At 37.0% G+C, this 144179-nt stretch overlaps 2 protein-coding genes across 6 annotated transcripts; both read left to right on the forward strand.

The window, feature by feature from the left end:
* Positions 1-28688: 28688 nt before the first annotated feature.
* Positions 28689-118605, forward strand: LOC124367282 (A-kinase anchor protein 1, mitochondrial). 5 transcript variants are annotated; one of them, XM_046823989.1, is made up of 8 exons: positions 28689-28862; positions 92100-93109; positions 93983-94030; positions 94795-95044; positions 109132-109268; positions 111414-111591; positions 114052-114416; positions 117029-118605. In XM_046823989.1, exons 2-8 carry the CDS (start codon positions 92129-92131, stop codon positions 117149-117151), a joined length of 2082 nt encoding a protein of 693 aa, XP_046679945.1. In that variant the 5' UTR covers positions 28689-28862; positions 92100-92128; the 3' UTR covers positions 117152-118605. The 5 variants fall into 5 exon arrangements, with proteins under 5 accessions (XP_046679945.1, XP_046679949.1, XP_046679950.1 ...); XM_046823993.1 differs by lacking the exon at positions 117029-118605 and adding an exon at positions 116475-116856; XM_046823990.1 differs by lacking the exon at positions 28689-28862 and adding an exon at positions 75375-75404.
* On the forward strand, positions 62778-63263 carry LOC124368009. The gene has a single exon (XM_046825280.1). The coding sequence runs from the start codon at positions 62778-62780 to the stop codon at positions 63261-63263; it is 486 nt and encodes a 161-aa protein (XP_046681236.1).
* Positions 118606-144179: the final 25574 nt, after the last annotated feature.

Consider the following 144179-nt stretch of genomic DNA (forward strand, 5'->3'; position numbering starts at 1 on the left):
TTCCTCCTCCTCCCTCCACTGCACGGGTTAAAAAAAATTCCTACAATTTCGCTAAAATAACACGCTATATAAGAGATCGGTTGCTATGGACAATTACAGTTTATTGATGAGGTACGAGACCTTCCAGTGTCGTGGAACGCGACCTTGCAAGGACAGAACACGGCTCAAAGCGACTACGTTTGTTGTTGAAACACGCCCGTCAAGAGATCGGTTGCTATGGACAATTACCGTTTATTGATGAGGTACGAGACCTTCCAGTGTTGTGGAACGCGACCTTGCAAGGACGGAACACGGCTCAAAGCGACTACGTTGTTGTTGTTGAAACACGCCCGTCAAGAGATCGGTTGCTATGGACAATTACCGTTTATTGATGAGGTACGAGACCTTCCAGTGTCGTGGAACGCGACCTTGCAAGGACGGAACACGGCTCAAAGCTACTACGTTGCTGTTGAAACGCTCGGCAAGAGATCGGTTGCTATGGACAATTACCGTTTATTGATGAGCTACGAGACCTTCCAGTGTTGTGGAACGCGACCTTGCAAGGACAGAACACGGCTCAAAGCTACTACGTTGCTGTTGAAACACGCTCGGCAAGAGATCGGTTGCTATGGACAATTACCGTTTATTGATGAGGTACGAGACCTTCCAGTGTCGTGGAACGCGACCTTGCAAGGACGGAACACGGCTCAAAGCTACTACGTTGTTGTTGAAACACGCCCGTCAAGAGATCGGTTGCTATGGACAATTACCGTTTATTGATGAGGTACGAGACCTTCCAGTGTTGTGGAACGCGACCTTGCAAGGGCAGAACACGGCTCAAAGCGACTACGTTGTTGTTGAAACACGCCCGTCAAGAGATCGGTTGCTATGGACAATTACCGTTTATTGATGAGGTACGAGTCCTTCCAGTGTCGTGGAACGCGACCTTGCAAGGACGGAACACGGCTCAAAGCGACTACGTTGTTGTTGAAACACGCTCGGCAAGAGATCGGTTGCTATGGACAATTACCGTTTATTGATGAGCTACGAGACCTTCCAGTGTTGTGGAACGCGACCTTGCAAGGGCAGAACACGGCTCAAAGCTACTACGTTGTTGTTGAAACACACCCCGTCAAGAGATCGGTTGCTATGGACAATTACCGTTTATTGATGAGGTACGAGACCTTCCAGTGTTGTGGAACGCGACCTTGCAAGGACAGAACACGGCTCAAAGCTACTACGTTGTTGTTGAAACACACCCCGTCAAGAGATCGGTTGCTATGGACAATTACCGTTTATTGATGAGGTACGAGACCTTCCAGTGTTGTGGAACGCGACCTTGCAAGGACGGAACACGGCTCAAAGCGACTACGTTGTTGTTGAAACACACCCCGTCAAGAGATCGGTTGCTATGGACAATTACCGTTTATTGATGAGGTACGAGACCTTCCAGTGTTGTGGAACGCGACCTTGCAAGGACGGAACACGGCTCAAAGCGACTACGTTGTTGTTGAAACACACCCCGTCAAGAGATCGGTTGCTATGGACAATTACCGTTTATTGATGAGGTACGAGACCTTCCAGTGTTGTGGAACGCGACCTTGCAAGGACGGAACACGGCTCAAAGCGACTACGTTGTTGTTGAAACACACCCCGTCAAGAGATCGGTTGCTATGGACAATTACAGTTTATTGATGAGCTACGAGACCTTCCAGTGTTGTGGAACGCGACCTTGCAAGGACGGAACACGGCTGTATAACGGCCAATTGCATTCATTGTAAAACACACTGGACTGTAATTATGTATTATGGCGACGTTTTATGCAATTTAGTGTTATTATTGGAAACAATGTGTTCAACACGACAATGCACAGCAATACACATAGTGATGCAAAACATTAATGTCAAACACCGATAACTTAATTGCATTAATGGAATTGAAACATTTTCAGCTTTAATCTATCTTAAATCATCTATAATGGACCTCATCAATGTATTGTTTTAAAGTTTTTCCTAAAATAGTATTCCAGATATTACACTAAAGTGTGAATAATCCATTTGATCTGAAAAGTTTGTAAGAACGTGACGGTAAATTAGCACAAACGACTTCAGATAGCATAAGACTTAGGCTCCCCTGTACTACTCCTAGGGAACCTTCCAAGAGGCCATCTGGGCTCGGGGTCATGGCGACCTTGCCAGACCCTCCAGAAATAAAAACGGGGAGGAAACAAAAAAACCATTTCATCACTGGCGTCCATTAATTGTGTAGAACTGTTCCGGTGTCCTCCCTCCCCCAGTTTTAAATCATTAGCGGACATATTTAAACTTTGGAGTCTTTGGCGACTGAAGGAGTAGTTAACTAAGTGGATGAGCCTACAGCAACACTCGTCAACTACCGATCCTGCTCTTCAATAGTGAACTGACTGTGAATTAGTTTCTATCGTCAATCTAGTGATTCACTGTACTACTGCTAAGGTAATAGCCTAACTATTACCAACATAATAACATAAACCAAAACTCATACAGCTAGGCTTACAAGCCGGCTGTGCTGGCGGCCCATAAGAACAGTTTTAAACTTTAACGCTCTTAATTTTTACTCGAAGAATTGTGGGAGTTGTACTCTTTAAAATACTTAATAAATAAATACACGTCCAAACGCTTTAAAGTTTGTTCGATATATTTCTTTCGTAATTCAAAATTTTTTCGCAATAAATTTAAAAAAGAATGTACAAACCACAAACTAAAGAATGTACACACTACAAACTAGCGAATGTACACTCTACACACTAGCGAATGTACACTCTACACACTAAAGAATGTACACTCTACAAACTAAACATTTACCCTATACAAACTAAAGAATGTACAAACTACAAACTAAGGAATGTATGTACACACTACAAACTAAAGAATGTACTCTCGAGAAACTAAATAATATACACACTACAAACAAAAGAAATTGCACTCTACAAACTAAAGAATATACACCCTACAAGAAAAACTAAAAAAGCGTTTAGGTGTGTATTTATCGAATATTTACAATGAGATGTCCTCTTCCTTGATTCAACGAACAACATAAAGGTATAACAATGTTTGACATTTAACATTGCTGGGTCTAAACTCAAAGTCATTTCACTAAAGTTGACTCTTTAATATGAAATACAATACCAATTAATCGTTACTAACATCAGTGTATTACTATCTGAGCAATACAGCATTTGACTATACAAATAATGATTCCGCACTGCGCATTAATATCAGGTTATAGCACATTAAGTTCCTATTATTCTTATTGTTTCTTTTTCTTTGTATAAAACAATTCTTGATGAAATAACACAGTTTAAAGTAGCAGTAAAATTATATTAACCGCTTTTTTCATCGCTTGGGTGTAATACAGTATATAGCATGAGATGTACACGTCAGGTTTAGGGATAATTTGTTGTTTTTTTATGAAAACCATTATCAAGAATTAAAACAGACTACTTTAAGTTAGGTTAAAATTTTGAAAGATATAAATAAATAATATATTTTAACAAAAATTCTTGTGATGTTCTTCCAATGTTCTTCTAAGTCCAAAGGCAGATTCGCATAAAATTTAAAACCGGTAGTTTGTTTTGCGAAACCATTAACACTACACGAAACTATAACAAAAAGTCATCTCGAAGGAGTAATTATTGACGTTATACGCGGGTTATTATATGTACAGTACATCTGGAAGTATCCAAAATGTATATCTGGGACACTACCAGTTATATATCTAGGAATTAATATTTCAAATATCGAAGTGTATTTCTGAATCGTTTTTAAAACAGTTACCGTATCACAATGCAAACTTGTTTCCAATCACAGCACAAAACCACGAACCATTTTGCACGAACCATTGCCAAATCATACAATTAAAATACAGTTGGTTTTAAAACAAAGACATTTTGCCTTCATACAGCTGGGCCGCTGATTTGCACCACTAGGACTCGTCTATAGCAACCGGCCACCTACCTACCACTGCGCATGCGCTGTACGGCTGGAAGCTCACTGCGCATGCGCACAATACTACTACGTCACCACGAGATTATATTTTGGTTCACCAAAGTTTAAAAAAAACCAAACAATATTTGAATTCTGGACATACCTAAGGCTTGATCCCGATTTAATTTTCCTAAAAAGTATAAAAAAAAAACATTCCCTTTTGAAGTCAAAAACATCCCTATTTAATACATCTCCAAAATTACGGGGATCGACGACTGGAATGTTTCACGTTGATGTCAGTATTGGAGGGTTTGGTGTTGATCCTTTCAACTGTTACGAGTTAGTCCGGGTAACACCACAAGAAGTCAGATATTGATTTTTCTGAAACGTTATTTTTTGCTTATCAATAAATAACATTCGAAGTTACAAGTTGGCGACTTGGCTCTCTCTGCCCCTCATTTTGTACAGGAACTGATAGTTTTGAAACCTTAAGTAGCAAGTTTCATTCGCCAAAGTTTGGTGGATACTTGTAACTTCTAATACATGCATATTGGAATCGCCTTCTTCAAATTTTTAAATTACACAAATATCCATTAATTGTTCTGACTAATTTATGTTATCACGTAGGTAGGCCACATGAGGCGTCTACAATGTTGGGCCAAGGCAATTTTTATTTATTTTTATCTCACTTGATTTACAACCTAGGCCTTATGAAGTTTGAAAATACAAATTTTTAAAGACCTTAACTTTTACACAATTAAAAATATAACTTTTGTTTACTTATCTAGGTTACATTTGTAATAGGACAAAACGTTAAAAATTACATATAAAACTTAGATTTAAGAGTTATGAATTTTTTTAAAGGAAACTAACAGTTTTTTTTTTAATCAGATAGTGCGTACTATACAGGGTGTTCCCTAACTCTCTGGAAATATTTTGGGAATTATTTTTCGTGTCAAGACAAAAAATGTTACTTTAAACATGTGTCAGAAATGCTTAGTTTACCGTCTGTCTGTAAGTATGTATGTACGCGATTTTTATTTTTTATTACAGGAACCTGTAAAGATATAATCCTCAAATTTGGTACATTTCTCTTGTTTGCAGTATCAAACCATGAGAAAAATAATATTATATTATCATATTACGTTCAAAAATGGGGGACGGTTTTAAGTTTTAAAAGCTTAATACCGCAAGACTGATAACATGAAATTTTTAAAAGAATAATAAAAGTTTCTGAATCTAATTACAAACATTTTGAAACCTGAAACATAAAAATCGGCCAGTACATAATATAGATATAAACTGTTAATGCGCGGCATTGTCATTGTTTACGACATCTTTAACAGTGCATTACAATCGTTCAACGCTTGTATTCTACATTAATTATCGGCCGATTGTTAGGTACTAACATTTCTGTTATAAGATTTTGAAAACTTATTATTCTCAACACATTTTCGTAATTTAATTTGGTTTCACAGTTTAAGCATTTAAAAACACACCATCTTCGAATGTGATATGATAAAATAATGGTAATTTTTCTCACGATTTCACATTGCAAGATAGAAAACTAAAAAAAACCTACATAAAGAAAAACTGTAAACGAAGCGTTTTTGACTATAGTATTTACATTTGTTATTGTTTCTTGACACGAAAAATAAACTCCCAAAATATTTCCGGAGAGTTCTGTAACACTCTGTATATAGTTAAAATTTCAATCTGTGTTGAAAAGAAAACAAGGAAAAACTTGTTGAGTTGTGGTAGCTGCTTTTTATTGTTTATAAATAAAGTACGGAAATCGAATTTTAACAAACATCACTTAAGGTCAGATTGTAGTTTTTATAAGATACAAATGCGTCTGACAGCATCAAACATGCACACACATTTGTGTTTATAATAGGTTCCGCGTCACCAAATATTTGGATATTGCAAAAGGGCGTTAATAAAGAATGATAACGCACAAACGTCACATCTTTGGCGACGTAACATGCCAAAATCTAATCGCGTTTTCGTCCAACAATTTTTTTAGCGGTCAAGAAAGTGAGACTAATGCAGCAAAAAACCAAACCAAAGGGTCGACTACGTATTCGACTACAACAACCGAATGTGTCGAGACGGCGCGACTCGCGACTATCGATAGCGGTGCTCTGGTGGCAAGCCGGCCAGTCCACGTGGCGACCGCACCGGCAGTCCGCGCATGCGCACTAGCGCCACCAACCTAACCTCACTCCGGAGTCGTAACACAACTCAACAGCTGATTGCCACTTCAAGGCGAACCGCGTGCTTTGACATTTCAGGCGAGCGGCCCGGCCCCTAAACCTTGCCGGCCGTATGCAAACTGCAGTCGAAGCCGGAGTGAAAATTATTCAGCTTCAGAATATCGTTATTCGCTGCCATCGTATCTTACCTGCATTCATAGCAATGGTTAATGGGAAACAACTAATAAATTATCTGGATTCATATCAATTGTTCATCTGAAAACAATTAATCAATTATCTGGATTCATAGCAACTTGTTTCATCTGTAACAATTAATAAATTATCTGGATTCATAGCAATTGTTCATCTGAACAATTAATAAATTATCTGGATTCGTAGCAATTGTTCATCTGAACAATTAATAAATTATCTGGATTCGTAGCAATTGTTCATACTGAACAATTCCCCACCCCCCCCCCCCCCCACCCCCCCCCCCCCCCACCCCCCCCCCCCCCCACCCCCCCCCCCCCCCACCCCCCCCCCCCCCCACCCCCCCCCCCCCCATAATACTTATTAAGAAAGGTTTAAAATAAAGAAAGCTGAACTGTGTACTAAAGAAGGTAAAAAGCACTTTTTTGAAATCGTTCATTTAATTTTCTATAGCCTCATTTATATTTGCATAGAAATATGTATGATTTAATCTCGTTTGAAGTTTAGAATTAAAACTGCATGTGTCCTTTATGTCATAAAACCTGTTAAAGTTGTATATATTAATCACCATTTAAAATAGTTTTCATTAAAGCCAGTTGCAGTTAAACGACCTTAATTTTACTTTATCAAGCTCAAATACTTGGTGTCCTACATTTTGGTCCTACAGCGGAATTCAGAGCTGAATTTGGAATTTTGGGCATCCATATATGTGAGAATTTTGGTTCGAAACAGTTTGTGCGTTTTACATGTTGGATGTCAAATTTGTGCTTGCACACCTTGAAATTATTGTGAAACAAAAATTCCGACTTGCTCTGAATACTTTGCTTGATTTGAAAACCTAACTTTGTGCTGTTGTCTGAGTCAAGTGCAGCAATGACTGTATACTATGGTACAGACACGTGTTGTCTGTGGGCCACACAATTACCAAGTTAGCACGGGTATAGGAGTGCCAATCTGTTGCAATGTAAGTTATAATTACAGCGGCGGTGAGGCCCTTGGCTGCGTCACGCCTCTCGCATGTTTTATTGACCTACTTCTTGCCGGAGTACCTGAGAGTGAGTGAGATCGCTGGTGTGGACCTGGACCATTTATCGATGGCGGTTTTCGTTTTTACGATGCTCATTCCCTCATGAGTGGTTACGGACGGTGTGATATTTTAATTGACTGAGATATAATGGTACCCTTTAAGTTAATGATAAAAGGCAAATTTTGGCTGTAATGGTAAAATCTTCTCCAGTAGTGTTTACAAAAAATTTAATTTATTTAATTTTTGTGTGGATGCTTTTTAATTTTGACCTTGTCAAAAATTCAAAATTTGTTTTGACCTGTAATTGTATTTTCGATGTTAATTTTGTATTAAACACAACAGGCCGTTGTAAGTCATTAAATACAAAAATTAGGACTAATAATATAATAATAATAATGTTGTCTTTATTTTCATCAAGCGTTTCTCAGTTACATACAGAACAACTGCTTTTCAGAACAACTATCGTCACATACAACATATAAATGAAAATGAAATACAAATAAATAAAGAAAATCTATACATTAAGCAAATTCTGTCTCATCTTATTCTTAAATGTAGCTATCGAACATTGTTTCACGTTTGGTGGGAGGTCGTTGTACAATTTCGGGCCGAAGGTAAGAGAAGCTCCTCCTTCCCAACTCCAGCCTAACTTAATAATACCATCAAGTATTTGTGGTGGGTCTTAATATCTATTCCATGTAATTTTAGACTGATTAATAATAATAATAACAACAATATTTTTATCACACACAGTACTTTTTCAACATGTTCATTGTCATCATACAATATAGTAGTGTATGTCATATTGTCAATGCTAAATCAAAAGTTTTGTACATAATAAAACATATCTCTGAGAAAACAACCACATTTTAAGAACTATCTCAGACCTTGAGTTTACTACAGAAAGTGGTTGATTAATCTTAATGTAGTTTTATCTGTTGTCTTGTCCCAACCTGTTGACAACTTTCCTACAATCTTCGATCAAATACAAGGCTCAGACAGATGAATGCTTGTTTAGCTCTTTGGCAAGGATCCAGCTCCAAACAGGAGATGTTATTATGACCGATGTTTCACGAGGCTGTTGTTCTGGAATATTACAATCACGATGAGCGTTTGGAAAATTTTAGTTATTGATGTGTTGGCTAATGATAGATGATGCTGGATAATTTTAACCCTAGCAGTGGTGGTCATTTCACTTTTAAATGATGGCCTGTTTTTTGTCTGCCGGGTGGGTTTATACCCTTATGGGTTATTTAATCAATTTTAGCACAAGGGTTCATGTTTTATAATGGCTCTAAAATCATTTGTTTTAATTCACGCTACAGCTAATTTGATAGTGATGGTACAAAACAATCTACAACACTGTTCAGTGATTTTCAGGGGTCAACAGCTTTTAATCGACAGATAACATTTTATTTTCTGATATAAAACCGCAATAACTAATGAAATTATACAGATTTTAATAGATGATAAAAAGCTTGTAATCAACTGATAATTATTAACTTTTATTAATTATTAAACAGCTATAATTGACAAAATTCCATGTTTTTATGGATAAACCGTTTATAATGAACAGGTGACCTTTGATTTCCTGGCATAAACAGCTATAATCAACGAAATTCCATTGATTTGTAATGATGAAAGGCTTGTAATCACTAGGTAACCTTCGATTTGTAGACATAAACCGCTATAATCAACAAAATTATATAGGTTTTTTTATGGATAAACGGCTTATAGTCAATATTTAATCTTCGGTTTCCAGGCATAATAAACAGCTAAAAACGACAAAATTCCATTAGTTTCTTTTTTTTGATAAACAGCTTGTAATCAACATATAACATTTGATTCCCAGTCATATACAGCTAAAAACGACAAAATTCCATTAGTTTTCTATGGATAAACGGCTTGTAATCAACATATAACCTTCAATTTCCAGGTATAAACAGCTAAAAACGATGAAATTCCATTATATTTTTATGGATAAACGGCTTGTAATCAACATATAACCTTTAATTTTCAGGCATATACATCTAAAAACAAAAAGAATCCATTAGTTTTCTATGAATAAACGACTTGTAATCAACATATATAACCTTTAATTTTCAGTCATTAACATCTAAAAACGATAAAATTCCATTGGTTTTTTTTTATGGACAAATGGCTTGTAATCAACATAACCTTTGATTTCCAGTCATTAACAGCTGTAATCTATGGATAACCATTGATTGCCACAAGGTAGGGTTAAGTATGACAGTTATTGATCCAATTAATTAGGAACACATACCATGGTCTGTCTCTAATTTTCTGATATTCCATGTGCCATGAAAATCACATCATTAACACATTGACTGTGGTGGATGTACATAATACTGTTCTGTATGACGTAAAGTCAATACATAACTCGTCTCATTTTAAAGGTGTTAAAGTACAAAAAAAGATAAAACTAAATTTTGATAAAAGTGACATGAGTTTGCTTCATTAATGCAGTAATAAAACAATGTTTTTAAACCATATCTGTAAAATGAGACGCCACATGACAAAAAAAGATTAATTAGCTCTTATGTTAAAAATTAAAACGCAGAATATAACATACAAACAATGGTGTAACAGAGAAAGGAACTACTGAATTATAGCTTTACAACCGTTAGTTCTGCATTAAACCTGAAATCAAACGCCAAGATAAGAATGGATTGTTAAAGATTTGTTTTAATGTAATCCTGATGTTAAATTATTCTTGTAATGTATACATTTGACACATGATAAGGAATTCTGTTATTTGATTCTGCAAAATCCAATTAAGAATATGTTGCTTATAAAAATCAATTGTCAGGTTATACTGTAATAAATAATTTGAAAGGAAATTTCACAGTAAAAAGATTTTGATTAGAGTTCAAAACATAGATAGTAGGCTACTTATTCTCTTACTAAAATTAGCTATTAGTGTACATAGTTGTTGGAAAGAGATTTGTCAAACGAATTGCAAGTTCATTGTAGTTTTCTTATTCACTTTCCATTTTGAAGGTGGTAAGAGCATTACTCTAGAATGCCAAGAAATGAATAATGAGTTTGATACAAGAGTTGATGGCAGTGGATGTGCGGGATATTGTGCTGTGCTGTGGTGTGGTTCACCCCGAGAATAGCTGCAGGTGTGGTGGTGGGTTAGTGAACTGATACGCTTGCCAACACTTCCTAGAACATAAGGGGAGACACCTGTCAGCTTTCTCTGTCTCTCTCTCTCTCTCTAATACTTTGTTTAGTGCATATTTTCGGTATTAGAATTAGAAGTAATGTTAACCATACTAGGCAAAGTAGAAACTACTGGGAGTAGAAGCTACTAGTATAAAACTAATCGTAATATCTGAGTCTACTAGTCTGTCTGTCTGTTTGCACGCTTGATATCTCAGAAACAATCTTACCTATAGACATGAAATTCTCCACGAAGTTTCATTTCTGTTTGAAGAATATTGAGTTCAGTAATGGTGTATGTCAGTCTATGTGATTTGGCAGTGTTAGCAAAGCCAATAACCACAGACTATCAATTTGTTTCTCTTTGGTATAACCTTAACTATAACTCAAGAATGGAAAGGTTCTGGCAGAGTTACTCATCTGTCTGTTTATGTATCTGTGTCTCTGTTTTCCACTGAAGAAATTGAGCTCTGGACTTAAAATTTTGCATATAACGCCATTTCTACTTGGCAACATTGTGTCGAAGATTGGCAAGTTCCTCTATGGGATTTTTGAAGCTGGATAACTTGAGAATGATTTCATCTTTAAACTTAAATTTGGCATGAGACGTCATTCTACATTGAAAAGTATTAGTTCCATGAAAGTGCGTCTATCCATGTCACTGAATAGGCTGTAATAATTTGTGTTTTGCCTGGTTGTCTGTCCACAGCACATATCCAGAATGAGGTGTGACTTGAAATTTTGCTCCTCCTACCTTGATAAGATGTGGGCTAGGATTCTGGATAGTTTTGTAAGCAACAGGTTGACACAAGTGGGGGACTTAGAGGAGATACAGCTTTGAGTATCTTTAAATATTGCTTGATAGTCTGATACTGAATAACAGAAGAGGGCACAGTGATTCGTGTCTCTCTAACAATGCCAGTTAACATCTATTTTATTAAACGTGTTTTGTTTTATTTTTACGTTAATATGACATTAATTTCCATGAATATGTTATGCATTAATTGAAGAATTACAGGACATTACAATATTTAATTCGTTGATACAAAGGAGAATAAAAAAGATCTGACGGATTGTAACGGACATGTTTCCAACTGATCCACCACCGTGACTTCATCACAAGTGTTAAAAAATTTCAAGTTGCTGAGTACAAATTTGTTGTTCTGTGATTTTCTCGTTTAATTTTACCTTTACTTTATTTCTACCTTCAATCTTGACCTTTTGACACCAAAATCAATAGAATTTCTCCTTGAACCAAGAAGAACCTATATATCAAGTTTAAAGTCTCTAGGACCTTTGTATTTGTATCAAGTGTTGATACAAGATGAACAGACAGATGGCATCATTTTTAAAGACTTAAGGGGTCCTTAATGTAAAAATCATAATAAACCACTCTGAACAATAAATGATGTAATGTGTTCACAAACAGTTGTGTGTGGTCTCCTTCCTAGCTAAACATGTCTTGTGGAGAAGAGGGTTTTGGGTGTACCTATACTGTGTGTATCCATATTTTATGTAGCCCATATAGACAAAAAATTTGTATTTGTAATATATGTAGATCTGTATCGTATTTGAAAACAGAATGCTAGTTTAATGGGCTAAAAGAGTTTTATATACTAGTTACAATACTATGCTACAGATTATTCTAAGGTCTGAAACTTGGTACAACAAATTTATTAAACTGTATGTTGAGCCATGTAGAATGTTGCCTGAGATGGGTTTCTCTGCTAGAGCTCTGCAGTGGCTCCAAGCTGCAGGCCAACAACAACATCGCGTAGTTTATTCTAGTAGCCCTGCGCTTGGCCGTGTGACCTTCAAACCAATTTTCTTACTCATCATTGACATTAATTATTTTGGGTTTGATTGTTTAAATGGTAGTTACTTGAGAAAATTGGGATTTATCTAAAGTCAGCTTTAAGTAGGGAACTAAGCAATGAATTTAATAATTTACTGAAATCAATCTATTATTAATTTGAAAAGATATTTGATTTCTTGATCGGTTTAACTCAAATAATTGTCCTGTGTTGTTCATGCGTCTAAGTTAAATTTTCTACTGTTTCGTTTTTGTTGTTTTGGTAAAGTTTATTGTTTTATTTTGTGCTGTGAGAATTAAAATATTACCATTATAAATTTAATATGTTTTCTGTATTAATGTATATTTAGTCTGAGAAATGGGTGATTAAGGTTGATTAATTTAACCCAGGAGCACTTGCGCTATTAGATTAAATCTAACATAATTTTTGTGTTATATAACATTTTTTTTATTTGTTATCTTACAACACTGAACCCTTAATTTATTCTTCTATGGGTATGTCTGCTGCGTATTGCATCATGTTTAGACATTAGAAGTTGCTGGGGTGGGGCGTCATGGTGGGTGGGGTGGACGCTCCTCGCGGGTTATTAGTTTCAACCTAACAGCGCGAGTGATCTTATGTTAGGAGCGATCTAACGACGCGAGTGATTGCGTAACTGCCAGATTAAATCCATCAGTTAAGTGATTTTTCTTGTTTTTCTGTTTGCTTTTGAGTTATATTTCGTAGATTGCTCTTTTATGACTTTACAATTATTGCAATGAATGAAGACCATGAAAAAAGCCTTTCTTAGTTGGTTGGAGGATGTTAGATTCGATCTAACAACGCGAGTTCTCGCGGGTTAAATGTTTGATTTGTAGTGCTTGTAAAATGTATTCTGTGAATGAGTAAATATCACTTGATGTTAAACAAGATCAATGTATAATAATAGCTTTATGTATGTTTTTTAAGTTGTTAGAGAGTGGAAAATAAAAATTAATGTATGATAAACAATTAAAATATGTGATTATTGAACAGACAAGTAATTTATGGATGTATCACTGGTAAAGAAGATATTTCAACAATTATTGAGTTCGGTTATATTCAGAATGTTAAAGAGAGGAAGAGTAAGGGAATTATATGTACATAGATACCGTGGTGGTGGTAGTGTTTGACAACACAACAGTAAGCCGCATTTCAGTAGCAGTTATGCAAGGACATTGGAGGGCTTCTCTATTTTATACACTTAGTGAAAATCCCTTTTGTCTCTTTCTTACAAGCTAAGACAAGACGACTCCTAGATATCTCCCCTGGGGCACCCCTCAACTCAAAATTACATTTTCCATATTTTGTGGTACATTTTTAGTAGTAAGGGTTAATAAAATGCAAAGATTTTGTAGCAAACCTTAACATTGTCTTTTCTTGTAGTTTTGCGATTCGTAAAAAAAATGTTAAAATTGAAACTTATTACAAAAATTTATAAATTGTCAAATAGTCAAGAAAGTAAAATATTGGATTTAAATTGCATCCAATTGTAATGTAAAAATACAGATGAAACTAGAAGAATCCCCTAAAGGAAGGTTTTCTGCCAATACGTGTTGAAAATTGAGACCCAATTAATCTCCTTTTTAAGTGTTCAGTTTTCAAAAACAACAACAAAACTTTTCCCTATAAGTTCACAAATTCAAACGGACGTCATATCAGTAAAGTGTAGAATGATTAGTTACTCTTCATTAATCGTGGACTTTCAGAGAGTAAAAGGTGAATTCATTTCTGAAAGTTTGTTCTGAAAGAAAACAAACCGTTAACATTTTGAAATTGTGTGTGTTTGTTTCAAGTGAAACTGAACATAGTGATACTGAAACCATTGATATATTTGACAATAATCAGCTATAGTCGTTAACTCACTATTTCTCAATAATAATGTAAGTGCAATAAAAACTCACTATTTCCATTCACTTCCATCAGGGTACATAGTTAAACAGGAAAAGGCACTCTTTGAGGTAGTTAAATGCAATGTAGCCAGTATAAAACTATCAGGTTGGCCCTGAAATGCATTGAATAAATCCTCATTTTAATTAAACCATGTATTTGAGCTGTTTTATATACTGTAAAAGGTTGAGCGACCGGACATTTTTCTTATGCCACTTTCATACATATAGCAATTCAGTACTTATTGTGCTGATGAACCAAATATATAAAAAAATTGTAAAGCATAGGCAAAAAAAATTATCTGCAGGAAAGTTTAATTAAAACATAACTCAGAGGAAAGTATTAGTTTTTAAAGGGGTATTAAAAACATGAGCATTAAAAGAAAAGAATCATATTAAAGATTCAGTAATTTTATAAACAGGCAGAGGTTGCAATCAATTTGTGCAAGCAATTTATTATAATAGCTGTAGCTGTTGATTGCATCAAAATTGATTTGACAAATTTCTTGTTTGAGAGGACTCCTGTAATTAATGGTAACATGAGCATGGTTAGATGCTAGTGAGGATAATTGTTTGTGGTGAGGATGTTTCTTGGTGAGGATGGTTTGTGGTGAGGGTGTTTTTGGGTGAAGATCGTTTATGGCTAGGGTGTTCTGGTGTTTGTGGCAAAGATGGGTTATGGATAGGGTGTTTGTGGGTGAGGGTGTTTTTGGGTGAAGATCGTTTATGGCTAGGGTGTTCTGGTGTTTGTGGCAAAGATGGTTTATGGATAGGGTGTTTGTGGGTGAGGATGTTTTTGGTGAGGGTGTTTTCTGGCGAAGATGGTTTGTGGTGGGAGTCTTTGGGTGTATGTTGATAAGAATGGCTTGAGGCTACGATGTTGTGGTCCAAAACTCGCCTGTGGTATACATGGTCTTTTACGAGAAGGATATAGTAATCTGCATCTGCGTAGTTATCATGTTCATTCAGTCCAGGAAAAAATTGGACACAATACATCGTTTCTTGAACTCCAAGCATCCAAAACTTTAATTCTTTCTACATGTACTGAGATGTCTCTACAGTCCTTCACCAACTATCCTACAGAACATTAACTTATTAAACCTTTAAAATTCCCAGTTACTTCTTCAGAATCTCTCACCAAATGTCTTTCAGATTACCTCTGTTCTGCGTTGTTTCTAGAGGCCTTCATCGACTATCCTACAGAACATTAACTTATTAAACCTTTAAAATTCCCAGTCTTTACGATTCACAGTTTCGCGCTGGATCAGTTGTGACAACTCCATCAGGGATATTGTATTGCATCCTTAATATGAACAACTATGATAAGGATGATACCTCGGAGTAGGCATTGGTGAGTAATGGATGTTTGCAGAAACTTGGCTATTCATCTGATAATGATATTAGTTAACCTTGGTTGTATTTTAAAATGAAAATGGAATATTATGATAAGTGGACCTTGACTATCAGAGAGAGAGCAGATTGGAAGGGGCAAACTACACTAATAATTTCATTTCTAAGGAGGATAATTCTATAAATCTAACTAATTAACCACCATTTTTAGTACGCAAATTAACTGCTCTTTACTATTACGAATTGAAGTATAATTCACTGACAAACGTGTTCTTGATACAAAAAATATTGGCCAACTATAAACTATAGTTAAAATTCTAATAAATTCTTTAGTCTAGTTAATTTTCGGGAGAGGATTAATTTTGATACTTACTCTTTCAACTAAAAACTAAAGTGGTTAAATTGAATGCCCAAAATGGCAGTAGAATAAGAATTTATTCTGTTTTCTGTATTTATTATGTTTAGATGAACAGTAGCTATGAATCCAGATAATTTATGAATTGTTTACATAAACAATCGCTATGAATTCATATAATTCATGAATTGTTTAAATAAACAATTTCTATGAATCCATATAATTATAAAATGTTTAGATGAACAATTTCTATGAATTCATATAATTTATGAATGGTTTAGATGAACAATTGCTATGAAACCAAATAATTGATGAGTTGTTTATATGAACAACTGCTATGAATCCAGATAATTTGTGAATTGTTTAAATGAACAGTTGCTAGCATCCAGATAATTTATTAATTGTTCAGATGAACAATTGCTATGAATCCAGATAATTTATTAATTGTTGAGAGGAACAATTGCCACGAATTCAGCTAATTTGTGAATTGTTTCAATGAACAATTGCTACCCATCCAGATAGTTTATGCTATGAATCCAGATAATTTATTAATTGTTCAGATGAACAATTGCTATGAATCCAGATAATTTATTAATTGTTCAGATGAACAATTGCTACGAATCCAGATAATTTATTAATTGTTCAGATGAACAATTGCTATGAATCCAGATAATTTATTAATTGTTCAGATGAACAATTGCTATGAATCCAGATAATTTATTAATTGTTCAGATGAACAATTGCTATGAATCCAGATAATTTATTAATTGTTCAGATGAACAATTGCTATGAATCCAGATAATTTATTAATTGTTCAGATGAACAATTGCTATGAATCCAGATAATTTATTAATTGTTCAGATGAACAATTGCTACGAATCCAGATAATTTATTAGTTGTTTCCATGAACCATTGCTATGAATGCAGGTAGATACGATGGCAGCGAATAACGATATTCTGAAGCTGAATAATTTCACTCCGGCTCGACTGCAGTTTGCATACGGCCGGCAAGGTTTAGGGGCCGGGCCGCTCGCCTGAAATGTCAAAGCACGCGGTTCGCCTTGAAGTGGCAATCAGCTGTTGAGTTGTGTTACGACTCCGGAGTGAGGTTAGGTTGGTGGCGCTAGTGCGCATGCGCGGACTGCCGGTGCGGTCGCCACGTGGACTGGCCGGCTTGCCACCAGAGCACCGCTATCGATAGTCGCGAGTCGCGCCGTCTCGACACATTCGGTTGTTGTAGTCGAATACGTAGTCGACCCTTTGGTTTGGTTTTTGCTGCATTAGTCTCACTTTCTTGACCGCTAAAAAAATTGTTGGACGAAAACGCGATTAGATTTTGGCATGTTACGTCGCCAAAGATGTGACGTTTGTGCGTTATCATTCTTTATTAACGCCCTTTTGCAATATCCAAATATTTGGTGACGCGGAACCTATTATAAACACAAATGTGTGTGCATGTTTGATGCTGTCAGACGCATTTGTATCTTATAAAAACTACAATCTGACCTTAAGTGATGTTTGTTAAAATTCGATTTCCGTACTTTATGTCGTATTGCTTTATAAACAATAAAAAGCAGCTACCACAACTCAACAAGTTTTTCCTTGTTTTCTTTTCAACACAGATTGAAATTTTACTATATACAGAGTGTTACAGAACTCTCCGGAAATATTTTGGGAGTGTATTTTTCGTGTCAAGAACAATAACAAATGTAAATACTATAGTCAAAAACGCTTCGTTTACAGTTTTTCTTTATGTAGGTTTTTTTAGTTTCTATCTTGCAATGTGAAATCGTGAGAAAAATTACCATTATTTTATCATATCACATTCGAAGATGGTGTGTTTTTAAATGCTTAAACTGTGAAACCAAATTAAATTACGAAAATGTGTTGAGAATAATAAGTTTTCAAAATCTTATAACAGAAATGTTAGTACCTAACAATCGGCCGATAATTAATGTAGATACAAGCGTTGAACGATTGTAATGCACTGTTAAAGATGTCGTAAACAATGACAATGCCGCGCATTACAGTTTATATCTATATTATGTACTGGCCGATTTTTATGTTTCAGGTTTCAAAATGTTTGTAATTAGATTCAGAAACTTTTATTATTCTTTAAAAATTTCATGTTATCAGTCTTGCGGTATTAAGCTTTTAAAACTTAAAACCGTCCCCCATTTTTGAACGTAATATGATAATATAATATTATTTTTCTCATGGTTTGATACTGCAAACAAGAGAAATGTACCAAATTTGAGGATTATATCTTTACAGGTTCCTGTAATAAAAAATAAAAATCGCGTACATACATACTTACAGACAGACGGTAAACTAAGCATTTCTGACACATGTTTAAAGTAACATTTTTTGTCTTGACACGAAAAATAATTCCCAAAATATTTCCAGAGAGTTAGGGAACACCCTGTATAGTACGCACTATCTGATTAAAAAAAAACTGTTAGTTTCCTTTAAAAAAATTCATAACTCTTAAATCTAAGTTTTATATGTAATTTTTAACGTTTTGTCCTATTACAAATGTAACCTAGATAAGTAAACAAAAGTTATATTTTTAATTGTGTAAAAGTTAAGGTCTTTAAAAATTTGTATTTTCAAACTTCATAAGGCCTAGGTTGTAAATCAAGTGAGATAAAAATAAATAAAAATTGCCTTGGCCCAACATTGTAGACGCCTCATGTGGCCTACCTACGTGATAACATAAATTAGTCAGAACAATTAATGGATATTTGTGTAATTTAAAAATTTGAAGAAGGCGATTCCAATATGCATGTATTAGAAGTTACAAGTATCCACCAAACTTTGGCGAATGAAACTTGCTACTTAAGGTTTCAAAACTATCAGTTCCTGTACAAAATGAGGGGCAGAGAGAGCCAAGTCGCCAACTTGTAACTTCGAATGTTATTTATTGATAAGCAAAAAATAACGTTTCAGAAAAATCAATATCTGACTTCTTGTGGTGTTACCCGGACTAACTCGTAACAGTTGAAAGGATCAACACCAAACCCTCCAATACTGACATCAACGTGAAACATTCCAGTCGTCGATCCCCGTAATTTTGGAGATGTATTAAATAGGGATTTTTTGACTTTGAAAGGGAATGTTTTTTTTACTTTTAGGAAAATTAAATCGGGATCAAGCCTTAGGTATGTCCAGAATTCAAATATTGTTTGGTTTTTTTTTAAACTTTGGTGAACCAAAATATATAATCTCGTGGTGACGTAGTAGTATTGTGCGCATGCGCAGTGAGCTTCCAGCCGTACAGCGCATGCGCAGTGGTAGGTAGGTGGCCGGTTGCTATAGACGAGTCCTAGTGGTGCAAATCAGCGGCCCAGCTGTATGAAGGCAAAATGTCTTTGTTTTAAAACCAACTGTATTTTAATTGTATGATTTGGCAATGGTTCGTGCAAATTTTGTGCTGTGATTGGAAACAAGTTTGCATTGTGATACGGTAACTGTTTTAAACGATTCAGAAATACACTTCGATATTTGAAATATTAATTCCTAGATATATAACTGGTAGTGTCCCAGATATACATTTTGGATACTTCCAGATGTACTGTACATATAATAACCCGCGTATAACGTCAATAATTACTCCTTCGAGATGACTTTTTGTTATAGTTTCGTGTAGTGTTAATGGTTTCTTCAAACAAACAAACTACCGGTTTTAAATTTATGCGAATCTGCCTTTGGACTTAGAAGAAGTATTGGAAGAACATCACAAGAACTTTTAATTTTTGTTAAAATATATTATTTATTTATATCTTTCAAAATTTTAACCTCACTTAAAGTAGTCTGTTTTAATTCTTGATAATGGTTTTCATAAAAAAACAACAAATTATCCCTAAACCTGACGTGTACATCTCATGCTATATACTGTATTACACCCAAGCGATGAAAAAAGCGGTTAATATAATTTTACTGCTACTTTAAACTGTGTTATTTCATCAAGAATTGTTTTATACAAAGAAAAAGAAACAATAAGAATAATAGGAACTTAATGTGCTATAACCTGATATTAATGCGCAGTGCGGAATCATTATTTGTATAGTCAAATGCTGTATTGCTCAGATAGTAATACACTGATGTTAGTAACGATTAATTGGTATTGTATTTCATATTAAAGAGTCAACTTTAGTGAAATGACTTTGAGTTTAGACCCAGCAATGTTAAATGCAAACATTGTTATACCTTTATGTTGTTCGTTGAATCAAGGAAGAGGACATCTCATTGTAAAGATTCGATAAATACACACCTAAACGCTTTTTAGTTTTTCTTGTAGGGTGTATATTCTTTAGTTTGTAGAGTGCAATTTCTTTTGTTTGTAGTGTGTATATTATTTAGTTTCTCGAGAGTACATTCTTTAGTTTGTAGTGTGTACATACATTCCTTAGTTTGTAGTTTGTACATTCTTTAGTTTGTATAGGGTAAATGTTTAGTTTGTAGAGTGTACATTCGCTAGTGTGTAGAGTGTACATTCGCGTAGTTTGTAGTGTGTACATTCTTTAGTTTGTGGTTTGTACATTCTTTTTTAAATTTATTGCGAAAAAATTTTGAATTACGAAAGAAATATATCGAACAAACTTTAAAGCGTTTGGACGTGTATTTATTTATTAAGTATTTTAAAGAGTACAACTCCCACAATTCTTCGAGTAAAAATTAAGAGCGTTAAAGTTTAAAACTGTTCTTATGGGCCGCCAGCACAGCCGGCTTGTAAGCCTAGCTGTATGAGTTTCGGTTTATGTTATTATGTTGGTAATAGTTAGGCTATTACCTTAGCAGTAGTACAGTGAATCACTAGATTGACGATAGAAACTAATTCACAGTCAGTTCACTATGGAAGAGCAGGATCGGTAGTTGACGAGTGTTGCTGTAGGCTCATCCACTTAGTTAACTACTCCTTCAGTCGCCAAAGACTCCAAAGTTTAAATATGTCCGCTAATGATTTAAAACTGGGGGAGGGAGGACACCGGAACAGTTCTACACAATTAATGGACGCCAGTGATGAAATGGTTTTTTGTTTCCCCGTTTTTATTTCTGGAGGGTCTGGCAAGGTCGCCATGACCCCGAGCCCAGATGGCCTCTTGGAAGGTTCCCTAGGAGTAGTACAGGGGAGCCTAAGTCTTATGCTATCTGAAGTCGTTTGTGCTAATTTACCGTCACGTTCTTACAAACTTTTCAGATCAAATGGATTATTCACACTTTAGTGTAATATCTGGAATACTATTTTAGGAAAAACTTTAAAACAATACATTGATGAGGTCCATTATAGATTTAAGTTAGATTAAAGCTGAAAATGTTTCAATTCCATTAATGCAATTAAGTTATCGGTGTTTGACATTAATGTTTTGCATCACTATGTGTATTGCTGTGCGTTGTCGTGTGAACACATTGTTTCCAATAATAACACTAAATTGCATAAAACGTCGCCATAATACATAAATAATTACAGTCCAGTGTGTTTTACAATGAATGCAATTGGCCGTTATACAGCCGTGTTCCGTCCTTGCAAGGTCGCGTTCCACAACACTGGAAGGTCTCGTAGCTCATCAATAAACTGTAATTGTCCATAGCAACCGATCTCTTGACGGGGTGTGTTTCAACAACAACGTAGTCGCTTTGAGCCGTGTTCCGTCCTTGCAAGGTCGCGTTCCACAACACTGGAAGGTCTCGTACCTCATCAATAAACGGTAATTGTCCATAGCAACCGATCTCTTGACGAGGGTGTGTTTCAACAACAAACGTAGTCGCTTTGAGCCGTGATCCGTCCTTGCAAGGTCGCGTTCCACAACACTGGAAGGTCTCGTACCTCATCAATAAACTGTAATTGTCCATAGCAACCGATCTCTTGACGGGGTGTGTTTCAACAACAACGTAGTCGCTTTGAGCCGTGTTCCGTCCTTGCAAGGTCGCGTTCCACAACACTGGAAGGGTCTCGTAGCTCATCAATAAACTGTAATTGTCCATAGCAACCGATCTCTTGACGGGCGTGTTTCAACAACAACGTAGTAGATCTGAGCCGTGTTCTGTCCTTGCAAGGTCGCGTTCCACAACACTGGAAGGTCTCGTACCTCATCAATAAACTGTAATTGTCCATAGCAACCGATCTCTTGACGGGCGTGTTTCAACAACAACGTAGTCGCTTTGAGCCGTGTTCCGTCCTTGCAAGGTCGCGTTCCACAACACTGGAAGGTCTCGTAGCTCATCAATAAACGGTAATTGTCCATAGCAACCGATCTCTTGACGAGCGTGTGTTTCAACAACAACGTAGTCGCTTTGAGCCGTGTTCCGTCCTTGCAAGGTCGCGTTCCACAACACTGGAAGGTCTCGTACCTCATCAATAAACGGTAATTGTCCATAGCAACCGATCTCTTGACGGGCGTGTTTCAACAACAACGTAGTAGCTTTGAGCCGTGTTCTGTCCTTGCAAGGTCGCGTTCCACAACACTGGAAGGTCTCGTACCTCATCAATAAACGGTAATTGTCCATAGCAACCGATCTCTTGACGGGCGTGTTTCAACAACAACGTAGTAGCTTTGAGCCGTGTTCTGCCCTTGCAAGGTCGCGTTCCACAACACTGGAAGGTCTCGTACCTCATCAATAAACGGTAATTGTCCATAGCAACCGATCTCTTGACGGGCGTGTTTTCAACAACAACGTAGTAGATCTGAGCCGTGTTCCGTCCTTGCAAGGTCGCGTTCCACAACACTGGAAGGTCTCGTAGCTCATCAATAAACGGTAATTGTCCATAGCAACCGATCTCTTGCCGAGCGTTTCAACAACAACGTAGTCGCTTTGAGCCGTGTTCTGTCCTTGCAAGGTCGCGTTCCACAACACTGGAAGGTCTCGTAGCTCATCAATAAACGGTAATTGTCCATAGCAACCGATCTCTTGCCGAGCGTGTTTCAACAACAACGTAGTCGCTTTGAGCCGTGTTCCTGTCCTTGCAAGGTCGCGTTCCACACCACTGGAAGGTCTCGTAGCTCATCAATAAACGGTAATTGTCCATAGCAACCGATCTCTTGCCGAGCGTTTCAACAGCAACGTAGTAGCTTTGAGCCGTGTTCTGTCCTTGCAAGGTCGCGTTCCCACGACACTGGAAGGTCTCGTACCTCATCAATAAACGGTAATTGTCCATAGCAACCGATCTCTTGACGGGGTGTGTTTCAACAACAACAACGTAGTCGCTTTGAGCCGTGTTCTGTCCTTGCAAGGTCGCGTTCCACGACACTGGAAGGACTCGTACCTCATCAATAAACTGTAATTGTCCATAGCAACCGATCTCTTATATAGCGTGTTATTTTAGTGAAATTGTAGGAATTTTTTTTTAAACCCGTGCAGTGGAGGGAGGAGGAGGAATGTACAACTAATATTTTTTCATATTAAATGTGTTTTCAATATAGATGGTATTCAATGTTAAAATCGAATTAATTACTAATTCCAATCAAAAGAATATGAAGCTAGTGATCGAATTTAAAGTTAAACCAGTCAATAGCCAATGTAGATAATTATGTGGTAGTTGGCCACACTGGGGGGCTTTGAATTTAATATTAATAAAACAGGGTCTCAGGTCTCCGGGAAATTGATGAGCTGTAAGAATCCATAATTGTGTTCCAGTTAAAGAAAAACTCTAGGGTACAATTTTAATTTTTTTTATTTCAAAATTCCAGGGTTTTAGACGTTACGGGCATTTTCCGGTTGTGTGAATTGTGCCCCTTCGAAAACAATTCGCTATCATTTAGAAAAGCTTGTCACTTAACCCTAGAAGTGGCAATGCTAAACTTCCACAGTTGCAAGCTCTTTCTGGCTACTTTGCAGACTATTTAAAAAAAATCACCAAACATATATTTTTTACTCTAACCTAGTCACATTGCATACTGATTTCTTCAGAAAGAGTCGAACATTTATATTATGGCAAAATAATATGATTTCCTTAAAATCTGAATTGGACTTATTATGTGGAAAAAAAAAAAGATTTAGATTTACCGAACTAAAATTGTAGCTTTGCACTTTGTAAAAAATAATAAATATATAATTACAAATAATTCATTATATGCAAAATTTATAAAAAATAGTTACCTTCATTGATCAAAGGAAAAAAATTTAAATTATGTAATAAGTAAATTATAAAAAATTGTTAAATAGCAAAAATAGTTATTTTGTTGTAATTGGTAAAAAAAACAACCTAAATGCTTTGCTTAATATATGTTACTTTGAAGAGAAAGAGTTTTTCTACAGATCTACCATCAGTTTAGTACAGTAATTTATTATTTATATTTTTTTTTTGTGATCATCAATAAAATTTGTTGCCAGGAAACAGTGAAATAAAGAAAGTAACAAAGATTGTAAAAACAATGCAAAAATTATTACAAACCGAAAAGATAATAAATTTTATAATAAAACAGAAACTAGGATTAAAGCAGCTTTGCGTCCTTGTGGAATGACCTTGAAGCTGAATCCAGATCAATCAGTGTTCAGTTTTATTAACAGCCTGATACAGAGCGGCTCAGTTACTGTTATCTCCGTAGCGAATGACTTCCCCAGACGACCTTGACATTCCAGACTTTGACATTTAGCCGTACCGTTGTAGGACACCTAGGCTACCACCGGTGAATGTAGTAGCGTAGGCAGACCCGACACCGGGGCCAGTACAACTATTATAGGCGTCAAGAGTACAACATTATCGTACTTAATATAGAGTGTAAACGAGTAGATATGTGTTTGCCGTCTCTAGCGCACTTTTGGAGGCAAACCGTAATCAACGTAAAATCCTGTTCAAATGAATCGATATGTTGTTTTAAGTACATACTGAAATTTTCATGCAAAAGTATAGATTTTTACTTATGTAATGAAAAAAAAAAAAAACAAAAAACTTAACCTGTGCTATCTAGATCACAGCTGTTTTTGCCGTTAGTGTACTATAAAAAACCAGCAAATACAAGTGTTATTATTTTTAAGGAAAAGTAAACATATTCAACTGTCATTTTACCGCAAGTGTAAATAACGTAATATTTAACGCTGGAAAAAATCGCAACAACGAAATATCGTTGCATAGCATTTTTCGGCACGATTACCAAAAACGACATATCGTTGCATAGCAGCCAAAGGGTTAAACAGTAAATCACGAATGAAAAATAACCGAATCTATAGCTGTTTTACTGTTCATTGTTGGCTTCTAATTTCTTAAGCTTTTTCAATGAAAAATCTTAGAAATCTTTTGAAAAATCTTTATTCTACAAAGATAATTGTGACACATTCTTTATCTTTAACAGTCTTCTTTCCAGTAACAATCAAATGAAATTTATAATTTTTATTTAATTATTTTTTATCTAAAAGGCTTACAAATCTCTTACGTAAATGTACTTTAAAAATCTTCCAATCCTGCTATGATTGTAAGCCCGAGTTTATCTTTAATTTTTTCCAAATTCATGATTTTATACTTCTTTTTGTCCTTCTAAATCAGTTAATTTCTTACGTTCTTTTTTTTAAATCGCCAACCTCATTCAACTCTTGTAACAGTGTCATTTAATACGAAAAAAATGAATAATACAAGAATACTTCTACAAAATATCGGGGTAAATTATACACTTTTAAGGTGAAAAATTAACATTATACTTCCAAAATACACAAAAAACCCGTGTTTTGGCACCAAAAAACTCGCTCAGAATACCAATTTACATGCAAAATCACGTTAAATAGAACATAAAACACAAAATTCACGTTCATGTTACGTTCTAAACGCCAACATGACAAGAACGTAAACATGACAATACGAACGCCCCCAAAAGGGCGCTAGAGTCGGCAAATACATATCTACTTAAACGTGTTTTGTGTAAATGTTCGTAAATTCTTTACTGAGAATTTATATTCTGCCGCCAGTAACTGAGATGTTATTTACTTATCTTTGCATTGACTTGAGGTACCACCAATGGATAGTTGTTAAAGCTATCGACCTATTTTTAACCATTTAATGGTGTTTTGGGAGAAATATACATGTATTACAAAGCTAAACATTGTGTGCGTTCGTTTACGTATAGAGTGTAGTATTTAAATAGTTATTTACGTGACTTTTAATATGTTTTAAAAATTATTTGGCAGAATGAAGTCAGAAAATACAGACACCGGCTGTTTTGATGTAAATTGCTGACGTCAGAGTGTACTGATATTCTATGTACTTCCGGGGGTTCAACTTCCGTAAATACGGACGTTAAAAGGGTCAACCCTGGGGCGAATAACCTCGTTAATAGTTACAGTGGCATTCGCTATTTGGTATTTATTGTAAATGCACGTACAAAATTTCTTTTACTGCTATTTGCTGTCATTACTGAAATACCGTTCTTATATTGTAGTTTTATATGTAAAATAATACAAACGAGTCGTTCACCAATGAAGAAAACTTCTTTTTTGGAATTGTCGCATTTAATTTCTAAAATCAAAATGGCAATCAGTATGATGGGATGAAGTTGTTTTTATATGATATTTAAACATATAAACAAAGTCAAGGAGTTTATTAATGAAATTGTAAAACAATGTGGTGGCAAAGGGAGGAAGAACCTCCACGAAACAGGAAGGTAGAGGTTGCTTTAGTTGTATTTTATTCGACAGAGAAGCGTCTCCACATATGGCCTATATTCATTATGACAGGAAGTTAGATAGGGTCGCGACCATTGCGTACATTTCTGTACTTACAATATACCACTCGAAATATACAGTATAATTTCATACGCTTCATAGTTTTGTTTGAAACAATGCTAAAGCGTTGTTTAAATAATAACAGTTGTTTGTATAACAAAATGGAAAATTGAAGCTATGTAACTCATAAAAATCATTGACGAGGTGTGAGCGAATATGGTCATTGTGTAATTACCGCAGTGATCCGTCACTAAAGCAGGATGAAGAATTACAATAAAATATGTGCTAAATTGTTCACGTACATTCTCGTCGGGTATTTTTATAGGATCGTTCGTTTGATTGAAACCAAAGAAAAATTAAATATAAACTTACAGCGTCTTTTTACGTGTAATTAGATGGGATATAATTTAGAAGTCTCGAGTGGTCGCAACATCCTAATATTTCTTGGACATTCGTCCCACTAATATGAAACGTTTGAAAAACACTTATGCATAACATTTAAGTCATACATTTGTATAGGCACATTGACGTACACATGGACTGACGTGGCGACGTTGTGTATTGGGTCACGTTGCCCATGAGTGACCTGCAGCAGTTCGATATGACCTCTACTGAGAACAGCCGGTGTGTCGCCAGGCTCGCAGCGTCTCTTGCGTAAGGTCAGGGGAGATTTTAATTTAGCTTTTACTTGCAGTAGTAGTGAAAAGTTTCAATTTTGTTCTCGTTTATGAATGAATAAATTTCAATAAAATTGAGAGTTTAAGACCTGTTTATGAATGGATAATCTTGAATAAAATTGAAAGTACTATACCTGTTTATAAATGGATAATCTTGAATAAAATTGAAAGTACTATACCTGTTTATGAATGGATAAGCTTGAATAAAATTGAAAGTAATATATCTGTTTATGAATGGATAATCTTGAATAAAATTGAAAGTACTATACCTGTTTATGAATGGATAGTCTTGAATAAAATTGAAAGTACTATACCTGTTTATGAATGGATAATCTTGAATAAAATTGAAAGTACTATACCTGTTTATGAATGGATAATCTTGAATAAAATTGAAATACTATACCTGTTTATGAATGGATAATCTTGAATAAAATTGAAAGTACTATACCTGTTTATGAATGGATAAATTTCAATAAAATTGAAAGTACTAGACCTGTTTATGAATGGATAAATTTCAATAAAATTGAAAGTACTAGACCTGTTTATGAATGGATAAATTTCAATAAAATTGAAAGTACTACAGACCTGACCTGTTTTTGAATGGATAATCTTGAATAAAATTGAAAGTACTATACCTGTTTATGAATGGATAATCTTGAATAAAATTGAAAGTACTATACCTGTTTATGAATGGATAATCTTGAATAAAATTGAAAGTACTATACCTGTTTATGAATGGATATAATCTTGAATAAAATTGAAAGTACTATACCTGTTTATGAATGGATAATCTTGAATAAAATTGAAAGTACTATACCTGTTTATGAATGGATAATCTTGAATAAAATTGAAAGTACTAGACCTGTTTGTGAATGGATGTTAAAATCAAATTTAAAATACTAGTCACTGAGCTCTGATTTGATCAGATGCCTTTATAGTATTCCTAAAGTTGTGTATGGAAAACTATGCCCTCAAAAACTAGACAATTATTTTAAATAAATTTAAACAAATTTTAATACTTTTTAAAATGTTTTAATTTTAAACTATGTTTACAGCAAAGCAATTTATATATTTTACTTTGAAGTTAAAAATTGTACAGAATTGCATATAAAAGAGAAAAGTCATTTAAAGTATAATGAATATTCAATTTTATATGTTAAAACTCAAGAATATTAATTGACGTTTTCCCCCCACCAAATTCTGAATACTTGAACAATATAAAAATAACGTACAAGGTATTGTATCAAGTGTTGCGGACAAACTAAAACATTACATTGTGAGCGAGTGAGTGAGTGGCCGTGTATCGATAGTAGCGATAACAGTATCGATTGTGCGGTCAGTCGAGAGGGAGTGAGTGAGAGAGAGAGGAGCAGCAGGTCGAATCTCAGTCAGTTCAGTTTCCGTGCGGACTCAGTGTGCTGTTGCGGCGTGTCGTTTTGTGTCCTGTCACTATCATATCTTCTGTCGGTCCTGTCCGCTCGGTCCCTGTACATCATCGTCTCTGTACTCTAGAACTGTGGACTAACCTAGAACACACGATGGCCCAGGTAAGCGCTAACATATGTGCGTGTACGTGTACGATCTCTCTACAGTACTTCCACTATGATCTTGTTGTGGACTTGACATGTTCTACAGCACTCTTGACAGTTCAGTGTTCCCCGTATATGGCGAGGAATGCCAGGTTCCATCAATTCCCCTATCCCTTTCACCGACCGTGTTATTTCCGTCCGCGAACTCCGCGTCCGCGCGCGCGGCGCAGTTTCGGCCACGTTGTTTTCCACCGTTTCATCTGTCATAATATCCACTTGGAAATTCAAAATGAAAATTAAATTTCTACAAAAGTAAGCTGTTTCAGCCGTTAAGTCGCAAATTTCTAATGCGCCATTGGTCAAATTTTTGCATAGGTGATTTTGTTTCGGATTTATGTTTGTTTTCAATACAAAAGTGCGAAATGTAAAATAATTTTAGTGATTTCAATGGCACGAAATTTTGGTTCGGGTAATTCTTTTATAGTTTGTAAAGTCCTATTGTTAAAAAATTTGAATTAATTTGTTTTACGAGTAATGTTTGGCCATAACTGTCATAGAGTGAAATTTTCGTATAATCTAAATAGGGTGGATGTATTTTTAGTCAAACTTATTTCAGTAATGTGGCTAAAGATAGAGATAGATGATGGTGTTCAAACCGCCATCAATAAATCGACTGTCACACATTTTTTATTAGATATTTTCACTGTATTTTAGTATTTAAATGATTTTAAAATAAGATAAAATAATATCAAACAATGTTAGGGGAAGAAAGTTAAGTTGGTGGTGGTACAAAACTGCATTAACGTTAGGGGCGAGATCCTTGAGGTCAGGACAGAGAACTTTTAACATATATCACATAGATCGGGATTTCTGTAGCAGAACATAAGAGTTGTGTTATGCTTAGCATAAATCATATTTAATTTACAAACTGTGTGGTAATTGTACACCGCCGAAGCCTAGGAAAGTCCCTTGCGCCCCCTCACTAGAGCCGTCCGTGGGCTTGTTAAATCCATTTAGTGTAAATGTTCAATTGCCGTAGTAAACAATTATTATAATGAGTTTTATTAAACGTAAATTCCAATACATTAATAACATTATGCATTTGGCGTCGTTGTGGAAAAAAATTGTATTAAAAGGATCAGTATTGTATTGATTTGTTAAATACAGCATTTAACAACAACCACTCAGCTATTGTAAATTATTCTTAATATTTATTTGGTTGCAGGTACGGTATTTTTATGGCTTATCGAATCGCTTACGGTTGAAGAGTGTGCATTGATATTGATTCCGTTATCATTCACTTTGCTATCACGAGTGATTTATGGGAAGATCACTTAACACTAGTACTTCTGTGAATGTTGAAACATGCGTCGTTTGCCAGGGGTAGGTCTACGAGTAATGGCGAGGGGCAATCAGAAAGTTATCATTCATTTTATTAGCTCGAGTGATTTATTGAAAGATCACTTAACACTAGTACTTCTGTGAATGTTGAAACATGCGTCGTTTGCCAGGGGTAGGTCTACGAGTAATGGCGAGGGGCAATCAGAAAGTTATCATTCATTTTATTAGCACGAGTGATTTATTGAAAGATCACTTAACACTAGTACTTCTGTGAATGTTGAAACATGCGTCGTTTGCCAGGGGTACGTCTACGAGTAATGGCGAGGGGCAATCAGAAAGTTATCATTCATTTTATTAGCACGAGTGATTTATTAGAAGATCACTTAACACTAGTACTTCTGTGAATGTTGAACATGCGTCGTTTGCCAGGGGTAGGTCTACGAGTAATGGCTAGGGGCAATCAGAAAGTTATCATTCACTTTGCTATCACGAGTGATTTATTGAAAGATCACTTAACACTAGTACTTCTGTGAATGTTGAAACATGCGTCGTTTGCCAGTGGTTGGTTTACGAATAATGGCGAGGGGCAATCAGAAAGTTATCATTCATTTTATTAGCACGAGTGATTTATTGGAAGATCACTTAACACTAGTACTTCTGTGAATGTTGAAACATGCGTCGTTTGCCAGTGGTAGGTCTACGAGTAATGGCGAGGGGCAATCAGAAAGTTATCATTCATTTTATTAGCACGAGTGATTTATTGAGAGACCACTTAACACTAGTACTTCTGTGAATGTTGAAACATGCGTCGTTTGCCAGGGGTAGGTCTACGAATAATGGCTAGGGGCAATCAGAAAGTTAAAATTTAGCAACTACGGCTATTTTATCCGTTTGTACGCGGTAGCTAATGAATTTAAAAACTAATAACAAGGAGTTTATTAACTTAATTCCATCCATATTACAGTAAATAATTATTTTGGATTTATTTTGGTAATTATACTAATTTAACACGTACCGAGCTTTAAAGCGATAGTGCGTCAGTAGGAAGTCTTTCCGTTAGGTACAAGACTTTTTTGGAAAATATAATTAAATTGAAATATACCCTCCCGAGAACGTAGCTAGGAAAACTTGGGGGGGGGGGGGTTAAGACGACTGATATTTTCCTGTAGTGGACAGAAAGTAAGGCAAATGTAGTCAAACACTCATTCCCCATTTTGCTCCTAAAAAAAAATTCTTGACCCGTTTAATGTTGAGAACGATCTATCAGCTGTACATGTCAGTAATACTGAATTATTTAAATAATAATAATTGTTTGTTCAGGAAATAATTGAAAAATTGAAATTTGGGGGGGAGGGTCCGGTTCCCTTGGACCCCCTCGCTGGCTACGTCCTTGACTCTTGACCCTCACGCCCTTTCCTGAAGGGAACCACGAAACCCCTCCACGATTGTTGGACTCCTTAATAAAATACAATGTAGTAAGAGTATTGAGACTAGAAAATAATAATTTCTCAATTAAACATCAGAAAGTCGTGTAGGGATGCTTTCAGGGAGCCTGAATTGCTGACTCTGCCCTGTCTCTCTATATTGGAAGTTGCCCTGTAGAGTAGATCAAAGTGCTTTCTCATACAGGGTACTGACATTCACTGGTATGGACTAGAGGCAGAGAGCCACCGTACCCAACAGCACAGGGCGGCGGGTTTATACAGTCGGCGAAGAGTTCGTGGCTGGCTGCTGGGAGAATCAAAATGTAAACATAAATTAATTGGTTAGAGCCCGGAGTCTCATGTTGCATGAATGTAGGAGATAGCGAGCACTCATTGTTTGTTTGTATGTGTGTTGCGAGTATGAAGGGGTACAGTTAGGTATTTTATATAAAACTGACCTTTGCACTGCAATGATTTATTGTCATAATCCAATAAAAGAATTGTTATCATTAACCATAGCGGAGCTTTATTTAGTGTACAGAATGGAAATCCCGTACTCAATTGTAAAATAGGCGTAGTCAAAGAATTTAAGCAAGTAGTTCTTTTGTAGCAATGAAGTACCTTCTTGCAGTTTGACAATGTTTGGGATATTTGACATTATGACATTTCTTTGGCGGTATTTAGCGGAAATACTTGCGGATACTCCCCCCTCCCCACCTAACCCTTTCTACTTGCACTGCTATCTGATTACCTTACACACAAAGCCCTTGGCCGGCCGTGGAATGCCGCCGCCAGCGGCGGTGACTGCGGAGGCGGTGAGTGAGTGTCCTGATTGCTGAAAGTCGGTCGATTCTACTTGCTCAACGCCGACAAGTTAGCCCGCACGTTACAGCCTGTGCTAATTACGTGGACAAGGAGTCGATAAATACCAGCTCTAGCAAAAACCGGTGTTGTACATCGACAAGGTTCTGCCAGTTAGTACAGATCTGTGGCCACGTGTCTGTGCGATACCTAAAACAGGTGTTGTACATCGACAAGGGTCTGCCAGTTAGTACAGATCTGTGGCCACGTGTCTGTGCGATACCTAAAACTGGTGTTGTACATCGACAAGGGTCTGCCAGTTAGTACAGATCTGTGGCCACGTGTCTGTGCGATACCTAAAACAGGTGTTGTACATCGACAAGGGTCTGCCAGTTAGTACAGATCTGTGGCCACGTGTCTGTGCGATACCTAAAACAGGTGTTGTACATCGACAAGGGTCTGCCAGTTAGTACAGATCTGTGGCCACGTGTCTGTGCGATAACGAAAACTGGTGTTGTACATCGACAAGGGTCTGCCAGTTAGTACAGATCTGTGGCCACGTGTCTGTGCGATACCTAAAACAGGTGTTGTACATCGACAAGGGTCTGCCAGTTAGTACAGATCTGTGGCCACGTGTCTGTGCGATACCTAAAACTGGTGTTGTGCATCGACAAGGGTCTGCCAGTTAGTACAGATCTGTGGCCACGTGTCTGTGCGATACCTAAAACAGGTGTTGTACATCGACAAGGGTCTGCCAGTTAGTACAGATCTGTGGCCACGTGTCTGTGCGATACCTAAAACTGGTGTTGTGCATCGACAAGGGTCTGCCAGTTAGACAGATCTGTGGCCACGTGTCTGTGCGATACCTAAAACTGGTGTTGTGCATCGACAAGGGTCTGCCAGTTAGTACAGATCTGTGGCCACGTGTCTGTGCGATACCTAAAAACTGGTGTTGTGCATCGACAAGGGTCTGCCAGTTAGTACAGATCTGTGGCCACGTGTCTGTGCGATACCTAAAACTGGTGTTGTGCATCGACAAGGGTCTGCCAGTTAGTACAGATCTGTGGCCACGTGTCTGTGCGATACCTAAAACTGGTGTTGTGCATCGACAAGGGTCTGTCAGTTAGTACAGATCTGTGGCCACATGTCTGTGCGATACCTAAAACTGGTGTTGTGCATCGACAAGGGTCTGCCAGTTAGTACAGATCTGTGGCCACGTGTCTCTGTGCGATAGCTAAAACTGGTGTTGTACATCGACAAGGGTCTGCCAGTTAGTACAGATCTGAGGCCACGTGTCTGTGCGATACCTAAAACAGGTGTTGTACATCGACAGGGGTCTGCCAGTTAGTACAGATCTGTGGCAACGTGACTGTGCGATAACGAAAACAGGTGTTGTATATTGACAAGGGTCTGCCAGATAGTACAGATCTGTTGCTACGTGTCTGTGCGATACCTAAAACAGGTGTTGTACATCGACAAGGGTCTGCCAGTTAGTACAGATCTGTGGCCACGTGTCTGTGCGATAACGAAAACCGGTGTTGTACATCGACAAGGGTCTGCCAGTTAGTACAGATCTGTGGCCACGTGTCTGTGCGATAGCTAAAACAGGTGTTGTACATCGACAAGGGTCTGCCAGTTAGTACAGATCTGTGGCCACGTGTCTGTGCGATAACGAAAAACTGGTGTTGTACATCGACAAGGGTCTGCCAGTTAGTACAGATCTGTGGCCACGTGTCTGTGCGATAACGAAAACAGGTGTTGTATATTGACAAGGGTCTGCCAGATAGTACAGATCTGTGGCTACGTGTCTGTGCGATAACGAAAACTGGTGTTGTGCATCGACAAGGGGTCTGCCAGTTAGACAGATCTGTGGCAACGTGACTGTGCGATAACGAAAACAGGTGTTGTATATCGACAAGGGTCTGCCAGATAGTACAGATCTGTGGCTACGTGTCTGTGCGATAGCTAAAACTGGTGTTGTACATTGACAAGGGTCTGCCAGTTAGACAGATCTGTGGCTACGTGTCTGTGCGATAACGAAAACTGGTGTTGTGCATCGACAAGGGTCTGCCAGTTAGTACAGATCTGTGGCCACGTGTCTGTGCGATAACGAAAACAGGTGTTGTATATCGACAAGGGTCTGCCAGTTAGACAGATCTGTGGCTACGTGTCTGTGCGATAGCTAAAACTGGTGTTGTACATCGACAAGGGTCTGCCAGTTAGACAGATCTGTGGCCACGTGTCTGTGCGATACCTAAAACTGGTGTTGTACATCGACAAGGGTCTGCCAGTTAGACAGATCTGTGGCCACGTGTCTGTGCGATACCTAAAACTGGTGTTGTGCATCGACAAGGGTCTGCCAGTTAGACAGATCTGTGGCCACATGTCTATGCGATCGACAAGGTACATCGACAAATGCGTACCAGCTAGTACAGATCTGCCGGGTATTGTTTATTAATGTCACTCTGTATCAATGTTTTGCTGAGCGTTAGCGAAGCCTAACCCTTGGGGATGGGAAAATTTCAAAATCTGCCTGTCTATTGTCAGTTGAGGTTTGTCAGTTGAAATTGAGCTCGAAGTTCCATTTCTATATGAGATACACTGAGTTCGATTATGGAGATTTGGCTGTGGTTAGCGAATATCTTGCAGTTGTACCATAGCAACGAGATAATAACATAAATAATTTTGTTTACAAACTCAGCATACTCATAAACTTTAAACTTGATTTAAACTTGTTATATATCAATCAGCACTTGTAGCCTGATTATCCCGTCATGTCCAATAATGGTAACTTGGTGTGTAGACTTTCGTTATTTAAACAATGATTTGAAATACAACTTAATGAAAAAAATATGAACTCAGCACATGGCGAGATATATCGAGAAAGAATTCATCTTTAGAGTTTTGCGTGGAGTTTCATCACAGACGTGACTCATGGTTCGATGAAGGTGAATCATGGAGATTGGTGGAGCGTTGTTGAAACCTATCACTCAGTAGGCTGACACAGTTTGTTTAACTGGGGATATAAACATTTATTTGCCGTTTAATCGCATACAAGTTACGTGGTACGTTGGGGCGCACTCCTACTCTGTTACGCGACACGTGTTGTGACTTACTCCTACTCTGTTACGCGACACGCGTTGTGACTTACTCCTACTCTGTTACGCGACACGTGTTGTGTGACTTACTCCTACTCTGTTACGCGACACGCGTTGTGACTTACTCCTACTCTGTTACGCGACACGTGTTGTGACTTACTCCTACTCTGTTACGCGACACGTGTTGTGACTTACTCCTACTCTGTTACGCGACACGTGTTGTGACTTACTCCTACTCTGTTACGCGACACGTGTTGTGACTTACTCCTACTCTGTTACGCGACACGTGTTGTGACTTACTCCTACTCTGTTACGCGACACGTGTTGTGACTTACTCCTACTCTGTTACGCGACACGCGTTGTGACTTACTCCTACTCTGTTACGCGACACGTGTTGTGACTTACTCCTACTCTGTTACGCGACACGTGTTGTGACTTACTCCTACTCTGTTACGCGACACGCGATGTGACTTACTCCTACTCTGTTACGCGACACGCGTTGTGACTTACTCCTACTCTGTTACGCGACACGTGTTGTGACTTACTCCTACTCTGTTACGCGACACGCGTTGTGACTTACTCCTACTCTGTTACGCGACACGCGTTGTGACTTACTCCTACTCTGTTACGCGACACGCGTTGTGACTTACTCCTACTCTGTTACGCGACACGTGATGTGACTTACTCCTACTCTGTTACGCGACACGTGTTGTGACTTACTCCTACTCTGTTACGCGACACGCGTTGTGACTTACTCCTACTCTGTTACGCGACACGTGTTGTGACTTACTCCTACTCTGTTACGCGACACGTGTTGTGACTTACTCCTACTCTGTTACGCGACACGTGTTGTGACTTACTCCTACTCTGTTACGCGACACGTGTTGTGACTTACTCCTACTCTGTTACGCGACACGTGTTGTGACTTACTCCTACTCTGTTACGCGACACGTGTTGTGACTTACTCCTACTCTGTTACGCGACACGTGTTGTGACTTACTCCTACTCTGTTACGCGACACGTGTTGTGACTTACTCCTACTCTGTTACGCGACACGTGTTGTGACTTACTCCTACTCTGTTACGCACACGTGTTGTGACTTACTCCTACTCTGTTACGCGACACGTGTTGTGACTTACTCCTACATGTTACTACGACTCCACATGTTACCTCACCCTCGCCGTGACTGAGTATTTAACAATAGCAACAAGCCAGATTGTGTAGCAGAATAACTCGTCCATTGCTTTTAGTCCAGTCATCGTCTGTACCTTACCCTCGCCGTGACTGAGTATTTAACAATAGCAACAAGCCAGATTGTGTAGCTGAATAACTCGTCCATTGCTTTAGTCCAGTCATCGTCTGTACCTCACCCTCGTCGTGACTGAGTATTTAACAATAGCAACAAGCCAGATTGTGTAGCTGAATAACTCGTCCATTGCTTTAGTCCAGTCATCGTCTGTACCTTATCCTCGCCGTGACTGAGTATTTAACAATAGCAACAAGCCAGATTGTGTAGCTGAATAACTCGTCCATTGCTTTTGTCCAGTCATCGTCTGTACCTCACCCTCGTCGTGACTGAGTATTTAACAATAGCAACAAGCCAGATTGTGTAGCAGAATAACTCGTCCATTGCTTTAGTCCAGTCATCGTCTGTACCTTATCCTCGCCGTGACTGAGTATTTAACAATAGCAACAAGCCAGATTGTGTAGCAGAATAACTCGTCCATTGCTTTTGTCCAGTCATCGTCTGTACCTTATCCTCGCCGTGACTGAGTATTTAACAATAGCAACAAGCCAGATTGTGTAGCAGAATAACTCGTCCATTGCTTTAGTCCAGTCATCGTCTGTACCTTATCCTCGCCGTGACTGAGTATTTAACAATAGCAACAAGCCAGATTGTGTAGCAGAATAACTCGTCCATTGCTTTAGTCCAGTCATCGTCTGTACCTTATCCTCGCCGTGACTGAGTATTTAACAATAGCAACAAGCCAGATTGTGTAGCAGAATAACTCGTCCATTGCTTTTGTCCAGTCATCGTCTGTACCTTACCCTCGCCGTGACTGAGTATTTAACAATAGCAACAAGCCAGATTGTGTAGCAGAATAACTCGTCCATTGCTTTAGTCCAGTCATCGTCTGTACCTTATCCTCGCCGTGACTGAGTATTTAACAATAGCAACAAGCCAGATTGTGTAGCAGAATAACTCGTCCATTGCTTTAGTCCAGTCATCGTCTGTACCTTATCCTCGCCGTGACTGAGTATTTAACAATAGCAACAAGCCAGATTGTGTAGCAGAATAACTCGTCCATTGCTTTAGTCCAGTCATTGCCTGTACCTCACCCTCGCCGTGACTGAGTATTTAACAATAGCAACAAGCCAGATTGTGTAGCTGAATAACTCGTCCATTGCTTTAGTCCAGTCATCGTCTGTACCTTATCCTCGCCGTGACTGAGCATTTAACAATAGCAACAAGCCAGATTGTGTAGCTGAATAACTCGTCCATTGCTTTAGTCCAGTCATCGTCTGTACCTTACCCTCGCCGTGACTGAGCATTTAACAATAGCAACAAGCCAGATTGTGTAGCTGAATAACTCGTCCATTGCTTTAGTCCAGTCATTGCCTGTACCTCACCCTCGCCGTGACTGAGTATTTAACAATAGCAACAAGCCAGATTGTGTAGCAGAATAACTCGTCCATTGCTTTAGTCCAGTCATTGCCTGTACCTCACCCTCGCCGTGACTGAGCATTTAACAATAGCAACAAGCCAGATTGTGTAGCAGAATAACTCGTCCATTGCTTTAGTCCAGTCATTGCCTGTACCTCACCCTCGTCGTGACTGAGTATTTAACAATAGCAACAAGCCAGATTGTGTAGCTGAATAACTCGTCCATTGCTTTAGTCCAGTCATCGTCTGTACCTTACCCTCGTCGTGACTGAGTATTTAACAATAGCAACAAGCCAGATTGTGTAGCTGAATAACTCGTCCATTGCTTTAGTCCAGTCATCGTCTGTACCTTACCCTCGTCGTGACTGAGTATTTAACAATAGCAACAAGCCAGATTGTGTAGCTGAATAACTCGTCCATTGCTTTAGTCCAGTCATCGTCTGTACCTTACCCTCGTCGTGACTGAGTATTTAACAATAGCAACAAGCCAGGTTGTGTAGCTGAATAACTCGTCCATTGCTTTGGTCCAGTCATTGCCTGTACCTCACCCTCGCCGTGACTGAGCATTTAACAATAGCAAAAATCCAGATTGTGTATTGTTACTTGTTGCTGCAGTAATTTAGTTGTTACAATAACATTATCCTTAAATAGTGCAGTATTGGGGAACAGTGAGTTTGAAAATCGATTTCTCTCAGTAAACACCGAATCGTATGATGTATCGTGAATCGAGTTGGTCATATTGAGTGAGTTGCCTTTCAATCTGAATGAATGCGGACTGTAATACAGGCCACAAACAGTTACTACAGTTATAACTCATGAACCTCCGATACGGTGATCGTTTACATTAGTCTTAACTATGGTATTTCAAGCTAAAAAAATAAAGCTATATATTGTTTGATTTTTCAGTCATTTCGGTGCCTCTTGTCATGTCGGCTTTTGCCGTAACTAACGCAGTCGATAGTCGCTCCTCTTCTGAGGCTAATTTCTGTAACGAAAACAGAAATCTGAACAATCAGCTGTCGCACAATCCTAGTTGTTTCATCAGAATTAATGCACTTAACAGAGCTGGTTTATACGTAAACGTAACAGTACTGTAAATCTACGTAGAGTTAATATGTAGTTAACAATGGAAATAAAACTTGTTAAGTCTTTTTTCGAGACTAAGCCGATTGTGCGCCAAATGCAACCACTTTTGCTCCTAACGATGAAAACTACTATCCTGTCCTTTATCAATGCAAACTCCTTTCAATGCAGATTCCATTCACCAGTGGACTGAGACGAGGGTTAATTTAGCTGGCCTCATATCTGACGGACTGTACAGTGTAGACGAACGCTACTTTTTCATAGGTCGCATGATTTTCGCCGGCCTCTGAACTTGACACTGGTGGCGTTGCACTCTATTATCGCCCCTGATAGCAGCGACATTGCGATTGTACGGCTGAAAAAAGTGAAGCGCGCATTAAAATACCATCGGGGTCATGCGATAAGACGGGCGGTGGAACGGTTCGGATACTTTTTGTACACAGTTTTTCACCAACGAAACCGAGATATTCTCGAGAGAAGAAACTGAAAGAAAGTATAAAGTGTGAAGGTTGCATTAAAATATGTGAACAAGTTGTCCTTTTTTATACAGTGATGGATCCAAATTGCAATTCTGTGCAATACAGGTGTACTTGATTAACTTTGTCTTGATGATGTTCTAATCTACGTATATACACTTCGTTATTACTCCCTGTGCTGGTTATTTTTATCTACATACCACATTAAGATAAAATGTTCGTCATGAATTTCCCAAAATACTTCGTTTATCAATTAATATAAAATTTCTCATTATGTAATGAATTACATACATTTAATATAAAAAAATTAAAATTAAATTCTGATTAAATATTTTACACTGGCTAACCGTACATCCAAATTGTTTACCATATGTTATTATAAAATTAATTATTATTACAAAAATGTAAACATTTGATAATTTTTGAAGTGCCTGATGATGGAATCTTTGATTGAGGAAGGCCTTGCACAAAATAAAAAATTATATATTGGAAAATGTTGTATTCCTTTATACTAGTGATACTACAATAAACCGTTTTTCCAATGCTCCAAGATTCTACATACATTCAAGTTCAGTTGTAAATAAATAAATGTAATTTGTTTAGATTTCAAATGTATCCCTTGTCCCTAATATTTCAAGGTTTTTAAATATGAATTCAAAAAAATCATGCAGCTAGTTAGTGTCTTGTTTGATATTTTAATGTTTTTTTTTCTATTTTAATTTTGATTTACTAAGATTTCACCCATAATTCATTTCTGTGTAAATTTGGAGCATTTGCAACAAATTCAAAACTGGTGTTGTGTTAATGGAACAGGATTTTTCCGGACATTTGGCATCGTTCAGTGATACAGTTGTGTTACTGATTTTTTCTATTATTGAACTATGTTAAATTTCCGGAAAAATCCTGTTTCCTCCACAATCCTTCCGTCGTGAAAACAAACTTCAAACAAAGAATGGTGTTGTGTTGCTAGGATTTTCGTGCCAACCGTCGTTAAGGAAAGGTCGTGGCTAGCATGTCATCCAAGCCCGGTATAAATAAAACAATTGGCCTCTAAAATATTGATATTTTGGGATGACTGCCACATAAACTCTAGTCTGATGCCCACAATGTTCTATGGGAATTCCTACATGTGTGTCTTGTGTGTGGTGCTAGTAGTTCTGCAGCGACGACCGTGGTCGCTGACCTGTCTCTGGCCAGACACAGCACGGGCCGCGCGGCCTTGACCGCACCAACAGCTGTTCTCTTCCTCCAGCTGATTGTGGGACCGGCCGCCCGGCGCCATCTTGATTCTAACCTAACCTCTTCCTGTACGCTGCTGATTAATCGCTTGCCTAACTGAAGTAGTGCATCCTGGCGACATGTCCTTGTTGTGGGGTTCAGTACACTGCGGTGGTCTTTTACAATTATTGTGGTTTTACGGAATTTAGGAATACTGAACTATCTTCTAATTGTGTCTCTTAGTTTAGATACCTGCCTGTAAGGCTACAGAGTATGTATAGATATTTGGTATACATATTAGTAGAAGGAAGGCACACAATGGTACTCATATACTCATAGGGTGTTCATTTGAAAACTTCAAACTCTTATTAAAAGACTGACAGGCCAAGTATCAAAAGCCTGTAAACGGGAGTGTATAGTACTAATTGGGGGGGGGGGGGATTATTTTGAAAATGGGGGTGCTCACCCCTATGCGCCCCTCCCGTACCCAAAGCCAACATTTTTAAATGACAACTTATACGAGTTTGAAGTTTTAAAATGAACACCATGTATGTATATATATATATATATATATATATATATATATATATGTATGTATATATATATATATATATATATATATATATATATATATATATATATATATGCTCTGACTTGAAAACCGTACTTTCAGTGAGTAAGGATGAACATCCAGCCTGTGCGTAAACCACACAACTTACAAATCGTACACTACAGATCAGGCACAAGCACCGGGTTTGGAGAAACCTGCCAGTTCTACCTGTTCTAAATACTGTGTCTTGTACTGTCAACAGCATGGAAATGGTCAGTCTGATATATCCTTTATTGATGAATACATAATTTTCAAGATTAGAGGATTTTAGAATGGCAAGGTCCTGTTGACCTTTCAACTGTAATCTTGACGTGTTCTGAGGAGAGGTCCGGCAGAGAGAGGCAGGTGAGAGGCACTCCCCCCCTCACCCCTCAGGGGACGGAAGTGGCTAGACTGACCTACCGCGCAGGTCGTTTAGCGCAATTATGGGGCGATTATGTTTGACCCCGGTCCCACTCAGGCCTAGTCAGTCCCCGACCCAATGATTTCTGTATTTCTATAATTGAGCTGGTGAACGATGATGAGGTGAGAATACACACTTGTAAGCACAGTTATCTTGAAATAGGACCACTCGTGTGTCTTACTAACTTATGCGTGTGTTTTTAACGAGATAGCAAACTACTGAATTGGGGGAAATATCACTCTTGGAATTATTTTTAAAAATTAGAAAATTCTCACTTGTTTAAGTATAGTGATCCTGTTACTGTTTTATGTTTGTCAAGAAACGTTTTAGCAAGCTAAATGCCTGTTGTTATGTTTCAGTTACTGTACAATAATCTAAGGGACTTTTAGAACTGAGTACAGTGGGAAGGAGTTGCTAATTCATGTAAAGGTACTGCTCAGAAGAAATGTGGGGTTAGCAAACGAAACATGCGCCAAAGGCAATATTTGGTTCTAGACGAGGATGCACACGATTATTGTTGACTGAACGTTAGCGAAGCCTTTCACTCGAGGGACTGGAGAAATGTCGTATATCTGTCCATCCATCTGTCCGTTTCTCCACATGATATGAAGAGAACAAACTGAATTGAAGGTTCGAAATTTTGAATGAGACTTCATTTACGTACTACCGACATCTAGTTCGATGGCGGTACACGTGACCCCGTAGGATTTGGCTGAGCGTTAGCGAACATGTTTATGTTTGTCTCTTGTGTAACCATGTTGGCAACGAAAAAATCGCAGAATAAATAAATTTGCAAACAAACTGCTTACAATGATACGACATTCTATCATGTAACACGAGTAGCCTAGTAGTGTGTTATACTGACGGTCAATACTTAAATGTTAAAGGTTGCAGCCATGATTTCCTTGTTCCTTGTGTACGTTTAAAGCTCCCGAGTAGTCACGTGATTCACGTGTGGGTGTCATCAGGCCCGCTTGTCTTTACGAGCCGGGATTATATAAAACGTGAGCAAACTGTTGCGCAACTGCAGAAGGAAAAGTGGGAACAAAATACATGTGTTGAGGAGGAGGTAGATCAGTTACCGTTTCGGAGAATCAGCACAGTGCTATCAATACATGCGCTCTGGACTAACATCAGAATCAATACGGTGAAATAATTCATTCTTTTTATTACGTGAAAGTTTTAAACATTTTACATGTCAGTCTAACATTTACTTTACAAAATGTATGAGTTATGATTGAGTTTTTTTGTTTGTTTTTGAATGAATTAAGATGCCAAATTGTTCATTTTCATGCTGTAGCGAAACAATATCAACACATTAAGATGTATGGTTGAAGATCTAACATTGCTGTATGGTGTAAACTCATTATGCAAATATCGGTATATTATCACTTTGTACACTTAGTAGGTCTATCATGGAGTTCAAAATGTATATTCTAAACTAGGCTCGAAAACAATTTAAAATCGTGGAAAGTGGTATCTTAAAGTACATGTTTCGGTGCATTGATCGGTACAGAAAAGTAAACATGAAGTGAACAAGTCAGGGACTGTGTAGGACCGCGGTGAATCATCGTAGGTCGCACGTACGCAGTGAGCGGTAAACTGCACTAGGCCTGATTTAGATTGCGAACTGCTGCCAGCGGTCCGGTGACATGCGACGGTTAGATTAGACGCCTGATCTGACCGGACATGTGCCTGTTTTTGTATGAGCAGTTTTCAAATCACACTTATATAGCCTTTTAAATATCTTCTATGGAGAGAGGAAATGCAAAAAAAATTTTGGGCTATTTTGTAGGTAAGGTCGGTAAAAAGTGGATAAAAGGATAAGAATCATTACAATAATAGATGTTTCTAATTTTTTAATCAAGGGAAAAAATACTCTTGTTATGAAATATTACTCAAGGAACTCATAAAATATTACATTAGAAGCATCGATTCCTACAGCCATATTTTATGCACCACAGAGAGTACTGTACTAATGTATGTTGCCTATTTTAACTTGAGGTATTTAGTGAGTCTGATATCAAGATGGCTCATATCACTATTGGAATTATACGCCTATAATGCGCATTGAAACGATAAATAAGACCAAAATGTTTGTTTGAAGTTTTGTTATTGACGATGGAAGGTTTGAAAGGATAACAGGATTTCGGAAAGTTGCCATGGTATTAATACCTCTCCCACCTGACGAAGAGGAAAGATTCCAATCCTCGAAACGTAGTGTTTTACCTTTTTATACCTTACAACGATGGCAAATGTCCGAAATCGTGTTATCCTCTGAAGACAACAAAGCTATTTTTGGTTTTTTAGCTTTCGGTTTATAAATCTACGAATAGTTATTTAAAAAATTGATATGTTTTCATTAATTGTTATGTTTGGATTTGTATGTATTTGAAATTTGGAAACATGGTATGGAATAGTTTTTATGGTTTTGGCTTCCAATTGAAAATCGTAAAGAATTTTTTCTGATCGAAGAATAATCGCTGAAAGAGGTGGGGCAAAACAATTGAGTTTTTTTGGTTTTGGGGACGCATATACGCGGTATATACGCAACAACCAAAGCTGAGTAAATAAAAACATATTAATTGTGCATTGCTCGATTGACGCTTGTGTGACGGAGGACGCAGCGTTGTGAGTGGAGTATTTCGATGTTTACTTGTAGACGCGGTGCCCCCCCACGTGTGACCCGACCCGACACTCCGTGTATCGCGCTGACTCTGCATCTCAGTCGCTAATTGTGCTCTCGGTGCACTCACAACTTCAGCCTTTACATTGTTACCGCTCGTTAATTATATGTAACTAAGAACTGTCAATACTGTGTGTATTGTGGTGTAATTGTTGAAACTGTTTACGTAAGGACTCGGCGTAAAGATGAAGGTACCGGTTCAGGTCTGGTGTCCCTGAACTTCGGGATCGTGGCTAAAACCATATTGGCATTTTTATCGGTGGTTCTTTTATCGAGTCACTTCAGCAAAGTTATGTATCATCTTGACGGACTTTGGGCATAAAGCCCAAACATATGCTATAACTTCACCAGCACTGAAAATACGCGTAGTATTACTTTGTTTATTAACCAGGGTGTTGTTTTTCACATTCACTGAATAACTCTCGTCAAATCCAGTACAAGGCCACTCGGCGAGTTGAAATGTCCGGCTGATATTTTTTACTTCGTCAGATTTTGTTCTCTTGTGAAATTGTCAAACATGTAATGACGAACAATTCCAAAAGCGGATGATAATAATAGTGTTGCATGCTAAATACTGTTGAGGATCAAGTCTACGATGGTAGTGTGGCTAAAAACTCCTGAGGATCAAGTCCACGCGGAAGCTTAAATCACGATGGTAGTGTGTCTAAAAACTCCTGAGGGTCAAGTGCAAGCAGAAGGTTAAATCACGATGGTAGTATGGTTAAATACTCCTGAGGATCAAGTGCATGCAGAAGTTTTAAATCACGATGGTAGTGTGTCTAAAAACTCCTGAGGGTCAAGTGCAAGCAGAAGCTTAAATCACGATGGTAGTTTGACCAAATACTCCTGAGGATCAGGTGCATGCAGAAGTTTAAATCACGATGGTAGTGTGTCTAAAAACTCCTGAGGATCAAGTCCACGCGGAAGCTTAAATCACGATGGATAGTGTGGCTAAATAGTGCTGAGGATCAAGTCCACGATGGTAGTGTGGCTAAAAAACTCCTGAGGATCAAGTCCACGCGGAAGCTTAAATCACGATGGTAGTGTGGCTAAATACTGCTGAGCATCGAGTCCACGATGGTAGTGTGGATAAAAACTCCTGAGGATGAAGTCCATGCGGAAGCTTAAATCACGATGGTAGTTTGACTAAATAGTCCTGAGGATCAAGTCCACGCATAAGCTTAAATCACTTTGGTAGTTTGACCAAATACTCCTGAGGATCAAGTCCACTATGGTAGTGTGGTTCGTTGACACCCCCATTCGAAGCGCGGGTACGACCCACGTTTTCGGTCACTTCGGAACTCAGAATACCTCCTAACAGTTGTTTCAAACGGTGCAGATGTCTGTACCAAAGTGGATCATCTGCACATCGGCGTGGACTCGTCTCGGTGTACAGACGTTTGACAGTTGTGTGGTCACACTCCAGGTATCCATGGAGACATCGGATACGTGCACGAGGGTGCAGGGAGAGAGCACGTGGCGAGTGTGTGAGTGCGCGGACAACAGTGCGGTCCACATGCACTATTTTAGTAGCACAAGCGACACACAAATAGCCGAGCCAAGCTGAGACAGACGCGGTCTCGCACTTCCTCACAACACTCACACTCGCGGGCGGGCGGGCGGCACTTTCCACTTGTCACTGGTGCGAACGTGTCACTTCGTAATCTACGTTACTTGTAAAAAATGTCCCTGTTTCGGAGGTATGGCTCGTACGTAATCAAGTGCATTGAATTCTCAATTTAAAAACACTAAAACGTTGTTTGGATACGCTTGGATCGTGTTAAAAATTTATATTGCAAGATTGTACGATAAAAATTATATAAAACATGGGGCTATAGTGTAATATCAGTTTTTGTGGGTAAAAATCTCAAAGATCGTGTACAATTTTCGGTACTTTAATTAAAACCTCACTAATCCGACACGATAAACCGGACAGCGTTCCCTCAGTGTTTGCTGTGTAACTTGTGTGATGAACCTAATTTCCGGATTAACTGAAACGACTCTAATGGCCTATTATAGATATGTTCTAGTGTTTCACTAATTAAACAAGCACCGTATGATGAAATGCAGCATAAACAAAGCTCAGTGTATCATGAAGCACTAATGCTTATCACACCTTTTCCATTACTTAGTATATTGCTTCGCGCGTTAGTAAAATGTTTGTTTATCACGAGATTCTACATTATATGTGTAAAAGTAGAATCAGTTTGTGTCCACGTAATGAGTTTGTTCTGAGTATAGTAATGAGTGCTGAACACAGGCAACAACTCGTTGAGTAAACCGCGTTATAAAGACGTGGAGGCGGTGCGGCGCGGCGCGACTGTGGACGTTTGCCAATTATTCCGCTCAGATCGCAGTCGACTTTCACGCCTTCCCGGAACTGGTTCTGAGTTCTGGCCGGCGCTGACGCGTCTGCATCGTTCACGATCTCCCGTGATTTCCTCGTAGCATCGGAGGTCACCCTAGTCTGGCGTTCGTAGTGGTCAACTACTATGGGTGGGATTTAATGAGTCGTGTACATCTTGATGTTTGTTGCGTACCAGCGATCAATGGTAACACATGTCCTTACTTTCGTCAAAGGATGTGTGTACTAAAGTTTAAAATCGCTAAACACGCTCAATCATCGAAAATGTATTATATTACGGTTTTAAAGTGAGATGTGTATCAAAAATTGTTCTACCCAAATGATCCACACATTAAGGTTGGCTTAAATCTGCCGAGTGGTACAACCGCGGCTAGTAGGATGGCGAGTTAGTAGTGTGTACCTCGCCTACTAGTAGTCGGTTGTTATCATCAGCACCTCTCTTGTGTAATTGACCATTCGGGAAATATGTCGAGTGCTTTGTAATTCCATCGTTACGAATATCGCTGGTCCTGCGTTGAACTGAGAACTAATCACAATTAGAAATCAGCCGTTAGGGTGTATGTTGCATCAATGAACGCCTTCCGACTTCCGTAGCGGAACGTTGAGAGAACATTATTATCGTAGTGATTCAGGACTGGCTGGCATGGGGAAGATAATTAGATCAGGTTTTCTGTTCGGAGTGGTCTTCCTGTGTTGCGCTAGTCTCTTGGTTCTGGAGGCAACCGGGTTATCGGTGTACGGTGAAAGGTTGAACTACTTTTCTCCAGAGATCATCCACCTCTCAATAACCAAACTCAAGACATCCAGTGGCATTCCTGTGGTGTTTGTCTGTATTCCGGTGTTTCACTTTCATCCTGCCTGTCAGTCACAGTTGACCTTGAACTCACCCACAGTCGGAGTGTATCGCGCCATAACCCCAGCAGACCGTATCCAGTGCTCAGCCTCAGGCACATTCCTAATTATCCTGTCCTGGAATTGTGATATATTACCAGAATCTAGAAACAGCTCATCTTAAATAAAGGGCAACTGGATTTTAATACTGTTTCACTATTCCGAAGACATTTGGTTTCCAATATTTGTTGACAATAATGTAACATGAGATGATTGCAAAGACGACAACTCATATGAGACTCACGCAGGAAAATCGGTAAACTCGGGTGTTGCGCGCGTTTCATGAATGTTTATCTCTCCCGTTAAAGTAAATGCTTGTGATTATTACTTAAGGTCATTAAAATCAGGGTTTCCTGTAAGAAAATTTGAAAAACTATAAACTAAAAGGCCACTCTGAATTGAACTGACTAGCTTATCAAATGCTGGAAGACCATGCATGCTGCAGAGCTACGCAAGCACTCACTCACTCAGGTGGCGGACAGGTTTCTATTCTCGCACGCGAATTGCCTGGAAATCTCGTGTATTTGGGTGGATTTTCCATTTCCCCCTGGTGTCACTTGCCAATCTTTGCCGGGAGCACGACTGTCTTCGATTGTACCTAAAATAAGCACCGATTAAATTATCAGCTTCAATTTGACACACTGAGATTTTACATGTTGTTAATTATGAGCTAAGATTGTTTTTAATTAAAAAATTATTTTCTAATATAACTTTAGAGGTAAAGTTATCCCGTTTCAACGAGATAAACAGTGTTTTTTTTTTTATTGAACATATATCAATGACAAGTGTTTTGTTATAGTACCTGTTAGTAGAGTCTTCCATTTACGAATTCTTTACTAATTTGATTTTTTGTAAGGGACTAATGCATTAGTTGCAGTTGTACAAATTTGGATACACCAGCTGTTATGATATAATTACTGCTAGGTTAATCAGTGGGCATTTTTCTTGTTTTCGTCTTTACAAGACGCATTACCACGTAGGGCCCTAGCTGACTGAAAACAGTACTTAACGACTATAGTAATACGCACCGAAGTAGTCCGCTGGCCTTGGAGGGAGGCGGTGTTGCCAAGTCGCCGCTGACTACCAGCCGTTTCTGCTATTACGCCACACACTGTGTGCTCGATTTACACGTTGTCTGCAAAACAGATAAATGACAACATTGGCTGTTGGTGATAACTGCCGATGATGTGTGAGACTGTTCACAGTATTGTCTGTGCATATAAAACAGGTAGCACGGTCGGATGAACCAACCACCATTGCACTATTTCGATGCGGCCTGCTCTAGCCAGTTTCATTCCTGTAATCAGATATTGGTAAACCTGTTTCAACTATTGTCTATTTTGTTTCAGGTAAGGATTGTCACGTTACGTACCGTTTGTGTGGTAAGTTGGTTAATATAATTTTCCATTAACTGCTGTTGTAAGTGATTGGTCGCGATTCAGTTGCACCACTGCTGCCCACATACTGTGTCGGCTGTGAGCGATCCTGTTGTGGGGTTGCTCATACTTGCGGCTGCGACTCCTTGCATCAACAGACAGCAGCGGATAATGAAGTACAGAGTGTCCACAAAGTCATGTCACACTTTTAATTGCGTATAGCTACTTTATCGTTGATCGCAGGTCTAAGAGACAGGTGTTACTTGAAGCAGCTGTTTATGAAGTTTTGTTTCTATTAGTTGACGTAATCTCGTAGTGAGCGATTAACAGTTTTCTCGATAAGTCATCATGATCAGTTTTCAGATGAAAGCTCAGTGTATTTTGCGGCCGGAAAAGTGGAATGCTGTGATATCAGTGCAACGTGAATATTGTCGAGCTTTTCAGGAAAATCCGTCTGACAGACGCAGCATTTATCGATAGGATTAGATGTTTAAAGAAAAGGCAGCTTGTTGGACAAAACGTAAAAAACTAAAAAAATCTGTGTGAAAACGTGGTCGTGACTTTAGTCTCTAATTCTACAGTTCACAACCCGTTGAAGAAATGACGGGTTACAATTTTATAAACAGCATTGTTTCTAGTGGAGTGGCTACCTTTCGCTTTTCTGAAAATATGCGAACTCTTATCATAGTAACTTTAGTAGCCTACATTGAACACTTAAGCCGCGTTTACACCGGAGTTGGCAACCAACGATTGCAGACTTTTATCGGCAATTTTAGTCGAACGCCTTAAAACAACTGCAACTTGCATTGCCAACCGTTGCAGACCGATTTTACGAGTTGGCAACAAAAATTTGGTTTTCCGACTGAAGTCGGTAAAGATCAAAGGCGGTTGCCAACCTCGGTCGGCAATACTAGTTGCAGTGCCGAATTGAGCAGCGACTTGAGTCTGCAACTAACCCCGCTACCCCCCCCCCCCCACCTATCGGCTCCACGTGGTCGATAGGTATTTAACATTTTCTCGCCTGTATGTTATCCTTCAGGAAACATATCAAAGCCTCACAAACATCTGGCACAAAGATAGATATCGCACTTTTTGAAACTTTAAACAAATAACTGATGCTTGTATAAGAGTCGCCAGTTGCAAAAAATCGCAAATTTATAGCTAACCTTTCACGCACTGGAATTGCTTTCCCGTAGTTAGTACCCTTTTTGCTAATTATGTGTCCAATACCAACAATTAAACATTCAAAATCATTGCTCGACATTCTTAAAAAGTTTTATACTGCCATCGCATCTCAATTCTCCCGTCAAAGGATCTGTATCATCTCTATTTAAGTCATTCAATAGATCGCTGCCACTATACCTTGCTCTTGTTTGCAATGACCCCAGAATCTTCTCCGTCTTCTCAATTTACCTAGAACAACACACGCTGCCGCAGCAACCTCTTCCGCACTCGACATTCTATATACTGTCTAATTTTTTGGTTGCAAGTTGCAGTAAAAATTAAGCAAACTGTGTTCATGGTTGCAGATACAAATTGCAAACTTCCATTGGCAACTAGCGTCGGCAATCGGAGTTGGCAATTTTTTGTTGCCAATTCCGGTGTAAACGCGGCTTTAAAACAAATGATCGGAACTGTGATTGAATCATTCGCCCCAGACGTCGTGATCAAAGTATGAGAGTGGATCTACAGGGAAAGTCACGGTGCTCATGTCGAGCTCAGACACAGTGACTAAAATGTTTAGAGTACTCTTCAATAATTCCATGTTAATCTCGTGCTTGTGCTGTATATAATTTTGTAAATAACTTGTGCTTTGTGGACACACTGTACACGATTTGAGATGAGTGACAGTACCCCGTCCCTCAGGGCAACGCAACAATTCGTAGATTTGTATTGTCTGAATTCGTGACGTATTCATTACAACGGGACCGAACAAATGTGAGTGAGCGATCATTAATCATTATTGTATTCTGGCAGCAATACAAAAGTGATACTACTTTTTCAAATATCCGGCGCAGCGTGCCTCAATGTGGTCTCACCTCAAAAGGCAAACACTCAACACATCTGAATTCATGCTACTGTAATGATGGTTCACAACTATCGATGGATTTCACCGGCTACATGAATATAAAATAGTAAACGGGTGCGAGACTGGTGAGATAGAATGGAAATTGGCAATATGACGACAGAGGGTGTGTGCAGGTGTGGGTGATACAATAAACAACGACCTCTCTGTATCGTACCAGTCTTACTACATTCTAGCATCAAGCTGTTCACAGTCTGAGCTGTTAACTGTGAAGCATCCTTCAGAAGCATTTTCACCAGTTTTGAAGGTACATTGGTGGGGCAACATCAGACCCACACAGACTAATTTGTGTTCAGTTATGCTTCGAAAGCAAAAGGCCTCTCGAAATTAAAACATGAATGAATAAATTTAAAACAAACACTCCAATAATATAGGTACTTTTTTATTTTTGTGAGACCTTTCGTACTCAAGGAACACATCATCAAACCCACATAACTGAATACATTTTTTTATTTTGGACTTTTTAAATAATTTTGCATAATCCTCGATGCATATGAAAACATTTTTATAAAGAAGAACCAAGATAATATAGTAAATAACGAACCTGGGTCTTTTAAAAATTCACCTTACCTTTATGTGGTCTAACTAAATATGAACTTTATTTTTTCTATATAAATATACATACTGTCCTGTCATAGAATATTTTCTCCTTGTATTTTTAATGACATATGTTTTTATTTAGTACAAAATTGTTTATATTATTATTGTAATCACTTTTATTCGGTTATGTGAGTCTGATGATGTGCTTCTTGAGTACGGAAGGCCTCACAGAAATAAAAAGAAATATAGTATTGGATTGATTTTTTTTTTTTTTTTTTTTTATTTATAACTAATTTCCAATAAGAACGTAGCGTCTAGAGTGTATGATTAATGAGTGCTTTGTTTTTTTTAATTAATGAGTAGTTTCAAAGAGACCGAACCCGCTTTGGAGACGACTCACAAACTTGTAGGATTGCGCAATCCGCCCCTTCCCAGAAATGATTAACTAGATTGGTTGTGTTAATTGTTGTGGTTTCCGTGTGAACAGCGAAAGACTGCGGTTTTAGACGGGTCGTTGGAAGATAAGCGTGTAGTCGGAGAGCTCTGTCGCGAGTGTTGGACTAGTTTATTAGAACTCTCCAGCTGCCTCGATCTCTGCATGTTCTCCGAGTGATGTGACACTGTCGTCACACAGACCGGTGCCGACATGTGCTGACTGTCGTGGTGACGGCAGTGAAAGGCACCGAGGGAAGTGAGCAGAGACCTCCTCAGGTTACTAATTGCCCGGTTACCGAACTCCGGGTCTTCGCTGCCTGAATCTCGGTGCTTTCCAATCGGTTGCATCGGAGTGTACCTCTCCGGTCGATCTCTTCTGATGTAACCGTCTCCAGGAGCATCTTTCATAGCTTCCCCGTCAGAGCATCTACACGATACGATTGTTTTGAATGACCTTTCTCGTGGCTCATGGTTCGAATACAGAGTCCCAGTGTATGACCTGCGAAGACGAGTCAAATGGGAGTCGCCTGGTCGGTAGGTGCATTCTTCGTTCCCTTAAACTGTACTGATTCCTGGGTACGATAGTGATCCTGGGATGTATCGTTTGATGTGAGTCGTATCAGTTATTCGTTTACAGTTTGTTATTGACGGTGGAAGGTCTGAAAGAATAATAGGATTTCGGATATTTGTCATCGTCATGGGCTACAAAAAATACAACACTGCGTTTCGAAGATTGAATAGAATAGAATAGAATAGAAACATTTTTATTTCCAAAAACATTTACACATAGATATTAGATTTATTTACATTTGATAAATAGTAAATTACCCTTTTACTATACTTACTATTAATTAACAATTTAATTTTAAGTATAGTAGTTGGATAATATTATTTATATAATTTAAGTAAACTATTTATTACATATTAACATATATTATAAAAAGCAGCCTGTGCGTAGGCTAGAGTCGTACTAAAAAGTGTATGTTATCTAGATGTCGAAAAAAGTGTTAATGTTACGTGTCGGTGTGTTTTAAGGCATAAAATGTAGAAATGTAGTAGTTGTGTGATGAAGGAGATAAGAGATAATACTGTCGTATTAGACAAAACCATCGGTAGAATTAAGACCACATACACAAGACCGTGATATGACGAGCGCCGGGGATGAGGAGGGGTCAAGGTCAGGTTGGTCCCCAATCTGAATGAATGAAAGTCTCGGATCCTTGGACTCCAATTTGTAACAGTAGTTCTGTGACATTATATTTAAATTTTGTAATACTACCTGATTCAAATAAATTTAAATGCTGAAATTTGTTACATATGTTTCTAAATAGAATATGTGAATTATAGTAAGAATTGGTTTTTGAAAAGGATTTATCTAATCTAATTACATGAATACCAACATGTTCTGAATATCTTGTTTGGTAACAGTGCATTCTGGTAATATTGTATTAGCATTTTTGTAGATGTGAATTAGTAAATTTTTTATATATAACTGTCGTAGTGAAAGTAGGGAGGATTCCTGAAATCTACCCTCTGCTTCATGTGTAATTATTTTAACAGACAAGACCAAAACCCGAGTACAGAGTTATAGTGTCTGTCCCCTATCTCCTCTCCCACAAATTTCGACACATTTAAACGTTGCGGAAGTCGGAAACTAAGCTAAGCATTGAACTTGTTTACATCTCTAAGGACTTCACATTCTGTGCAGTGTCGGTAGAACCACAATAGTGCATTTAGATCGTACGTGCCTATAAACTTCCATAAATTTAATGTGTAGTATAACGGATAATTTTGTGTAACTTGGAGCAGACAATCGATTAGTCGCCCTATGTCAATTGGAAATAAACATCAACTTTCCAAATGTCGTTTGAAAGTTAAAAGTTTTGATTGATTAAAAAAAGGCGAGTCACAATTGTCATTTAATTTTCAATTGAACAAACTCAATATATTGTGTAGTAGTAGATATATTACATATATAAGTAGTTAGTTTTTAAGTTTAATTTTGTAGTGCAAATAAGAGTTGTTAGCAAATTTCAAAATTCAGGTATTTCTTACATAGGTTGATTTTATATGTTCATTTTGATTGTATAAATGTTTACTCGCCTTCGGCTCGCAGGGGGCTACGCCCCCAAGCCCCTGAATGGGGTTATTTCCAAATCTGAGGATAAGCGGAATTATTTGACAGGTTAAGTCCGTACATTAGATCAGGGATCTGGGAGTTTAAAGTAGACCTATTTTATTGAATTTTCCGGATTTAACCGAAGTTTTGACTTTGAGGGCGTTTTGTGGCTGAACTGGTTAGAGATGAGAGAAAAAGTGACCGGACCTTTCCTGTAGGAAATTTAAAATTGAAGGATTAATCTGCTATCAAATTTGAGTTACGACCTCTGGTTCAGCCGGTTCAGATCTTGAGAGATGACTGCACTGGTCAGGTATTGTGAACTGTTTTGTCTAAATAAAAATAAAAACCAACCAGCTTTCAAATATTTTCATGGTATTTCTGAGCAAAAATTGTACCAATTTGAAATTTCTAGCATACCAGGAAGTGGATTAGACTTAATGTACTACTGAATAAATCTGCCCACCAGGGCGTTATGAGACAAACTATTGTTATTGCTTGATGAGTACTTAATATAAGTCAGTAGAATTTGGTGATGACTGTCTGAGGATGTTTGCCAGGAAGTGAAAAGTAGACTGTGGTTTGTTTAGTTTTCCGGAATTAACCAAACTTTTGACTTTGAGGGCGTTTTGTGGCTTTGGATGTTCACTTTGAGTGTATAAGTGTTTATATTGATTGTACGATTTGGTTGCCCCCCTCTCCACCGCCTGTGAACTGGAGCCGCCCAGCGCCAGAAGAGTTGCCGGCAGTTTCTCCCCGTGCAATCGCCACGTATTGTGCCCTGTAGGTGAAAGCTGGACCGATTATTTACTGTCGGCCGCCGATCCTGTATCTGGCGAGAGGGAGGGCGAGGGAACTGTGACCTGCATACTGACTGTTCGGTACTTTGGTGGTTCGGATCCTACCTAACACAACACACACCTCTGTGGCAACTTAAACAGTTCATCTAAATTTTAGTCTGTAACTGTGTTTTGGAATGTTTATACACTCTCTTCACGTCCAACGTGCCTGAAAAATTGTCTCCATCTTCTATGGGGCGGCCTACTGCCATGCACTTAAGCATCAAGAGCCCTTTACGCACCCCGGAAGCACACCATGAGGCCATACCAGTCTATGATTTCAGCAGTTCCACAAATCGCCGAAAACAACCTATCAGGTCCTCCTAGAGAAATTCACCACCCTTGTCCGAACTACCAAAGATGGCATACCGCTCCCTTACTATTGTAGGACAATCAAAGAGCGAGTGTTCGGCAGTTTCATCCTGCTCGTCACACATTCTACAGAGCGGATCCTCCTGAAGGATGCGAAGATACTTCCTCAGGTGACCATGTCCCGTGATCATCAGACCTTAAATTCGAGAAAACATCGATCTACTTAGTGAGAGTAAATCAGACGGCACTCTGGAGGAAGGCGACTGTAGTACCATTCGTACCATGCTCATTCTCATACCCGGATGCAACCTCCACCTTCTCTCATGTTCAGCGCGAACCCATTTCGAGACAGCCCCAAAGGATTAACACCTTGGAATACCGCAGAACAATTCATGTTTAAAGTTTTGACGCGTTTTAAGTATTTTACAGGAAATTCTCAGGTCCAATCTGATTTAGGCTTAATAAGTAAGAGAACTAGCTTAAAATTACAATAGTCGCATTTACTAGAAATATGATATTTTCTTCCTTAGTAAATGGCGTAGCCACTGTAGACGTTGTACTCGGCAGTGAAGATTGTGACGGCGGCGCGGCGTATCTCCACGGCCCAGGCGCGAGACGGTGGCGAGGCGAGGGAGTGAGGTAGGCCAGTCGGTTATCCAATAGCCAATCCGCCGTGAAGCTATTTCCCGTTATGAAACCGACTTACACAACCCCGCCACCACTCCTGTAACACAACAACCCCACTGACACTGCGGGGGGTGTGCACTCTCTACATACCGAGTCAGACGTCGCGTTAGCGCTGACCCGTATTTAGCTGTAAATATTCAAATGTGCTGCTAAGTTCACGGCCTTCGAGTTGCTGCATCCCTTGGAAATTCACCCAAACGTCGTCCTCGTGTATCGTCAAGATCGTACAAACGCCCAATCTGAAAAACGTACAGAATACAATATCGTGTTACTTGTATGATTCGATTGTACGGTCTAGTCACCAAATTTGGTCCATCTCACAGTTGTGTACCAAGAACTCGTATAGACTGAACGCGCTCTAAGCGTTAGAAGCATATTTCAACGAATCTTGAACGCATTTTTTGTTTTATTGTATGTGTAGGAGTTTGCACGCCAGTCTGTGAGGGTGGGTCGGTAGTTGCCCCTACGGTTCCTAGTAATCTGTTTACACGACTGTCTTGCTCGGTTTTGAGATAAGTTACTTCGGACTACGTTTTGGAGTTTGGATAAGGTCGCTGTGATTCGATAACACACGATTATCATTATCCGAATTGAACAGCATTTTTACGTTATTCTCAAGATTGTAGCCTGAGAACAATTTAGGGGACAAGTTGTCAACTTGATTGTTCTTTTTTAATCTACGGCCACGGTGGATTCCAAGATTCGTGGATCAACTTTACTTCCTTGGGAAAGTGTCATCAGCCGTATACGACGAATAAAACTATCAGGGTGTGTTTTCCGGTTGTTACGATGTCGATTCCGATTGACACACTATTGTGTCGCTCTACATGTTCTATTGTGTTATCTGTGTTGTTGACATTAATATTATATAAAGTGGTAACTGATATGCCACTGATAGGTTTGCTGTTATCTGTAAGGAAAAACCAATTCAGAGTTTCTAAAACGAGTTTTCCGCGAAAGTTGCGTAAATGGTGATAAAGGATCTCAGATTTATTGCTGTGTCGTTTTTGTTGTAATTCAATAATATAGACTTGTGTCGGCGTTCCATTATCAATTATGTATATCTTGAAATGTATATTGTTGTTTGACTTTCAACTTGTTGTCTCAGAGAATTCCACTTGACATTGGTAATTAAAGGTTTGGTCGTTTATAATATGTTTATTTATCTTCACACCTGAGATAATTTTAAAACGTCATGTGGTTCAGGATTTTTATTCATTCCACACACTTCTCTCATGATGGATATCAAAGCTGAGGATCCCCCACGCTTGTACGTTCAGTTCAGCTACTCGTTGGTTAATAGTTCTCCTTGATATACAAACCAGCACATATAATCAATCTGTTGTAGTTTATCGCTTTAGACAGTGGATATAGAATGTTTAGGATTTCAGTACGCAGTTCTGTTTAACGCATTTTCCAGTTGCCACCCAGAAGCCCCAAACTCTCTATATTCCTTCATATAAAGCATTACCACATTCAAAATCAGGAAGCTCAGTCAACTTTCCAGTTGCCACCCAGAAGTCCTAAACTCTCTATACTTCCTTCATAGGAAACGTTACCACGTCTAAAATCAGGAAGCTCAGTCAAGTTTCCGGTTGCCACCCAGAAGCCCCAAACTTTCTATACTCCTTCATAGGAAGCATTACCACGTTTAAAATCAGGAAGCTCAGTCAACTTTCCAGTTGCCACCCAGAAGCCCAAACTCTCTATACACCTTCATAGGAAGCATTACCACATTTAAAATCAGGAAGCTCAGTCAACTTGTTGGTTACAATGATAAAGTTAAGGACGTAACAGCACTGTACACCTATGCTGTCTGTTGTGCTGCACTTGTTATTAGAGAAGAGACGCTGAACTACTACCGGCCTCAGTCTACAATGTTGGCAACCATGCGATATGTCCTTTACGGTCTGGTGGGCTTCTCTAGCCGTGTCTGTGACTTCAGCTGCTATGAGGTGTTCAAGTTCACAACTTCATTAATAAAAACTATACACGACATCATGAATTTATGGGACTGGATCAATTCCCTCCCATTTGCCAAACTTTCTCTGCCCAATCCGATCTTTTTTGTTTCATAATACCCGATTTTTGAAGTAGGTACTACCGAGAGATCTGTTCAAAATCAACAGAGTCTACATGGTACTGGTTACATACATACCGCACTTCGAGTAAGATTTGCTATGTAAAAATTGGTGTCTAGGGTCCGAAAAATGGAGATGAAAGAAAAGAAGTAATTCAACAATAATGAGGAAATATTTGCCTTCTGATCTACTTAGAGAGAATGGCCAAATATGATTTTCCATCGGGAAAATCTTGAAACTTTGATGGACAGAAATGAAATTGAGTTGACAAGGTAACCGTGTTTAGATGATGCAACTGTTTCCCCTTAGTATGGGACGAGTTATACAATAGTTATTGATTGCATCAGTATTTAGTTATCTTCGCCCTTGTAAACCTGCTGTCAACTGAACGCGCTTATCAATGGAAGAACCCAAATGGAGATCTCATCGAGTGTGGTTTGTTTGCATCGCTAACCACTTCTTGTCTTGCGATAACCGTCGGATACGCTAATGGTTCGCTCACGACCACGGTGTGATTGACCGAGCGAAATCTAGCTGACAGTCAGCCACACCCCGGTGGTGTCAAGGGACAATTGGCTACGATAAGATAGTCACTTCAGATGACGGAAATGTAATTTGCTCGCAAGGTGTCTTTTAAAGAGCAAACTATATCTACTCACGCTCGAGGTGAAATTAACAGTTCTTCGAATTTCTAAACAAGTTTTTATCGTAATGTAAGAAAGAAATATGCAGCGAAGTACTGGAAATAAACCGATACGTAGTAGTTCCGAAACTCTGACAGAAGTCAACCGGATTGACTTGGACCTGTAGGGTCGTTCTTTGGACCAAGTTCCTTCCTATGAATAGTTATTGCACAAGGAGACGTTAGCGAGGGAGTACCGTGTCCACTCGCTTCAGGAACGGTACCGATTCTCGGACTCTTAGGACTCAGTTCTTGTGTCTGCGGCATGTAATAAGTGCTTCGCCTAGCAGCGGCCGCGGGCTCTGCCCCATATCTGCGGACTGGTTTGTAACGGCGAGCAGCTGCAAGTAGCGGTACAGTCTGTCTGATCTTCACTCCCACCCACTTCACTTCGGTGCTCTCTCCACCGCCTGACTTTTATCTCCGAGTCAATTATCTCATAATTTAAGTTCGCTACTGCACCCCTTGATCGTCGTTAGGTACTATCGGGTGGGATGATAGAAGACTTTCGGTAAGGCATGAAGGTCGCATTTTTCAGTTCCGGGATTTAACGGAATAGCTAGTCCAGTTTTGCGTCTCTTTCAACCAAGCCTATTCAATCGTCGTGTGTTAGTTTTGAAAGCTGGAGTAAGACTGTTCTGGCCCTTTAAATTTTGCAATAGGAAAAGCCTTTGATATCGGACTCTTGCGCCGGTAATTGTCTATTTTATGGCAGAATAACCGGAACCACCGGATTTCTGTCGGCTAGAGTTTTACAGTTCTCCCCGCGGCGAGGCAGGTTCCGATTCCCGTTCCAGTTCCTGTTCAGAAACCTTCGTCCGAGCCTCCAGAACACTATAAGATATCACGAATATTGTTGGATGTGAACTCCGCAGATCTAGAAAGTAGTGACTGTAGACCCTGGCTCGATGACGGCCACTCGCTACGAGTGAGGCCGCACGAAACCGCAGTTTTGTAGAACATTTTTTTTTTCCAAAGTTGCTCGCGGCAAGGCTGCCTCGCTACCTCGCCTGGAGGCGCTACCAACTGGAGGCTCCAGTTCCGGTACCAGTCTCGTCTGACAAGTGGTCCGACCGCCTGTCATCCATCCCAACCTGTCCTGTCCTGTCCAGTTCGCATCTGTCCCTTTAATTGGGAGCTAGTGTGTGTGCCTCTCCTCCCGCAGTGCCGTACACTGTATCTGGAATTGGGGTGCTTTGGGGGGGGGGGGGGATTGGGCAGTCTGTTGAGATATATCTGAGAAATATTTTCAACGAAACATAAAAGTGAATTGACAGAGAAAAAAGCTTTCGAATGCCTTGTACAAAATCCATAATAACATAGAAGACTAGGCTTTCCATTAATTGGGAATTCTGAACAAAATTACCGAAGAAAATTTAATCACGCTGTTGTTTTGGTTAACAAGTTTATATTTTATCTACCAGGTAATTCCTGGTAAAATAAGACATTCTTTACTTTTTTACTTTACTTTTAATTCCCTATAATAATTACTAATGCTCGGTGTATTGTTTATACGTTTAATTAATCTAATCTCTTCAATTTATTTAGTCAGAAAATTAAATTAAGACAGATGAATAGAATCGTATTCACGTAAGAACCACTATCCATAATCATGCTTTAGTTAATAATATTCACTGTCTATGTTTGGTATTTCATGGCAATAATACAATCTGGTATCTTTTGTCTCACTTTGGATATTCTCGGTACAAAATCAATACTGTTTAAACAGCCGTATCCAGTCCTTATCTCTCATTTAGAACAAACAATGTCAGTTTTATGGCATTCAACATGTTTGATTCAATTAGACACCGGAAATTGGGTAGTCAGAATCTGACTTGCAGAATTGAGAATGGCGGTCCGACAGTATTTTTCGCCTACGTGACCAGTATCGGTAGAATATATATCGGACTAACGCATCCTACATGTACACTGGTTTCTAATCATCTACTCCATCATTACGTCAGGATTGTTTGGCTTACGAGTAATTTACAGTAAGCAAACAAATGGAGTACTAAACAATCATGTTTTTTAGAAATTACTTGTTTTAGGACTGGTGTGGTGTGTAGAATGTTGTATACTTCAGTATTCCGCCCACATTTTCTCAAGAGATGGCTGAACCGGTTCTGCGACGGTAGCGATGTTAACTGTAACACTACTCGTTCGCTCAGCTCAGCTTGTGTTGCGGCTTGGTTCTTCGGTGTCTTTTGTCATCGGAAAGAAACAGAATTTGTACATTCCAATTAATTTTGATGGATTGTCCTTTATGCATACAAATGCTTTTTAATACTCTCGATACTACTGGTTGGTACTTGTTCAATAAAGTATTACCGTGTAGGCTACGCTTGATTACCATTAGTATTCCAGGATTCGGATGTGGCGTACTAGGCACCTTACGCGAAAAACTCAGGTGGTAGTCTGTTAATAGTTAAATTTGAGATTTCCCCTATTCACGTGAGCGTTGTTAGATCCGGTTATGGAGGAAAAGAACAGTATTGTGTTTTGGTGAAATGTTAAGTGCAAGAATTCAGTGAATCCCGGTTTTAAAGGTCCGAGAGTAGCGCATATCTCTCCATAGTAGTAACAAATTATTGTATCGAACAGAGTTAAAGTTTGTCATTGGCACCAGTGAAGTAGAATTAAGTTGTATTGAATAGGCTGGAGTGCAATGGCCGAGCGGTCTAAGATGTCGGACTTTGGATCTGAAATAGAGATAGCTCGGGTTAGAATTCTATCTGAAACCGTTGCACTTTTTATCACTACCAACGACCTTGTACTTTATCGACTCTCTACCTTATTCTGTATTATAGAATCTTCGCAAGGGCCAGTGGTCCATGCGGACGGGCAGAATAAGACTTTAAAAGGGAATAGATCTCTTATAATAGTGCTGTCAAACAATTTAGGAACAGTCCTGAAAGGTATTCTCTGGATGTAACGCCCTGACTAACACAAGACCTGAAGTGTGGGTTAGAATTCGTAGAGCAGAAAGAATTATATTTTGTGATCCCCAAGCAGGTTAGAGATGGATGCTGTGGACACACAGGTGTCTGCCACGACAGCTGTTGTGTACCAAGTTGACAATGACAGGGTAGAAGTTGACGCTGATGGGCGTTGAGCGATGGTGTCTGTGTACTCTGGTGGAAATGTCATTATTGTGATGAGAAGTGAGTAATGGACGTGGCAGTTGTTACGCTTCAGTTACTAGTTACTAGAACCTGTAAGGCTCACTGTTTGCGATACTGCTCATTAAACGGAGTTGTTGAACAGTTACGACATGCAGAGTTAATAGACTCCTTACAGGATCTAGTTAACACGTGACTCCTGTCACATGCAAGCGTATCTATGCCCTCTTGTATCAAAATTGTTAACAATTTTTTATTGTAATAAATATTTATTTACACCTTGAGTTTCAAATTGGTTCAAAACCGATAAGAATACTTGAACTGATGTGATGAATAAAAGGAGCGTCAGAGCTGTCAAAATCGTGCTTTCAAAACAAGATTAATACTGTACAATAACACGTCACCAAGAGCTATGCCCTGGTTGTGTCGTGTATCTCACTGACTCCAGGTCACGTCCGCAGCAAGACTTACTAACACTCGTAGTCGTAAAGTAATGGGGCCTGCAGTAATTGATCACCTAACCACTCCTTTTTTGAATCAGGATAGGAATTGTGAAATCTCAAACCACTGTAACCGGTCACCAAACTACTCCTTCAATGACTCTGGATCGGAATAGTGAGACCTACAACCACTGTAACAGGACACCAACCACTCCTTCATTGACTCTAGATCGCAATTGTGAGACCTACAACCACTGTAACCGGACACCAACCACTCCTTCATTGACTCTGGATCGCAATTGTGAGACCTACGACCACTGTAACAGGACACCAACCACTCCTTCATTGACTCTGGATCGCAATTGTGAGACCTACGACCACTGTAACCGGACACCAACCACTCCTTCAATGACTCTGGATCGCAATTGTGAGACCTACGACCACTGTAACAGGACACCAACCACTCCTTCATTGACTCTGGATCGCAATTGTGAGACCTACAACCACTGTAACCGGACACCAACCACTCCTTCATTGACTCTGGATCGCAATTGTGAGACCTACAACCACTGTAACCGGACACCAACCACTCCTTCAATGACTCTGGATCGCAATTGTGTGATCTACCTACAACCACTGTAACCGGACACCATACTACCACTCCTTCATTGACTCTGGATCGGAATTGTGAGACCTACAACCACTGTAACCGGTAACCAAACTACCACTCCTTCAATGACTCTGGATCGCAATTGTGAGACCTACGACCACTGTAACAGGACACCAACCACTCCTTCATTGACTCTGGATCGCAATTGTGAGACCTACAACCACTGTAACCGGACACCAAACTACCACTCTCTCTTATTGAGTCGAGATAGGAATTGTGAGACCTACAACCACTGTAATCGGACAACAACCACTCCTTCATTGACTCTGGATCGCAATTGTTGGGATCTACAACCACTGTAACCGGACACCAAACTACCACTCTCTTATTGAGTCGAGATAGGAATTGTGAGACCTACAACCACTGTAATCGGACACCAACCACTCCTTCATTGACTCTGGATCGCAATTGTGAGACCTACAACCACTGTAACCGGACACCAACCACTCCTTCATTGACTCTGGATCGCAATTTTGAGATCTACAACCACTGTAACCGGTCACCAAACCATTCCCTTTTTGAGTCGAGATCGAGCTAGATTAAAGAACTCGTGTCTCACCTTAAGCCGGTCTTTAACTTGAAAACTTTCCGCCTAGTTTTGGAAAGTTACGGTTTTGTAAGTTCGATTACAGTGTCTCTGCTGTAGTGGACAAACGGAACGCCGCCCACACAAACCTTGGCCAGCGTTGCGTATTCCGTTTGACATTTAATACTTGCCATGCAACAAACAGTGGGAGTTAAAGGTCACCAGTGCTGTGCAAACGTGGGAGTTACAATACTGTGCGGCTCACTTTATTTTTACCAATTGATCCTGTTCCAGTCTGTTCTTGAAAGTTGCATAAACCGGATATTATTGTTGTTTCTTACAATAGTGACTAGTTAATCTACTTCTTCCTCCGCTATCCGATACGAGAATACCGAGTGCTTTTGGTTTAGAGGTATAAAGAAAAAAGCATTTTCCTTTTATCTCCTTAATTTTACCTTCAAAACGATCTCATTATTACCCGTCATATTGTGTTATATAATGATTTTAATCTATAAATAGATTTTTGCTAACACGTATTTGCTCTCCTGATACTGAAAGTCGAATGTAACAATAAATAATGAATCTATGCGTTTAGAAACAATTACAGTACATTTTACGGACAATTGAGCGGTATACTGAAAACGTAAAAACTATAACTAATTCAATTTCGTGTAACTTTTACAGTATTTAAACTAATCATATTAAAAATGAATAAATTATAATATTCAATTTGAAATCTTAAGGAGACAATTAGACTACCTGGAGTTGCAGACCTCGGCCCCAGGGAGACTGTGTGGAGCCCCCCTCACACACATCGATAGTCTCGCACACTCCAGTATGTTGCTATAGAGTAGTACTCTGAATTGATTACAGCATTCTTTACAGTTGTTCATAGATGCTGGATTTTTAATATATATCCGCTGTGTACATTCTCACAGTACAGCAGGTAACGACAGTACACGGCACTTGTAAACGTGGCTGTGGGCGAACATGAGACATTGAACTCCTCCTGGCGGAGACATGTCTAGTGCTGACGGCTCACCCGGACTTGTGCTGATGTCTCGATATTGCTGATGCATCCGGCACACGGTCATATGGAAATGTAGAGACTAGTTGTTCACCGGTATCAGATTGTACTCTATCAAAAGCACAGTTTAAATTGGTAACGGCATATTTTTACAAACAAATTAAATATTAGATCAAGGACGTACGAAGCGAGGAGGCCCGGGTCCCCCATTTTTTCAATAGTTGTTTTAGCAAACTATTATTATTATTTAAATAACTCAGTATTATTAACACCTACTGTCTGAAAGAACAAAGAAACGGGTCAAGAACTTTTTAAGGAACAAAATGGGGCGTTACTCTCTGTCCATTATGGGAAAATATAAGTTGTCTGGACCCTCCCCCCCCCAAATATTTTCTGGCTACGTTCTTGAATTAGATGCAACTATAGTGTTGTGAAGTAAGATGCAATGGTCTTGTGGGCTGAGTCTCCGACCACACGTTTCTGTAACAAAACTCATTTAAAACCGAATCCAGTGGTAGTGGCAGTAATTTTATTTTTACACTATAACTTTTGAAATGTGTATATTTTTAAGTAAGGTGTAAAGGCATTTTGGTCACTAAGGTAGTAAGGTACGTATAGTTGTCTGATTTCAAAAAATCTTTATTTATTTAAGAATTTACATAAATATTATTACATTTCATATGCCAACATGTCACGAAATGAAGAAAAGAAATTTTACACACATTTATATTTATATCAGAGTCCTTCGGCTGACTGCGGTTTTACTGTCCGTCTTCAATATATGAATTGTGTACAAGACAAACATAAACTTTCACCTTTACATTCATACGATTACAGGACGGTAATGTATTTATACCTCTATAAATTACAGTAACAAACGGAATAATAAATAAATAACTTAGTGATGTATATAATCCAACACGACAATAAATAACCATAAAGGCATTAACGTGACAATAAATAAATACATTTATAATATACATTTTGTAATGGTCAAGAAAATAAATATCCAACAACAATACATGTCAACAAAATCCAAAAATTCAACAAATACGTATTAACAAATGTGCATCATATCCACAATCAACTATTACTGTATCAACATCAATTGAAGTAATAAATATATCTCTCAATGTTAAGTTTAAATATTCAAAGGCCTTAATTTTAAATTATGGTTTCCTCTCACATAATATGTTATCGCCACACTCCAGTACGAAACGGTAAAACCATCTTATCTTTGAGTAGCAAAACTGGCTACGTCCAATTTCTTTCAGATAATGAGTCCCTATGACCATTCTAGCAGATAATCTAGTGATACGATTACATTTTGTTTTGTTTTTAATTATTTTTGTTGTCCGTGCTTGCGTGTGATAACTCGTATAGAATGTTCCTACAGACAGACGATGGTATATTGTTGTCAGTGTGCAGCTACAGACAGGCAGACAGTCCAAGGTGTGAGGTCGGCGACCTGTTCATTCAAACTGGGCACGCGGCTCTCAAGGTTGTGTTCGGCCGCTAACTCGCTTACAGGTGTCTGTACACGTAACAGGACCTGTGTCTGTGTTACATGTACTTCTACGTATAGAATGTCCTACAGACAGTCCAAAGGTGTGAGGTCGGCGACCTGTACATTCAAACTGGGCACGCGGCTCTCAAGGTTGTGTTCGGCCGCTAACTCGCTTACAGGTGTCTGTACACGTAACAGGACCCTGTGTCTGTGTTACATGTACTCTACGTATAGAATGTCCTACAGACAGTCCAAAGTGTGAGGTCGGCGACCTGTACATTCAAACTGGGCACGCGGCTCTCAAGGTTGTGTTCGGCCGCTAACTCGCTTACAGGTGTCTGTACACGTAACAGGACCTGTGTCTGTGTTACATGTACTCTACGTATAGAATGTCCTACAGACAGTCCAAAGTGTGAGGTCGGCGACCTGTACATTCAAACTGGGCACGCGGCTCTCAAGGTTGTGTTCGGCCGCTAACTCGCTTACAGGTGTCTGTACACGTAACAGGACCTGTGTCTGTGTTACATGTACTCTACGTACAGAATGTCCTACAGACAGACCGAGGTGTGAGGTCGGCGACCTGTTCATTCAAACTGGGCACGCGGCTCTCAAGGTTGTGTTCGGCCGCTAACTCGCTTACAGGTGTCTGTACACGTAACAGGACCTGTGTCTGTGTTACATGTACTCTACGTACAGAATGTCCTACAGACAGACCGAGGTGTGAGGTCGGCGACCTGTTCATTCAAACTGGGCACGCGGCTCTCAAGGTTGTGTTCGGCCGCTAACTCGCTTACAGGTGTCTGTACACGTAACAGGACCCGTGTCTGTGTTACATGTACTCTACGTACAGAATGTCCTACAGACAGACCGAGGTGTGAGGTCGGCGACCTGTACATTCAAACTGGGCACGCGGCTCTCAAGTTTGTGTTCGGCCGCTAACTCGCTTGCAGGTGTCTGTACACGTAACAGGACCTGTGTCTGTGTTACATGTACTCTACGTACAGAATGTCCTACAGACAGACCGAGGTGTGAGGTCGGCGACCTGTTACATTCAAACTGGGCACGCGGCTCTCAAGGTTGTGTTCGGCCGCTAACTCGCTTGCAGGTGTCTGTACACGTAACAGGACCTGTGTCTGTGTTACATGTACTCTACGTACAGAATGTCCTACAGACAGACCAAGGTGTGAGGTCGGCGACCTGTTCATTCAAACTGGGCACGCGGCTCTCAAGGTTGTGTTCGGCCGCTAACTCGCGTACAGGTGTCAGTACACGTAACAGGACCTGTGTCTGTGTTACATGTACTCTACGTACAGAATGTCCTACAGACAGACCGAGGTGTGAGGTCGGCGACCTGTTCATTCAAACTGAACACGCGGCTCTCAAGGTTGTGTTCGGCCGCTAACTCGCTTACAGGTGTCTGTACACGTAACAGGACCTGTGTCTGTGTTACATGTACTCTACGTACAGAATGTCCTACAGACAGACCAAGGTGTGAGGTCGGCGACCTGTTCATTCAAACTGGGCACGCGGCTCTCAAGGTTGTGTTCGGCCGCTAACTCGCGTACAGGTGTCTGTACACGTAACAGGACCTGTGTCTGTGTTACATGTACTCTACGGATAGAATGTACAGTCCAAGGTGTGAGGTCGGCGACCTGTGCTCTCAATGTACTCGCGTACTCTGTACACGTACTGTGTCTGTGTTACATGTACTCTACGTATATGCCTACATACGGGCAGGAAGTGTTCTCTGTCAGGGCAAGATGTTTACTCGTAAAACTGTTAAGTCGAAATTCGCCAATGGAGGTAAATTAAAAAGGGAAATATTAATTAAATATTAAAAGATTAACAACATATTTCTTGGACGTCAATCTAAAATTTCACAACCATATTGAACATTTATCCAACAATGTGAGCTCGGGAATTTGCAATTCGCACCTCAGCAAAATCGTCTAACTCTGATGTTCTTCTTTCTGCATATTACGGACTCATTTACCCGCATCTCGTCTATGCCCTGCCCATATGGGTGGGGGTGCGAGAATAAAAGGTCACTGTTTCTGTTCCGCCTACAAAAAGAGCAATCAGTGTAATTTTTCAATTAACAGGCGTCAATCTTGTGAACCGATTTTTTAAGTCTTCCAATATTTTTACTTTTCCATGTCTTTAAATTTACGAAACTTTATCTTTTCTAACTCAATACATTGAATATTTCAAAATTCCTCGTAACCATCAGTATAATTTAACAATTTCTAACAATCTTCAAGTCCCTGGACATCACACAGCTTTCTTAAAAAAAATCTCCGTTACAATGAAATTAATCTGTTTAACAAACTCCCTATGCACCTAAAAACAGAGTCAAACCATTTAAAATTTAGAAAAAGGCTTAAGTTATTTCTCCTTAATTTAATATTTTTCTCCGTAAATTCCTGAATGACGACTAATTGGACAACCTGGTAGTTTTATAATATCTTAACAGTTCAAGTAGTTTCAGTTATTTTATTGACGATTGTAAATTGTTGTAAGAAGTTACCTGACATGACCAATGCATGTAATTGTGTTACTTTGGTTGAATTAACGAGGTATTGTGTTATTATTGCCAAAACTACAGTAGAACGAGTGTCTCTGAAAGGAAGAACAAAACAATGTAATTATCTATTTATAGATTTGCAAACGAAAGGTCGAACAAAAGTTGTGGTAGGCGATGGAATGCGGACCGAGTCTCTGGTATTTGAGGCCTTCGACGGCACCTGTGTAACCACGACACCGTGTGCTGTGTTGATTGACGCTGATGTTCGTCAAACATCAAGCGAGACCTGTCAGTGTGGCTGATTGTCGGGGGACACCCCTGCGCGCTACCCGGTGTCATTACTTTTAATTGTAGGAAGACTTTCAGTAGTGGAATCGAGTCTGAGACAGTATTAGGGGTTTGCTCGGTTAAAGTCAACTGTCAGCACTCGGATTTAATAAAATAATTTTACTTTCTTCACTTTTTATAATATAAAATAGCCGCTGGCTCGTTCCATTTTTGCAATTATTTTAAACAAATCAAAACGTTTTATTGGCTTCCTCGTAAACGCCACTAAATTGATGACGCTATTTGCAAAATCTGGTCTTGTCAACATTTTAATAACAATTAATTTAGCAAAATATAATTCCCTTCATACAAACTACTACATTTTTCCGCCTCTTCAAATAGTGTGTATGCTGCTACAAAACAAGAATTTAGCATGATCTTTTTACCGAAATGAACACATCATTTTAGTGAATAAAGTTGATTACAATTAGTGTTTACGTAGAAAAATAGTTTTGTTTGTAAATATTAAGTATTTTTAATAGCCAATTAGATTTAAATTTTATATGTACCATCTTTTGGGTAAACATTTTCAATGGCAATTATAGGAGGTGGTTTTGTAATAAAATGGTAATTACAATGACGAGTATGTAAAATTAAGAAGTTGTTTTCGATTTAGAGATTCTGTACAGTCTGTCCCTGTATTTCAACAAGAATGGCAACATAAACTTATCAACTAACGTAGGGATCTGGTCCATGAATTGAAGATACATCAGAAAGTCAGCTATCTATATTTTAGTATCCATATTTAGTAGTTTGAAATATAACATTTGGTTTGTTCACCAACTTGTGCAGTGCAATGTGTAGGGGGCTACACCGTGTGTGTAGGAGACGCCGCTACTTCTCAGTACTCACGCTGAGTACTGGGACGTTAGACGAGATGGGGAGGGTTAGTCACGCTGTTACACAATATTGCGGCACTTCGGACCCGGGCAATCGATGTCAGTCACTGTCAACAGTTCTGGTTCCACCGGGCACATTTGTCTCTGAGATACAGGAATGCAGTGTTTCATCACAGATCAACTCTCAGTCTGGTGTTCTTGTAGATGGGACTGTGAGTACTCGCCACGGTACTCGGTACTCACGCTGTGTGTAGTAGACGAGATGGGGAGGGTTAGTCACGCTGTTACACAATATTGCGGCACTTCGGACCCGGGCAATCGATGTCAGTCACTGTCAACAGTTCTGGTTCCACCGGGCACATTTGTCTCTGAGATACAGGAATGCAGTGTTTCATCACAGATCAACTCTCAGTCTGGTGTTCTTGTAGATGGGACACTGAGTACTCGCCACGGTACTCGGTACTCACGCTGTGTGTGTAGTAGACGAGATGGGGAGGGTTAGTCACGCTGTTACACAATATTGCGGCACTTCGGACCCGGGCAATCGATGTCAGTCACTGTCAACAGTTCTGGTTCCACCGGGCACATTTGTCTCTGAGATACAGGAATGCAGTGTTTCATCACAGATCAACTCTCAGTCTGGTGTTCTTGTAGATGGGACTGTGAGTACTCGCCACGGTACTCGGTACTCACGCTGTGTGTGTAGTAAACACGCTGCGGTGGGTACTTCTGTCAGGTTACTTGTTTGTGGTAATTTTGGCACGAAATGGGTTTCTTGGCTGAGCGGTGGCAAAGCCTACAACTTGTGAGGCTGGGTACATTTAATGTCTATCCTTCCGTACGTTATCTCGACAACAAAGTGATCTTATAGGCCACACTGAGTTCAGTGATGTTAAACTGACTCTTTATTAGTTCGATTCAAGGCTGCAGATTAAAATATAGACAATATCGAACTTTATTTGTACTGATTGGTTTTTGAGTTATAATTTATTTTGTGTGAGTTATTTTTGAAGTATTTTTGTGAATTAAATTATTTATATCCAAAAATATACGTGTGTTTTGGATGTTTGAGTTGTTTTTTCTCGGTTTGTCTTAAAGATAACGGGCATATCATAGTAGTGAGACCATGATAACATTTATTTTTACGCATTAATACATTTTAATCTCATCAAGAAGCTGTCAATTCGACTTGACAGTCCTCCTTTCCTTTAACATTGCATGACAAATAATGTAACGCTTCCCTCCCCCCTCCAACTTGCTGCACATAATGTACTGTTTTTCATGATTTCTGTCTAAAGACAAGTCATTGAATTGTATGATCGATTTAGAAAACAATACTTTTGTTGTTCGACATCCAAAAGTAGCCCAGATTTAGTTTTTCCTCTGGCCGTGCACGTGAGTATCATGCAGGTATATATATAACTGTTTTCCTCTTGATAACCTACTCGGTGGAAAGGTTTAGTCAAGTTACTTTGCTCTGATAGTTATCACATGACAGTCTTATCAATGGTAAAGTAAAGTCAGTGTTACCAATAGTCTCGCAGCCGCTGTGTAAAACGCTAACCAAGTTGTGTTTTAGCTTGTTACAGCCAATCGTTAAAGATGTAAAAATAGCGTGAAAAACGTGAAAGTTTCATCAGGTTCGTTTACGTCTGGTAAATTCATACTTTGTTTTACTGACGGTCATTTGAATTTTTATGATTTGTTGTTGTAAAGAAATAAATATGGTCTATGAAAAATTATTATCTGGCGTTTCCCTTTTCGTAACCTCGTATTTTCGATTTGACCACTATGGTGCGTCAGAGATCCATTTATTTCTTGGAGGAAATTCCTCTACAGATTTCACGTAAAACGAGATGACGTGTGCATGTGCAGTGTAAAAACTGGCTCTTTGTTTCTGAACTAGGAAATGTGTCTGTTAGACCCTTCGGTATTGATGAGAATCTTTTGGATAAGTTGCTTCCTATTTATTTATTTACATATATGTCGTAATACTTGTATAGCGACAGACAATTCATGTGAAATGAGTTGTTATCTATGTTTCAATGTTCACATGTTGCTTCAGTTTAGTATAGAAACATCATCGATGGAGGTTAAGGAATACGTTTAGTTTTTCAGAAACATTGAGCTGAAATGAGTTAACATTGCAGTCAGTGTTTTGGTCTAAGGCGGTGATTCACTCGGTATGTTACATCAGTGACATCGATCTAAAGTGACGGACCGCCGGCGTGATAAGGCACCATGAGTCGACACCGTATCGCAGATGGTGAAATGTGACATAAGCCTTGTGTAAACAGTCGTACTTTGGTATCTGATATCGATACTCGGTACTCGCTACTCGGTACTGAGGTCGTCTAGTCTCAACACTAAACTACGGGAATCAAATTATTTATTTAACAAAAATTTAAGCAGTAAAACAATTGTGAAAAGAATGGAATATTTAGCATAATTTAAACGTAATGTGGCACGTGTTATAAACAATGAAGAGATATATAGACATATACATTTTCAAAATTAGTATTTATGGCGTGTATTCATCGTATTTCAAAACGAAAGATTGTGTGACTCAGTAGCAAGTGCGAGTGGTTGAGAGGTTCATCGGAGGCGGTGAGAATGTGATCAGGGGGTCTGTTGGTTGTGGAGGGGGAGGGTGTGACAAACCCAGAACAACTGCCACCCTACCCACACAGCTGAACATGTACAGTTGCCACAGCCAGCCAGACACAAGATTGTGTGACTCAGTAGCAAGTACAGTGGTTGAGAGGTTCATCGGAGGCGGTGGGAATGTGATTAGGGGTCTGTTGGTTGTGGAGGGGGAGGGATGACAAACCCAGAACACCTGCCGCCCTACCCACACAGCTGCCCATGTACAGTTGCCACAGCCAGCCAGACACAAGATTGTGTGACTCAGTAGCAAGTGCGAGTGGTTGAGAGGTTCATCGGAGGCGGTGGGAATGTGATTAGGGGTCTGTTGGTTGTGGAGGGGGAGGGATGACAAACCCAGAACACCTGCGGCCCTACCCACACATCTGCCCATGTACAGTTTTCACAGCCAGCCAGACACAAGATTGTGTGACTCAGTAGCAAGTGCGAATGGTTGAGAGGTTCATCCGGAGGCGGTGGGAATGTGATTAGGGGTCTGTTGGTTGTGGAGGGGAGGGATGACAAACCCAGAACACCTGCGGCCCTACCCACACATCTGCCCATGTACAGTTGCCAAGCCAGCCAGACACAAGATTGTGTGACTCAGTAGCAAGTGCGAATGGTTGAGAGGTTCATCGGAGGCGGTGGGAATGTGATTAGGGGTCTGTTGGTTGTGGAGGGGGGGGGTGACAAACCCAGAACACCTGCTGCCCATGTACAGTTGCCAAGCCAGCCAGACACAAGATTGTGTGACTCAGTAGCAAGTGCGTGGTTGAGAGGTTCATCGGAGGCGGTGGGAATGTGATTAGGGGTCTGTTGGTTGTGGAGTGATGATTGTGTGACTCTGCACAAGGGTGTACATCAGCCAGCCAGACACAAGATTGTGGTGACTCAATCAAGTGCGGTGCGAGTGGTTGAGGGGTTCATCCGAGGCGGTGGGAATGTGATTAGGGGTCTGTTGGTTGTGGTGGGGGGGGTGACAAACCCAGAGAACACCTGCCGCCCTACCCACACACCTGCCCACTATGTACTTCGTCTTGATAGGACGTTATTTACTGGCGGCAGTTTGATGTAGTCCTGCTTCTTGAGGACTGTTACATTTTTTTATATTTTAGTGGTTGATGATATTCTGTACATTTTAAATGTTCTTCAGGACTCACATGGAGACTTCTTTAACGTATTGAAGAGTTTTTCAAATCCGCAGGAAATTTGAGTAACTGGTTGGCAGCAGTTGTGCCCTTAGTAGTGGTGGTGTTAGGATTTTATTCGTTCACTATATTGACTGATCCTTATTTTGTCCTGCGTAAATGTTCATCCTTTCCTCCTCATCCGCGTGGACAAGTAAAACCTCGTTAATCCGGCGAGAACTTCTGTTGTACTGCGACTGGCCGGATCATCGAATCTACTGATTTTCGCGAGGTATAATTGTAAAAACACTGTATCCATTCAGTGTCTGCAGTTTTAAATGCTGCAATAAACGCAAAAATACCGAAAAAGTCGCTCATAAGGAAACGTTCACTGAATACAGTGTACGTAGCGTGTCGGATTATAGGGAGAACCGAATAAATCCTAGTATTCATTCGGTTTTATCGCACTGAAGAACTTATTCCGATCCAAATAAAATACATAGAAAAGAACTGTTTTTGTCATATTGTTATTTATTAATTGCGAAAAACAACAGAACAACTTTGCTTCGAATATCCGATTCAACGAAAGTTCCCGAAAATGTCTGTTACTTCTCACTAAAGCGTTCTAAGAAGCTTTAGTCAAATAAGGAGTAGAAGTGGAAGGTGTTTCACTAACAGTTAGGGTGTTTCAGTATCTTTTTAAATTGTTATCATTGATTTCTCGTTCGTATGTCGTATATTTCGATTTCGTTAATTTAGAGTGGAAGGGCGGCCCCGTGAAACACCCGTCAAGCGCCATAACCTTGGCCCGTGGCAAGCGCCAGCTCTGCAGTGATGGTTTACTTGTGCTACAATGCTAGAATGCTAGAGGCCACTTCAATATGACAAGAAGCGATTTCCGCTGTTACTTGTTACAAAATAAATGCCATTTTTATATAACAGATCCAATCTCACTGAACAGCTCTCGAGATTGGCACCTAGCAGCTTCTGTTATTGTATAACCGATTCCCGGTATTGACGTAGTTTAATTGAGTTTGTTTGTTTTCCAATAGAACGCGCGTCTCTCGGCGGACGGACGTAGTCGCTGTTTTCCCGGACATTGCATAACGAGCGATAAAATTTCCCCTTGAAGGTGTCTTGCATGTAGTCCACACAGTTCTTGTGTGTTGTGTGTAGTTGTGTAGGGCTCCTGGGCCAACACCACACCACCTGCCCTTCCAGGTCGGGTTCCTGCTTTTTGTCCTTGCCCTTGTGGAACCCTCGGAGAATATCGCTGTATTGTGTACGCAGGTCAATGTGCTTTTCTTCCTCTTCTTCTTCTAGATGTTTCCGTTCGACCCGGTACTCCTCCCACCCACCCCTCGAGTCCACAAAAAACAGCGTCTCTTGTATTGGGGGTCTATTCAGTAAGGGGCTGTTTACCTCAGATTAGCAATTATCCACACTTGTGAATATAACAATAGTGCCTGGAGTAATATTGTACAGGTATAGTAGTAATAGTAGTATTTGTGTATTGTGTCATATATATATGTATTGTTTAACTTGGTAATTGTTCTGTTCTAGGTTGGTGAACATACGAGTTTCCTGTATACCGTAAGTGACATAACATCTCTCCTCTCTTAATGTTATAGCTGGGTACGATTGTTACAGACCGTGCATATTATTAAGTGCATGTTTTAGAGTTAGCGTCCACGGTATAGACACATAACATGGCTGTTGTTGTTCCTGACTTATGCGTGTCACAACGCTCTGGTATGTTTTGTTTACTGTAACCTAGATGTTGGTCGTGCATTACTTCAGTCATTTACCCGAAGAAGAGCTCAGATAGCAGATTTCGGAACGTGGTGTTACTGATTGTATTTATCACTTACAAACGGCAGATGTCCGGAAAATCCTGTTTCATTCACAATCTGTCCATCGTCAAAAACAAACTTCGAACAAATAAATTCTACCAGTTAAAATTATTGCAAGTTACTTTAAGATCTAGATAGAACGTATATGTAAGAACAGGTGTAATTTCCTTTAAAGTTTGATCACTTGAATCACAAAATTAGATTTAATACATCGTGTCCAAGCGTAGCGGGGTAGTCAGTAACGGTATGATCGTGGCACGGTCACTGGTGATGGTGATTAATCTGAACGCATCCTGACCCAAAAACATCACATGCAGCGTTTAATAGGTTATTTAATATTATTTAATATTTAATAGGTAATTTAGACAGTAGGCTGTCTAAATTAAACTCTACTTTTCTAAATAAAATCGATTGTTCAATATTGTCTTTAAAAATGCATATTTATAAAACTGCGCAGTTCTAAATTATAAACAAATTAATAATAATACTGTATTAAAATCAACATATAAAATATTTTGAAAAGTGTTATCAAAATGTGGAGGAACTATGATTGGTCACAAATATCAGAGAGTTTTAATCAATATTTAGTGTGGACCATTTTGAATATTTAAGGCTACCAGATACATTTATGTTGTACTCATGAAATTCGGTTATCTAGTCAGATTGAGATAGAAAAAAATTGAAGGCATTTGAGATTTAACCGCGCGCTGGTTCTATGTGTAGTTCTCCCCACAGTAACCGTAATGGGGGAGGGGGTGTAGGTGTGCAGAATCATGCAGGTCGCTATCTCGCGGCGCTGGATACCCCAATCAGGAGATACGCCTAACTATCGATCATTAAATTTCCATCAACGGAAAGCTGTGAACGCCGATAGTGCCACACAAATACACGGTGGACGTTCTGAAGGTTGTCGGCTAATCTTTCAAACTTACAGACTCGGTGCGGTGTTTGGAACACATTTGTGTTTTATACCTTGTAATATTGTGTTCCAGGACGTTTGTATAGGCGCCTAAGCACAGGTTGTGGTATGTCAAGCCAGTGGCGTATCTAAGACTTGGATTTAGGGGAGGGGGGTGCATGTGATCACAAATCTCAATAAATTGTAATTTTAATGAAGTGGATGGTCCTATCAAAGTAAAACATTTAACTACTGTATGTTAAAGAAGTTTGATTGCCGTGACGCATAAATTGGAAGATATGGTTAGTGTTATTGAATGTTTTTCATAACGACTGATTGCACAGTGTGAAGTGTGTGAAGAGAGTGCCGCGGCTCGGCAGGGTCCACACTTCGTGAGCTCCGTGCACGATATCTCGGCTTTCTCTCCCCACGTCCACGACCACGTATGATATAGAACTGCTACAGGGCCGTCTGATGATCGTGTGTGTGTCTCTCGCCCTCTTTATCTCTCTCTCTGTCTCTCTACTGTTATTTACTGCACGTTGTAATTTAATTGTCGGCCCATGCCGCCGTCGCCACCACCACCACCTCGCTCGCACCGATCTCCTCCCTACACGAATGTAAAGGAAACTTGTATATGGAAACTTTGTAACAGTCACACTCCGTGGTGGTGCGTCCCTACAAGATTGATTGAGCGTACAACGATAATGACAAAACACGTTGAGCCGAATGAAACCTATAATACAGGGTGGCGCAAAAGTCACTGGACAGTTGGTTAAAAGAAGAAAAAAATAACAGCAAGACGTAGTACAATAGTTTTCGTCCGTGATGTTGGTATTACTAAATGTTGGTAATTATGCCTTTTTAAGTTGGCAATCCAATGCAATGAAACACACAACAATCGGAACCTAGTGAGTTCATCTGTGACACGTGTTATAGCTGTAGTCCCCGAATTATTATTTTTCTAATAGAATTTTTGTTAAATATTAGTCATAATTTTAACGAAAGAGGAACGGATTTTCGCGTTAAAAACATTTTATAAAACTGGTGCTACTGCAGTTGTTAATGAATGGGGAATACACTTTAGATCAAAACCACCGTCTAGACAAACAGTGCACGACATACTATTGACGAACTGAAAGACTACATACATGACGCATTTTATGGTTTGGACAATGATCCCACACTATGCCGTAGAATATGTAACAGTATTCCAGAAAGACTTCAAAGATGTATTAACGAAGACGGAAAACAATTTGAATATAAAAAATAATTGTAAGTATTGTTTGTAATAAAAAATAATTTCAAATAAATCTAGTCTTGTTTTAACAAACTGTCCAGTGACTTTTGCGCCACCCTGTATTTAATATTAAATTATATAAGTAGTTCGTTATCAGCAATGTCAACACGTTCGAACACGTAGCCTATTCCTCGATCAGATGGATACTGTGTATTTTATAGATCGAATTGGGTCAATATTTTATTGGGAACAAACATAAGCAAGTTTTACTTGATGTAGGTTACCACGTATTGATAAGTAAGACTTGCAAACTCAAACTCTATCGTCGTTATCCACCACAGTACAAACTGTACACGTCGTATGCTGTGGCAACAAGCTTGGACAAATAAGAGCACTGTAGCTCTATCAGCGACCAGACAAACTCGACAACACTACAGTAGCCTTATCTCAGGAGGCACGGTACAGTATGAAATAGCTTCACCCTGTTGTACATGAGATGGTCCCGACGGAATCCAGTTTCTGTGGGAGAATTGTTTAGTCAGATTTCACTATGAAAATCTTGAGATGGATCTCCCAGCTCTTTTACGTAGAGATAGTAATCGTTTCGGAAAAGTACAACAGAATTTAAAACACGAATGGAAGGAAATGTAAGGATTTATACTTACTATATATACTTACATAGTTGTATTGTGTGTTCCATCTGTATGAATTCGTTTGTAATGTCCAGCGCCACATCTTGGAGTATTGCTTTTCAGCACAACAAGAACAGCGCTGTACCTCAAAACACTTTTACACTCCCACGTCTTGGTGTATTGATTTTAGCACAAATAGAACAGCGCTGTACCTCAAAACACTTTTACACTCCCACGTCTTGGTGTATTGATTTTAGCACAAATAGAACAGCGCTGTACCTCAAAACACTTTTACACTCCCACGTCTTGGTGTATTGATTTTAGCACAAATAGAACAGCGCTGTACCTCAAAACACTTTTACACTCCCACGTCTTGGTGTATTGATTTTAGCACAAAAAGAACAGCGCTGTACCTCAAAACACTTTTACACTCCCACGTCTTGGTGTATTGATTTTAGCACAAAAAGAACAGCGCTGTACCTCAAAACACTTTTACACTCCCACGTCTTGGTGTATTGATTTTAGCACAAATAGAACAGCGCTGTACCTCAAAACACTTTTACACTCCCACGTCTTGGTGTATTGATTTTAGCACAAATAGAACAGCGCTGTACCTCAAAACACTTTTACACTCCCACGTCTTGGTGTATTGATTTTAGCACAAAAAGAACAGCGCTGTACCTCAAAACACTTTTACACTCCCACGTCTTGGTGTATTGATTTTAGCACAAATAGAACAGCGCTGTACCTCAAAACACTTTTACACTCCCACGTCTTGGTGTATTGATTTTAGCACAAAAAGAACAGCGCTGTACCTCAAAACACTTTTACACTCCCACGTCTTGGTGTATTGATTTTAGCACAAATAGAACAGCGCTGTACCTCAAAACACTTTTACACTCCCACGTCTTGGTGTATTGATTTTAGCACAAATAGAACAGCGCTGTACCTCAAAACACTTTTACACTCCCACGTCTTGGTGTATTGATTTTTAGCACAAAAAGAACAGCGCTGTACCTCAAAACACTTTTACACTCCCACGTCTTGGTGTATTGATTTTAGCACAAATAGAACAGCGCTGTACCTCAAAACACTTTTACACTCCCACGTCTTGGTGTATGGATTTTAGCACAAAAAGAACAGCGCTGTACCTCAAAACACTTTTACACTCCCACGTCTTGGTGTATTGATTTTAGCACAAATAGAACAGCGCTGTACCTCAAAACACTTTTACACTCCCACGTCTTGGTGTATTGATTTTAGCACAAAAAGAACAGCGTTGTACCTCAAAACACTTTTACACTCCCACGTCTTGGTGTATTGATTTTAGCACAAATAGAACAGCGTTGTACCTCAAAACACTTTTACACTCCCACGTCTTGGTGTATTGACTTTTAGCACAAATAGAACAGCGTTGTACCATCAAAACACTTTTACACTCCCACGTCTTGGTGTATTGACTTTTAGCACAAATAGAACAGCGTTGTACATCAAAACACTTTTACACTCCCACGTCTTGGTGTATTGACTTTTAGCACAAATAGAACAGCGTTGTACATCAAAACACTTTTACACGCCCACGTCTTGGTGTATTGACTTTTAGCACAAATAGAACAGCGTGTACATCAAAACACTTTTACACTCCCACGTCTTGTGTGATGTTGATTTAGCACAAATAGAACAGCGCTGTACCTCAAAACACTTTTACACTCCCACGTCTTGGTGTATTGACTTTTAGCACAAATAGAACAGCGCTGTACCTCAAAACACTTTTACACTCCCACGTCTTGGTGTATTGATTTTAGCACAAATAGAACAGCGCTGTACCTCAAAACACTTTTACACTCCCACGTCTTGGTGTATTGATTTTAGCACAAATAGAACAGCGCTGTACCTCAAAACACTTTTACACTCCCACGTCTTGGTGTATTGATTTTAGCACAAATAGAACATCGCTGTACCTCAAAACACTTTTACACTCCCACGTCTTGGTGTATTGACTTTTAGCACAAATAGAACAGCGCTGTACCTCAAAACACTTTTACACTCCTACGTCTTGGTGTATTGACTTTTAGCACAAATAGAACAGCGCTGTACCTCAAAACACTTTTACACTCCCACGTCTTGGTGTATTGATTTTAGCACAAATAGAACAGCGCTGTACCTCAAAACACTTTTACACTCCCACGTCTTGGTGTATTGACTTTTAGCACAAATAGAACAGCGCTGTACCTCAAAACACTTTTACACTCCTACGTCTTGGTGTATTGACTTTTAGCACAAATAGAACAGCGCTGTACCTCAAAACACTTTTACACTCCCACGTCTTGGTGTATTGATTTTAGCACAAATAGAACAGCGTTGTACCTCAAAACACTTTTACACTCCCACGTCTTGGTGTACTGACTTTTAGCACAAATAGAACAGCGTTGTACCTCAAAACACTTTTACACTCCCACGTCTTGGTGTATTGATTTTAGCACAAATAGAACAGCGTTGTACCTCAAAACACTTTTACACTCCCACGTCTTGGTGTATTGATTTTTAGCACAAATAGAACATAGCGTTGTACCTCAAAACACTTTTACACTCCCACGTCTTGGTGTATTGATTTTAGCACAAATAGAACAGCGCTGTACCTCAAAACACTTTTACACTCCCACGTCTTGGTGTATTGATTTTAGCACAAATAGAACAGCGCTGTTTACCTCAAAACACTTTTACACTCCCACGTCTTGGTGTATTGACTTTTAGCACAAATAGAACATCGTTGTACCTCAAAACACTTTTACACTCCCACGTCTTGGTGTATTGACTTTTAGCACAAAAAGAACAGTGCTGTACCTCAAAACACTTTTACACTCCCACGTCTTGGTGTATTGACTTTTAGCACAAATAGAACAGCGCTGTACCTCAAAACACTTTTACACTCCCACGTCTTGGTGTATTGATTTTAGCACAAATAGAACAGCGTTGTACCTCAAAAACACTTTTACACTCCCACGTCTTGGTGTATTGATTTTAGCACAAATAGAACAGCGCTGTACCTCAAAACACTTTTACACTCCCACGTCTTGGTGTATTGACTTTTAGCACAAATAGAACAGCGTTGTACCTCAAAACACTTTTTACACTCCCACGTCTTGGTGTATTGATTTTAGCACAAAAAGAACATAGCTGTACCTCAAAACACTTTTACACTCCCACGTCTTGGTGTATTGATTTTAGCACAAAAAGAACAGCGCTGTACCTCAAAACACTTTTACACTCCCACGTCTTGGTGTATTGATTTTAGCACAAATAGAACAGCGCTGTACCTCAAAACACTTTTACACTCCCACGTCTTGGTGTATTGACTTTTAGCACAAATAGAACAGCGCTGTACCTCAAAACACTTTTACACTCCTACGTCTTGGTGTATTGACTTTTAGCACAAATAGAACAGCGCTGTACCTCAAAACACTTTTACACTCCCACGTCTTGGTGTATTGATTTTAGCACAAATAGAACAGCGCTGTACCTCAAAACACTTTTACACTCCCACGTCTTGGTGTATTGATTTTAGCACAAATAGAACAGCGTTGTACCTCAAAACACTTTTACACTCCCACGTCTTGGTGTATTGATTTTTAGCACAAAAAGAACAGCGCTGTACCTCAAAACACTTTTACACTCCCACGTCTTGGTGTATTGACTTTTAGCACAAAAAGCGCTGTACCTCAAAACAACGTTTACACTCCCACGTCTTGGTGTATTGAAGCACAAATAGAACAGCGCTGTACCTCAAACAATTTTACCCTCTTTATTTTATTTATAGAATTATTATATATACATGCCTCATATTGGAGATGTGTGTAGATTTTTATAATATTAATGTGAAAAATTCGTACATTTTCTTAAGTTTTGTATGTTTAAAAATATACACTTTACAGGTCAGTATTAGCTTGACTAGTACTGTCTTGTAGAGTGTACTCTTGAGTGGATACGTGGATACTTAAACATGACGAGAGACCTATCCAAGCCCATATTTCACCACAGACGATCTTGTGTATGGAAGATTAATCTTGTGTATTATTTATCTTCGCCTGTTAAAAATATATTTTACTAGCTGTTTCCTGCGGCTTCGCACGCTTTTCATAATCTTTAACTGTGCAAGAGCACTTCTGCTTCAAGTGAATTTGTATTTCCAATGCCTATGTAGAGTTTGCCTTGTCGCCACGATCAAGCAAATCTGTCAAAAGTGTATGTTTATAGCCATTGTACACTTATATGTACTTTCTTTTGAAGTGGTATAACAATCAGACTGTAAGTTCATACGAAAATTTTGAAAAGAAAAATATACATCATAAAAACCGCCTTCCAATAGTGTTTGGCTATTTAATATACGTAACTCTCTTGTAATTGCAGTTTATAGTGTGCAGGCGCTTTGATAAATTTTTATCTTTTGCAGCGCCGCCTGGTGGCGAGTTACATCAATGGGTAAAGCGTATAAACTTTATTCGTGGAAGAATGCATATACATACAAATTTTCATAATGATCGGTCACATAGTTTTCGTTTCTATATATGACATATTATAGACAAAAATTCATTTATATATGTAGATTTCATAGTATATTCCCTATCATAAGCTAACTTCATTTTCACTTAAAATCTTCTTGTGTTCGGCAAGGAATTGAATGTGGAGATTTCACGGTGACATATTGACAAGGTCATGTCACACCTGGGTGTCAAGACAAGTAGTTATACGGTTCGCGGCGTGAATACCTGTGTGTACATGAACATGTATCAGTCCCTCACACACCAGACTCTCGGGGCGAGAGCCGCTATTGCTACCGCTATTGTCGCTAGTTGGCAGCTTGCGCTGTTTGGTGCTGTAAAAATACACAAACAAACAGAATAACATTAAACTCAGGACAACGACTCGGTTTTTGTTTATTTGCCAACGTTCGCCGGTTTCTTGGCCGCGGCAACAATTAGACCTTAGTTATTCTTGCCGTTTCTGTGGACCGTTCGGCGCAAACAGTACTTTGTTATTGTGATCCTGGTGAAACATCCCCTTTGATCGGACTCCACGCTTGCTGAAATCGTACCGGAACAAACATTAGAGTATTGTTAGCGTGCTCTAAATGTAACGGATATAAAGTACAACTAACCACACAACACTTGGACAAGCTGAAGTACAACAACCTTTCTGTTATTGTGGTGTATTATAGTGGATCATAGTTTGTGAACAAGAAACTGTAACTGATCTGCGATGAACTGTAACACGGGTTGTACTTGTAAACCTCTCCATCGTCGGTGATGACTAGTTTGGGGAGCGCTGTCCTATTGTCAAATCATTACAAGTCGTCAACGTGAATAACATTGCATGTAACACAAATGAATCGCAACAAACACACACACGCGCGGAGACACATGCAAATTTAACAACTGACCTAAACATGTTTTTGTGATATCAATGACTTCGATTTCTTCAGGATGACGGGGTTCACTAAAGGATGGAGCACTGTCTTTATATGATATTAGTACAATTCTGAAAAAGAACAATCGGGCAAGCCGAAAAAAAGCATATTGTACACGCGTATGAGAAAGTAAAAGTTGCAAATTAGTTTTATTGTGACGGCTACAATGTGACATTCGGTTATGTTTGGCACCTAGGAGTGTCCAGAATGGAAAGTTGGAAATCCTAATTGAATATTCTAACCTCCTTGAGCTGTAATAATCACCTGATATAGAAGGGAATTCCGAAGTAGCGACACTACACGTTGTCGGGTGAAGTTCGGAGAACCCATTAGTAGACAGCCAGGGGCGTACACTGGAGGGGGGACACGGTGGCCACCCGTGTTTACTGGTTAGTAGAGGTCGTCGTGTGTCCTGAGGCGGTTTGTTATATCGTGTCGGGACAGTGCAGTTCGGTGTAGTTATAATATTGTGATTTGTTGCGTTATGTGTGGAAGTCGTTGTTTTACGATGTGCGGTTTGTTGTAAGGAATGTCTGACCTCTTGGTGCCCGTTAAATTACCGGTTATTTCAGTTCACCAGATTTGTAAAAAACTTTGTAAGGGGTGGGGGGAGGGGATGATTATAAGAAATAAAAATAAAATCACCATCCATTAAAGGGCGTTCATTCACAATTCTTGAGATACTGGTGATTATTTTATCAAATTGCTTGAATATTTATGCCTTTGCTGGAATAGAATATGTGAAAATGTTTTATAATGAGACCATTAAACTAAAAGTATGTTTTTAAGTTTGTTGCACTAGTTTGGTTCTCAGAAACGTAACTACGGGTAGGATAAGGGGGATATAACCTCCCCAAAGGCCCTAACGATTTTTACAAATATACGTATAAAAGCATCTAATTTTTCTATAATACTCGGTGATAGGTTTTACTTTGAATTAGGCCTTCATAGTTCATGTCACTTTATACTTATTTGGATTTATTTTATATTCCTCAGTGTGGTGGGCTGTGGAATCAGATTCACCCCCCTCCCCCTCCGTCCGCGAAGCCAAAGTTTAGTTAGGCTACTGGTTATATCAATTCAGGCATTAAGTAAAGTAATCGTATTCTTTAAAGATTATTACAGTAAATAGATCGTACAGTGAGTTGCAAGGTGTATTGTGGATCACTGTTTACACAGTTTCAGCGTGTTTACAAAGGCATGTTTTCACTCGGAAGTGTACACTCACTCATTTGTATTCTCTCACTTGAACGTTGATAGTGTGCAGTGTGTCGGAACGAGCCAGCCAGATCGAGACCGCCGCCGTGCCGCAAGCCGATAACCGGTTCACCCTACTCCCCCCTCCCCCTTCCCCTCCCAGTACGCTACTGCACGCCTGGCTCGGCTAGTGCCGTGATTTCGTTTTAATGGCTCAGCATTATCTGTAGATGCTAATAACGGTTAGTTCAGTGCACGGCGAAGGCGTACCCTGCTTTTCGTGAAATTTGATCCAGGTAATGAATGCCTCTTGGTGGTTGTCAATGTTTGTAGACAATTGTCCTGCCTACTGCAGGAATAACTGCACTTGTAGTTGTAGTTGCGTGTGCCGCGGAGAAAGTGGTGGTGGCTCGTAAATGTGGCTCTAACTCTGTCTGATACTGGAGATATGATGTACGTCACAACCCTCCTCCCCTCGCCCTCCCGACGTCTAGACTCCCTCCACCCCCCCACCACAACCCCCACCCACCCATTCACCCGTAGTGAGAGTATTGGTCTCCACCCCTGTGCATTTGTTCATTCATGAGAACGTCTCCGTAGTATTGATTGTATGGAACTGTGTCAGATGTTACCATTATCGTGTTCTTCTACCTTTTGTAGAGGAATGTAAAGGCGTTTAAGTAAAAGTATACATTATTATATTTTTCCACTCCAATAAGCAATTCAGTAAATTTTTCGTACTTTTAAGTAAAGAGCTATTGTGTCAAAAATGGGGGAGGAGCTAAAAAGGAATTGTTGAAGGTAGAACTTTATGAAAAATACACAAAACGTTCGGGTGAATTTAAATACACAAAACATTCCGGTAAATTTAAAATACACGTGATGTGTCTAAACATTTTATAATGAAACATTCCTCATTATAAAAGAAATTTTATTCAGTTTACAAAATTATAACATTTTCCATTACAAAACGTATCTTTTTATCTGATATTTATAACTATTTTTAGTTTGGTTATGATTTTTGTAGCATAAGCGATGTTTGCAGAGTGCTAACATTCCTTAAAATATGATTTTTTGGAAGTTTTGGGTTATTTAAATTATTCAATTTTTATTTGAAATACATGAGAATTTATTCCCATTAATAAAAGAAGTACATAAAAACAAAAATGATTCAAAAGAAGTCGTACATAAAAACAAAAATGATTCAAAAGAAGTCATACATAAAAACAAAAATGATTCAAAAGAAGTCAGTGGTTTCAAGAATGGCTAGGTTACTATCATGAAGTAAACCACTTTAAATAACTTTTAGTCATTAATTACTCTCTAGGTCCAGGGTTTAACTGCTCGTAATTGTAAATCTTGTTGTAGACTTTTTCATATAAAAAAGGATCAGAATCAGAATCAAACAGAAAGATTTTGTGCTGCACATGTGTACAAAAAACAGTTTCAAGATGTAAGTTTTTTTTAAAGTACATTCTATTGACAAAGTAATCGTATCTTAACAGTGGCAATAATTGTCTATTATGTAGTAAAAGCTCACTAAAATATTTCCTCTTGTACGGAAAACCAATGAATTTTTGTTATTATTATTCTTTTGTGATAAATAAATGTTTTAAGACAGATTTTTTATGAAATGGTTTACACAGAATAATCATATTTCATTCATATCAATTTTTAAATTCGAGTAGGAGAATTTTTTAACAGTAGTTTACCCCTAAGCAAGAAATACTATAATCATTTTATGGTAACTCTAACCAAGAGATGGTTTAACGAAAGAGATTTTCTAAAGCATTGTTTTTTTATTGTAAAAGTTCCAATTTTGTTCGGCTAAATTTCATTCTGTACAATGTCTAGTATTTCAGGAATGGACATTTTAATGGTGTTGTACTTTTATTAGATTGATTTATACAATGTTAATTTAACTGGACATTTTTACGTGTGCATTGTAAAGTAACTTTTTTACATTAACAAAACAGTTATTGAATTGATTAGAAATTTGTGTCTGATCAATAATAGTTACATTATTATTCTTGTTGTTGTTATTTAAGCATGAATTTCCCATGATTTAAGGCTTATATTATTAGAATTCTTTATTTAATCATCATAATTTATGATTTCTTAACTTGGTTAGTTTATTTTTAGGATTTTTGTTCCACATCTTGCAACAAGCCCACAATTCATCATTGATTACATTTGGCTAGTTTCATCAAATTTGAATTGTCATTTTCTTCTGCTATCAAGTCTTTAATAACCCAATTATGTTCTAATGAGTTACTACTGGAAACTAAAGTTGTACTAAAAAGTGCTATTAAACACATTGGAGTTGCCTTCACTACTAGAACAATTTATTTCTGACCAATTCTCCTTTTTTGGTATACTGTTAGACGATTTCATATTCTTTTCAGAAAAAGCTCCACTCAATGTTTTATGTTATGTGATTGGCTTTTGTGTAGTTTTATTCCTAAAATTTCACCATCGTTTGCAGAAAGGGCTGTAATCATGCCAAAGGTTTTTATTATTGATTTGATTTGTCAACTAGTTGTCTATTGCCATAGAGCTTGTTAGGGGGTAACTCTGGTTGGAAGTCCACTGAATAGTGAAATCCATGACTTTATAGAATATTACTGAAGCATCTTGTCTCAGTTGTATTGTTTTAAGATATTAATATTAAAATCTTCAACTATTAAAAATTTGTCTTGATCTTTCAAGGAAATTAGCAATTCTAACATACTACGGAATATATTTAGAAACTCTACAGTTTTTAATTGAGGTTTTCTGTACATACCAGGCAAGAAAAAGAATAAAAGGAAGGTATTTTATTTTTTATTTGGCTAAACAACACTTATATAGTATATCCTCTGTTAACTGATTAATATTTCATAACGTTAAAGGTTTTCAAGTTCCTCTCCCAACAGTATAACCTCAACACCACCAGAAATTGTGTATTCAGATGTTGCAATATAATTATTCAAATTAAATCTCTATTTCATATTGTATTATATTATTCTCTGTCCATACAATAATGTTAGGTTGTATGTATAACATAATTTCTAATCGCTAAGTCTAGAGGTGCATATAAATTGGATTTGAGGGAACTGTTGGGTAGGAGTTTAAGTTCCTCTAGACTAACCCAATTAATAATGCAATGTTCGTGTTTAGAGCTGTTTGCTGTGAGAAACTTGGTGTTGATAGTTTTGTCTATCTTACTCAAAAGCTGTACATACATTGTTGTTTATGACCACATCTCTTATGATTAGGGTGGGAGAGTCCATTTATCAAAACTAACAATAGCTTGTGTTTGGTTGTAGGATATTACATAGACAATAGCTTGTGTACTTTGTTGTAGGATACTACATGGATAAAGCTCGTGTACTTTGTTGTAGGATACTACATGGATAAAGCTCGTTGTACTTTGTTGTAGGATACTACATGGATAAAGCTCGTGTACTTTGTTGCAGGATACTACATGGATAAAGCTCGTGTACTTTGTTGTAGGATACTACATTGATAAAGCTCGTGTACTTTGTTGTAGGATACTACATGGATAAAGCTCGTGTACTTTGTTGTAGGATACTACATGGATAAAGCTCGTGTACTTTGTTGTAGGATACTACATGGATAAAGCTCGTGTACTTTGTTGTAGGATACTACATGGATAAAGCTCGTGTACTTTGTTGTAGGATACTACATGGATAAAGCTCGTGTACTTTGTTGTAGGATACTACATGGATAAAGCTCGTGTACTTTGTTGTAGGATACAACATGGATAAAGCTCGTGTACTTTGTTGTAGGATACAACATAGACAATAGCTTGTGTACTTTGTTGTAGGATACAACATAGACAATAGCTTGTGTACTTTGTTGTAGGATACTACATAGACAATATCTTGTGTATTTTGTTGTAGGATACAACATAGACAATAGCTTGTGTACTTTGTTGTTGGATACAACATAGACAATAGCTTGTGTACTTTGTTGTAGGATACAACGTAGACAATATCTTGTGTATTTTGTTGCAGTAAACTACATAGACATTAGCTTGTGTACTTTGTTGTAGATACTATATAGACAATAGCTGTGTACTTTTTTGAAATGCTGTTAGGTGTGTAATAAAATGGTCTAGTTGTATAAAATCATCACTGTCTTGAGGAGCAGAATTTAAAATTATAAATAATTAACGATTTTTAGTTCTATAAGGAAAAATTATTGGATTTGAAAATACCCACTTGAATTTGTAGGAAGTCCCAAACATTTTAGTGTTTCAATATTTTATTGTTTTATGGTCCACGGTGCATCAAAATGTTGATAGAAAAAGCCTAAAAAGAATTATTTAGTGGCTGTAAAGGCTGCACATACATGTTAAAGTGAAATGTTCCAATAGGAAGTCTGTTTAGTGTTTTCTTTTAAATCTTTTCAGTTAAATCATACCCAATGAGGTAGTTGAATATTATTATAAGCTGTTAATTTGTAGTGTTAACCTGTAGTACTGTTTTTAGTTACAGAAATAAATATAACAGTAGTAATGTTCTAATTGTATAATCTTTTACAACTAAAATTTACAAAACCAGTTTATCAACCTGGTGATCTGATATAGTGTATATTGAAATGATTTCTAATTGCACAAAATTCTTCAGTCCGCAGTTGGGTGATTTATATACCAATATTATCATACAGATCAGATGTATTCCTTCTGCATTTGGTTTTGTGACAGCTGAACCTGAAGCTTTTAACAAGCATCTAAATTTGGCCTGACGCCAGGACAGGTGGCATTTGAGTTGGCCTTGAGGACAGCAGACACAATAAACTGAAAGAGACTAGTTCACATTCACATCTCCAGTTCTGGTGCATAGGTCCGCTTCTGACAGTCAAGGTCTTGAGGACAGCGGACACAATAAACTGAAAGAGACTAGTTCACATTCACATCTCCAGTTCTGGTGCATAAGTCCGCTTCTGACAGTCAAGGTCTTGAGGACAGTAGACACAATAAACTGAAAGAGACTAGTTCACATTCACATCTCCAGTTCTGGTGCATAAGTCCGCTTCTGACAGTCAAGGGCTTGAGGACAGCGGACACAATAAACTGAAAGAGACTAGTTCACATTCACATCTCCAGTTCTGGTGCATAAGTCCGCTTCTGACAGTCAAGGGCTTGAGGACAGCGGACACAATAAACTGAAAGAGACTAGTTCACATTCACATCTCCAGTTCTGGTGCATAAGTCCGCTTCTGACAGTCAAGGGCTTGAGGACAGCGGACACAATAAACTGAAAGAGACTAGTTCACATTCACATCTCCAGTTCTGGTGCATAAGTCCGCTTCTGACAGTCAAGGGCTTGAGGATTGTAGACACAATAAACTGAAAGAGACTAGTTCACATTCACATCTCCAGTTCTGGTGCATAAGTCCGCTTCTGACAGTCAAGGGCTTGAGGACAGTAGACACAATAAACTGAAAGAGACTAGTTCACATTCACATCTCCAGTTCTGGTGCATAAGTCCGCTTCTGACAGTCAAGGGCTTGAGGATAGTAGACACAATAAACTGAAAGAGACTAGTTCACATTCACATCTCCAGTTCTGGTGCATAAGTCCGCTTCTGACAGTCAAGGGCTTGAGGATAGTAGACACAATAAACTGAAAGAGACTAGTTCACATTCACATCTCCAGTTCTGGTGCATAAGTCCGCTTCTGACAGTCAAGGGCTTGAGGATAGTAGACACAATAAACTGAAAGAGACTAGTTCACATTCACATCTCCAGTTCTGGTGCATAAGTCCGCTTCTGACAGTCAAGGGCTTGAGGACAGCGGACACAATAAACTGAAAGAGGCTAGTTCACATTCACATCTCCAGTTCTGCTGCATAAGTCCGCTTCTGACAGTCAAGGACTTGAGGACAGCGGACACAATAAACTGAAAGAGACTAGTTCACATTCACATCTCCAGTTCTGGTGCATAGGTCCGCTTCTGACAGTCAAGGGCTTGAGGATTGTAGACACAATAAACTGAAAGAGACTAGTTCACATTCACATCTCCAGTTCTGGTGCATAAGTCCGCTTCTGACAGTCAAGGACTTGAGGACAGCGGACACAATAAACTGAAAGAGACTAGTTCACATTCACATCTCCAGTTCTGGTGCATAAGTCCGCTTCTGACAGTCAAGGGCTTGAGGATTGTAGACACAATAAACTGAAAGAGACTAGTTCACATTCACATCTCCAGTTCTGGTGCATAGGTCCGCTTCTGACAGTCAAGGGCTTGAGGACAGCGGACACAATAAACTGAAAGAGACTAGTTCACATTCACATCTCCAGTTCTGGTGCATAAGTCCGCTTCTGACAGTCAAGGGCTTGAGGATTGTAGACACAATAAACTGAAAGAGACTAGTTCACATTCACATCTCCAGTTCTGGTGCATAAGTCCGCTTCTGACAGTCAAGGGCTTGAGGACAGCAGACACAATGAACTGAAAAAGACTACTTCACATTAACATCTCCAGTTCATGTGCTTAGGTCTGCTTCTGAGTCAACAGCTTGCTGTAGTTGTGTGGGCCACACTGCTTATGCAATAATAAATAGTTTAGATTGTGATATAAATGGGAACTGTATGTTAGTCGTCAGGTATCAGAAATTCTTTATCAATTATAACAGATGTCTTTGATTTTAATAATAATTCATTGTCATTGATACACTAAATTCTAAGTTTCTGAAGTGTATGGTTCATGTATTTGAGACCATTAAGTTCCTGTTTACTATATGATGCAGTTCTAACTAAATCCCTATGTTGAATGCAGAACCTGAGATGTTCAGCCGGCAGCAGACTTCTGACTAGTGTACCCTCTTAACATCGTAGACCAAGGATGTATGGGAAATGAATAAAGTTTTAATAAAAATGTTTGATAAAAACGCAGAACATATTAGTAAATAAGCACTGGTAGCAATATCTATTACTGGAATATTTTAGCATTTAATCTGTATGACTCGACTAAGTGTGGTGTTTCTCTGTTCCAGAGTAACAATTGGCAAAGTGGCGAGGAACGATGGTCCCCTGTCAGCCACGACAACTAGTGATCTTGTCGCTTCCGTTCGCAGCGCTTGTCGCTTTCTTCTGGTACAAACGCAGGAAGAGTTCGTCACACAGTGACCCCGGTGGGACGCCCAAGGTCGCTGCGCTCAAGCCAGTTGACAGCTCAACGGTAGCGAGTCCGAACGTTGAGAGTAAGAACGTTGTCTGTAACGGTGCTACCTTCCCGATCACAGAAGAACCGGAAGTGGTACGTGTCGTATGCAAAGATTCGGAAAATCAGCCGAGTTCTCCTGAGAATTTTGAGGACTGCCACGTTTTCCACAGCACCGTAATAGAGGACGAAGATTTTAACAGAACCGAATCAGAAGACGAGGAAACTGTACAAGATATCGTCGAGAGAGATTCTTCAGTGGAAGAGGAAGTTATTGAAAAAACTCTAGAACACTGTGGTGCACAAGAAATAGAATCAATTGATCAGGTACAAGAAAGCCTTATTGAAGATAAAATTGTTGAAGAAGATAGAGACCAGGAATTAGAAGTTCCTTTAGCGGAGCAGAGCACTGTAGAAAACGTCGCTTTAAAAGCTGTCACTGACGTTAAATTAGAGTCTATATCTTCGGAAGAAAAGTCATCCATTAATCAAACTGTAAAAAGTGATCTCATTGTCGAAGACAATTTGTCAGCAATCATCGAATTAAGTGAAAATAAAGGGGACGTTTCGGCAGAAACATCTGTAGACACCGGGCTGGGCAGTCAGGAGTTGTCTACAGTCGAAGTGGAAGAATCTGATACGACCATGGCTTTGGGACAGAACACGGAGGAGGCGAAGAATGCAGAATCTGCGACTGCAGGTCTGGAACGGAAACTGGCAACTCTGGGACTGGACACGCAGACTCCTGTGCAACGCACTGAGCGTGACTCTGCCAACCACAGTCCAGCAGAGGTGATGTTGAACAGCCCGGCCATCAGCACATTCTCTGATGCCCACAGCGAGGTTAGTGTTCAACTCAACCTCATAACATCAGAAACTAGTTCTTTATACTTTACTGATCATATGTAGACATCTATTACAGCTTTGTCACCATTACTACTATATAATATCTTTAGTTTGATTTGGAGATAATTTTATAGCGTGAATCAGGAACTTGTCTTTGAAATTCCGACAGAGCTGTTAAATGGGCACACATGTACCTAATTTCGGCTATAGAATATAGTTTAAAAGGGCTTGTAAAACTGATGAGTGGAATAAGAGTTCAAACAAAACAAATATCTCACTTCCATTTTTCTCTTTACTCATTTATCTTTTCCAGATACAACAATGTCCAACAGTTTTAACAACAGCGACAGTGTACTATATTCATCTTATTTTCAATTTATTTTACTGTTCCACCTTTATTTTATTTTCATTCTATCTTTTTCTCACAACTTTCTTTATCTAGCTATAAATAGTTGCCATTTGACATTTGATTTCATGTCTGACAAGCCAGTCAGTTTCAGTGCTGTGCGCAAGACGGCGTTTGATCGCATCCTTCAGTTACAGGCTTAAGAAAGGGTACGCACTTTGTAGAAACGGAGAAATCCCTGAAGGAAGAAAAAAATCTTTTAGTCTAGTGAATTCAGTTTAAATAGATTTGGCTTTTTACCTTGTTTTTCAAAAAGTAATACACCATAAAAAACTGATATAGTAATATTAGCAGATAAAATTGTCTTAAATAGAATAGACTTCAAAAGAATCCATTAGAGAAAATAACTCTTCTATTCTAATTTTGCGTCATAGAAATAGTGGCCATCAGCAAAGTCACTACTCGATAGTCAATGACAACTGTATGCTGATGTGATCATAACACGTATTCTGTTGCATGGATAGGTAGAGAGGTGGCTGAGCCGTTGCAAGATGACCTCTGGACAGATGAAGGTACAGTCAGTCACTGTCTGAGTATCACATCCTCGCTCAGGTGCTTCACATCCTTGTCAGGGGAATTCATTGGACTTGCTTGGGGTTTTTGTTGGGAGAGCACAAACATGTTTGTTTCTCATTCAGGTCATGTCGCACTTTCTGGACAAAAGTTTGTGGTTATACTACAGTCTTGTTGGTGTGCAAATAATAAACACTTTATGGGATGGTGAATGTACAGGACAAACTAGCTTTTACTGTTTTTTTTTTCAAAAGAAAAGGTGTTGACCATTGATCATCTCTGTGTTTTAATCCTTAAATAAACAGAGCATAAAACAAAACATACGGGACATGGTACAGTATTAAGCCTATTATGACAGATATATGCCATAGTATATTTCAAATACAAGCATGAGTGAATGTTTTAAAATTATCTGATCTCAATGTGCAGTTTGTAATTTTTTAGTTCATAGAACGTGTGTAAGACACCTTCTTAGGTAATTGTAGCTAGCAGAATTGTTGGCTAATGCTGGTGTCATAGGCAGTCGTAAATATACAGGGATTTTGTTTTGGTTTAAAAATTACCTCTAAACTTTCAATACATTCATGTGAACAGCAGTTACCAAAACAACCAGGTATCAAGTTACTCTTATTTAAATACTAAGTGATCCTGAAATGAAAAATGAGTTGGTCTAAAAATTACAAAGGAATCGTTAATACAGTAACGTTGAAATTGTTTCAATGTACAAATTGTGTACCACTATTATAGTAAGCGTGTGATGTAGGGGTCAAGCGATAGCGGCAAGGGCTGCAGCGACGTGGTGACACCGCCGTCGCGGACCCCCGCCGGGGGTAGCAGTGTAGCAGGGGACCAGGTACCCATCATCTACGAGTTCGTCCTGCCCCAGGTCATCGTAGGTCGGTTAATCGGGCGGCATGGTGCATTCCTCCATGACATCCGTAGCAAAACACACACCAACGTTTTCATCAAACGCCATCCAGAGACAAATACGCTCAAGATCTGCGCAATCGAGGGTGAGTGCAGGCCTTTTGATAGTGTGTTCCACTATGTACGTATATTGTGTGTTTCAAATGGATCCTCAAGATTGCAATACGGTTCAATGTGCAGGTTTTTAACTTTATAAATTGTAATATTTTTTACTGTAGTATTAATATACAGTGTAAAAAATTTGATTTTATTATTTTCAAATAAATAATCTACTGATTTTTAGATAAATGCAAAACAATAAACAGGAATTGATTAATAATAAGTGTAAAAAATAATACCTCAAAAAAATAATGCTGTTTCCCCATTTAAATTTTGTGAGCATTAGAACTTGACAGTATTATACTACCAATAGTCATTTGAGTGGAAAACAACTAAAATAAAGCTTAATAAAACTTGATTTTTCAAATACTGTATTATGTTACATGTAACAATATCAAAACTATCTAAGTTTTTTTCATATGTTATGTATATCATTTCCTTTTATAAAGATTCGTTTTACGTGTTGAAAATTAAGCAATCTAAATGTTATAGCGAAATACACAGCCGTTAACAGGTTGTTCAACATGGAATTTGATGCAAACTGGTCCTTATTATGTGGTAATAATACCAAATATCATTTGGTTCTAATATAACTTACATATTATAAAACTGTGTTATTTTGTTATGTGAATTTTGTTTGAAATTGTATTTACACTGATTAAAATTATTAAATTTAATTGATTTTATTTTGTAAAACTTCTTTAGAAACATATATTTGCGCAGTTACATGTAAGCACAGGAGACACTATATGTACATTCACTGACAATCTTAGTTCAATATAATAATTGGCTGAGCGTTAACAGAGCCCATCTCTTGAGAGGCTGGAGAAATTTGATTTCTGTCTATCCACATGATGTCTCAAAAAACGAACTGACCTATAGACGTGAAATTTTGTATGAAACATTATTTCTAAATAGACAACACTGAGTTGGATGATTTGTGCATGTCAATCAATGGGATGGGGCTGATTGTTAGCTAATATTTTTACATTGGTCTTATGGGTAACCATAACAGCAATGAGAAAATAGCAGAATACATAAACTTGTAAACATGGTGAGTACAATAATAACATGAGATATACAGGGTGCGCTATGAAAGTAATGCACATCTTATAAGAAATATATATTTATTTATCTAGTTGGCACAAATTGTTAAAATGTTTCAAAATAGTCTCCTCCTGCATCAATACACCTGCTGAGACGATTCTGCCACGCCTGAAAGCACTCTGGAACTCCTCGACTGGAATAACACTCAGGAATTTTGTAACGTGAGCTTGGATGTTCTCCACTGACAACCAGTGCTTTCCCTTCAGCTCTCTCTTCAGTTGGTAGAACAAAAAAAGTCACACAGAGCCAAGTCAGGGCTGTAAGGAAGCTGGGTCAGTTCTTATCTAGATGTCAGCCAGTGCGGATCGCTCTTTGCCCGCTCTTATCTAGTACGGCCAGTCCTGTTCCGCCGTGTCGCCGCCTGTCTTGCGTGCAGTGCAGTCACCGTGTGTTATTACTATTTTTTATTATTTTTCTTTTCGAGTAGTATTAAGTTACAATTACTAAATTTACAATTATGCCGGTGTGTACAAAGTGCTCTAACGACATTATTGATGCTGCACAAGCTTTGACGTGTGCAGAGTGCAAAGGACTGTTCCATCCGGGTTGTACACGTTATAGATTCTATGGATTCTTTTAAAAAGTTATCTGTGCGTAAAAAGGCCGCTTGGAAGTGTGATGCGTGCAGGATCCGAGGACAGCATCTTCGGTGAGCCACGACAGCCGCAGGGATCCGGAGCCTTCTCTCGCCACGCTGGCTGGATGCTTTTCAGTGTCTGGGTAAAAACCTAGGGTCGCAAATAACTGAAGTGAAGACCTGCATTGTCGGAGTTCAGAAAGAGTTGGAGGGGGTTAACAACACCATTGGAGCAATGCAGACAACCCTGACTTCTCTTGTATCCGAAAACGAAGTAAGAAAATCCGAGTATGCCAAGTTGGAAACAGGAAAATAGGGGAGCTCAGCAAGGGTATAGCCGAACTTCATAAGCAAGTGCGGGAAATGGAAACAGTATTCCAGAAGAGACAATGTCGAGATCGTTGGAATCCCGCTAACTCGAGGAGAGAATGTTCATAGTGTCCTCAGTAAGCTCGCAAAGGTCTTAAAACTGGACTTTAACATACGGGATGTGTCAGTAGCCCACAGACTGCCTACGAGGGACGGGCAAACTCATCCCTCGATTATAGTAAAATTCATATCCCGAGACGACAAAATGGACTGGATGCGTTGCAGTTCTGCAGCGAGGGAAAGCCGTGACAGACTCAATGCTGCGGCGCTTGTCGACTCTTGGCCTGCGACACCTATCTACATTAACGACCATCTCACACCTCACTTCAAGATGTTACTCGGCCGAGCCAGGAGACATGTAAGGGAGAAAAGGCTAGCCTTCGCCTGGACCCGTGACTGCAGAGTGTTCGCCAGGAAGACTGCACACCCGGACTGTCCTCCTACCTTACTCAGGACCCCAGAGGACCTAGACCAACTTTTATTGTAAGGAGGTAAATTAAGGTACGGTAAAACCTGTTTTATTATAAATAATAACATTACAATTTGTTTTTTTCTTGCTTATCAATGAAATAGTACATTTTTTTAGTTTATACTCTGCATTTTTCTTAATTTTTATTACTTGATCATTTATAATATTAAAACAAAACAATTATCAATTTCATATTATTCCAATACAATCACATAGTAATATTTCACCCCTTCATAATTCAGAGATATGATTTATTTTCTTTTAATACAGTATACAGTACCTTAAAATATACAGCCAATATTTATTTAACGTTTCATTGTTATTTTATTATTTTGTTAGTCGTAGGAGACTGTTTAAAATATTATGCAGATTTTATTTCTTTAAAATAATTTTAGAACAGTTTCTGATCATATAAAGAGTTATAATTTTATTTTATATTGTTAGCTATGTTTTGAGGATTTAAGTTTTGTTCTATTACAATTTTATCTTACGCTAACTCCAATTTAAAAGACATTATTCCATAACAGTGACATTTTATTTATATTACATTTATTTAAGCATTAGTTATTTACTAGTAACAGATTGCTTGTAAACAGTATACTTTAATTAATTTGAAAGTAGCTGAATATATTATTTTTACAATAAAGTTATTTTATGAGTTTATATACGGATCTATGTTTAAAATTTACGTTTTTTTCTATATTTCCTCACATTCGCAATTTTAACTTTCAACCTGATTACATTAAACATAATAGTATATTTTAATTAGTTAAACTTACACAAAGTGAACTGTTGTTTTATTTAGTACTTCAATGTTATTTGAATTATTAGTTACAATTTAAAAGAGGGAAAACCCCTTGTTATCACTAAAGGAAGTATTTTAAGCTCATATTTCATAGTTGTGTTAAAATTTTTCTACATGTAGGCAATCGTTTAAATTTTTAAATTTTATCTATTTTAATATTACTGTATTGATTTTTTATATCATAAGTAATTCGTTTTATATTAATGTTAAATTTGTAACTTTGAGTATGACTTTGTGTGTTGAGTTGTATTTTATTTTATTTTGTACTGTTTGTAATGGCACGTGTTTAAATACTGCACTCAGTAAACTAACTTTTTTTTTTTTTTAATATATATATTTTTTTAATTTATTTGTTTTTTTTTTTCTTCTGAAACAAAATCATTAAATAATCAGCGTAGTTGGCGATGCGGGCGGCGGACGTTTGTAGCGGGATGAACGGTGACGTACTGCCACTTGACTTACTTGACAGTTACCGACGTGTTTACTGTGAACAATTTGACTCACACAATGACGTTAAGCAATACTTTTAATAAATTCAGTACTGACACTAACGTTTTAAAACTGATCCATTTTAATATTCGCAGCTACTTTAAAAATATAGACAGTTTACTAATTTGTATTGAAAGTTTAAATATTAAATTTGACATTATTATTCTTACTGAAGCATGGATTGGACAATTATAAAGTTTAGTTTCTCTAGAAAATTATGATATTTATAGCACTACAAACAATTGGAACAGAAATGATGGAGTGGTTATTTACTTGAATACTGAATTGCGCGGGGTTGTACAACAGATTACTTTGGGGGAGGCGGACAGGACTGCAACTGAACTTTGAAAACTGACGGTCGACCTTACAGTGTACTGGCGGTGTACCGCAGCCCGTCGATGAACTGCAACTTGTTTTTGGACGAACTTACAACAGTATTATTCTACAATCAACGAAAACACGACTTATATTTTTACAGGCGACACAAAACATAGACACTTTAACATCAAGTAAAAAATGTAAATGAGAAAGACTTATATTTAAATATCCTATGCGGAGTAGGATTTATAGAATGCATTAACAAACCCACAAGAGTAACAGAACAGTCTACAAGTTGCATTGATCATATTTTTATAAAACACTGTGACTGTAATGCTGTAACTGCCGGAGTTCTAACTACTGACTTGACTGACCACTACGCGGTGCTGGCCGGGGTGGAGCGCAGAGCTCCCCGCAACCGTCTTAATAGTGACCATTGACACTTACCTGGACCATGAGCTACTACAGAAACTGTTGGGGGAGCAGTCATGGGACCACGTGCTGCAGCAGGAAGACGTTAACGTCTGCTGTGACATATTTTTACAATCTCTTGAAGATCTAAAAAAATTTATCTCTTAAAACCGAAAAGAAACAGTACGCGCAACAAAAAGCTTAAACCGTGGATAACAGTAAATCTAATTCAATCTATCAGAAAAACGAGACAAAACTTAGTTAAAACATTAAAAAAGGCAACCATTTAATGATACGCTCAAAAATTATTTTAAAACTTATAGGAATAACCTTGGCGAAAGAGATAAAAAAGACAAAGGCAGCTTATTATAGAGAAAAAATTACAAATTCATCGAACTGTCCAAAAATGTTTTGGAAAGTTATCAATGAAATTAGCGGTGGGGCACGATCCAATACCCCATTCCCCATTCACAACTTCCTGCAGGCTTCAGATCATGGGGGCGCTGAAGTTAAGGCTGTGGCAAACTCTTTTAATATTTTCTTTTCTAATGTAGGTTCACATTTAGCAAAGAAGTTGCCGCGGTTTCCGGCGACCCGCCCCTCGTGGATGATGTCGCCTATAGAACCGATCATGTGTTTCCGGCTGATGCCGGTAAACAGACAGCCAGGTGGAGAGATGCGTTGCCGGATTACGCGGTGGCTCTGCTACCCGGGGTCGATGAAATTCCTACATCTGTTTTAAAAAATAATATTAAGAATCTTTTACCACCGATCAAACATTTAATCAATCTCAGTTTTACCTCAGGAGTTTTCCCAAACAAATTAAAAATTAGCCAAAGTAATACCTTTGTATAAGTCTAATGATAAATCCGATATGAACAATTACAGACCGATTTCATTGCTAAGTGCGGTCGGTAAAGTACTGGAGAAGTGCGTAAAATATCAGTTTCAAAATTATCTTGAAATAAATAATATTATATCAAAATCTCAATTTGGATTTAGGCCAGGTAAAATACTTCTGACGCCTTTTTGAAATCAATAAACTTATAATAGACGCTTTAAAGAAAATTATAAATCATTACTTCTTTTTATTGATCTAGCCAAAGCTTTCGATTCTATAGATAGAAATTTGTTATTTAGTAAACTTGAATGTATTGGAAAGTCCAAGGGATGGCCTTAAATTGGTTCATAAGTTATTTTAAGCGGTCGAAACCAAAGTTGTGTGTATAAATAATATTAGCAGTGAACCTCAGGAAGTAAATTATGGAGTGGTTCAGGGAAGCACGTTAGGTCCCTTTATTATTTTTAGTGTATATAAATAACCTAGATAAACTGAATCTCACAGGAAAACTACTCCTGTTTGCAGATGATACAGTGGTTAATTCATAGCGAAAAAAACTTGGCATGAAGTATATGAAACTGCTTCCCAAGAATTAAATTTATTACATAAATGGTTTTCTGACAATATGTTAACTATGAATGTCAGTAAAACAAAGTGTTTTACCGATCGCACTACGCGCTGCGAGCGGGCCACCTGCGGACCTGCGGCTGCTGCTACACTCGTGCGGTGACTCTCTCAATACTGCATGTGATTGCCAGCTGATAGAGAGGGTGGACCAGTACAAGTATCTCGGTGTAATTATTGATGCAAAACTCAAGTGGGAACCTCACGTTAATTGTATAAAGTCCAAATTAAGGAAATTAATTTATATATTTCGTCAATTAGGCCAAATTCTATATTATAATGAGTTAAAAACAGTTTACTTTGCGTATGTACAGTCCATTTTTACAATACGGTATCATCGCATGGGGGAGGGGCCTATAAAACTACATTAGAACCATTAAATGTTATTCAAAAATCAATAATAAAAGCAGCTTTTTTAATAAAACAAAGACAACATTCATCTACTCTGTTATTTATGGAGACTTGAATATTTTTACAATTAGGCAGTTATTTATTAGGACTGTACTGGTCTACACCTACTCTCATAAAGATGCCGTCCTCACCCCTATTGTTCACAGTTACCCTACAAGAAACGCTGTGAGTGTGGGCTTGCAGGTCCCTTTAATTAAACTGTCTATTAACCTCACTAACGCATACTATGTCGCCCAACACACTGTACAGACACTTGCCTTCTGTGATAAGGGACCTGCAGGACGAGCCTGTTAGTGGCTTCAAGCGGCTGGTCACTGCCTGGCTTCGTATGATCGGTCCGGACGGTGCTGAGGCCCTCCTCTCCCCCACTTACCGTTACCAATGAAAACAACGAAATCATTGCTTATTACTAACTTTACCGATACAGTCATTAACTTCCACTCATCACTGTCATCCGTGCGTCATCGTCTCTGAGATAATGTATTTTTTTGTTTGTCCATCTTCATTTGTTTTTACCGTGTTTGATTTAAATGCGTGCTAAGACAGCATATTCTAGAATTTTTGTGTGATTCTGATTAAATGTTATACTTTAAATTATGTATAGACTGTCAAGTTTTTATTTTTTAGTTAAAGTTTCCTCTAGTTCATTTCTGTTTTTATTTATTTATTTTTCATTAACATATAGCATTTCTTATTTTATTATTAATACTTTGTACATTCTAGATTTGAACTGGGACAGCACGCACAGACTTTGTTCTATGTGCTGTCAATTTTCATGCATTAAACATGTACAAGTGTTGGAAATTTATTTTTGAAAATAAAATTTATTTGAGTTTGAGTTTGAGTTTGAGTTTGGGACAGTATGAAGGTCTTGTTCTGGGTCAGGTAGTTAGTTGGTAATGACGAAGGTCGTGTGACTGGGGACATTGTTGTGGTGGAGCTTGAAGACTTCTTTAATTTCAGACCTGACACACACTACCTGGCGTTTCAGTCTCTTGAGCACCTCCAGGTAAAAGGCTGCATTGATAAGTTTGTCCTTGCGGTAGAAACTCAATATGGACAATTCCTCAGACGTCAACATTGTTGTAATGCAAGATTTGCTCCTGCATGCTTTTTTGGGTTTGGGAGAAGATTGTGTGTGCCACTTCCGCATTGAGATCTCAAAATGCATTCTTTCTCAAAGGCTTCTTGAAGCATTTGATAAGTTTCCGTTGCGTTCTTCCTAAACCGCACACAAAACTTGATCGCACACTGCTGGTCCAGCGAGCATTCTCCATCATGCCGTAACACAATTGAAAAATTGTGCAAAGACACGTCCTACCACTCTAAAGTTAACTGAGACTGGGCATATTTGGAAGGGCAGAACCCCTACTTCATTATCCGACTGGTCCGAGCACACTGCAATAAATAGTCACGTCATAATAAAATCACATGCAGTACTTTCACAATGCACCCTGTATTAACACATGTAGCATATTCATATAGTAGAACAAAAAAACTAATAAAGAGGGAAGTCAATGTTAAAAGCCAGTGACAAGATTTGATTTCAGCACGCTCTTGTGTTGTAGTATCCTACCTCACCACCTAACTCAGTGTATCATGTAGATATATCATAAGGACAAAATTTCAAATAAGTTATACATTTACGGTTTTGATGTAAAGCTTATTGCTAAGCAGTTACATAACGGAATATTTACAAAAAAATTTCCAAAAAACATTTTTCTTACATTTTGTAAAAAAAAATAAAAATGTTTCCATGGAAACATATTGTTATTTTAATGCTCTCCATATAGTTGTGAATACACTGACATATAATAGTTTATATTAAGACTAACAGTTATGAATTGTGATACATTATAAGAAACGTCTGCGAGGCTGTTAAAATAGAGCCGCCAGTACAGAGTGACACCATTGCCAGTTCTAGGGTTTAATGAGCTATAGATTTGAAATTTTGCATTCAACCCCAGTGAACGTTTTATGTGACGGCGTACTCCTATTTTACTATACGTAATGCTAAGAATTATTGTTTATTATTAAATTAGTTGTTTGAACAATTTTTATTAAACTAATTAGCACATTTTATTTATGGGGTCTTTCGAATGGGTTTTAGAGTAGGGAGGGAGCAAGTTTGAGTAGTTTGGGTAGTAAGGTTACTTTATCAACCACTTAAATGAACAATAAGAACAAATACCACCAAAAATTACCCGTATTAATCTGCTCATGACATTCTGTACATGCTTGATTTGTTTGTACCCACTATTGGTCGTAAGGTATAAATAAGTAAACAAAATGGAAATCACAGATGTTTCGAACCGAATTGGTCGAGATTAGCATTAAAATTTTGAGAATGTTGAGAAGTTTTACTATTTTATTATTTACTATGTTTTTGTAAATAATGTTAGTTTTTCATTTTTGTTTATTAATAGCAATGGAAGCATTATTTAACAAAATAGGTTTTTAATATGTAGATACGGTTAAAGACTACTCCAACGATGGTGTATTAACGTTTAGTTTCACTGATACAAATAGGTACTATAGATTAATAGCAAATTAATCAAAGATTTGTACTACAAATTGATTTTGTGTTGAAACCTGCAGTTGAAATGGAGCATTTCTTAATTCCAAACAAGAAGTTAGAAGTTTTATTGGCCATTAAGTACTCCAAAGATTACAATAGGCTTTGTTAAAATAACAATTTTTTAGCTTCATTCTAGTGATATATATTATACTAGTTTCCAGTTATATCTGTTATAATAAATACTTTAATCTACTCAAATAAATAAAACATTAAAAACACAGACATGGAATTAAAATAAAATTTTAAATAAATATAATAAATTATTGAGTATCCTTATTTTTTCTTATTTACAGCATATCACGTATCAAATATTCCTCAATACTGTAAAATTCCTTAAGCTTTTGTCACTTTGGCATATTTGGTTTTAATTGCTGGTATTTATGGCTTTTATAATATTTATATAGTACTTATATTAGGAGTTCTTAGACTATCGTCTGATCTGGTATCATACTCATGGAGTGTGCATTCTGATTCAAATCTATCTTCAGTTTCTTTTACATATATTAGGTTATAAAAAATATAAGTACATGCCAAGGTCATAATTTTAAGCCCAGAAAAATGTTGTCTGCAAGACTCTTTGTAAGATAATCTAGCCAATATTATAATTGCTTTTTTCTGCAAATCTGGAATTACCCCACAGTCGACAATGTTTTACAGAGATTATCAATATGTGTATTCCAGCACAATTTTCTATTAAGAGCAATTAAGAGACTGTTGGTGGTGCTTGTATGGCACAGCACAGTCACTATTGTAGCATTGTACACATGAACAGCTGCAAGTGCTTATCACAGAGTACAAACATGTATAGCCTCACAGCTCTCAGTGCCGCGTCACTGGCAGTCGTGCTGTGCAGGTGAGCCCTGTGACAGCTGACACTTGGGCCCCGCCACCCGCCCGCCAGGTAACCGTCAACTTTCAGACTATTGTAAAACATGATTAACTTGTTTGCACATTTGTCTGTTAATGTAATGGATTATTTATTAAAACACTAAAGTTTTCACAATACATGACAAAATTTACAAAAATTAAAAAACTTAATTTGTGATTTTTTTTACAAGTAAAAAAAAAAAAAAAATGTTTAGCGCAATCAAAAAGGCTTATTTTTAATCAATTAAAAAGCAAAATATTTTAGATCAAAATTGACCTTGGTACCTACCTTTTAATTTAAACAATCGTTTTTAAAGATTCTAATTGTGAATCACTCACCTTATGGAAATATTGCTTACACACTCGTGTGATACCAGTTCAGCAAACGTGTGATCTATACAGGCTTGTGAACATTACACCTAGATATTGTTGAATACCCAGCGACTTTGGTTTTTCTTTTTTAAGTCAGCGTCGCTAAAGCGTCAATTAAATTAAAGTGATATATTTTTAAGTACTGTTATGCATATGTTGTTAATTTATTGAAAAAATATATTCAGATTATGACTGAACACCAGTCTGTTGTTTTAGTAATTGGTTTATTCTTAGTTTTCTCGTTACGAACAAGTTAACCAAAAGCGTAATTGTGTTAAAATTTTATGATTTTCCAATTTGTTCTAAACAAAATAAATATTTTTTTTGGGTAAAGGATTTATATTGATTTACAGGGTTAATAAAATGCTTAATCTTAATATTAAAACAAAACTCTTCTTTTGGATTTTAAGACATTGTGCAGAGTTAGCTATCCTTAGGACATGGGATTAATATATTGCCGTATTGAACTTGTGAGTTTTGCTCAATGAAACTCGCTATGGCTGGATGCTAAAATTCTCTATCAATATTAAAAACTGATAATTGCGCACAAAACATTTGTAAAAAACAATTCTCATAGCATAATAATGCAGATTTGTTGTAATATGTGTACAAAATAAATACAAATTGCATTCATTTCTGTGACAATTTTCTTATCAGCTATAATTACTCATTAGTTTTCATTATGTTGAAATATTGGATTCCTTGCAGTATTCCTTGTTACCTTTCTTAATTTCTGATGTAAGCTACTGTGTTTTTATAACAAAATGTTACATTAGATTATGCAAGGTAAAAGTACACCACACCATCGTAACAGGGTTCACTGAGATTGTATGCAAAGTTTCAAAACTAGCTCATTTCATTCTCAAGCTGTCCTCTGGATAGGTACGAAAATTACGCATAATAGAAGTCATAGTGTAGAAATAAAGTTTTATGCAAAATTTAGAGTCTATATATGAAAATCTTTCTTGATATATCTTGCCACATGATATATTCAGATTTTTCTACATTAAGTGGGTTTCTTATCAGTGTTTAAATAATAAACGTCTACACATTAAGTTATTATTAATGATAATATATGTGTTGGGATCTCCCAGCAGGGATTACTTCTGGCTGGTTTATACCTTCCAGTTAAACGTAACACTAGGCATAGCAAAAACCGATATGTCACTTTAATCTGGGCAGCCTTATGGATGTCCAGGAACGGTACATCACTAACCGCAAATATCGAGATTCTGGAGTGCAAGGGTAGTTCGATAGGTCTAGTCTACTGCGGGAGGTAACTGTTGAAGTTGGTGGGGTTCGTTCCCTAAGTGTCAAAGGTTCTTGCCAACCTCAAAATGAGAGTGTGCCACCCCCTGTATGCTTTGACTGGAGAGGCTGGTTCAGAGCTGGCCTCTCCTTTTTTTTTTTTTGAGGCAACATGATTTGAGATTAGTACCCTAAATTTTTCCTCACGGATCTCAATAGGAGGCGGCTCCTACCCCCAAACTTACCTGTCCAGAATATCCTGTCACTGTCACTCCGGAAGCAGCGCAAAGGTCCTTATAGGAGACTAGGTTCAATTTATAAGCTTCTAATCATAAGAGAAAAAAAATATGTTGAGCTACATGTATTAATATTTCACATGCTTAAATCTCTTATGGATGTATTGAGTTTGTTTACAACTTATTCATTCTGCTCTATTCTCATTGCCATCATGTTTACTAATGAGACCAATGTTTGACAGATAAGACAACATGAAAAAATCAAATTTTTCTAACCATTCGCTAAAGCTCAGTCAATTAAAAAGGAAGGCTTAACGGACTCTTAGTTCCCAATTATCAACCTAAGCCTATTGCGCACCCCAGGTTCTGTTAGTAGAGCCTGCCTACCTCTGTACCTTTAACAAGATCCAAGAGCTTCTGCACAATGCTGAGGTCAAATTTCATTACCTGAATGTGAGGTTCAAATTTCTTCTAACCTCAAACCTCTCACAATCAAAATGCTAAATAGTGTTCAGTACTTTTCTCTGGCTGATAACACAGTCTACCCCTAGGGTCTTCATTTACACAGTCTACCCCTAGGGTCTTTAGTTACACAGTCTACCCCTAGGGTCTTCATTTATACACAGTCTACCCCTAGGGTCTTCATTTATACACAGTCTACTCCTAGGATCTTTAGTTACACAGTCTACTCCTAGGGTCTTCATTTACACAGTCTACCCCCGGGTCTTTATTTACACAGTCTATCCCTAGGGTCTTTATTTACACAGTCTATCCCTAGGGTCTTCATTTACACAGTCTACCCCCTAGGGTCTTCAGTTACACAGTCTACCCCTAGGGTCTTCATTTATACACAGTCTACCCCTAGGGTCTTTATTTACACAGTCTATCCCTAGGGTCTTCATTTACACAGTCTACCCCCTAGGGTCTTCAGTTACACAGTCTACCCCTAGGGTCTTCAGTAGTGACTTCTAAGGTATGCGCAAGTATTTCCTGAATTGACTGTGTCCAGTAATGTAACAGAATGTTGAATATGAATATTTCATTATCGTGCAAACATTCACACAGTAAAATAAAATATGAAGAATATTAGCATATATTCTGTAAACTTAATGAAAAATAGGTTGTAGTTGAAATTCTGACCGAACTATTTGAATAAACATGAACATTGAATATCAGGATGGTGGTTTAAAATTTTGGAGGCCCCTTCCATAAAACAATGATTTGTGGAATTTCAGATACTCTTTCTGAAGATTTAGCAATATTATATAAGGTTTTTTTTTCGTGCTTTGAAATATGGAGGTAAATATTGGTGGGAAAGATTTACAGTTGAGGTGGAGTTGATAAGAAGATTTTGTGTAAGAATTTAAATGATCGAGGTTTGATTGTAAACAGTGGTTTTGAACATACAGTCTCCGATCTGTATACAAAGAATAAGACAAGTTTCATATTTTGATCAGCTGAAAAATCTGATCAGAGATTAAAAAATTCTGTATTTTAAATATGTTCCAAATGTTGCAAAACGTAAAAAACACGTAACAGTTTTATAATGTTGTCAGAATCTGCTGCAGTACTCACCAAGTACAAAAGTGATAAGATGATGACTATTGAGAGATAAAGACTGTGTCTAATCATTGGTGAGTCATGCTGTTTGGAGTAATTGATCGCTTCGTAGTAAAAAATATCTTTTTACAACAAAAATTGTAATAATGATACTGTATTTCAAACAAGCAGGTTTGTTTTTATTTTTGAATTTGCTTGTTTGTTTCTTATTTTTGTATTTGAATGATTATCGTGTTCATAGTTTGGATGGTGTTTGTTCTTTATTAAAATTCTGATTCCAATAGTCAATTGAACCCATCGTCAGTCAGAGAATTGTTTATTTGAGGGAAGTTAGTCATTTTTCAGTCTGTATTTAAAAATAATACTTTCATACATAACTTGACATGTTGCATAGTGCTATCTCTAGATGATTGATCTTTTATAATCTTGCATAGTTGTGACAGTTTTAGATATACTTCTGTTGCAGATATTTATGTAACAATAACTTCTGGATTATGGAAATAATTCATTCTTAAATTGTACTTGAGATAACGTGGAACCTTAGATGTCCGAACTTCAGATATTTGCATCCCTCATGTACCTACAAACAAAAAGATATAACTGGTTTGCACCAAAATCTTGGGGTTTTATTGGCTTTCTAATAATTTGCCATAAAGCAGAAATTACAATTTGAAATATTTAGTTGGGTAGCATCTCATCTCCTTTTGGAGCAATTACCAAAATTTGTAATATATTAGTATATTTTTCGTATAGGAAGAGTAGAATTTATTGTTCATTGTCATGTGTGTACAGGAACCCAGCCTGACATAGATGCTGCTCTGAAGATGATCCGACAGAAGTTTCCTCTGCGAAGATTCCCAGAACTGACACTGGAGAAAGTCACCTTCGTTAAAAACTCCTGTCTTCCTATCAATCCTGAAAACTTACAGGTAATAAAAACTTACAGATCCTCTAAATCTTTTGTGGCTACTTGACTGTTTCCTTTATAGACCAATTTTTTTTCAAAGTGTTTATAGTAACATTTTGTTACTCAAAAAACATTTTAAATGGAAGGAAAAATTAACAGTATGTTTTCTGCTTTAACCCTTTTACTGCCGACGTCCGATATGTCGGACGTCTGTTTTTTTTTATTGTTACTGGCTACTGTTATGTTCAAATGCCGAAATATTCGGTATTTTGGTTGTTTAGGAGCAAAGGATAATGAAAGAAACCATTTGAAGAACTTTGGATTTCTATTTTCGTCGTCTTTGACTAGAATTGACGAACTACCTAGACAGCTGTCAAAATCAGTTGATCGGGTTATGTTTCTGAAATCTTCGTTCATTGTTGTTGTTGTTTACAATGTTATCGAAAGTTTTTTGAAGTGTTACTTTTGTTGATCAAGGATAAAATGAGTAAAAGAGTTAGATCTAACTCTCCTGTGAGTGAGGGAACAATAATTAACAGTCTAATCGATGGTGGTGTACAAGTGCAAGACGAACTGAGTGACGATTTCCTTCAGAATTTGTCAGATTCAGATGCCGAGAACGAATCTGATATTAGTGTTAGGGCTATTGATGACAATCAAAGTGATGTGGATGACACTGATGACGATCCTGACTTTATCTTACCATCAGATAATGAGGAGTTATTAGATAGTGTGGAGGATGTGGCACAGATAAGTTTACATTCAACTTCCACTGGTAGGCCTAGAGGGAGGCCTACCAGTTTTGGGAAAAATCCTCATGGTGCAGCTATGTTTCAAGGTAACACCTTCAAATTTGGTATATGTTCTAAGCAATTGCTCTAGTTTATAATGATATCATGCTCTTAATTTAGTATAATTTTAAAAATAAACGATCAGATGCCAAACACAATTTTTATTTTTTTATTTATTTTTTATTTACATAATTTTTAAAATTAAATAATGAGTTTGTTTCAAATTAAAATGTCTTTTTATTATTTAAAAACAGCATTTAAATACGAGTAAATAAAATAAAAATTCATGCAAATCTAATGAAAAATAAAAAAGATACAACATTTTTTGTAAATAAATGCACGACAGCGATTTTCCTCCTTGGCAATTTTGACTGGTACAATAAAAAAAATGGCCGGCAGTAAAAGGGTTAATGTTTTTGAAAACTTTCGGCAACAAATTCAAAGAAGTACTTAAAATTATTCCAGCCATTGTGAAGTCAAGAACACAAAAAGTAATTCTTAATTTTCAAAATGTCAACGTTTTTTGTCAAATGTTTGCCAAAAATAGAGAAATTGTAGAATTGTTTTAAAAAGTCACTCACTGACGTTATTAACAAATAACTCTTCTGCAAGTCAATTTTCATAATCGCTAGTAATTGATCTTTCCTTTAACACATAACATAATTTTTTCCATTGAATATTTTTCAAAATATCTTTTCTCCGATATCAACACTTATGCAAGTTCTTAATATGCCTGCTCGTGTTGATAGTATATACTATTTATGATTTTGGGTTAAGGGACTGTAGATTTTATACAATTTTGTAATGGTCATTGCTGATTGAAGAAGACTATAATCCTTGACAATCTTCAGTTTGATAATTACCATTGTATGTTTCTGTTTTGACATATTTTTATTTCACTTAGTAAGAGTTTTGTATGTACTGTTTATTCCCTGTACACTGACATTGACACTGGTCTTTAGTTTTAGATTGGCACTTAACTTCAACGTGAAGTTCTGGCTTCATTTTCACGTGAACATTATTACTGACTCTAAAGCCCTTATTACAGTAAGGTTGCACAATCATTCACAGCCTGTGATAGACACATTAACGAGATCATATTTATTATCTACTCTCATCATGCATTGTCATTTGACTCGTTTTACAGCTGGCAATGCATATGTAGCCATCTTAACAACATTATTGTAGTAAGCTGTTCTCTTTTAATAATCTGTTGACACATATATTTACATATATGTAATTTAGATAAATAAATAAATGTAAAGCTACCAACTATATAATATTTTTTGTTGTAGAACAGACAACTGTGTCTACATAGCAATATGAAATGTTATAAAATAACGGAAATGGACTAACGATTTGTTTGTGTGACACAGCTGCACCTGGTGGAAGGTGTGAACAATGATGTCCTCCTGTCCAGCCTGATCACCGCAGGCCACTTCTTCCTGCAGATGCCCATGCATATATCCTACCAGAGCCTATACAGGTTGGCCTGCATCATGAACAATGTCTATAACACTCAAGAGAGTCCTCCCCTACCAGACCCCCAGCCAGGTATGTATTTGGACCAGAGATAGCTAGCGGTAGGCTGTGGTTTGAGATCAGGCTGTGGTTTGAGATCAGGCTGTGGTTTGAGATCAGGTTGTGGCTTGAGATTAGGCTGTGGCTTGAGATGGGGCCGTGGCTTGAGATCAGACTGTGGCTTGAGATCGCACTGCTGTACACATGCCAGTTGCCATATTCTCCCACCATTTGCTTCAACTAATATTTGTGTGATTGTAGAACGATCAACCTTTTTCCTAAAATTGTAATGTGATGGAGACATATCTGGTATATCAAACTCTAATTTCTATGTAATTCACTATTTACTTTCTTTTTAAATTGTGTTACTTTAATATTTTTAAGTATGTGGTGTTAAATAATAAATAAGAGTAATAATAAAATTAACCATACAAGTTAATAAAGAATATTATATTTTTAGTACTGGAAGCCTTTACAGATATTGTCTACATGTTAAGTGTTGTAAGACAATTATTAATGAGCAATCAAGTTTTGTGTTAAGTTCAGATTGTAGACTTAGTGTTCTTAATTCTTTGTGGCCTATGTCATAATTAATATAAAAATCTTTAGGTTCACACCGCGTAGAAACAGTGCTTAGACAAAGTCTTATGGTTCACACCGCCTTGAAATAGTGCTTAGACAATGTCTTCTAGTTCACATAGCGTAGAAACAGTGCTTAGACAAAGTATTCTGGTTCACACTACATAGAAACAGTGCTTAGACAAAGTCTTCTGGTTCACACTACATAGAAACAGTGCTTAAACAAAGTCTTCTGGTTCACACTAGATAGAAACAGTGCTTAAACAAAGTCTTCTGGTTCACACTACATAGAAACAGTGCTTAGACAAAGTCTTCTGGTTCACACCGCCTTGAAATAGTGCTTAGACAAAGTCTTCTGGTTCACACTACATAGAAACAGTGCTTAAACAAAGTCTTCTGGTTCACACTACATAGAAACAGTGCTTAGACAAAGTCTTCTGGTTCACACTACATAGAAACAATGCTTAGACAAAGTCTTCTGGTTCACACCGTTTTGAAATAGTGCTTAGACAAAGTCTTCTGGTTCACACTGCGAAGAAACAGTGCTTAGACAGAGTCTTCTGGTTCACACAGCGTACAAACATTGCTTAGACAAAGTGATGTTCGTTAGTTCTATTGTTGATAATTTTATTATTTGTACTATCAATCAGTCATTTACAGACTGGTCGAGCTGAAAGAGTCGTAGCAGTGGATTAGGTTAACTTTACATTAAAGAAATGAAACAAATTCTAGTGTCTTATATTCGTTATCTTTGCCTACGAATAAAATGAGTGAGGCTGCTTGATTTTCACCTTTGGTGGGTAAGTGTATATAAGAATGTGTCTCATCGTAGTGTTCAATGTGTTATGCCATGGGCATCCACCTTTGAAATGGAGTATTTGTTGTCCTCAAGATTTTCAAGTTTCAGAAGAGGTCTGTTAGTATCTGTAAGAGGTATGTTAGTTTTCTGAAACACGGAAAATCCAATCTTTGGGAAGCTGGCTTGTAGAGTATTAAAATACAGTATTTGAAAAAATTTCATTGTAAAACTTTTGATCATCTAACCATAAGTAAAAGAACATTCAGAAATAAACATTTATATTATTGTAGAGTTCTTATTTATACAACTACACAAATCACGAGGTAAACAAAATATAATGATCGTCTGTTTGTTTACCGCAGATGTCCATGCTGCATAGACGCATCAAACAAGTGATGATGCATGAACATAGACGTGGGAAATATGAAACTCAAATAAAATGATTTTCAAAACTACGATAATTTGTTGTTTCTGTTGTATATATCTAAGGTTTTTCATCCACAAAGAACAATAAAAAACACATTTTAGCACTCAGTAATGTGTGTCCTGCCGACCAGCCGATACCTGCAGAGTCATGCTCCGATGTAAACATAGAAAGTAGAAATTTCAACTGTTATTGTTCAGTTCACTTTAAAAAGATTGTATTATAAAATATGAGAGATGAAATAAAATTTACTTTTGTCTTGTAAGCAGACTTCTTTTAAAGAGTCTTTAAGAGTTCGTCTTTCTACAGAGTTACTTAGTTTTTTAAATATTCCATTTATTTCAAAAAGAAGGCATCTAAATATAATACTACTACTTTCCATGCATTTAAAGCACTTATGCAGATATAATTTGTTTTGTTAAACAATACTGTGAAAGAGTTGATATTGGAATTGGGTGCAAAGAGCCGTGGTATTGACGATCTTTTAAGTTTTGAGATATTCATTTCAGGAATGGTGTATCAGAATCACCTCTAATAAACACATATAAGAAAAAGAACCATCTAAAAAGTCACTTTTGATTTCAATAAAGAAGAAATTACTGTAGGATTATTTCTTTGATTATTTTCTTCCAGTATATTTTATATTTGCAGTAACTTAGATACAGCAGATAACAAGCATGGTGTGTTGCAGACGTGGTGTGCGTGGCACCCGCACACGGAGGTTGGTACCGTGCGCAGATATTGTCTGTGGACGAGGAAGCACACACCAGCCACATAAAGTTCCTCGACTACGGAGGGTTCCTGACGGTGGAAAACTCGAGTCTGCGGCAGATCCGTGGAGACTTCCTGCTGTTGCCGTTCCAGGCGGTGGAGTGCGTGCTGGCCAACGTGGTACCGGCAGGCGGCGGCGAGGAATGGAGCGATGAAGCTACGCAGTTTGTACAGCTGATCACGGGCCAACAGACGCTGCAGGCTCAAGTGTACGAGTACACAGAAAGTGGCATGCCCCTCATCTACCTGTACTGCACGCAGTTCTACCAATCTCCCTCGGACCCGGTGAGTACACTTGTATCTGTAACTTGTTTTGTAACCGCTTACCAGGTTGTTCGCTCTTGAAGAGTGAATGACTGAAGAGTTGACCTCACTCACACAAAGGATTAGGACCATGTACTGACGCACACAATTTCTGGAGGTAATATCACTCCAAGCCTAACCACTCGATGGATTCTTATTAATTGTTGTTTAACGCTACTTAACTTTAAAATAATAAGTAAAATCATAACTTAAAAATGTTTATTAAATTTGATTTTTTTCTCATTTTTGCTGCTAAGATTGACTTTTTAATACTTTTAGATCATAAAAATCTCATAACAATGTAGTTAGTATTAAGTTTCATTTTCCTTGTATTAATAAAAGAAATAGAGAAATTATAAGTATTTGTCTAGGCTGTTAGCTATTAACACATTGGTCTAATTGTTGTAAGCCTGTAGGGTCTCTGTACTATGAATTAAAATGGTCAAAATAACAGTATTGTATTGAAATCATTGCAGTTTTAATTAGAAGTGTTGCAAATAATTTTTTTTTTTTTTTACATACTTCAGAATTAAATAATTTACAAAATTGATATCTAGTTTTCTTTTAAAACTGTATGGAATTTTGTTGCACAGAATAAAGATGTAAGTACATAAAAAGTTATATTAAAAAATCAACTTGGTTTTTGAGACCCAAAAGATATCATAGCATGTTTATTAATGGCTATAATGAACATATACTTAATTTTGTACATAAAACCTAACATTTTAAAAGTAATTAAAAATAAATTTATAATACTAAAGCATTTTCTTTTCCAAAAAGTAAAATGCATTTGTTCCTGACCATTTTCCTTAGTTTCAATTGTGACAAACTAAAACAAAAATATTAGGCATATAATACATATACATGTACCAGGTGATTCGAAAGTCCCCCTCTCCTATTATATTTCTTATAGAGGACATGATTTACTTTGGGTCATGTTTATATGACAAACTAAGGAGTTTTTGATTTGAACATTTTAACCCTCCCCCCTAAGATGCGGTAGTTTGGGGGTGAGTAAAAATTTTTAAATAGGAACCCTAGCAAGTGACACATCATTTCAATCTTATTATAAAAGGAGGAAGTATGGCACAAACTAGAGATATCTTAATGTTACTCTATCAAATTTAGTAACCAATTAAAGTTTGAATTGTTTCTTAAAACCTCCACAATTTAAATTACAATAAATTTATCAGATTAGTAAATAAAATCGATCGAAGAACAGTGTATATTTCTATAATCTGACAATTTGAGTGTGTTGTGAGGAAATGAGCGAGTCACAAATAAAAAAATCATCTTGAAATACTCGAATGCGGTTGAATCTTTTTATTTTGAAGGAAATCTTTTAAGGATTACGGAAAAAATATAATTTGACGATTTCCATTTGGCGATGTAGCTAAAACCATAAATAAAGTGTAGAGCGTACAACTGCTCAGAACTGTATTTCCCACTCCACATCTCTCTTTCCTTCTCACTCTTTCTCTATCTCTCATTCTCTCACATCATCTCCACACTACCGTCTGCCACTATGATGCCATCTCAGCTGATCACAATAATAACGTGTTTGCAGTTGTAGATTTAGACAATAGAATCTTGCAACTTTTGAAATGACTCTTTGAATTTAATGCAATAAATCTTATATGCATTACAAGAATAAGTTATGTAAGTGTGAAATGTGTATTTTGTGAAGAAGAAACTTGTGAAAAATTAAAAAGTTTACACTGGAAACTTTAAAACAATGTATAACTATTTTTAAGTATCGTAAAGTGAAACCGGTTCAACTCTGGTTACAAGAAAGTCAGGAGGGAGCCACACTCAGAACTGACATGCTAGATGTCATATTAGATGAATCTGGAAGTAAGGAAGTTAAATTGTGGTGATATCCTTTATGGGATCCCTGAATATTCTCATTGAACACATCTGATTACTAGTGGAATGACTGTGGGCTGTGTTAAGAGAAGGATAGTAATTGATTGTTGACACTTCACTACTTGTGCCAAACACTGTGTAATCATCAATCACGATGTTGATCTACTGTTTCAGAGCGGTTACGAGACTCAAGTGGTGCTACTCAACCAAGAACTGGTTTCTCGCGGCTATGCAGAATTGATTGTTGACACTTCACTACTTGTGCCAAACACTGTGTAATCATCAATCACGATGTTGATTTACTGTTTCAGAGCGGTTACGAGACTCAAGTGGTGCTACTCAACCAAGAACTGGTTTCTCGCGGCTATGCAGAATTGATTGTGTTGACACTTCACTACTTGTGCCAAACACTGTGTAATCATCAATCACGATGTTGATCTACTGTTTCAGAGCGGTTACGAGACTCAAGTGGTGCTACTCAACCAAGAACTGGTTTCTCGCGGCTATGCAGAATTGATTGTGTTGACACTTCACTACTTGTGCCAAACACTGTGTAATCATCAATCACGATGTTGATCTACTGTTTCAGAGCGATTACGAGACTCAAGTGGTGCTACTCAACCAAGAACTGGTTTCTCGCGGCTATGCAGAATTGATTGTGTTGACACTTCACTACTTGTGCCAAACACTGTGTAATCATCAATCACGATGTTGATTTACTGTTTCAGAGCGGTTACGAGACTCAAGTGGTGCTACTCAACCAAGAACTGGTTTCTCGCGGCTATGCAGAATTGATTGTTGACACTTCACAAGATGACGACGGGCAGACTACAGCAACTGAATCCTCCTAGATTTCCTTGTAAATGCTTGCTTTACCTTGTACATATATGTTCGTTTGTTAACTATTTGTACAAATATAACGGTCGAATTCAACGACCGTATCTGTTCTAATAGGGAGGTTTTGCTAGTTTGTCCTAAGACATGAGACGATCATTCGGATTTCATTTACATTGATTTTGTAATCATTTTCCTTATTCTGTTTTAGAGTCCTCTATTTTTCATTAGTTTTAATAATGTATAAGTTTGTCACGTCGAGACAGTTGTATTTTTTCTTGATATATTGTTATTTTTTAGTTTTCATATTGTGATATCATGTGTATATTTTTAAGTTTTATTCATATCTACTTAGTTGAGTTAGTGTTTTATTGGTCAAAGTTAAGTATTTATTTTGTCTGTTGGTTTTTGTAACGTTCAAACCACAAATTATAATCTGAAAAAACACATAAAAAATATAAAGTGCGAAAACAGTATAGAGAAAAAGATGTTTGCGAATTAGATTGAATTATGATGCTGTGATTAAGTATTTTTGTAATTTGTATAGTTGGAGATGTGAGTTGGTCCGGTAACTGATCACAACATTATATTGTACAACGGATCTTGATTGTCGATCATTCTACTATATCTCTGTATGCAGGTTCCCTCAGATATATAAAGTGAATGTTTTCTGTGCTAGTTCATGTGTCACTGGCATCATGTATGTAATTTTATTGCAATTGTATTTTGGGTGTACCTAGATATGAAGAGCCAAAAATTTAATATATTGCACTGGTAAATTTGATTTGCTAAGAGTTAGTAGTACACTTGAAACTTAGTTGTTTAATATCTGAAACAATCGTTGTAAACTTAAATATTCATATTTTGTTGGGTTTGATTGTTGTTATTTTGATAAAGTTGTATCAATGAAATCCAACGTGAAAGTCCGTATCCAATAATCGTTCCCAGAGATTGAGCTGTGGAATTTAAATTCAAATTAGTTTTCAAGTGTGAATTTGACAATAGGTTATTAATCCTGCAAACCTTAAAGTATGCATTTTTTGGCGCCACTTTCAGAAATTTTTTTTCCCAGGAAAGAAGAGTGTTTGAAACATTCTCTGCATAATTGAAATGTTTTGTGTTTAGTTAAGATGGGATAGCGTTATTGTTACAGGGTGCGCCAATGAATGTTGTGCACTTCTCGCAGTGTTACGGCACAGTGTTACAGTGGTTGCGAGTCGCGTGCCAAATGTTAACTACTTTCTTATGAGCATTTATGATAACTGCCACATTTCTTGGTTTCGTTCTTTTAGTTCCGATCGTTGTTAAAGAAATTTGTATCATAATTTCCTGACAATATCGATATTCTATGGTTTTTTTTTAACTCTGTTTCAGCCCCCCCCCAACTGTAGTTTTTCACCTATTTTGTGGTATATATTTTGTACATATTCATTTATTATTTGTAAAATAAAGTAAAATCTTTCTAATTTAATTGTAGTTATATTATTGGTACTCTTGCCCTGTCTCCTTCCTGTTTTCTTGTATGTTTTAAAAAAATGTTATGTGAAAATTAAACTTTTCTCATGAAAATTTTATAAGAAGTTTTGACTTTGACTATATTTTACATATATATTTTTTGAATTTAACTTTTCTTTTGTCACGTAATATAAATATAAAGCTCACTTAATTATATGGTTAGTCAAAATTCAAATTTTAAAATAGCTAAAAAATGTTTCTTTTTGAAGTATTTTGATTTTTGTTACTCCTTGGCGATCAGTATTGGTCTAAAAACAGCTTTGACTTTTTGTATTATCAGTACAATACATGAAACACTACTAGAGTTTACTGCGTTCTCCTGAAATATAGAATCTGTGTCATACCTCATACCAAATTATGTATTTTTTTATCAGTTTACTCTACAAACGTATTTAAAGGTCACAAACAATAGAATGTGATAACTTTAGTATTGTATATATAGTATATAGAATGTGTGTTTTCTCAAAACATTAATATTGTATACAGTTAGAGCAGCAAGATTAAGATTCAAAATGTAAGTTCTTTAAGATAAATTTTTCTTCTCCAAATATGAAAAAATTAACCCTCCGAGCGTCCATCATATTTTATGAAATGCACACCTGTTTTGTGAGGTTTTGCAGGCTCTCCTTGTAAAATCTATAATAAATCTAAATATTAACTTAAATATAAAGTGTTATAATACCATTTTTACTGCAAAGAACTGAGCTTTCAAACTGTGTAACTATAAAGTTAGAAAAATAATTCTCTTACCTTAGAAATAAAGAAATTAAAATAGAAAAAATAAAAAACTTTTCAAAAAAGTATGGACATGTATTTGAAATATTAAAAATATTGAAAATTCAAAATAGCCAAATTATGGGAAATTTTGTCCTGAAGACAGAAATGTATAATGTAAAACAGTTTATATATATAGTTTTTATTTTTACATATTTTTATGAAAAAACTCACATTTGACAATTTTCCTAATTGCAGTAGTTATATAACACATTGATATAACAATGTTCTTAGTCTTTTGCTATCAAATGTTATATATTTTCACATACAAATCAGAGAATTCATATTCATTACTATGTAATATATATATGAGACAGCTTCTAAAAGTATACTTTGAAGAAAATAAACAGAAAATTTTTACAAAAAATATTATAAGATATTGAAATATAGCACAAATATACATTGCTGTAAGATTATTTAGTAATTAATAATAATAATAATATATATATAGGAAAGCGCAAATTAGTGAATATCTTTTACGAAAAACATAAACAATATTTACATGCAATAATATGAGTTCTTTTGACCTTTCTATTGAAAAGGCATTGTAGAAATATCACATTTGTATCCAAGAAACATGTCACAATAACACACACACACACACAAAACAATTATTAGTAACTATATAACTACGAATTGATAAATATATAGCAAAGAAAACAGCACAAAATACACTGTAAATGGTGAAATTTTACACTTTCGTATCTCAGCAACAACAAACAAGGCATATACGTTTCACTGAAAACAACAGCTGATGAAAACGATGTAGACTAATGTTCAATACAGACTACGAGAAATCCAAAGACCACTAAACACAAAGTAAAACTCACGGGCATTCAAACTGTATAGGTTATACGCCGATTTGACCGGTATTAGCGTCATAGAATGAATTTAAAGAGATGAATGTTTATAGTCGAAATTTTCGACGATGACGTTTAGTGAAAGTCCGAGTCGTCGAAAATATCGACGATGGACTCTTTGAGGGTTAACATCACTTTTAAAAATTATATTTTTAGGTAGGTACATATGAGTTTGAATCTTCGCCTTGCTACTAGTTTTTAACACTGTTAAATTTGATTGATTTTTACGTAGTGTAATTATAATAATACAGTTAGATCAAAACACTATATATTTCAAGTAAGTGCAGTGCAACCTCGTTAGGTGGGACTTGCCGGGACCGCAGCCGATGTGACATAATGAAAATCCAAGTTAAACAGAGAATGTTGAAAAATAAAGAACTAGATGTGCAAACAATTAAATTTTTGTTATTATGGAAAAACACAAAATAAACATTACCATAAAGACTCCTATGGAATTGATAAAAATGACTCACAATTTACATTATATAGTGCTCTAGGGTTTTTGATTTTCCTATTAAAAGTAGTAGAAATATATGGTTCTTACACATACTATAAGACGTTATAGTAAGGCTATCCTTGCTTTTTTGAAGCTTTTTGCGGGTTTATACATTTTTATAGCCATTGTTTGCATATGATAAAATAAACCGGTCTCATCGGCATTATAAATTTGATCTGCTGATAAATTCTCTTTCTTTACAAAATCTTTCTTGAATTTCTCGGCTGCACATTGCTAGACAAGCTTTCGCCAGTTACAGTAAGTTGGTGAATACCATGGCATGTTTCCACCTGTCCAGCCATCCTTGACTGGCAGTAAAACGCTTGTTCAGATTAAGAGCCTGGCAGTGGTAAACCTCATTCCCTTTCTGCACAAAACCAACTAACAACGCTTCATCCAGCGATCCACTTTTAGCTTTCTTTGTTTTTTAAAACAAAATTTTTTCCATGTTTTTCCTATTTTTCTTCCAGTCTGAGACCATAGAAGGTCCAACTCCATAATCAGCTGCAATTAATTTTAATGGCTAACCTTTAACAATTGGTAGGAACGCTTCAAGCCGTTTTCCATTGCTACAACATTTTTGTGTTTTATTGCCATTGTTTAAATACACAGAAATTTACTACACAACAACTGTACATATGCAACTGAGAAAAGAAAAGCTTCTGGTGTTGTAAATGAACTGACACAATATTTCAGTGAAAAAAATTAGAACAAAGAGTGGTGGCTTGAACTGGGCAGGTACTCTATTCCCCCCTCCCTTACGGTGTCATGCATACGGCTGACTCATCGAGTTCTACGGGAAGTCTACTGATAAACAAAAGTCTGTCTCGTGCTCAGCATTCGGGGTGGACGACAAAAAGCTAATTTAAAATTTTCTGAACTGATCTGGGTTACCGCACCCAAGAGATCCGACATAAAGGGGATCGACTTAATGAGGTTGCACTGTAGAATTGATTTTATGACAAAATATTTCTCTCTTTGATTATTAGTTTTTATTACTTTTTGTCAGTTTGTGAACAGTCTGTATTTTGCACAGTCGTAATTACTGTATTCAAATGTTGAAATAATTGTCAATTCCAACAAAGGTGTATTAAATGATGCTCTTCCTTCAAGGACCACATATTAGTTATTAGTAATCTTTAGTGTGCCTACAGGGTATCACTTTTAGCAAGTCTATACTGTGTGGTAGATACACTTGTAGTGAATGTGAGTTTGCAGCTCCCTTGATGGAGTGGTCGTAAACAACAACAGTAATATATTTTGCCTATTATGTATTTACCTCTGGCATCAAATTCAGTCAATATAATAGGTTACTTACCTGTATCGTCTTTTTCATTCGTGGAACATGAAACAGTTCTATAGCCTCAAGACACAGTGTCAGCCACACTATTTGTTGTGAAAGAAATGGAATGTTTCCCCACTTTTGCGATTGTTTATTGATACAAGTATCAGTAACATTACTATTGTGTGTCAACTCCATGCCCACTATATCTAAAACATGCACTTGATAAAAACAAAACACTGATTTTTGAAACTGAACTAAAGAATCTGGGTTACAATAGGTCTGCAATCACCAACCAACCACATAGAACTAACCAAAGGCCAATAGTAAATAGCAATCATCACAGCCGAAACAAGATGGCGAAAAATCAGGAAACCGGAGTAAGTCTTTTTTATCATTGGTACATTCTAGATGAACTTCTCAAAACCATACTGTGACACTGCATTGGTGGTTTATTAAAAATCACTAATCCTTTTGATAATTTAGGTTTCCTCGTTTGCTCATTTTTCAGAATGGCATCAAAATCGGCCTAATTTCGGCTAATGATTGACTGATCTGTTTATCACCTCGATTTCCTGTTAAAGAAATGAGGTTCCTGAAGTACAATTTTGGACTTTAGTGGCACTCCCTTTCTTTTGTTTGTTAATTTTAACTTATATTTTAGTTATGTGTTAGGTTGGTTATTGACATGAGGAAGATATCAGATTGCAGATCTCGAAATTAAGACCTGGTGCTGATTTCTTTTATCACTGGATGCAGGTGGATTTCAAGGTTCAAGGTTACAATTTCTTGTGCGTTCTCACCATCCCTAAACTTTTCTTGTTAGATCTTTCACTAGTACTCCGTTTTTATCTCGCTGGATGTATTCAGGAAGGTGTAGACTACAGCTTCTTTCAGAAGAAAGCTTGCGGATCGTGTGAAGGCACCAGAAATTGTAATCTTAAGTAATGATTACGTGATATTGAGATTTCTTGAGGTATAATTAATGCTACATTACGTGTAAATTAATTAGTAAACTACCTCAAATGGTTTCACGTGTTTCAAAATGCATTACAATTAGTTGATATTTATTCACAAAATGCTGTGATGTGAATGGGAAGACGGGTTAATAAAGAGAACACAAGTGAGTACATATAACATTAGTTTATATGGTGACTGTACAAACACACAACATGTACATAGTATGATTGTGTCCAGCTTCTTGATCTATAAATGTACAACTACAGAACGGTATATTACAAACCCAGACCGGACATGGCTGTAGCCCGGTCCGAGTAGGCACCCGAGTAGCAATGCCTTGGAGTAACCCATCCAGTACCATTATAGGCTCAGTTTGATTCATATGTGTTGTTCTGTGTTTTCTAATTTACTGTGAAAATGTCTACAATAAAATATATATCATTTGAATGGTTCGGTTTTCTTTTAAAGTAATACATATGTAGAGGAATAAGATATTTTATTTTGCATCTTCATGAATAAATTAGAGCTTCATGTATGCTGTTTGGAGCATCTCTAATCACATGAACTCAATTAATTAAAAACATTTAAGTAGAATTCTACCCATTTTGAATACACGGGCTGATTGAAATTTTTACTTTACATTTAAATGATGTTATATAGTAGGGAATCAGTCTGAAATTTTATAATTATTGCAGTGTTCCCAGTATTTTATTTTTATGAAAGAGCAATTCGGTATTTACCTTTTGGTTGTTAAGGTTATAAAGAATTTGGAGGAATATAACTATTGTTTTCATTAAAAAATCATAGAGGGTTCTCTGATAACAAACTATTAATTTAAAAACTGATTATTTTATGTACATGTGTCTATGAAGTGGTCATTCAAGCATAATTCTTAGTTTTTTTTTACTAAAAACGCATATTATTTACATGAGCAATTGTGAAATGGTTAACTTATTATGATTAAATTTATAAAATTAAGTCCACAAAAACCCAAAATACATAAACCCAATTACCAAACAATTTTAAATTAAATGTTATACAATACTACATTTTAAATTTAATTATTCAATTCAAATGTAATTGGAACTTTATTACAGTAGACAGACAGGATGTCATAATTAATTCTATTTATATTCGGGTTGTATGTATAATCTACAAACACTCAGATAACTTAATTTAAAAACCCTTTGAGTGCTCAGTATCCATTTGAATGTTTCATTAATCTCCATTCATCTTTTTATAAGCCTTTTAACTGAATTAAAGAAGCTTAAACAGGTACAAAAATGCCAATTAATGAATTTTTCGTTTTGCCAGCTGTATTGCTCAAACGCAAAGTGATTGTATTAAGTTTTTGTTCTTGTATTTAATTTGTATAGTCATAGAATTCTAGATAAGATTTAAAATTCAAATAACTATTATGAGCATAACATGTATGTACTAACTTGATATTTTATAAATGTAGGTACACTATTTACAAATGTATATACATACATAAAAACAATAAAAATAAAATCTGTTTTATATTACCCACTTTATTACAAAGAAAAAATTAATTGATGAAAATAAATTGGATACTTAACTTACGTGGGTAAATGCATGTGGTATTAACACGGTTAAAAATTAATAATTGGGTCTCGATCTATTTTATCTAAAAAATGATGTTTTAATAGACTTTTTTTATAAACAAGCCGTGCAGATTTTATTAAAATTTTCACAATTTATAGCCATTGTACTAAAATTAATTGAGAATTACATTCTCAAAAAATATTTAGATTTAAAAATATTAAATTTTCTTTTGTCTAAAATACACTTGAACCATAGAGTTAATAGAACAATCGATATTCCAGAAATCTCTCAAAGTGTAAAAATGTAAATAATGTTTAATATATTATTCTAATTGAGAAATTTTGTATTTGCATTGTTTATTATTTTAAAAATAAAATACCAATACAGATGCTAATTAAAGATGCATTATTATTTTATGTGATTAATCCTAGTTTTATTTAATTGAATTGGATTATGTAATTGGTGAGTTTTAAAATCGTTAGATTGTACTCTAACACTATAATGCTAGTATTACATTTTTTACTAATTTTATACATTTTGTTTTTTAACAAAATGTTGGTAAAACTGTCTAAACTTAATAAAATGATTTAAATTTTCAATAGTCAGTTTAAACCATAATGATGCTTAAAGAGTGTAACATAAGTAGTGTTTATTTTGTCTGTAAAACCCACTGAATTTTCCAACAGGGAATTCCTAAGTGAGCCTAATAGTGGACTAAATCAGTTACTAAAAGGCATAAATAATATTTGTACAGCGACAGATAGGCCCTATATGTTTATACCAAGAACATGTATATGTACAACATTCAGTATATTGTCGTATAGAGTTAAAGTGTAAGTTATATACATGAGAGCACACCTTCACATCACGTGTTGCTGCTGCCCGTCTTGCCCAACACAGAACACCGACTCACACAGAGAAGAGAACAGAAACCAATACAAATTTAATCAGAGATTAACTAATGGTGGTAAAGTAGTTTTTTCAATGTACAAGTCAAAACAAAGGCAATATTTATGCTCTGATAGGCAATTAACTTATTAGCATATCGAGTTTAAAAATTTAAATATTACAAAAGCTTGTATTGTGGTATTTATAAATAAACAAATTTATTACTATTAAATACCTCCTTACCAATTTACAAATGTTATAAAGAAGGATGAAGACTTTGACAGTAAATTGCAGACAAAAATGTAAATTTGAGTTTTAAAGATATAAGGATGCAAGATTAAAGTAATAATATCAAAACCCAGATCAGTATAAGGACACACAGGATGTGAGTAATTTATTGATGCAGATCAGTAAGGATACACATGATGTGAGTAATTTATTGATGCAGATCAGTAAGGATACACATGATGTGAGTAATTTATTGATGCAGATTAGTAAGGATACACATGATGTGAGTAATTTATTGATGCAGATCAGTAAGGATACACATGATGTGAGTAATTTATTGATGCAGATCAGTAAGGATACACATGATGTGAGTAATTTATTGATGCAAATCAGTAAGGATACAGAGGTTGTGAATAATTTATTGATGCAAATCAGTAAGGATACACATGATGTGAGTAATGTATGGATGCAGACAGTAAGGATACACAGGTTGTGAGTAATTTATTGACACAGATCAGTAAGAATACACATGATGTGAGTAATTTATTGACACATATCAGTAAGGATGCAGAGGTTGTGATTAATTTATTCGTGCAAATCAGTAAGGATACACAGGTTGTAATTTATTAATGCAAATCAGTAAGGATACACCTGATCTGAGTAATTTATTGATGCAGATCAGTAAAGATACACATGGTATGAGTAATTTATTGATGTAGATCAGTAAGGAATCACAGGTTGTGCATAATTTATTGATGCAGATCAGTAAGGATACACATGATGCGTAATTTATTAATTCAGATTAGTACGGAAGAGATTCTGATTTCCATAATTAGCAACTCATCTGGAGGGTGCTTACACCAAATTTCTCCCCTCAATACGATATTTTAATTTTAATTTCATAAACGTCACACATTCTCTAAGAGCTTTTGGCAAAACAATTCAATTGTTACTTTTGCTCATCACTAATTGCCTGGTAAATGTTACTTTAATTAAATACAATGTACAATAATGAGAGCCTCCCCCAAATCATTGTTGTGAAAGTGCTTCTTCTGTGAGTACAATTTGGCAGATATTCCTGCATTAAAAATGAAATAACACCTAATAAACTCAAGAGAAAATATTTTTTTTAGTGCTTTAAAAAGTTTTGTGGAATTATATCTGTTTGTACTAGTCCTATATTTTTAGACATTGTAAAAATATGGTAATATTATTCCTAAATATAAAAAAAACGCTTTATTTTTATTATTACTGCAAATCTAATAAGAACACAGAAAATTGCATTAATTATTTTTGACAAATAATGCTTTGTTTAATAAAATTCAAATCATTACAACTAGTTTGTTTACTATAAAGGCATTAAAATAACTTTGCTTCTATAATGCAAGTACTGTAATAGAAGTTTTAAATAGAATATAAATTCAAGGATCACAATGCACAATTCGACAAGTTAAAAAAACAAAAGTGCTTGAATGAGAACATTTTCAACAACTACAATGTTATTAATTGAAACTATAACAAGTTCCGTGAAATGTAAAAGAACTTTTTTACTTAATGGCATTCAGGATTTCAAAGATGAATCAATTTTCAGAAAATAAAAGTTATCAATAATGTTTATTTATTTTATTAAAAATCCATTTCATAATATAAAATTATTTAGGAGACCCTTAAACAGGTTTTTGTTGTACTCCATCTTAAGAAAATTACTTTTAATGTACACTTCATACTTAATCATATTTATCAGAAGCAGGTAAAATTAAACCACCTTTATACTATTCAATCTCAAAGTATTTGATAAAATGCTTTCCCGCCTGCCTAAATGTACAAAGTATGTAAAGTCTAAAAATCATAGAAGCGATGTTTTGGCATTCTATTAGACATTACTGAATAATATTAAAACGATTCTGTATGCAACACAATGCTTGGGGAGGGGGGGACCAAGAGAGTTTTCTTGAAATTGATTAAAAATGAAAACCTAAATAACGACTCCACTTTTGTGAGCAATGAATCTATACATGTGTGACCTATTCACATACAGGGAGATATTTTAAAAACCTTTTTGGGGTGAAATTTAATTGTAAAATTCTGCTTTAGTTCCACAATACAAAATCATGGCTGAGTATTTTGGGACATTCAATGATCAGATATTACATGGTATTAATAATAATGTTTGGAATTTTAACTGCATATTTATTTAACTTAAAACTAAAAGAACAAGTAAATGAAAATGTTGAGGGAATAAGGAAAAAGGGTTGTATAGTAAAATCGTGAAAGTGATAAGTGGATGCACATGCTAAAACTTTTATCAGTAACTAATATGACTTTTTATTTATACTTTTTATTATTTAAATACTTAAAAGAGCAAGTACTTACTATGAATTGGTACAATACTAGTTTTTTAAATCATCCTGCAATTTAAATTTTGTATTTAATTTTATTTCAGAGTTACTTGTGTGCAGAGAATATTAGTGCATTATGGGCACTAATGCTTCAAGTACAATGCCATAAGTACTGTCATGAAAATTACTATTTTTACATGTCGTAATTGTTACACTGTAAAATGTTTTCTTTCTGCAATTACAAAAAAGTCATGCAAAAGTAAAAATATTGAATTTTAATTTATAAAAAAAATTTTGTTTCTAAGAGAACTTATGTTAATGTATCAAATTCGTATTTTAACTTTCACTTAACACTTTTAACAGCGAAATTATAAATAATGTTATATATGGGTTCATGTAAGAATGTAATTTTAAAATATTTTATTTGAATTTGAGAGCACTGCTATTTGTAACAAATATGGTACTTAAATATTTAACTATAGTAAACATTTGATAAATTAGTCAGGATCATTAGTAGAATAAATTACCACAATTCTCTTAAAATAGTCACAACATTTTTTTATAACTATATGATAACCGAGAAATAATGAGGAAATGCTTGATAAATATATCATTCAACAGCTTTGGATGGCGAAAATGGACATCAATAATTACAAAACATAATCCAGTAGAATTAACAAGTTTAAAAAATTAAACCAACAAAAAGCACTGAATCAAACTAAGATAGTTTTAGTATTATAATTATGTTTTAAAACAGATTGAAGAAATAAATAACATTAGTTAGAAGTAATAATAAATATTATAAAATTCCTTAAACATATAGTTAGGGATCATAGAGATGAAATATGTGGTGGGTTTATAATTATTCGCATAAACAAGAAGTTTATGTGCAAATGTCTACATTATATAATTTAAATGTTAGCCATTTACCAGATCTGATTTATCAGGGTATATTTACTGTAAACGGCACATGAACGTACAACAACTCAAGTCAGTTACATGAAGTATAGTACAACGTTATTGCTACCTACACTGCAACACATATCGGTGGAAGCTTCTTTAGCAAGTATCAGTAGAATCATATTTAATTAAACAATATTATTGCTTGTATCATTCCAAAATGTTAAATGAGATGTTTTAAAAATAGCAATTACTAGAATAATATGGTAAAAACGAAAAAAGTAAAATTTAGTCGATACAAACTGATATTGTTAACAAAAATAAAGTCCACTATGTTATCAGAATTTCTTTTAGTAGATTGCAAAAATTGAAAATATATTTTACTACCAAAGACTGTTTGAAACAAAAATTTTCTTAAGCATTCTGTAATTGATTTTTAATCAACTCACAAGTTTTATAACGGATTTAAAACATAAAAATTGTTCTGTACAAATAAGTATATTTACTTACAATGCTATAAAACATTTCAAACGTAACAATGGTATATTTACAATAATGATATTCTTATAATTATATAAATGTATTATTTGGCTTAAATTAAAAATATATTAAAAATTAAACTATACATATACTGTTTTACAAAATTTAGTGTGAACTGAAATAATGCAGACTGTTAACATAATTTTTAAATAATTTAACAAAATGTTGGTATAATGTAAGCAAACAACAGTACATATTTGTATCTTTGTAAAGACTCAAATGAGCTCAAAGTCAAGTTCATGTTTAACAACCCTGATATGATAAAGATCCAATGTATCATATATCGCATTGGATAAATTATCTGACACAATTTCAAGTAGACTTATCATAACACTTCACATGTACGTACATTAACGTTATTAGTAAATCTGCAGAAATGTTCGCTATAATATCCAGTACACCGAGAACTCATTTGAAGCAAAAATAGCCTATTTATTGTCAACAACCCCTATTCATTCACAAACGCGGATACACACCATACTAAAAGTAACATGGGTACTTGTACAACATTATAAAAATTCCTACAAAAGACACGTACTTAGCCTATAGCATAGCGACGACAACAAAGAAAAATATCATCTACTTTTTTATCATACGTATATAAATATCCATAGCCTAACCTAACCTAACTTATGCATCATAACCAGTGTTGGGATCGGCTTAGGAGCTCAACGATATTGTCCATAACACAGAACAGCGAAATCTCACGTTGACCGATAACAACACAGACTTATTCTACCAATTTACAATTATTTGTTATTGTAGGGAGGTTATGTCTGTTGTATAACCTCCCTAGACCCTGTCAGTCGTGGCTGTGGACTTCGAGGTCGAGATACGATAAACCTACTGCTGCCATCTATCTACACGACACCGAAACGTAACTACACTTACAGTACATTGTATTATACATAGATACAAACAGAGTACGCAGCACTACGTACTGTGTCGAGTTAAAGCCTCCACCAACTATGCGTATAGCCTGACTGTGACTGTACAATTGTAGGGGTGTGAGGGGGATGAGGGTTACACCAACCACTCGAGTCAGACGTGAGTGCCAGTGCCGTAGGACGTGTTGATCGCCGTCGTCTCGGACAACTCCTCCGGCTTCATTATGATGGCCACTCTCTGTAACAAAAAGTGAGGTTAGTTGAACATTTGTTACACCAACCACTCGAGTCAGACGTGAGTGCCAGTGCCGTAGGACGTTTTGATCGCCGTCGTCTCGGACAACTCCTCCGGCTTCATTATGATGGCCACTCTCTGTAACAAAAAGTGAGGTTAGTTGAACATTGATTACACCAACCACTCGAGTCAGACGTGAGTGCCAGTGCCGTAGGACGTGTTGATCGCCGTCGTCTCGGACAACTCCTCCGGCTTCATTATGATGGCCACTCTCTGTAACAAAAAGTGAGGTTAGTTGAACATTTGTTACACCAACCACTCGAGTCAGACGTGAGTGCCAGTGCCGTAGGACGTGTTGATCGCCGTCGTCTCGGACAACTCCTCCGGCTTCATTATGATGGCCACTCTCTGTAACAAAAAGTGAGGTTAGTTGAACATTTGTTACACCAACCACTCGAGTCAGACGTGAGTGCCGGTGCCGTAGGACGTGTTGATCGCCGTCGTCTCGGACAACTCCTCCGGCTTCATTATGATGGCCACTCTCTGTAACAAAAAGTGAGGTTAGAATGAACATTTTGTTACACCACTACGTTTCAAGCAGAACAGATTTTGCATTGGATGCTATACTCGAATCTTCTCTTAAGCCGCGTTTTACACTGGAAACAAAAACATGTTTATAAACATTGTTTCTGGAACTTTTGTTCCAGAAACAATGTTCCTGGAACTTTGTTTGTATTTTGCTACTGTCATGAAATATTTTGCACACAATGTTTCCTAAACATTTAGGACAGCCACTCTTGAAGATGTCGTCTGACGAGTAGGATGTTCTTTCTTCTAGCTGCCGCTACCTGTGTTTTTTATTATGTGACAGAGAACCCAGGAGGTTCTGGGTAATAGCCCTTCACTTGCGTCACGAGGTTGTTTTTTGTGAGTGACCTATTCAAAGACATTAACCCTAGAGAGCTAAACGTGTTCAAAAAGTTACGTTAAAGCTAACGAATCGTAAAAATTACGACAGGACTCAAAAATTGTGCAAATACATTTTATTTTATAAAAAATGCCATTTAATTGCGAATAAAAACTTATAATACAGCTTCGTAAACCTTTTTACAACTAAGTCTGTGGTTAAATCTCATATTTACAATGGACACAGCATCTTCCGCGATGCTCGGCACAGATTGGCTTGGCGCATCGGCAGCTAAGGTTTGACGTCATCCTCCGTTTTGTTAAAGGACATATTCCACAAATTGTTCGACGGGGGTGTTGAGAGAGATTAACTTTGTTAGTTTGAAGAGGTGCCTTAATTATTTCAGCAATTGATTGGCGGAGTTTTCTTGGAAAGTTTTGGGTAATCATCATACGGTGCTGAAGCCATGGTGTGATGAGGTCATATTGGATTTGTATTGCAAATTTTCTCCTTGAAAGCGGGTTTCGGGTCCATTTTCACCATGTTACTAGTTAAATAACATAGGAATTTACTAACATGATATTTATCATGCCAAAAAATACACATGATGGCCTCCGCCCTCGTCTTTCGGCTGCACGTCATTTGATGGCACATTTGATCCAAAGTATTAACTGCACCTTTGGTTGCGTTGTATGTCTCAATGATTAGAGGGTTTTTTGAGTCCTTATCAATTGATAGCTTTTCATGACAAGTCGATAGAAGCAAATCTTTTTTGAATTCTTCAATTTTGTATGAAACCATTGTTTTCATTCCATCGAAACAAAACATACTGACAACTTGTTCTACGGAAAAAATCTAAACGTATCTGTGTTTCCGAAACATTTCCACAATGTTTATAAACACTTTGATCTTACCGCTTTCTACGCTTCAAACAAGAAACATGTGGAGAAACACACCTAATTTCTGTTCCGAAAACATTGTTTATAAACAATTGTTCCAAGTAGTTTATTCTTCGATTTGAGGAACATTGTTCCGAAAACATAAGTTTATAAACATGCAATTTTGTTTCCAGTGTAAACGCGGCTTTAGACTGGTATTTAAATGTGAGTTAAAAGTATGGATACACTTTGATTAGTTTTTGATGGATACAAGATGGAGGGATGGAACTCGGGACGCATTTCTAGGAAATGAAGTGAACTTTTTTCACTGTTACGACTTTGATTTCACACAAAATGGGATTTATTTAATGTTCTAAATGTAAATACCCATTAAGTGACACACATTGGAAAGATCTTGATAAAAGAAACTAGAGCTTTCTATCTCAACGTTAGTACAATGTACATTGCAATTAACCCATTGGCCTATAATCACGGAACCGTTCCGTGACAAGTACAGATCTAAATATTTTTTTAAAACTCCTTTTTCAAACCAAATGTTAGTATAAATTAGACTAATATTGTTGTAACACATAAGAAAAACTGTACTACAGTTAATTGAAATTTAAATGAATAATAAGTTACTATAAGAATATGTACTAAAATCAATATTCTTGGAATTTTCAGTATTTAGAAAGATTTATTCTACAAAAATGCATATATATACATATTCTAGTATTGCTAGGTAGAGAAATACATTTAAAATAAAATAAAAGCAACAATGGGGTATTTCATTTTATATTATTTGAGTACAACATTTTTTTTTATTTAAAAAATTCCAAACTTTTTTATTTGTACAGCATTATTAAAATTATGACCTGCTATTTATTATTAAAGCCCATTTCATGTTAATCCAAAAAGATATTTTAAACAAATAAGTTGAAAAACTAAATTTTTTATAAACATATAACAAAATTTTAGCATTTTTAATAGAGTTGGGCTGATAGTAAAAATATGTATAAGCCAATGGGTTAATTAAGTTAAAAGTATAGAGTTTGCAAGGAAAGTGAAATCAAACATGATTCTGAAATAAATATAAAATCTCTCATATTTCTCTAAAATATAACACATCTGGAGAACAGCACGCAATTATTCTTGACAGCAGAGAAGTTTTGGGTGCTGACAGAAAGATATTTTACTGATGTTAAGTGGAGAGCTTTACAATATTGCCAGGCGAGGCCAAAATCAGCTGATTAACAATAACCGTTGGGATCACAGGCTGTTGTATGAACGCCTGACAGTTTACTGGGACGCTTGAGTTTTGACACACTTCAATGTCTGAATATGAAGAATTTGTTGATGTTCTCGATTAAAATATTCAAAAAGATCTTTCAAGCATATCATGTAATTGATTACATCTTTCAAATGACATGATACAGTGTTATTTGCCTGTAATTGAAACGTGTATTTCATGATAATACAATAAAATTACGTTACGGCGTTATTTTAAGTATACATATTCTTATTACACATAATTGTATTAATAGACTTAACATTTTTATGAAAAATTAAATTTGAATAATTGGTTTTAGCGAAACCTGTCGCTCTTGGGGCCGCAAAATATAATTTCAGTATGTCAAACATACGCACGATATCTTGAAAAAACAACTGACCAGTATACCTTGAAATTTTGTCATGAATGAAGGAATGTTCATTCCAGGAACTATACATGAAATACACAGTAATTACAACAGTAATGCACTAAATAGAATTATGAAAACAATAGGTTTACTAGTTATCTAGCTAAGATATAAATTATATAAATTAATAAGGGATAAAGCCTGCATGAACATTCAGCCTGTGCGCAGGCTTCAGTTGATTGTCCGCCACGACAACTTAAAATGAAGAACTCGTTATCTTTAATAGCGTTAAAAAGAATGTGGTAGAATTTTAAACATGAAAAATTATAATTGAAAATAAAAGAAAGAAAAACACGATTTAATTATGAGAACTGGCTTTGTTACGTTTAGTAAAAAATTAATAAAACACGATTTAGTGTTAGTTTATCTATAATAATGCAACGGTATCACATCATTGTGCTTGGCCCAGGGGAGATCAAGTCAGCATGGTTATATGTAATAAACCAAGCTATGTGATATATGGGTTGTAGTAATGAAGCTTCATTCATATATTTGAGAGTTCGAAGATGGTGCATTTCACTCCATTAGATTTGGCTGAGCGTTAGTGAACATCGTTACATTAGTCTTATGGGTAACCATGAGAAAATAGCAGAATAAATAAATTTGTAAACAGAATGAGTACCTACAATCATCTGATATTTTTATTTTTAAAGTGAACAGAAAAAGGAGTAAAGTGCAAAATTGACTTGAAAATTCGGTGACAAAATGTTATTTCAGCGCACCCTTGCGTTGTAGTATCCACTCTAGCTCACTGAAACTTTTAGACTTTAAACTTTGCATTAAACCCTATATCTATATAACTTAGACCAGAATGAGTTATATGATAGTACATTCCAACTATGGAAATTGGTTGAGCGTCAGTGAAGGCTATGCCACAGTGGCAGACAGAATTTCTCTCTTGCCGGAAGGGTGTAAAGATTTCTTTACGGTTGTCCGCCTTTCTATGTGGGTCCACAGAACACCCTGTGTGTACGCGACAAATGGTGTGGCGTACTCCTTTCTTGTATTTTTCCATCCTTAGATTATCAGCTGGTATTTAGGCCTAGTGCACTTGTAAAATAATGTGCGACTAACTATTATTACCAGCTTTAATTATTTTCTTCTTGTATTAACTGTGAGCAAAAAGAAAAATAGTTAAATTTTATTCAGACATTCTTTATTAATGCAAATATTACAGTGGTACTCGTATTCATTGACGAACAGGATGCAGAGTGATAAGCTTATCAGCAAATCATCACAGATATCTCCCTCCCTCAAAATTCAACTGTGATACAGTATTTGTTATTAATCCGATAGTTAAAACGGAAAGATTTTACATCACAGATATCTCCCTCCCTCAAAATTCAACTGTGATACAGTATTTGTTATTAATCCGATAGTAAAACGGAAAGATTTTACATCACAGATATCTCCCTCCCTCAAAATTCAACTGTGATACAGTATTTGTTATTAATCCGATAGTAAAACGGAAAGCTTTTACATCACATAGATCTCCCTCCCTCAAAATTCAACTGTGATACAGTATTTGTTATTAATCCGATAGTAAAACGGAAAGCTTTTACATCACAGATATCTCCCTCCCTCAAAATTCAACTGTGATACAGTATTTGTTATTAATCCGATAGTAAAAGGGAAAGCTTTTACATCACATAGATCTCCCTCCCTCAAAATTCAACTGTGATACAGTATTTGTTATTAATCCGATAGTAAAACGGAAAGCTTTAACATCACATAGATCTCCCTCCCTCAAAATTCAACTGTGATACAGTATTTGTTATTAATCCGATAGTAAAACGGAAAGCTTGTAACATCACATAGATCTCCCTCCCTCAAAATTCAACTGTGATACAGTATTTGTTATTAATCCGATAGTAAAACGGAAAGCTTTTACATCACATAGATCTCCCTCCCTCAAAATTCAACTGTGATACAGTATTTGTTATTAATCCGATAGTAAAAGGGAAATCTTTTACATCACATAGATCTCCCTCCCTCAAAATTCAACTGTGATACAGTATTTGTTATTAATCCGATAGTAAAACGGAAAGCCTGTACCGAAGCGATTATAAAAAGGACAAGTATACAAATTTGGCACACTTTTTGTAACTAATTAGTAACTTTATTGTTTCTTCTACGTGAGATTTTAAAGTGGCTAAGCTCTTGCCCTGGACAGGTAGGGTCAAGGGCTCAACTCTGTGAAGGGATCTGGTACTGTCACAAGAGATGACTAAATCCTTCCGTGCAAGATTTTATGTCCTAAGTAACTGAGTCATGATAATTAATCGTTGTTTTGAAATCACGCAAAGTATGCTTAATTTATGAACAAACACTCCAATAATTAAGAAATGTTATTTTTGTGAGGCCTTTCATGTTCAGTGACCACATCATCATGATGAGTTCTTTAAGCATGAAAGGCCTCACAAAAATAACATTTCTTAATTATTGGAGTGTTTGTTCATAAATTAAGCATTTAACTCCAATAAGAAGAAACGGGTAGAATGCATGTAAAGTATGTTGAGGTTTGAAATTAATAAAGAAGTCCACCACTACAGTGAAAATGTTTATTAGTTACATTTAGCTAAGGTCAAATATAATAATGTACCTCACTAACTTGCTTCCGCTAAGAGAATGCAGCTATATAATGCATTTCATTGATAATAAACAGCTGGATTTCTTGCAAAGTATTTAACGAAAGTACATAATATAGTATAATATGGTTTAATCTCACTTTGATCGAAAACAAATTAAATCTGTTTATAGTAGGAAAAGTGTATTGGGAATTTGTTTTGTTTAATATATTACTGTTTATTAATTATTGCAGAATTTCATGAATAACGTAACACACGAATTTGGTTAAATTTGACTTTTATTTCTAGGTTCTCAGCATCACTTCTACACGTGATTCTGCCAACAACCATGAGCACATTTCGTTCCTCCTCCCTTCCTCTACACGGCACAGAAAGTGTAGTCTAGTTCTGAGTCCTTAAATCTCCCTTCCCATTGAGTGCAAGGGACAGAAATCCCTTTTCCTGCGCGCAAGGGTTACATCAAGAGTATTCTAAACACCCGTCTTTGTTTGAAGTTTGTTTTTGACGATGGAAGGATTGTGAAGGGAACAGGATTTTCCGGACATTTGTCATCGTTCTTCAGTGATACAAAAGTGTTAATGTTACTGTGTTACATTAGTGTTACTGATTTTTTTGTGTTACTTGATCACTGAACGATGGCAAATGTCCGGAAAATCCTGTTTCCTTTCTTAACAGCCTGCTCGTCCTCCTTCCAGAAAGAATTATAGAATACAAAACACTTAGTACAGGATCGTAGAATAAATATGTTAATTTTTGAAGTTTGTTTTTGACGACGTAAGGATTGTGAAGGGGTTTCCAGACATTTGCCATCGTTCAGCTATACAAAAAATCAGTAACACTACGTTTCGAGATCTGCAATCTGATCTCTTCTTCAGGTAAAATAACTAACCTGACACGTAACTTAGTTTGTAATTTTGTGTTAGTTTAGTTATTTACCTGCAGAAGAGATCAGATTGCAGATCTCGAAAAGTAGCGTTACTGACTTTTTGTATAACGGAACAATGGCAAACGTCCGGAAAAATCCTGTTTCCTTCATGTTAATTTACGAGAGTTAAGTATGATAGGTTACTAAAGATTTGAACATTTTCATGTAGCTATTTTTCATTACCAGACTACGTTCCTTGATAGACTAAAAACACGGAATAAAATGTTGTAAAACTGGTAGTTGCCAATTATTAGTATAGCAACGATGAGAAATAAGAAATTTTAATACAATATTAATGAAATTAGTGTATATTAAAATGTATTTACTATGCAAGTGTTAGCAAGTACTTTAATTGGTTTTAATGTTATTATTAGAAATGCACGCATGAAACTGCAGTGTGTACTTTAAACCACAGCCGATCCCGCGTTAAGTATTCTAAGTACAAAGGGTTGACAAATAGAAAGAGTACCACACGAAGTAACCCTCTCTAGTGAAGAGTACTTCTCCACTCCCAAACCAAAACAGCACCGAAATGGCAGTTGGAGAGTGTTTGACTTTTAAAGCAACTTTGAAATGACTTCTAAAGTGTTCTTTGAGCGGCTCTCTTGTTGGATGGAGGAAAAAGAAAATCGCTGAAGTGACTCGTCGTCCGGCCGTTAGTGTTTCAATGATTAACGAAATATTTTCAATAATCTTGTAACCAAAAAAAGTACGAAAAAGGGCAGTGATTGATAATTTCAAAAATTTATAAAAAATCAAATTAAAGCAAAACGTTTTTGTTTAAAAAAGTGTTCTTTTATAAAGTGCAATTTAAGCGTTTTGACCGTTTAATTTTTATCGTTTATGTAGATTAAATACGAATATTTTACATTAACAAGTAAAACCTGCCACTTTTCTGAGAATAGACCTTGATATGTGTATTGTATGGCATCGTTCGGTAACTTACTTACATTAAAACATAAAACCAATATTTAATACTTTTATTTTTTTTGTGAGGCCTTTCGATAGCAAGGCTATCTTCTTCAGACACATCACAAAAGTTGCTATCGAAAAGCCTCACAATAAATAAAAAGTATTGAATATTGGTCTTTATGTGTTAATGTAAGTAAGTAATCAGTAACCAATATAAGCTCCATCTACAACATCGTTCGGTAAGGCTAGTTCTGTTCATTAAAGCACAGATAGCGCTACTATACCTAAATGTTTTCTTTAAAGTTTTAATTAATTTGAATCTTACAGTAAATACCGGTACTAATTTGTATTTAAAGAAAAAGTGTGAGTGTTTGATTAATGTTACAGTTTAATCACTATGTGTTTAATAGTTTTCTCTGTAGTATATTTATAATCGTTTGCAATCGAAGTGTCACTAGATAACGTTGAACCACAACTTGTCAAGTGGCAACAAAGTTTAGCATTGGATATTATCATAAATTGATACATTATCAAAGGGAAAGCTAATTTAACAATGTTATATTTGGGTCTATTATGTTTAAAAGAATAAAACACAAATATTTAAAAACATTAAATTTATGAGCTGATTCAATGGATATTAGCAAACACTGGTGCAAAGCAGATCTCTCCGGTCATTTCAAGCACGATCAAGCACGACTAAGGGGATTGTAACGTACCGTACTTGTCTCTTGGTCTGTTGCAATCGCCTCAAGGGTTGAGCAGGATCGGATGAGTGAGGCAGGGGTTGTGTTTGATAAGTAGGTTAGACTGTGGGGGTTTATTACACTCATAGTGAAAGAAATGTTGAAGTAAGAAAGTACGACTGTCAGATGCTCTACGTATGTTTAAATAAATTCCAATTTTTGTTACTTTTTATCCTTAAAATCGTGTCGTCTGTCCTTCCGTCCGATAACTCTTAGTAGGGCGATCCTAGAGACTTGGAACTTGGATGAGTTCCACTTGGTTGAAGGAAGAGTTATATTGATTTTGAGGTCAAAGGGCATCACATTTCCACGAAGCTATGCAAAGACTTAAAATGTTTTGTTACATATAGACAGAGCTTTTGATATTCCGTTTTATCCTTGTGGTTACATTTAGACAAGATATTGTGATACTCCGTTTTATCCTTGTGGTTACGTTTAGACAAATCGTTTGATACTGCGTTGTATCATTGTGGTTACGTTTAGACAAATCGTTTGATACCTACCGTTGTATCCTTGTGGTCACGTTTAGACAAATCGTTTGGATACTCCGTTGTATCCTTGTGGTTACGTTTAGACCAAATCGTTTGATACTGCGTTGAATCATTGTGGTTTACGTTTAGGCCAGATCTTTTGATACTCCGTTTGTATCCTTGTGGTTACGTTTAGACAGATCTTTTGATACTCCGCACCTTGATCCTTGTGGTTACGTTTAGACAAATCTTTTGATACTCCATTGTATCCTTGTTTTACCGTTTACACAATCTTTTGATACCCCCCCCCCCCCCCCCCCCCCCCCCCCCCCCCCCCCCCCCCCCCCCCCCCCCCACCCCCCCCCCCCCCCACCCCCCCCCCCCCCCACCCCCCCCCCCCCAGCTGATAACGTCGATGCACCAGGAACTGGAATCACCTAGTGTCAGTTGTCCTGTCTTCTGCCGGCCGTGATGTTTTATCATGTTTATTATTCATGTGTGATAGGCATTCAAATGTTGTGTTTCTCGTACTATTTATTTATTTTATTTATTCATTGTGTTTCTGCTGTTCGTGAATTTTAAACTGACGACTCCAGATGGATAATACTCACTTTTGATATTAATTACCACTGACACCAGAAGATGACTTATAAAGTAGAAAACTGCAGTAAAGTATGAGTACAGTTTGACAAAGATACGTAAATTAAGTTTAATCCGCAGCTCAGGACTATATAATGTGGAAAATAATACTATGTTTAAATATTAATCCACCAGAATACCATCTCATAACGTTTCAGTCATCATTATTCCAGAAAGGGTTAAATGTTCCACTTTTAACTTGACGTTCTTGAACAGGTGCTGAATTAAACTTGCACCATTTCAAAGCCAGCTTTGGAAATTCCAAACTGCTCTTATTAATTTGTGTTATGGTAAAAGAGAGAGTCAATGAAGAAGCCTGCAAGGGGCAGTTTATTGTCTATACGAATAGATCAACTCTGCAAGAGCCTTGAAAAAAGCCTCAGAGCACTGTAGATTTGGCCTCATTTGTCACCATTGTGACTTTATTTTAAAATATTTTGGTGAAATTAACAAATTTCAAGCAATAATATTAGTAAAAAAATATAAATACCAAAAGTCAGTTTCCATATGCTTAATTTTATGTCAATCTCAACCACTGTTACTATTCCGATTATATGACAATAACTTGCGTCACCATATAGATAATGTACATATTGGGCGTATGTCGGATAGAGATTGACACAAGTTTGAAGCAGGTAATGAACGGACGAGACAACAACATTCCATCACCTTCAGCCCCTACGTTTTTCAATAATTAGTTCTTTCTGTATTAGCCACTTAAACACATTAACATTCAGTTCCTGAAGCTGTAGAATCGGTTTAACACAGAAATATTGATATTGATGCAATTGGAAGAAAAGTTAGTTATAAAATTGATCTACTGAAAGAAAAATGTTATTTTCATTTTGCAATGGTCAGTTCAAGACAATTTTCTTTTTCTGTTCATCTTGTGAGTATTAAGCAGCTAATAACTATCAGAACACTATGAGAGAATAGAGCAACAACATAAACCGAAGGTAGGAAATGCAAACTATGACTGTTTGAAAAACCACGACTAAAGCAGAAATCTGTACAAACAAGCAAAGGACATCACTTTTCGATATACAGCGTGACCTCAATATGACTCCAACTAACATCAGGAATGTGTTTGTGTTGTTGCGAAAATTCTTTGGATTTAGAGTGTTTAATGGTTACACTAGATACTTAACTTTAAAAAATTAATATACCCAATTACATTTGCTCTCATTTTCCAAAAAAAGTATCACCAGACAGTTATAATGTTTCACTTTATTGGCTTCCTTTCATGGCCAATGTCCTACAATCTCACTTTCAACTTATTTAAAACTTTTTTTAAATTATTAAATTTCTTTTTTCTGTTATCTATGGATCCAGATTATTTTTTTACTAAATGAAAATGTACCAACACATTTAAATATGCATTTTGTTTTCAAAACACAAATATATATTTAATAGCTTACCTATTTTACGGAAAATAACCCAAAATGCTTATATTTTAATTCCAGTTCATTTTTAAAATGAGAGGTATTTATTTTGGAAAAATCCCGTCTATCTAAATTGGAAATCTTAAGATTTTGCCTTGGATAGGGGCTGAAAACAAACAAATGATATGAAAAGGAATGAAATAATATTGTGGATCACGAGGCAATATATTTTTATACACAGTATTTTCAAAATTCGCATAAATGTTAAGGAGGACAATGTCCTCCTAAATATTTTGTATTGTCATTAAGTATTGTTGTTAAATAAGAAGCTAGAAAAATGATAATGATAAGACTAGAGAGAAGTGGCACTTGATGACGATATCAGCACCACTTGGATTTCCCCTCGATGCACTTATGTATTGTATCTGATTCACAACAACCACACATCAATCTACATCACTTTGTTGTAAAACTAAAGTTTATAAAGAAAAACACTGAATTAAATTACACCATGATAACATTGTATTGACGAGTAAAATTGAATATATTATATTTTACACTCATTTAAATATCTTAATTGTAAATCCATACTTAGTGATCTAGCCTATCCATAATCTCCATGGCGCAGTCAACATGTTATACTACTCTATAAACACTTAGCGTAGAGCAACGGTGGGGAAGAGTTGATTCAATACGAATGTAAAGTTCAGCTCCATTTCACCTTTCACTTAGTGCAGCGTCTGAAATCTAATGCTGCGACAGACTTGACTGCTCGAACATAGAATCAAAATTCATCTGAAGAGATACAAAACGGTCAGCAACAAAGGAGCTCACAACGAACTCTTACATAGTTTTCGACGAGACACCTAGACTACAACAAATATGATCCAGATGAAGTGGTGTCTCATTGTCTCATCAGGTGCTCAACAGAGTGTACTACAATGTTCTGATAAGACCCTGATTTATGGCGGAGCAACCCAAGTTTTCTAACACTCAATGCACTTATGTATTGTATCTGATTCACAACAACTACACATCAATCTACAACACTTTGTTGTAAAACTAAAGTTTATAAAGAAAAACACTAAATTAAATTACAGCATGATAACATTGTATTGACGAGTAAAATTGAATATATTATATTTTACACTCATTTAAATATCTTAATTGTAAATCTATATTAGTGATCTAGCCTGTCCATAATCTCTGTGGCGCAGTCAACATGTTATACTACTCATAAGGTAGAGCAATGGTGGGGAAGGGTTGATTCAATACAAATATTAAGTTCAGCTCCAGTTCACCTTCCACTTAGTGCAGCGTCTGAAATCTAATGCTGCGACAGACTTGACTGCTCGAACATGGAATCAAAATTCATCTAAGAGATACAAAACGGTTGGCAACACAGAAGCTCATAACGAACTCTTACATAGTTTTGACGAGACAACTAGACTACAACAAATATGATCCAGATGAAGTGGTGTTCTCATTGTCTCATCAGATGCTCAATAGAGTGTACTACGATGTTCTGATAAGATCCCGATTTATGGCGGAGCAACCCGAGTTTTCTAACACTCAATTGTCGCTTCAAATAAAAAAATATTTAATTTCATTACATTGAGTTTTGTTGTAACATACAGCATGGTATAGACTCATACGTAATATCTAATGTTAAGTAACGTTATTGACAACCACTACAAATCTTTTTAAGTTTTCATTGCTTACTTTTATGAATATCATTAATTAAAGAAACCAACAACAACAAAAACTTATGGAAAAGAAATAAATAATATTCTTTTCTGGAGATTTTTATTTGAACAGACCATGTATTTTATACTTCAGTAAGATGAACAAATTAAACGGTGCCTGAAATCATTTTACATTTTATTAGGTTACTTTTACAATGAGTGATCTTTAGTACAAAATTGGATTCTATTTAAATAAACGACAAAAATCTTACTATAAAAAGTCACACTCATTATTGAGGAAACATGAAACGTGCAGTCTGAAGATATGTTTTAGGTGAAAGACTTGGCAGTATGGGAACACTTTGTGAGCAAATTTCCTGGCAGCCAAAATGCTAAAAGGTTGGCTGTTGAAAATAAAAATTATAGTACAAGTTAAATTTGAATTTAAATGTACAAATTTATTATGCACTTTTTTGAGATTTCATATAAAAAGCTGTACTAAACTACTCTTAGTCTGTTTATATAGAAAGGGTTGCCATGATTTCAATATGGGGGTTTTTCACAAAGCCCCACTGAGTCCGATCCAACCTAAACCTAGGTTCATGAGCTCATTGTTGAATCACAAAGCAGGAGGGTGGTTTTCCACAATGCCTCTTTACCGACGTTGGATAAACCAACATATGCGAAAACTGTAACACATATGAGACTTTAGTATAGTGAACAATTTTTTTATGAAATTCTCCAAAGTT

This window comes from Homalodisca vitripennis, chromosome 8, assembly GCF_021130785.1.
Source record: "Homalodisca vitripennis isolate AUS2020 chromosome 8, UT_GWSS_2.1, whole genome shotgun sequence".
Classification (NCBI taxonomy): Eukaryota; Metazoa; Arthropoda; class Insecta; order Hemiptera; family Cicadellidae; genus Homalodisca; species Homalodisca vitripennis.

What these genes read in the sequence shown, in the direction of transcription:
- LOC124368009 (XM_046825280.1), top strand. Translation starts at nt 62,778, where the DNA reads ATGACTCTGGATCGGAATAGTGAGACCTACAACCACTGTAACAGGACA.
- LOC124367282 (XM_046823989.1), top strand. Translation starts at nt 92,129, where the DNA reads ATGGTCCCCTGTCAGCCACGACAACTAGTGATCTTGTCGCTTCCGTTC. An exon ending in TGACCTCTGGACAGATGAAG is followed by an intron (nt 94,031 to 94,794) that starts GTACAGTCAGTC and finishes CGTGTGATGTAG; the next exon opens with GGGTCAAGCGATAGCGGCAA. An exon ending in ACCAATCTCCCTCGGACCCG is followed by an intron (nt 114,417 to 117,028) that starts GTGAGTACACTT and finishes TTACTGTTTCAG; the next exon opens with AGCGGTTACGAGACTCAAGT.